A 121,896-nucleotide genomic window follows, 5' to 3' on the forward strand; every position below is an offset into this window, starting at 1 on the left:
GGATGAGAGGTCATTCCTGGTGCTGGGCTGGGGGTCAGGAGTCACTCTCTGTCCCGGATTAGGGGTCAGGAGTGTAGCCAAACAGGCCATCTAAAATGGCGTTTTGTAAAGCACTCTGGGACAACTGGGCAAGAAACTAAACCGACAGGCTGCAGTTTAAAGACAGAGACAAACAGGCTGTAACCCTGATGAGTGAATACACAGGATATGGGCCATCTCCAGGATGGAAGAGACTTTCTGGTCACACTGGGTTGTGTGCCAGACGTAAAGGCACCGTGAATCCTTATTTAGGAGGAAGGTATGTGACCTCTGTGCCTACGACACATACAGACACGGCCGCCAGGGACACACCCAGAGATCTGTGTGGTAGCACCTGATTGGACTCTTATCGATCAGGGTGATCAAGTCCTGATCAATTGATTGGCAACGGCCAAAAAAAAGGGGCGAGAAACCAAACGGGGTATAAAGGATGCTGCACAACCAGGAATCTCTCTCTCTCTGACCCCACGAACAAGCTACAACGACGGAGAGCCACCACACCTGAGAAGGGAGGAAAGAAAGAAGATCAGAGCCAGGGGACCACACCAGACTAAAGGACCAGACTACGCAGACAACTACCAAGACCAGCATACAGATAAAGGCCAGTATCTGTTTGGGTATTTGTCAGTCACACAAAGTTAAGTCAAGGTCTTGTATTGTACTTGAATTCTAGCATTTCTGTAAGATAACTTATTGTTGATCAGGTGGGTGATTATTGATTGTGTGGGTTTAATTAAATATTGTTTGTACTAATAAGACGTCTACTCAAAGTTATTTGTCCATCATATAAGGGTTAAAACAGACTGATTTTTACAACAGGAGTCGCTCTCCAACCTGGGCTAGGGGTGAGGGGTCACTCTCCGACCTGGGCTAGGGGTGAGGGGTCACTCTCCGACCTGGGCTAGGGGTGAGGGGTCAGTGTGAAGGAGATCAGATTCACTCTCACAGCGACCTATCAAACCACTGCACCAACCAACAAGATGGGAAACTCCATCGGGGAGGCGAGTCATTATGATAAAGTCAACAAGATCCAAAATTCTATATTCATCACAATTCAAATCAGATTCAATAAAAAATAACTTGAATAAAGTCAAATTATGTTTCTGATTAAACCTGTCAGCCCCTTAATTAAAGCTGCCTATTCAAATAGACACCAGATAATGAACACAATGCTACAGTTATTAGAAAGAAGTTTATTCTAAGACCAGGAGAAGCCCGGGAATGAACTTTCAGAGAACAGATACTGACTGACATTGTACCTGATTGGGATCGCACTCTGTAATAATGGCCTCTCCTTGCAATGAAGACATGGCCTTCACTCCTGTAGGGAAAGGGTGTGAGAGGGCAATGGGGAACAGTTACAAGGGTATTAAATACTTTCTGCGCCCCTCCCCAATTTAAACTTTGTGAAGACAGGTCACTCAGATCCAACTGTGATTCTAGTGGAAATCTGTTCTCAGAGAAATTATCATCCAACTCCAAAAGTAATCTTCCAAAACACATGACGGCCAATGAGCAGCTTTTAGAAGGAGAATCCCTGACCTGAAGGATCGAAGGCTGCGTGGGATTTGGAAGGAGTGCGGAGTCTGAGTGCCATCTGGAAAGGGTGCAGAGTCTGAGTGCGATCTGGAAAGGATACGGAGTCGTGCCTCTGTAAGGAGAGAAAAGAACTGATGTTTCGAGTCCAGATGACCTTCATTGATAAAACTTTTGACAAAGGGTCACCTGGACTCAAAACGTTAGCTCTCCTTCCAGATGCTGTCAGACCTGCTGAGATTTTCCAGTGTTATGCCTTTTGGTTTCAGGTTCCAGAATCCACAGTAATTTGCTTTCATCCAGATTCCTGGGGAGTTGTAATCAGTTCGGGGGGTGGTGGAACTTGTATAAGTTAAAAGTAAAATTGATTTATTAGTGCAACAAGTAAAGCTGACATTAATACTGCAATGAAGTTGCTGTGAAATGTCCCTAGTTGCCACACTCCAAGTGCCCTGTTCAGGTCCGAACCTCTCTTTTTGGACTTGTTACATTCTCTCCAAAAGAAGCTTCTTCCGAATGCACTGGAGGAATTCTGTTCCCTCCGCTCCTTTCAGAGTGAAACTCTCCCAGTTATTGGCGGAGTTACAATCCCCGGCAATTATTGCCCGAATGTTTTGCACCTCTCGGTGATTTGCCTCCACCTTTACTCTTCAGTCTCTCTCTGACTGTCGGGGGAGTCACCCCCAGTGGTGTGACTGTCGGGGAGTCACCCCCAGTGGTGTGACTGTGGGGGAGTCACCCCCAGTGGTGTGACTGTGGGGGAGTCACCCCCAGTGGTGTGACTGTGGGGGAGTCACTCCCAGTGGTGTGACTGTGGGGGAGTCACCCCCAGTGGTGTGACTGTGGGGGAGTCACTCCCAGTGGTGTGACTGTGGGGGAGTCACCCCCAGTGGTGTGACTGTGGGGGAGTCACCCCCAGTGGTGTGACTGTGGGGGAGTCACCCCCAGTGGTGTGACTGTGGGGGAGTCACCCCCAGTGGTGTGACTGCCCCTTTTTCTGTTCCAATGTTTAATCCATTCAGCCTCAGGTGATGATATTTCTAACCTATCAACAACTCTCGTTGTTTCTGTGGCCAAGAGTAAACCAGTCTCTCCCTTTCTATCCCCATGTACTTTGTCTGAAAACGCAGTACACAGGAATTTTGAGCTGCCTTTGCTAACACTCTTCACACAATGTTTCTTAATAACTCTGTATCTAGACACGTCCCTGCCTGTGCTGTCAGTGAGTCTGCTGTGTTTACACTGCACTCTCTACCCTGAGTCCGGCCAGACGCTCCATTTAACTTCCTACCCTTTCTTCCCTCTGTCTCCCAGACTCACTCACTGATTCCCTGTCTGATTTTGCCCATCCAAGTCTACCCTTAGGCACCCAACCCCTTCTTATCACCACCCCACACCCACCACACCACCCCCCCCCCCACCCTCTGCACGCACACACATGCACACACACATTTGCATGTACACACACACACACAAACACATGCACATGTACGCACACACACATGTGCATGTACGCACACACACACATACAAGCACGCGCACGCACGCACACACACACACACACACACACACACTCACCCCTCACCCCTCCCACCGGCCAAACTTGTTTAAACCCTCCCAAAGATACATTAGGATGCAAGATTTAGTTTCAGGAAATGAAGCTGGGGCAGTGGAAGGAGTGAGTGGGGGAGCATTTTGATAGTAATGATCATAATTCAGTGAGTTTTACAGAAAATAGTAGAAGAAAAGTTCAAGTTAAAATTGGGCCAAAGTCAATATTACAGAGCTGAGGAGTGAGTGACTGAAAGTGGGGGCAGCAACTTGAGGGTGTCAGATAGAGGGAGGCATTCAGGAGAGAGATTGAAGGAGTTTGCAATAAAATTATTCCTACAAAGGAAAGGGAGGGACAGGCAAATTGAGAGAACCCTGCATGTCAGGGAGCTTGCTGGGGAGAGGGAGATGAACCCAGCACTTTCTGCCTCAGCCGCAAGTCTTTTCCCCCGGTGTCAAGGTTTAATTTTGATCAGATGATTCTCTTCAATCGGTTCTTACTGAAGAAACAATCTCCTTGGCTTTCTGTAATGAGGGTGGTTTGGCTTTAACAGGGAGAGTTGTTCCCCTTAACACAGCAGCAAGTTGCTGGGAGGACCCATTTAGTGGGAAATTGTTGAGAGATTGAGAACTGTATCGATCTCCGCACACACGGCCAGTTTTGGAAAATGCAGGCTGGGCAATAAAAGAGAATCTGCATTTCCATCATTTTAAACTGACTGGGTTTTTCCAACATTGAATCCACAGTTAGATAGAGTGATTGAATGTTTAATTTGGGTTAATTAGGGTGACAGAGTTCCGTGTCGGAGGATGTGGTTAATCTTTAGTTCAATATCAGGGAAATGAGCCGGGACTCGGAGGGAAGTAGAAATCGATGAGGGTCAGTGAGTGATTGGAGCCCAATCTCACTCATTGCAAATTCTGACAGTGATTTATATCACGGGGGGAAGCTCCACATTAATTGTCCCGTACAGACTCCACTTTAACTGGAGGATCCTTCATTCCCTCTCTTTTCTAAAGCAAAGACCTTATATTAATCACTGGTTAGATCTTAGCTGGAATATTCTGTTCCTTTCACTGTAATAGATGTGTCCAAAATCCTGCAGTCCAGGAGAGAAAATAAGGAGAAAGCGTTTGCAGTGACAGGAGGGTGGGGAAGCAGAGGGACACAGATTGAAGAGAATTGGGAAAAGAACCAGAGGGGGAAGATTTTCAATGTGGTTCATTCAAGGGGATAGAGGGGCAGAATGGGGCTGAATGGCCTTCTGTGCTGTTTGATTCTATGATTTTCCTCATGCTGCCCTCCAGCCTTTGAATAAAGTGGTTATTCCCCCTCATTCTCCCACTCATCATTCTGTGTGTCAGATCCAGTTGAAGATGATGAGTTCAGGCGAGGGGAAAATAAATGCTGGAACAGAGTGTGTTTAACTGGCAGTGAGCGAGCAGCTGTCTGAACCATCAGTGTGGCAAGACCTTTATCGCTGCCCCTGGCTGTCTGTTATTGATCACTGAAGAAATACACAAACAAAATATCAGCTTTGTAAATCAATCAGCAGGAATACTGACCCAGACGGAACAGCAAATTGGAGGATACGTTGATAGGATGAGATGAAGGGAGAGGGGGTGGTGAGTGGGAGGGGGTTTGTGTGGAGCAGAAAGAACAGCATGGAGATGTTGGGCCGAGTGGCCTGTCTCTGGACTGTGTGAATAACCAGCCTGGGAAGGAGGCTGATTTCCATTTGCTGATTGGAGAGTGAGAGAGCCAATGAATAGATCACCATCATTAAACATTAAACAGCTTCTAGCAGGAAGAATGATCAGAGTGAAATCATTACAGGAAATCAATGAGGAGATAATTGTACTTTATGGATTGCAGTCTGATCTATAAAATGCTCACAGTAACAGATTCTACCCAAAAGACATGATTGCATATATTACTGAACTGAAACCTCAGAGAATCGCAATGAAGCTGCTTTCCTGAGTTTAATGAAGTTATTGAGTTTCATCACCGGAATTTTATCCAACTGGATTTGAATGTTCCTTTATTACATTTGGGATATTCTTTGGTTCGGATTAAAGAGAAATTTTCTGGCTCTTTGCCTGATAACACTCAGAATATCAGTGCTGAGGGAGTGCCGCACTGTCAGAGGGTCAGTGCTGAGGGAGTGCCGCACTGTCAGAGGGTCAGTGCTGAGGGAGTGCCGCACTGTCAGAGGGTCAGTGCTGAGGGAGTGCCGCACTGTCAGAGGGTCAGTGCTGAGGGAGTGCCGCACTGTCAGAGGGTCAGTGCTGAGGGAGTGCCGCACTGTCAGAGGGTCAGTGCTGAGGGAGTGCCGCACTGTCAGAGGGTCAGTGCTGAGGGAGTGCCGCACTGTCAGAGGGTCAGTACTGAGGGAGTGCTGCACTGTCAGAGGATTAGTGCTCAGACCTGTGTCCTCTCAGCAATGTTAGTCATGCTATGGACCTTATTGGCAGAGGAATGGGGATCTTCTCCCCAATTTTTGTCAATATTTATGCCTCAATGAACATTGCTAAATCTGGTGATTGGACCATTATCAAATTGCTGTTCATGGGAGCTTACTGTGCACAAATTCACTTCCACAATTCCTATGTTACAATGGTGACTACGCTTTAGAAAGGCTCCCCCATTGGCTGGGATATAATATGGGATTTGCTGAATAGGTGACAGGTGCTATAGAAATGTAAATCTTCTGTCCTTAACACAAGCTGTTAATCACTTCTCCAAACTCTCCCTGTTCTGATTCCAGCCTCAGGATCCGGACCAATTCCAGGAATTAAGGATTCTAGAAAGACAATTGGAAGCTTTAATGAAATGTTTAAAGAAACCCTTAGACGGTGCAGTGCTGATCTGAAGGTTAAACCTAGACAGCATTCTGCACACAGTTTATTAATTATTTATACCTGGCCCTGATGTCGTCTGTTTAAATTTTAATCAGCTGGAATTGTTTCCACTTGAATCTCCAATCTTTTCACTTTTCTTATCCTTGGACTGATTGTTTAGTCATTTACACAGTGAGGAGATTTCTGACCAACCCAGAGTCCTCACAAATGAGTGAATGTTTCCAAATCTCTCTCTCTCTGCCCCACAGATTCTCACTTCCTTCATTTCCCTCCTGTTCCCACCTCACTTTGCTTGCTTCATCCTGTCGTGTGGATTGGATCTGATCCCACTCTCGCTCACACTGGACCCCCTGAATCTTTTCGTGTTCGCGGGGTTCAGTATACACACTTGCTGTTTTTAGAATGGAAAAGGGATTGGATAATTCCGGCCAGGAGCCGCTGTCTCCCTGTTTCCAGAACAGTCGATCCAGAGAACACGGCCTGAGTCTGAAGGGGGAAATTTCAAATTAATCTGGGGATTCAGTGAGTGAGTGATTAGTCGAAGCTGTTAGTGTTGATTCACTCAAATAAAAATTAGAGAGATTTCTGGAAAATGGCATTTTGGGTTCCAGTATCTGAGTAACGGGAGACATGAGGTGTGGAGAGTACAGTGAGTTTGGGAGCAACAGGTGACTTTGGGCCTCTGGTTCCAAAAGCTCTCACCCACTGGGGTTTCCTCAGTCCAGCCCTGGGGGGGAGACCCACTGATCGAGACTGATCCCTATGATTAGACACAGAAAGAAAAAGAGTAATGTTATTTATTTAAGCGGTTGTATGATTGCTTTTAGAGTAAATCATGTAATTTAATGATAATGTCATTGGGGAGTTTCCCAGGCCCCTGTTTAGTTTTATTTTCTGCTCTGTACAGCCGACAGCACCTCAATAAACCTGATATTGTTATTTTGAATCCACGTGTGCAAACCACATCTTTTTCTTTTTGTTTAAAACCCACAACCCCCTAACATAGTTAGGACATTATAAATAAGAACTCGGGTACCTTTCAACACCTCAGGACATCCCAAATCACTTCAGAGCTAATGACGTACACTTGAAATTTTATCATTGTTGTCATGTAATTTTACGCACAGCAAGATTCCACAAACAGCAATGGGATAAATAAATGAACCCAGATTAATTACAGAGCATTATTCTGATTAACTTCATCCCAGAAGGAAGATTAGCAATCAGGAAATCAGAGAATTTCCTCAGCTGCCCAGACTTGGACAATATTCAGACACGGGCTCGTAAGGTGCAAGTAATATCGACACCAAACAACAGCCATCTCCAAACTTACATCTCCAGAATGAGAAAACCTAATCATCTCTCCTGGATATTTAATGCTAAAGTACAGGAATTTTATGGATAGTAACTCACTGCCCAACTCCCAAAGTCCATCACCGTTACACAGTGGCAGCCACGTGCAAGATGCTCTGCGGGAACTCACCAAAGTTCCTTCGACAGCACCTTCCAAACCCAGAACCGCCACCATCTAGAAGGACAGCAGATACCTGGGGAACACCACCACCTGGAGGTCCCCTCCAAGGCCAATCACCATCCTGACTGGGAAATACATCATCCTTCCTTCACTGTCACTGGGTGGAACATTCTGAGTGATTCATACTGACTGATCCATTCATTTTGGTAGGACAAACTTGAATGCGGATTACAGGGTCAATGGCAGGGTTCTGAGGAATGTGGAGGAACAGAGAGATCTTGGGGTTCATATCCACAGATCTCTGAAGGTTGCCACTCAAGTGGCTAGAGCCGTGAAGAAGGCTTATAGTGTGTTAGTGTTTATTAACAGGGGGTTTGAGTTTAAGAGCCGTGGGGTTATGCTGCAACTATACCGGACCTTGGTGAGGCCACATTTGGAATATTGTGTTCAGTTCTGGTCACCTCACTATAAGAAGGATGTGGAAGCATTGGAGAGAGTGCAGAGGAGATTTACCAGGATGCTGCCTGGTTTGGAGGGTAGGTCTTATGAGGAAAGGTTGAGGGAGCTGGGACTTTTCTCTTTAGAGCAGAGGAGGATGAGAGGCGACTTGATAGAGGTTTATAAGATGATGAGAGGGAGAGATGGAGTGGACATGCAGAGACTATTTCCTCAGGTGGATGTAGCTGTTACTAGGGGGCGTAACTATAAGGTTCATGGTGGGAGATATAGGAGGGATGTCCGAGGTAGATTCTTCACTCAGAGAGTGTTTGGGGTGTGGAATGCGCTGCCTGTTGTGATAGTGGAGTCGGACACTTTAGGAACTTTCAAGCGGTTATTGGATAGGCACATGGAGCACTCCAGAATGATAGGGAGTGGGATAGCTTGATCTTGGGATTAGACAAAGTTCAGCACAACATCGAGGGCCGAAGGGCCTGTGCTGTACTGTTCTACGTTCCATGTACTATGAAACCCTGGAGATCCCTCCCTAACTGCACTGCGGGTGTACCTACACCTTGGGGCCTGCAGCGGGTTTGAAATGAAGACAGAGAATGCTGGACAGACGGAAGAGATCAGACAGCGTCTGTGGAGAGAGAAACCGAGTTCCCTTTTCCAACCCAATGTGACTCTGTCACAGAGCTGAAGAGAGGGAGAAATGTGTTTCACCTCTTTGTTTTTGTGAATCCCAATCACAGAGAAGGAAACTGGCCACAAAACCAGTGAATAAAAACCACCGCTGGCTCCCCACAGCGAAATTCACCCTTTCTGTTTATTGAAGCCTTTTAGAAGTTGTGGTTTGATGAAGGGTTGAAAATAATTGCTGAGGTTAATTAGGGATGGACAATAAAAGCCGGTGTGGTCAGTGACGTCCACAGGCAGGAATGAATAATATAAAAACTCTGCTGTCAGTGACGGGAGAGGCTCACACAATGAAACAGCACGGTGGTGATGGGTTGAGAATCAGATTGCCCACACTGTGAGTATCACTGCAGCTGATGGAGACTCAGATACAGCGGGATCGACCCAGGGTAATACTGTCCCACTGAACCGAAATACAAATCAGAATGATTACACACAGTGTCACACACTGATAGCAGCTCACAGACCAATCCCAGTCTCAATCCTCAAACAAATGTCATTCCATTCTCACCATTCCAAGTGAAATGAAAGGTTGTGCATTTCCATAGTGCCTTTCACATCCTCAGGACATCTAGCAGCCTTCAGAGCAATGGAGCCATTGTTGGGGATGCCCCAAGAGTGGGTGGGCCAATGTACAGAGTGTCCAGGTACAGTGATTACCCAGCAGAATGGGTGTACAGAGGGTCCGGAGACAGTGATTACCCAGCAGAGTGGGTGTACAGAGGGTCCGGGGACAGTAATTACCCAGCAGAGTGGGTGTACAGAGGGTCCGGAGACAGTGATTACCCAGCAGAGTGGGTGTACAGAGGGTCCGGGGGCAGTAATTACCCAGCAGCCCCTTCCAAGTCCATTATATTCTGGGATGGCAAATACTGAACGCAGTTACCCTGCTGGAGTCTGACCAGGTAACTGTGTTGTCACTTTTTGTTCTAGCCTGTGGGGTAAAGCCCAACAACCCATTCGGCAGATTAATTATCGTCTGTCTATTGTAGAGTGCGGGCCAGAATAGAACAGCAGACATTCTTCAATTTAGATAATTCACAAAGCCAGAATAAACCGCTAATCGTTGCCAGGAGACGAGGAATGTTTCCCTCTTCACATTAAACTGATTAGTGATTGGAATGTGGTATTCCTCAATAACTGTAAATAACAGTGTGAGAAACTGCCTGCTACACAATATCTGTGAAAGTGTTTTGTATTCCACAGGCAAGCTGCTGCTACACTTGGCTAATACAGTGAGTTTACAGAATCATCCCATTATAACATGCTTCCAGCGCGGGTAAAAGTACAAACTCTCTGAAGGAACATCTCTGCTAGTCCCAGCACCGCTGCCTTTCCCCTGGAGCGACAGATAATGATCCAATTCTGAGAGAGTTCCCGAGACCCAGCACCACCTGAGAGTCACAATATTCACCTCATCTCTGTCTTAAACGGACAGCCCCTCATTTTTAAACAGTGACCCCGAGTTTGAGATTCTCCCTGGAGAGGAAACATCCTCTCCACATCCAAGTCTTAATCATCTAAACCCCAATGGATACAAAAGCCTGAGGTTATGTACCAACCGACTCAAGAACAGCTTCTTCCCTGTTGCTGTCAGACTTTTGAATGGACCTACCTTGCGTTAAGTTGATCTTTCTCTATACCCTAGCTATGACTGTAACACTACATTCTGCACTCTCTCCTTTCCTTCTCTGTGAATGTGTGTTTTATCTGTATAGCACGCGAGAAACAGTAGTTTCCACTGTATAATACATTCCACTGTTAATACATGTAGCAATAAAAATCAAATCAAATCAAAGCCAATGTATCCAATCTCTCAAAGGCAACCCACCTATTCCCGACTTCAGTCTAAAAATCTTCTCTAAACTGCTTCCAACACATTTATATCCTTAAATAAGGGGACCAATACCATGCACAATACTCCAGGTGTGGTCTGTCCTGTGCTCTGTATAACTGAACCACAACCTCCCCACTTTTATAATCAATTCCCCTCTTAATAAATAATAGCATTAAGAACAAAGAACAGTACAGCACAGGAACAGGCCCTTTGGCCCTCCAAACCTGTGCCAATCATGATGCCTGCCTCAACTAAAACCGTATGCACCTACAGGGTCTGTATTCTTCCATTCCCAATCTATTCATGTATTCGTCTAGTTGTCCCTTATATGCCGCTATTGTATCTGCTCCCATCACCATCCCAGACAGTGTGTTCCAGACATTCACCACCCTCTGTGTAAAAAACCCACCTCGCACACCTTCTCTAAACTTTTCCCCATGCACCTTAACCTGTGTGCCCTAGTACTTGAATTTTCTAACCGAGGAAAAAGCTTCTGACTATGCACTCTGTCCGTGCCCCTCATAATCTTGTAGACTTCTATCAGGTCTCCCCTCAACCTCCATCATTCCAGTGAGAACAAACCAAGTTTCTCCAACCTTTCCTCATAGCTAATGCCCTCCATACCAGGCAACATCCTGTTAAGTCTTTTCTGTACCCTCTCCAAAGCCTCCATATCCTTCTGGTAGTGTGGTGACCAGAATTATACACAATATTCTAAATGAGGCCTAACTAATGTCCAGTACAGCTGCAGCACGACCTGCCAATTTTTATACTCAGTGCCCCGACCAATGAAGGTGAGCATGCCGTTTGCTTTCTTGACTGCCTTACCCACCTGCGTTGCTACTTTCGGTGATTGGTGGACATGTACGCCCAGATCCCTCTGACTGTCAATTCTCCTAAGGGTTTTACCATTTACTGTATAATTCCCACATGCATTGGACCTTTCAACATGCATTATCTCACACTTGTCTGGATTAAACTCCATCTGCCATTTCTCTGTCCAAGTCTCCAACAAGTCTATATCTTGCTGTATTCTCTGACAATCCTCTTCACTATCCGCAACTCCACCAAATGGCCTCCTCTGCATTTTAGGGTTTTTATGTTTCTATCATTTAGTGAAACTTGATTTCCCTTTCACTAAACCATGTTGACTCTGCCTGATTGCCTTGAGTCTTTCCAAGTGCCTGCAATAACATCTTTAATACTAATTTCTAACATTTTCCCGATGACAGATGTTAAGCTCACCGGCCTGTCGTTTCCTGTTTCCCTTCTCCCTTCCTTTTTGGATAAAGGGGTCACGTTTGCTGTTTTCCAATCGAATGGAGGAAACCCCAAATCAATTTTCAAAACTGAAAATCAGTTCATCAACTCCCTCAGCAACTGCTTCGTTTAAGAAGAGGAAGGAAAACACCAGGAACCAGGAGTTGTCAGCCTGTAGCTCCAACATGTTGCTCAGGATCATGTCACTGGTGATTGTAATTTTCCTGAATTCCTCCCTCCCTTCCATTCCCTGATTTATAATTATTCCCGGGCTCTCCTTGATCAGTCTGATTCCAGCCCAATGACTCTCAGTGGGACACGCAGGGTAGTATATTCACGTTTACTGGAAGCTACGTATGTTAATACACAGGATGCTGTTCTTTTCAGACAGATAGAACAGGTAAACACATTGCACCTATTTCAGTTAAACAAAATAAGTAAGATCCATTATTCAGGGCAATGGCTTGACAAATCAAATTTTGAGAAGGGAGTGCTGATTGATTGGCAAGTGGACTCTGGCCAGCAGATGCATTGCCTTGGAGTGTACACTAGCTAATAGTGATAAAGTTGTTGCTTCCCCTGACATTGGCATTCTTGTGCTTGTCCTGATGAGTACAAAATGATAAGCTTTGACAAACATTTTTTTTCAGTGACACCCAAGTTCTGTAACACCAAATGACTACATTTAACACTTGTGTTCCTTTGATTTCCCGGAGGGAATTATGTATTTGTTTCTGCTCACTTTCCCCCTCCTGGACATTTGATAATTGGGAATTAGTGTCTGAGGGGAGATGTAACTAGCAAGTTGGATAAAGGGGAACCAGGGGATGTGGTGTACTTTGCATTTTCAAAGAGCATTTGATACAGTGTGAGATGAGAGTATATTACACAAGCTTCAGACTCATGAGATTGGTGGTTAAATATTAGAATGGTTTGAGGATTGATTCATGGACAGAAAACAGAGAGTAGGAATAAATGGGCCATTTTCACTGTTACAAGTGAAGTGTTATTAGGATCAGTACTGGAGCCTCAGTTATTTATAACATAATTTAATACCTTTGGGAGTGAGGGTAAAGTATCCACATTTGTTGACAATAAAAGTGAGGTGGGAATGTAAGCTGTGGGGAGGACACAAAGAGGCAGCAGAGAGACAAAGACAAGTTGAGTGAGTGGACAAGGGCCTGGGGGCTGGAATGCAATGAGGAGAATTCACTTTGAAAAATAGCAAAGCAAATTCTTTTGCGTGGAGAGAGATTACACAAAGATGGTAATCAGGAGGGTGTGAGTGACTGTTTACACCAATGACAGAGAGTTAACGTGCAGCAACAGCAAATAATTAGCAAGGTAAATGATGTGATAGCTTTTTATTTGAGTAAAAGGGTAACAAAGTCTTGTTCCAGTTATACAGGGTGCAGGTGTTTCCACAGCTGGAGTTTAGTTCTCCTTCACAGAGGAAGGTTCAATCTGTCCTGGGGGGTCTGAAACAAGGGGTCAATGAACTGGTTCCTGGGCCGAGGGGATTGTCTGATACACAGAGATTGTTCCAGGAGTTTGGAAGGATGAGAGATGATCCAGGGAAAACACATTACATTTTGGTGGGATGTGACAGGCCCGATAGGAGAGTTCCAGTGATGTGAGGAATTGGGAGAACACGGTCAGTCTCACAGACAGACCGAGATGAGAAGTTTCTTCACTCACAGCTGTGAATCTTAACAATTCTCCATCTCTGAGATTTGTGGATCAATGCTGAGACATTGAATATGTTCAGGACATTAACGTCTCGAAGGAAATTGCAAGGATAAGTTACACAGCAAGATCCCACAAATGGCAGGAAGGCGGAGTTGAGGGAAATGATCAGCGTGGATTTTATTGGATGCTGGAACAGGGTCAAAAGGCCATTCTTCTTTTCCAGCTGCTGTTTCTTGTTTCTTGATGGACAGATTCTGTTTAGCTCCAGTTCTGATGCCAGTGACATCCTTATCATCTTCCTGATTGGAGTGTGTCCCACTAATTATTCAGCAAGTACCCAGAGGAATAGAAGGAGCTCACAATCTGCCAACACTCTTATTATCCACTCGCATGTATAATTAGCCCCGACACCTTTGTTGAAGCAGCTGAGATTTTCTCCAGTGAGATGTCTGCTTTTCAGCCGTTGCCCTGAAGTAAAGACTTGATTTGATTTTTGATTGTTCTGCATTTCGCTGCCTCTCTGTGTTTCATACACAATGCTTTAAGGGCAGTTTGTCTGCTCCACACAGCGTGTGTTGACTCAACTCCAATCTGGTGAGCTGACTGCAACCTTAATGACTCTTAATTAAACATTCACCTCACTGTTACTGAGAATTAATTGTGCAAAAATTACAATAAATAAGTCCCATTTCTTTTGAACCTTTCAAACCTCAGGAAGCCTCACAGTGATTTACAGCGAGTTTAGTGATTTAGGAAACTAATTTGTGCACAGCAAGATCCCACAAAGAGCAATGTGATAATGAGCAGAGAATGTGTTACGGTCAGAGTGATTGAGGGTAAATATTGTGCAGGACATCAGGACGATTCCCAACCCGATTTCAAAATTGTCCCCTGGAAAATTAAACCATTAACCGAGAAAATGCTCAAAACCGTGTTTAATATCTCAATCAAAAGATGACAGTGCGGCACTCCCTCAGTACTGACCCTCTGATACTGCGGCACTCCCTCAGCACCAACCCTCTGACAGTGCTGCACTCCCTCAGTACTGACCCTCTGACATAAGAACATAACATAAGAACATAAGAAATAGGAGCAGGAGTAGGCCAACTAGCCCTTCGAGCCTGCCCCGCCATTCAATAAGATCATGGCTGATCTGTTGTGGCTCAGTTCCACTTTCCCGCCCTCTCCGCATAACCCTTAATCCCCTCTCTTATCAAAAACCCATCAACCCGCGTCTTAAAAATATTTAGCGAGGCAGCCTCCACCACTTCAACGGGCAGAGAATTCCAGAGATTCACCACCCTTTGAGTGAAGAAGTTCCTCCTCAACTCCGTTCTAAACCGCCTCCCCTTTATCTTGAGGCTGTGCCCCCTAGTCCTACTGTCCTTTCTGAGCGGGAAGAGTCTCTCCACCTCTATCCTATCCATCCCATTCATCATCTTATACGTCTCAATGAGATCTCCCCTCATTCTTCTAAACTCTAACGAGTACAAGCCTAATTTATTCAGCCTCTCCTCATAGCTCAACCCCCTCAACTCCGGCATCAGCCTAGTAAACCTCCTCTGCACTCCCTCCAAGGCCAAAATATCCTTGCGTAAGTACGGCGCCCAAAACTGCACACAGTACTCCAGCTGCGGCCTCATCAATGCCCTATACAGCCGCAGAAAGACCTCCCTACTTTTATATTGGCACTCTCTCAGCACTGACCCCCTGACAGTGCGGCGCTCCCTCAGCACTGACCCTCTGACAGTGCGGCACTCCCTCAGTACTGATCCTCTGACAGTGCGGCACTCCCTCAGTACTGATCCTCTGACAGTGCGGCACTCCCTCAGTACTGACCCTCTGACAGTGCGGCACTCCCTCAGCACTGACCCTCTGACAGTGCAGCATTCCCTCAGTACTGACCCTCCGACAGTGCAGCACTCCCTCAGCACTGACCCTCTGACAGTGTGGCACTCCCTCAGCACTGACCCTCTGACAGTGCGGCACTCCCTCAGCACTGACCCTCTGACAGTGCGGCACTCCCTCAGCACTGACCCTCTGACAGTGCGGCACTCCCTCAGCACTGACCCTCTGACAGTGCAGCACTCCCTCAGTACTGACCCTCTGACAGTGCGGAGCTCCCTCAGTACTGACCCTCTGACAGTGCGGCACTCCCTCAGCACTGACCCTCTGACAGTGCGGCACTCCCTCAGTTCTGACCCTCTGACAGTGCGGCACTGCCTCAGCACTGACCCTCTGACAGTGCAGCACTCCCTCAGTACTGACCCTCTGACAGTGCGGCACTCCCTCAGCACTGACCCTCTGACAGTGCGGCACTCCCTCAGCACTGACCCTCTGACAGTGCGGCACTCCCTCAGTACTGACCCTCTGACAGTGCGGCACTCCCTCAGCACTGACCCTCTGACAGTGCGGCACTCCCTCAGTTCTGACCCTCTGACAGTGCGGAGCTCCCTCAGTACTGACCCTCTGACAGTGCGGCACTCCCTCAGTTCTGACCCTCTGACAGTGCGGCACTGCCTCAGTACTGACCCTCTGACAGTGCAGCACTCCCTCAGTACTGACCCTCTGACAGTGCGGCACTCCCTCAGCACTGACCCTCTGACAGTGCGGCACTCCCTCAGCACTGACCCTCTGACAGTGCGGCACTCCCTCAGTACTGACCCTCTGACAGTGCGGCACTCCCTCAGCACTGACCCTCTGACAGTGCAGCACTCCCTCAGTACTGACCCTCTGACAGTGCGGAGCTCCCTCAGTACTGACCCTCTGACAGTGCGGCACTCCCTCAGTTCTGACCCTCTGACAGTGCGGCACTGCCTCAGTACTGACCCTCTGACAGTGCAGCACTCCCTCAGTACTGACCCTCTGACAGTGCGGCACTCCCTCAGCACTGACCCTCTGACAGTGCGGCACTCCCTCAGCACTGACCCTCTGACAGTGCGGCACTCCCTCAGTACTGACCCTCTGACAGTGCGGCACTCCCTCAGCACTGACCCTCTGACAGTGCGGCACTCCCTCAGTTCTGACCCTCTGACAGTGCAGCACTCCCTCAGTACTGACCCTCTGACAGTGCGGCACTCCCTCAGTACTGACCCTTTGACAGTGCAGCACTCCCTCAGTTCTGACCCTCTGACAGTGTGGCACTCCCTCAGTACTGACCCTCTGACAGTGCAGCACTCCCTCAGTTCTGACCCTCTGACAGTGCGGCACTCCCTCAGTACTGACCCTTTGACAGTGCAGCACTCCCTCAGTTCTGACCCTCTGACAGTGCGGCACTCCCTCAGTACTGACCCTCTGACAGTGCAGCACTCCCTCAGCACTGACCCTCTGACAGTGCGGCACTCCCTCAGCACTGACCCTCTGACAGTGCGGCACTCCCTCAGCACTGACCCTCTGACAGTGCAGCACTCCCTCAGTACTGACCCTCTGACAGTGCAGCACTCTCTCAGTTCCATACACTGTGTGTCAGCCTGGAGTTTCTGCAGTAACCGTTTTCATGGCCTTTGAAGCGGTTCGGCAGTGGAGCAGCTGTGGAGTAGGCCGGGGAGCTCAGGGTCAAACACCACACCAGGGTTTTTGTGTGATGAGAGATGGTTTTGTATTTTGCAATCAGGATTGATTCAGATTGAGTGACAGATTGGACAAGTTCAGTGAGGCTGTGATCACTCAGCAAATCGCAGGCAGTTTGACAGGGAGTTCCTGCAGTGAGATTTCACCCTGGCTAACACAGTGTGTAAAACTAGTGTGGGAGATTGCAGAGTGACCCCAGCAATCCCTTATCATTTATATCATCAGAGTCTCAAAGAGTGAGAAGGACCATCTTCCCATCCAGTTTCAATGTTTCCCAGTCATGTGTTGACAGAATGCGCTCTGATATATTTGTGTTGTGATCACAAGCCGGGTGGATTTTATATCAGGAACTCCTGCCCTGCCTCAGCGAGAGAGATCAGCTCACAGTCAGCTGCAGGATACGAGTCAGCAAATCACCACACAACACAGCTTTCACTTTCAACCTACACCGTTTATCTCCATTAATGGATTCTCTTTGTCAAAACTTAGCTGGAGGATAAACACTCAGACAGGGAGTTGGGAATGTGATTCTCTCGGAAGTTAAATTAATGACTGTAGGGAATGTTGAGTGAGGTTAGGAGGTGTCTGTCGGATCCCAGTCATCAGTCAAAGCTCACAAAGTGCTTCCCAGCTGTATCGGGGTAAGTTTACACGTGTTTGTGAGATTATACCATTTCCTCTCCAGGACAAAGCAGCCCCCCCGTGACCAGGACCCCATTCAGAATTTTAAACATTCCCTCCCTCTACCAGCAGCTCCCTGTGGTTCCAGTGTGGGCCACCTACAAGATACACTGCAGCAAGGTGTCACCTCCTTTGAACCAGCTCCCGAAGCCAGTGTCCCCACCACCTAGAAGGACAAGGACAGCAGACACATGGAAACACCACCACCTGTAAGTTCCCCTGCAAATCACACAGCACCCTGAGGATGTGAAAGGTGCTATAGAAATAGAACAAAGAACATAGAACATTACAGCGCAGAACAGGCCCTTCGGCCCACGATGTTGCGCCGACCAATTAAAAAGCAATGACCCTCTAACCTAAACCAATCCCTTTCCATCCATAAACCTATCCACGGATCTCTTAAACGCCCCCAAACTAGGCGCATTTACAACTGCAGCAGGCAGGGCATTCCAATCCCTCACCACCCTCTGGGTAAAGAACCTACCCCTGACATCCGTCCTATATGTACCACCCCTTAATTTAAAGCTATGCCCCCTCGTGCTAGCTTTCTGAGTATTTGAATGTTGATCACCCAGAGGGCGGTGAACCTGTGGAAATCTCGACAACAGAAGCAGTGGAGGCCAAATGCTGAATAGAGTTCAGATGGAGAGAGATTTCCAGACGGTGTCAGTGGGTATGGGGAGAGAGTGAGAGTTTGATATTGAGATAGAGGATCAGCCATGATTATATTGAATTGTGAAGCAGGGATTGGAGGGCCCAATGGCCTACTCCTGCTCCCAGTTTCTAAGGTGCTCCCTCCTCACAGCCTGAGATTAGGTTGGATTTGTAACCTTGGCCTCACGTTTGACCCCAGGATGAGTTTTGAACCTCAGACTCATTCCAACGCTATCACAAGCATTGCCAAAATCCCCCTCGCTCACAGTGCCTGGGTTTCCCCCTGTCTCAGCTCATCGACTGTGGAAACCCTCATTCATTCCTTCAGTCCCCCTGGACTGGACCATTCTGATCACTCCTGACTGATCCCTCCCTTTCTCTGTAAACCTGAGGTTGTCCAAATCCTGCTTCCTGCATCTTAACTCACACCTACCATGGTTCACACTGATCCATCCTGGCCTCCTCCAGAGGTCCCCAGTATCTCAGATACCCGTCTCCAGCCAATTCAATTCACTCCACGTGGTATCAAGAAACAGTTGGAGACGCTGGATCTGCAAAGTCAATGGGTCCTGATAACATTCCGGCAATAATAGTGAAGATTTGTGTTCCAGAATTTGCCGCTCCCCTAGCCAAGCTCTCCCAGTACAGTTACAACACTGGCATCTACCCAACTATGTGGAAAATTGCCCAGGTCTGTCCTGTACACAGAAAGCAACCTGGCCAATTACTGCCCAATCAGTCTACTCTCGATCATCAGTAAAGTGATGGAAGGGGTCATCGACAGTGAGATCCAGCAGCACCTGCTCAGCAATAACCTGCTCAGTGACGCCCAGTTTGGGTTTCTCCAGGGGGTCACTCAGCTCCTGACCTCATTACAGCTTCGGTTCAAACATGGGGAAAAGAGCTGAATTCCAGGGGGTGAGGTGAGAGTGACAGCCCCCGACATTGAGGCTGCATTCGACCGGCATCAAGGAGCCCCAGAAACTGGAATCAGTGAGTAGCGGGGGGCAAATTTTCCACTGGTTGGAGTCACACCTGGTACACAGGGAGATGGTTTTGGTAAAAGCAAAATACTGCAGTTGCTGGAATCTGAAACAAAAACAGAAAATGCTGGAAAATCTCAGCAGGTCTGACAGCATCTGTGAAGAGAGAGAAATGGAAATAATGGACGGGATTTTACAGTTTCACTCGAAACTATAGAATCCTGCCTAAGATTAACGCACCTTCCCAGTGTCCATCCCTCCCCCATTCCGATTCCCATGGTGGACTGTAAAATTCCTGCGAATGTTTCAGATTGTGAGATTTCATCAGAACTCAAACTGAGAATGAGTTTGATGATATCAAAACTGTTCAGTGTTTCCAGAATGTTCTGTTTGATCTCCACCTCTCTCCCTATCGCTCTCTCTGTCTGTCTCACTCACTCCCTCTCTCTCCCTCACTGTCTCACTCCCTCTCTCTGTCTCTCTCTCTCCATTAAGATGATATTTAAAACTCGCCTCTTTGCCTGAGTTTTTAGTTCCCTGTTCCCCTGTAAGCCGGCACAGTGGGTTAGCGCTGCTGCCTCACAGCGCCAGGGACCTGGGTTCGATTCCTGGTTTGGGTCACTGTCTGTGTGGATTCTGCACATTCTCCCCGTGTCTGCATGGGTTTCCTCCGGGTGCTCTGGTTTCCACCCACAGTTTAAAAGACATGCTGGTGATGTGCATTGGCCATGCTAAATTCTCCCTCAGTGTAACCCGAACAGGTACCGGAGTGTGGGGACTAGGGGATTTTCATAGTAACTTCATTGCATTGAAAATGTAAACTTTACTTGTGAAACTAATATATAAACTTCAAGCTTTTATTTCCTAACCTGTTTCAGGGTCAGAGTTTGTGTTTGAGAGTTTCTGTGAATTGCCAGGGATGTGATTCTGTGAAAGGCACTATATAAAGAGAAGTTGTTGTTGTTGAAGTTTTGTCTGAACTCTGAACAATGAGTGTCTGTGAATCTCAGGCATGTTTGTGAACAGGGATCTGATTGGAAATTGTTCCACAAAATAAACCCTGGAGAATGTGAACGGGGAATGAGGGGAGTGCATTTCTCAATGAACTTGGAGAAGGTTACTGTCTCCTCAGTATGTGTGAGAAGCAGCTTCACTGAAAGATTCTAAACTCCAAACCGATTCTCACTGAAACCCCAATCAATATGAAGACAGAACGAGGCTCGGGGTTGAGGGGAGTCAGTTTGTAAATGGAAATAAGGATCTGATTGATGGATAGATTCACAGCTTTCCTTCCAGGAACATTATCATTTCCCGTGGAGAACCTTCCCCATTCCCGATGTTTCAGAAATGTTTAATTTACACTGAAACCCGATGGAGGATCGAAGCTGATTGGTCAGTTCTCCAGTTACAGGAGAATTTCTGAAACTCCCCACTTGCTGCAACTGACATTGATCCTGGATCCTGGTTTTGGGAATACTGAGTGATTCCCCACAATCCAGAGCTTGGGATTGCTATAGGACAGGACTTTATAATAACCTGGAAAAGCAGAAATTCTGGGAATGTGCGGATTGAATCCAGAATAGTGTAGCTGTTCAGAGAATCTAACAGAGCAGAATGAGGCCATTCAGCCCATTGTGCCCATGCTAGCTCTGCTAAAGAGCAATCCGATTAATCCCACACACCTGCCCATTCCCATAAACCTGATATTGACTCAACCAATATCATTAACAGAGATGATCACAGTGAGGCTCATGGGATCTTGCTGTGTACTAATCGACTGCTGCAATTCCTGCGTTTCATCAGTGACCTCACTTCAAAAGTGTCTCATTGGCTGTGAAGAGCTTTGGGATGTCCTGAGGTGGTGAAAGGGGCTATAGAAATGCAAATGTTTTTCTTTCTTATATTCCAGTTCCTGATTCCACAGGAGGCCTTTTCTACAAAGTGTCTGAGATCAAACCCTCTCCCTTTCCAGCGGTCGCAGTGAAATCTCTCTGAATTAACTGATTCTCATTGTCAGTTTGTGTTCACTGAGGATGATAAAGTTCTTTGTAGATACAGAAACAAAGATTTCTCCCATCTCCAGTATCCTAACATGCTCAGATTACACATCATACATATGATGGCAGTTTAATACTTTAGTCACGGAGGAAGCATAGATTGAAAGATTGTCCCTGTAAATGTTCCAGACACACAGTTTAACGTTTCTATTAACAGGAAGCTGCTGTTTTACCCTCGCTGTCTAATTAGCCAATGGCCAGTCTCAGGGTCACTGAGGTTTAAACCAATCAGTAAATGAGAGCATTCTGAACGAGTGAAGCACACGTGTATATTCAGCCTGTGCGATACCGCAGAGACAATCCAACCCCCCACCTCCGTCTCCCCCGATACTATTCACGGAAGATCTGAAGCTCAGGATTGAGAGCGAGTGATTTGACATCTCCTCACTAACAAGGAGACCTTTCTCAAACAGCACGAGGGGGAGACTGGGAGCTGGGACCCTTCCCCAGGGTTCTGAGTTGATGGGGCAGAGGGGGAAATTGTTCCCAATGGTCTCGGACAAGGGGATTGAAGTTTAAAATCAGATTGTGGAGATTAGGAGAGAAATTGGAAAATATTTCCTTCCCCAAAAGCTTGGGAGAAATCTGAAAGTCTGACCAATAGAGAGCTGTCAATATTGGAGATCTTCTCATCATCTGAGATTGATAGATTTTAATCAGCCAATGATATTAAAGGGTATGGAGATTAGGCGGGGTAATGGAGTTAGGATAAAGCTCAGCCATGATCTCAATGATTACTGGAACAGATCGGAGGGGCTGAATGGCCTCCCTGTTCCAATTTACTAACAGAGGGATTGACGGTGAGCCGGGTTTAATAATATTTAATATTTCTCCAGTGAGGGCGGGCTAACACATAATGGGGATTAAAGATAATGAAATGAATCACAACATTAAACAAACAGAATCTGAGTCTCAATCCTCAGGATGATGAAAATAAAGAGAGGATGGAATGACAATCTCAGCGACAGAATTAAACAGAGAAAGAGAATGAATGGAATCGAATCCTGACTCCAGAATCTCCAGCTCAGATATTTATTGCTCTGCTTATCAGCCTCTCTCATCCATTTGATTGCTCGGGTCTGGAATTCGACGGTAGGCCAGGAGTAAACAACAACAACTTGCATTTATACAGCGCCTTTCACTGGGGAAATCAGGCCAGGAGCAGAAATTGGAAGATGTTAAGACAGGTGACCAAAGACTTGGTGAAAGAGGCAGCTTTTAATCAGCATCAGAAAGGAGAACGCGGGTTGATGGGTTTTTGATAAGAGAGGGGATTAAGGGTTATGGGGAGAGGGCGGGAAAGTGGAACTGAGCCACAACAGATCAGCCATGATCTTATTGAATGGCGGGGCAGGCTCGAAGGGCTAGATGGCCTACTCCTGCTCCTATTTCTTATGTTCTTATGTAGATGAGTGAGGTGGAGAGGTTTAGGGAGGGAATCCCTCAGCTCAGAGCTCAGGCAGCTGAAGGCGTGACTATTAATGATGGAGTGAAGGGTGTGGGAGATGGACAAGAGGGCAGAGTTGGAGGAATGAAGAGATTTTGGATGGTTGTCGGGTCCATAGGGAGATCCGTGACCCCTGACCTTCCCAAAAGGAGCCAATCAAATTCCAGTTCTGCTTTTCTTCACCTTCAGTTAATGTGAAATCTGATTGGCTGAGACAGGAATGTTCGCCAGGGCGATCTCTCTGCTCATCTTCCAATGGGAAAGCAGGTGGATTCCCATTGGCCGATGTCTTGCCCCATGATGGTGATTGCTGTGGGAGCTGGCAGTTTGTGGAAGGAACTTTTCTTGGAGGGAGTGCAGAGGAGGTTTACTAGGCTGATGCCGGAGTTGAGGGGGTTGAGCTATGAGGAGAGGCTGAATAAACTGGGCTTGTACTCGTTAGAGTTTAGAAGGATGAGGGGAGATCTCATTGAGACGTATAAGATGATGAATGGGATGGATAGGATAGAGGTGGAGAGACTTTTCCCGCTCAGAAAGGACACTAGGACTAGGGGGCACAGCCTCAAGATAAAGGGGGGGCGGTTTAGAACGGAGTTGAGGAGGAACTTCTTCACTCAAAGGGTAGTGAATCTCTGGAATTCTCTGCCCGTTGAAGTGGTGGAGGCTGCCTCGCTAAATATATTTAAGACGCGGGTTGATGGGTTTTTGATAAGCGAGGGGATTAAGGGTTATGGGGAGAGGGCGGGAATGTGGAACTGAGCCACGACAGATCAGCCATGATCTTATTGAATGGCGGGGCAGGCTCGAAGGGCTAGATGGCCTACTCCTGCTCCTATTTCTTATGTCCTTATGTTCTTATTAAGAGAAGCCACTTATTGAGCTGCCCTCCGTTCAACTGTCTTCTCGGCTGTGCTCAGCAACGTCCTGCTCTCTATCCCATTACTGTCATCTCCAACTCATCCTTAACGCTTCACCTCACTTCACACTCTGACACCGTGGCAGATGAACAAGATCACCCTCAGTCCCAGGCTTCAGACACTGAGCAACAAGGACAGAAAATCATTGCATCAAAACATCACAAGCCAAGGTTATCATCATCGCAAATTAAATCACTCACCTTGAGAGGAAATAATGTTTCTGCTGAGAGCTGGGAAATGAAGCAATCAGTGACTTCACTCCTGGGAGATTGAATATGGTCGATTCAGTGGGACAGAAAGGTGAGGAGTTGGGGAAGTGTTTAATTATTGAATGTTGTGCTAATCACTGCCACTGATGAATGGGATCCCAGACAAATGCTTTATTCTGAACTCCATCTGTAGCTCAGCCAATCAGATGGTGAGAAAAACAGAGAGATGTCCCCCTGAAACTGAGCCAGAACTGTCCAAGGGAATGAAATAGTGGCACACTGTCCGATACTGAGTGTACTCGCTACCTCTGTAACTTCCTCCAACCCCTCCCTATCTCTGTAACCAACTTCAACCCTCCACATCTCTGTAACCTCCTCCAATCCCTCCCTATCTCTGTAACCAACTACAATCCCTCCCTATCTCCGTAACCAACTGTAACCCCTCCCCATCTCTGTAATCAACTGCAACCCCTCCCTATCTCTGTAACCAACTACAATCCCTCCCTATCTCCGTAACCAACTGTAACCCCTCCCCATCTCTGTAATCAACTACAACCCCTCCCTATCTTGTGAACAGGAAGAAGGAGACTTACGTAAAGATGAGACGTGAAGGCTCAGTTAGGGCGCTTGAGAGTTACAAATTAGCCAGGAAGGACCTAAAGAGAGAGCTAAGAAGAGCCAGGAGGAGATATGAGAAATCTTTGGCAGGTAGGATCAAGGAAAACCCTGAAGCTTTCCATAGGTATGTCAGGAATAAAAGAATGACTGGGGTAAGATTAGGGCCAGTCAAGGACAGCAGTGGGAAGTTGTGCGTGGAATCGGAAGAGATAGGAGAGGCGCTGAATGAATGTTTTTTGTCAGTATTCACACGGGGAAAAGACAATGTTGTCGAGGGGAATACTGAGATTCAGGCTATTGGACGAGACAGGATTGAGGTTCATAAGGAGGAGGTGTTAGCAATTCTGGAAAGTATGAAAATAGAAAAATCCCCTGGGCCGGATGGAATTTATTCTAGTATTCTCTGGGAGGCGAGGGAGGAGATTGCAGAGCCTTTGGCTTTGATCTTTATGTCATCATTGTCTACAGGTATAGTGCTGGAAGACTGGAGGATAGCAAATGTTGTTCCCTTGTTCAAGAAGGGGAGTAGAGACAACCCTGGGAATTATAGACCGGTGAGCCTTACTTCTGTTGTGGGCAAAGTTTTGGAAAGGATTATAAGAGATAGGATTTATAATCATCTTGAAAGGAATAATTTGATTAGGGATAGTCAACACGGTTTTGTGAAGGGTAGGTCGTGCCTCACAAACCTTATCGAGTTTTTTGAGAAGGTGACCAAAGAGGTGGATAAGGGTAAGGCAGTTGATGTGGTGTGTATGGATTTCAATAAAGCGTTTGATAAGGTTCCCCACGATAAACTGTTGCAGAAGGTACGGAGGCATGGGATTGAGGGTGATGGGAAATGTTCATCCTGGAGTTCAGTTACTAGTGGTGTACCGCAAGGATCTGTTTCTGATTTATTTTTTCTTTTCTGACCCCTCCCTGTCTCTGTAACTAATTTCAACCCTTCCCTGTCTCTGTAACCTCCTCCAACCCCTCTTTATCTTGGTAATCTCTCTAATCCTATCCCACTCTGAGATCTCTGATTCCTCCATCTGTGGTTTCCTGTGCATTCCTGAATTTAGTCTCTCCTCCATCGATGACAGTATCTCAAACTGCCAAGTTGCTGAGTTCTGGAACTCTTTCACTAATTCTCTCCACCTCTCTCTGCCCCGTTAAATCGCTGCTTAAACCGAGCTCTTTGTTGCTGGGTGTTGATGGGGAGTTTGGAATGAAGATTGATGGGTTTTTATTTGGCGAGAACCTTAATGGATCTGGAACCAAGGTGGACAGATAAGAGTTATGATTCAGATCAGTCACTGAATGATGGACCAGGCTGGAGGGGCTGAATGGCCTCGTTCTGTTTCCAAATTGTGGGAGTTTGCTTTGTTAAAATTAGCTGCCGTGTTTCTTACATCAGAACAATGACCACATTTCAGAAATGCTTCATTGGGTGGTGATCAGAGCAACAGGAATGGAAATATTTCTTTTTATAGTTTGAGGGGATTGTCTTAAACCCACAAACAACTGAATTCCCCAGTCTGTCATTTCCACCTGAAGCCCTTCACTTTCTAATCATTTGGTGAATAGAAATGTATCTCTGGGTAAAATGTCACCTTGCACTTTGTGATATTTATTGCAGTATTTGTGTGCAGTGACTCTGGTGTTGAGAAAGCAAAGGGAATGAGTAGACTGGGTGAAATTATTAAACCTGTGCTGACACAGTCTGTGAACAGGCAGTCAGCACACAGACCAGTCACTGACAACATCCCCAGAAATAAACCTCAGCCTCACACTGCCTCTTCAATAATGGAAACAAACATCAGAAACCAGGAGAAATGAGGCAAAACCAGCAATAATTCCCCCCAGTTCTTAAACTGACAATTGTGGTGATAAAATTAAAGATCCTGAATGCATTAATTGTGAAAAGTCAATGATGAATCACAGCAGAAAGTGAATCATCAGTGAGTGGCCTCGCTCTCAGTACAGAGTTTCTGTCACAGTGTGTCAGGGTTTAATGACATTGTAAAGTTAGACAATTGCTGGTGTTACTCAGCAGAATTCTTTCTCCAGTGAGGATTCAGCTCCTTTCTCTCTCCCCTCACAGGCTTTTGGAAATCATGACGTGGGTATGCCGGTGTTGGACTGGCGTAAACACAGTAAAAAGTCTGACAACACCAGGTTTTAGTCCAACCTATTTATTTGATAATAGACTCACAAGCTTTCGAGGTTTCCCTCTTCGTCAGGTGAATGGAGAGTTCTGGCCTCAGACAGAGCATATAAAGCACAGACAGTTTAGAGATTACTGATTAAAATGCGAATCTTTACACCAAACCTGCTGTTCAAGACCTGAAGTGGCTGACAATGTGAGTGGAAGGAGCACTGATCACAGGTTAAAGAAATGTGTATTGTCTCCAGACAGTACAGTAAGTGAGGTTTTGCAAACCCAGGCAAGTCACGGGGGTTACAGATAGTGCGACATGAACCCAAGATCCCTGTTGAGACCGTCCTCATGTGTGCGGAACTTGGAAATCACACAGGGCTGGGGCTGTCCTTAATGGGGGGAGGGGGGGGGGGGGGGTCTGTGCCTCTTTGATCATCCAGCTTCAGACTGAGGGAGTGACACTGATACATTAATGAGGGAGACTGATTGCTCAAGCAACCTTCACACTCCTGTTAACAACTCGGCATCTGGAGCAGATTATTCAGCCCCTCAAAGGCTACGCTACCCCTTTGAAAGAATTCTCCAATTCGACCAACACACTGGCTCTTTCCTCTTAACCAAGCAATGTATCTCCTTCAAATAATTCTCAAGTTTCCAATTAAAGGTTATTATTGAATCTGCTTCCACCGCCCTTTCAGGCAACACATTCCAGATCACAACAACTCACTGTGTCAAATAAATTCCCCTCATCTCCCCCTCTGGTTCTTTTCCCGATTCTCTTCAATCTGTGTCCCTCTGGTTACCCACCCTCCTGTCACTGCAAACACTTTCTCCTGATTTACTCCATCAAAACTCCTCGATTTAATCTGTTCTGAACCTTCTCTTATTGAGTTTTTTGAGAAGGTGACCAAAGAGGTGGATGGGGGCAAGGCAGTTGACGTGGTATACATGGATTTTAGTAAGGCGTTCGATAAGGTTCACCATGGTAGGCTTCTGCAGAAAATGCAGATGTATGGGATTGTGGGTAATCTAGGAAGTTGGATCAGGAATTGGCTAGCGGATAGGAGACAGAGGGTGGTGGTGGATGGTAAATATTCATCATGGAGTACAGTTACGAGTGGTGTGCCTCAGGGATCTGTTTTGGGGCCACTGTTGTTTGTAATTTTTATTAATGATCTGGATGAGGGTATAGTTGGGTGGATTAGTAAATTTGCTGATGACACCAAAATTGGAGGTGTGGTAGATTGTGAGGAAGGGTGTCATAGTCTGCAGGGAGACTTAGATAGGTTGCAGAGCTGGGCCGAGAGGTGGCGGATGGAATTTAATGCGGAGAAGTGTGAGGTAATTCACTTTGGTAGGAGCAACAGATGTGTCGAGTATAGGGCTAACGGGAGGACTTTGAATAGTGTGGATGAACAGAGGGATCTAGGTGTGTGTGTACATAGATCCCTGAAAGTTGGGAATCAAGTAGATAAGGTTGTTAAGAAGGCGTACGGTGTCTTGGCGTTTATTGGTAGGGGGATTGAATTTAGGAGTCGCAGTGTAATGTTGCAACTGTACACTACTCTAGTGCGGCCGCACTTGGAGTACTGTGTGCAGTTCTGGTCCCCGCATTACAAGAAGGATGTGGAGGCGTTGGAGAGGGTGCAGAGGAGGTTTACTAGGATGTTGCCTGGTATGGTGGGGAGGTCCTATGAGGAGAGACTGAGGGATTTAGGGTTGTTTTCGTTGGAAAGAAGGCGGCTAAGAGGGGATCTTATTGAAACATATAAGATGATTAGAGGTTTAGATAGGGTGGATAGTGATAGCCTTTTTCCTCGGATGGAGAAAGCTAGCATGAGGGGGCATGGCTTTAAATTAAGTGGGGGGTAGATATAGGACAGATGTCAGGGGTAGGTTCTTTACCCAGCGGGTGGTGAGGGATTGGAATGCCCTGCCTGCTGCAGTTGTAGATGCGTCTAGTTTGGGGGCGTTTAAGAGATCTCTGGATAGGTTTATGGATGAAAAGGGATTGGTATAGGCTAGTGGGTCATTGTTTTTGTAACTGGTCGGTGCAACATCGTGGGCCGAAGGGCCTGTTCTGCGCTGTAATGTTCTATGTTCTATGTTCTATGTTCTCTGTTTGAAGGAGACATTTCCTGATGAGAAATATCTTTCTCGCTGCAGGATTTTGCTGAATGTTTCGGAACATTTCTGGTTGCTTCCGAACCTCACAATTTCTCTTCTGGAACCAAACACTGGGAATCGATTCCAGAGATTGGAGACCTTTCCGATAGATTCCAGAAATTGGGAAAGTGACGTTGATCACTTGGAGTGATTCAAATTCCAGACTTTCTGACAGAAAACTAATCTTCCAGAAGACAAGAGAGTTTCTCCAATCCTTTCCTAATCCAAAGGAATGTCAGTCTGCTGTGATCACAGAGTTCATCTCCCTGAACAAATCTCTCCACTCACAACATCCTCAACACACAAAGATCCTCAACATCCCTCACTTCAATAAATCGGGAATAAGAACATAAGAAATAGGAGCAGGAGTAGGCCATCTAGCCCTTCGAGCCTGCCCCGCCATTCAATAAGATCATGGCTGATCTGTCGTGGCTCAGTTCCACTTTCCCGCCCTCTCCCCATAACCCTTAATCCCCTCTCTTATCAAAAACCCATCAACCCGCATCTTAAAAATATTTAGCGAGGCAGCCTCCACCACTTCAACGGGCAGAGAATTCCAGAGATTCACCACCCTTTGAGTGAAGAAGTTCTTCCTCAACTCCGTTCTAAACCGCCCCCCCCTTTATCTTGAGGCTGTGCCCCCTAGTCCTACTATCCTTTCTGAGCGGGAAGAGTCTCTCCACCTCTATCCTATCCATCCCATTCATCATCTTATACGTCTCAATGAGATCTCCCCTCATTCTTCTAAACTCTAACGAGTACAAGCCTAATCTATTCAGCCTCTCCTCATAGCTCAACCCCCTCAACTCCGGTATCAGCCTAGTAAACCTCCTCTGCACTCCCTCCAAGGCTAAAATATCCTTGCGTAAATAAGGATCCAGCTGGAGTCACAGTGACTGTGAAATGAGCCAATTGTTGTAAAGATCTATTTGGTTGACTAATGTCCTTCAGGAAAGCTAATCTCTCAGTCTGAACTATATATAACTCCAGACACACACTGAAATATCACTTGCCTCTGAACTGTCCCCTGGAATGGACTCAAAACTAACACAGATCAGAGAATTAGCAATGGTTAATAAATGCTGGATTTACCAGAGGCACACATTCCTTAACTGAGGGAGTGCCGCACTGTCAGAGGGTCAGTGCTGAGGGAGTGCCGCACTGTCAGAGGGTCAGTACTGAGGGAGTGCCGCACTGTCAGAGGGTCAGTACTGAGAGAGTGCCGCACTGTCAGAGGGTCAGTGCTGAGGGAGTGCCGCACTGTCAGAGGGTCAGTGCTGAGGGTGCACTGTGTATTGAGACAGATACACACACACACACACATTCTCTGACACAGATTTACACAAAAACCCTGGCAGATAGACACATAAACAGCCTTGCTAAAACACATTCACACAGTCACACAAACTGACACATTCTCACAGACACAAGAAACTATCAGAGAAGCAGGTTTATTATTTAATGAATAAAGATGTTTGGCTCACTCACTGAAGCTTGTGTAAACTCTCCGGAACAGCTCATCCATCCCCGCAAATATTCATGAGGATCAGTTTGAGGTTCCAGAAAGTTCACATCAGGCAGGAGAGATTCTCAGTTCCAATATCCTCTTTAAACAAGTTTCCTCTGTGATGTGCAGATTTAAATGTCACTCAGATCAATCTGTTTGTCTCAATATCGCTGCTGCTTTCATTCTGCTGATGATGGACTGTGCTGAGTCTGAGATGTTTCTGGGTAAAGTTTGCCCCCTTTAGATGTTCCTGTCTCCCTCAGCTGGTCTGAAACCCCAATAATCCAGGAAGATGAACAGGGAACTGGGAAAGAGCAGCACGTGTGTAATGTCTCTGTTATGCTGCTGTGGTGTTTACAGAATCACAGAATCCAACAGCACACAGAGAGGCCATTCAGCCCATCGTCTGTGTGCTGGCTCTGTGACCTCAGCTTTTTACCATTTATATAGATGATCCGGAGGAGGGAACCGAGTGTCGGGTGTCGAAATTTGCTGATGACACCAAGATTGGGGGAACGGCAAATTGTGCGGAGGGTGTGGAGAGTCTGCAGAAGGATCTAGATAGGCTGGGCGAATGGGCCAGGAAATGGCAAATGGAATTTAATGTTGGCAAGTGTGAGGTGGTCCACTTTGGTAGGAAGAATGGTAGGAAGGACTATTACTTACGGGGCGAAAAACTGCAGCAGGCGACGGTGCAGAGGGACCTCGGGGTCCTTGTGCATGAGTCGCAAAAACCCAGCTTGCAGGTGCAGCAGGTGGTCAGGAAGGCGAATGGGATGCTGGCCTTCATAGCGAGGGGGATTGAATATAAAAGTAGGGAGGTCTTGCTGCAGCTGTATAGGGCATTGGTGAGGCCGCAGCTGGAGTACTGTGTGCAGTTTTGGGCGCCGCAACTGCGCAAAGATATTTTGGCCTTGGAGGGAGTGCAGAGGAGGTTTACTAGGCTGATTCCAGAGTTGAGGGGGTTGAGCTATGAGGAGAGGCTGAATAAACTGGGCTTGTACTCGTTAGAGTTTAGAAGAATGAGGGGAGATCTCATTGAGACGTATAAGATGATGAATGGGATGGATAGGATAGAAGTGGAGAGACTCTTCCCGCTCAGAAAGGACAGTAGGACGAGGGGGCACAGCCTCAAGATAAAAGGGGAGGCGGTTTAGAACGGAGTTGAGGAGGAACTTCTTCACTCAAAGGGTGGTGAATCTCTGAAATTCTCTGCCCGTTGAAGTGGTGGAGGCTGCCTCGCTAAATATTTTTAAGACGCGGGTTGATGGGTTTTTGATAAGAGAGGGGATTAAGGGTTATGGGGAGAGGGCGGGAATGTGGAACTGAGCCACGACAGATCAGCCATGATCTTATTGAATGGCGGGGCAGGCTCGAAGGGCTAGATGGCCTACTCCTGCTCCTATTTCTTATGTTCTTATGTTCTTAAGAGCTTTCCGATTAGTCCCACCCACTCCCCTGCCCTTTCCCCAGCACTCTGCAAGATGTTTCCTGTTCAAATCCCTCTCCAACTCCCTTAAGTTTTAATTCATTCTTTTGATATGAGCATCACGGGTGAAGCCAATATTTATATTGGTGAGTTCCTGCAGTGCATCTTGTAGATGGTACACACAGCTGCCACGGTGCGTTGTCGATGGAGGGAGTGAATGTCTGTGGAACGGGTAACAATCCAGCAAGGCTGCTTTGTCCTGGATGGTGTTGAGCTTTTTGAGTGTTGTTGGAGCTGCCCCCATCCAGGCAAATTCAATGTATTCCATCACACTCCTGACGGAATACTCATCTTGTAGATGGTGGACAGGCTTTGGGGAGTCAGGAGGTGAGTTTCTGAAGAAATGTTCATTAAGGATCTGTAGATCAGACATTGTCCAACAAACATTGCCTTTTCCTGGTTGATTCCAAGCCGGAGAACCATTATTTAATCACACAGGACACTGACACATTCAACGGGATGTAGAACTGGAGTAACATTCATCCGAGTATTTGTGTGAGTTTGTGTGTCTTTCTCTGACCATCTCACGACATGTTCAATCAACACCTCACTCTGTATCATTCATTGCTGCTTTACTGAGACACAGAGACTGACTGGCACTGACACTTTTTTCACAAGATCTAACCTCCAGATCCATCTCCTGCCGCACATTCAGCCCCTCGAGCCTGTTCCATTGGTCACAGGAACAGGAGGAGGCCATTCAGCCCTTTGATTCTGTAACTCCATTCATAGAAATTGAGGAATGGCAGTATTTGGTTTTAATTAGATTTGTGAAGCTTTTCTCTACAGTTTTGTCACAGTGTATTAATCATTTCCTTTCAGAAGAGAGCACTTGTTACCTCTTTGAATTGATAGACCGTGTAAATTAGTTGAATGTAAAAGGCTAGATTCATAAGAAATTGAGGTCGTTCAGACACTTCAACAGGAATTAGGAACAGCACGATCCCAGAACTCTGTAAATATAAAATAGTCACCAATGGGGAATTCTGAAACATCTTCACTCAGAGAGGGGAGAGAATGTGGAACTCACTGGCAATTCATGGGAAGCTGGATAAGCACCTGAGGGAGAGAGGAATAAAAGGAGATGCTGATAGGCTGAGAGGAAGAAGGGGTGGGAGGAGGGTCATGTGGAACAGGAAGACCAGCATGGAGCAGATGGGCTGAACGATCTGTTCCTGTTCAGTGAATTCTATTTATATTTGAATGATTCTAACACTCGACTCAATCCCTAAAGTGTCTCTGATCAGTGGTGGAGTGAGAATTGGAATTGGATTTATTGGGAAAGCAGAATGGAGAATGTGGTCTGTTCATACAAACATCAGCAGAACAGAGAAATCTATTCACAGGGGAATGTGCAATCATACGTCAGCTGGTGAAATCCAGATTGCACTAAGTGTGTTCATTACAAACTCCAGACACGCTCCAAAACCCATAATTAGTCTTCAGCGCTGTAACATTATCCTGTCAGCGTTATGACTTTATTACATGCTTCATTTTAATGGATAAAAACAGTGTTTTAAACTGCGCTCCCTGACTCGCTCAGTAAGGAGATTCAGAGCAACAGTGACTGGGCCTAGAGGAGGATCGTGTCCCTGATCTCAGGTCACCCGTAGCTCAGGCCCAAAGGCTGGGGAAGGCCCATCATTTCCTGCTGTGTTTTTAGTCTAGAATCATTGAATCAATCAGCCTCAATCACAGGCTTTGGGACCATCCAAAGAAGAAATTGCCCCTCACTAGAGGCTGGTTGGAGTGAGTGAGAGACCGAGTCCCAGTCAGAAAGGATTCTGAACTGAGATTCCATTCACTGAAATGCCCAGAGCATTGAGAAGTCTGAAATGACACAGTTACACTGAGTTTCCGTCAGTGAGTAAGATCTCAGATTTCCTTCCAATGGTCAAGTTTCATCACTCACAGGAAAGGGAATCTTTTCTTTAACATTCTCCGTATGTCCAACATTGACTTTTCTCTCCTCTGTGACCGTTAGAATCCCAAGTTCGGCAAAAGTCTCATTTTATAATTGTAATGTGATATAATGAGACTGTAACAGAAACACAGAATGAGGTTACACAGTAGGAAACCATTGACCTTCAATCTGTGTCCCTCTGGTTACCCACCCTCCTGTCTCTGGAAACACTTTCTCCTGATTTACTCTCTCTATAATAATTATAAATCACTGGTTAGACCCCAGCTGGAGAATAGAGTCCACTTCTGGGCTCCGCACTTTAGGAGGGATGTCAGGACCTTGGAGAGCGTGCAGAGGAGATTTGCTAGAATGTTCCCAGGGATGAGGGACCTCAGTGAATGTGGAGAGACTGGAGAAGCTGGGATTGTTATTCTGGGAGCAGAGAAGGTTAAGAGGAGATTTAATAGAGGAGCTCAAAATCAGGAAGAGTTTTGATGGAGTAAATCAGGAGAAAGTGTTTGCAGTGACAGGAGGGTGGGTAACCAGAGGGACACAGATCGAAGAGAATCGGGAAAAGAACCAGAGGGGGAGATGAGGGGAATTTATTTGACACAGTGAGTTGTTGTGATCTGGAATGTGCTGCCTGAAAGGCCGGTGGAAGCAGATTCAATAATAACTTTCAAAAGGCAATCAGAGAAATAGCTCAGAACATTGTGCAAGTCTCCAGGGAAAGAACAGAATATAGTGCTTATTGTAGAACTCTTCCATAGAGACAACATTGACACAATGGGCTGAATGGCCTCCCTGAATGGCATACAATTGTAATGTAATAGATTTGATGGATAGACAATGGGGTTTGGACAATAATTCTTGAGTTGGTTGCTGGGAATGTACAATGAGTTAAATCCTGTTAACATTGAGCTCTCGACACTGAACAATGTATTAATATCATCGTTTCTCTCAGCAGGTTTTCTCAAATACACAAGTTAGTCTGAAGAATTCAGTTCCTCAGAGACTTGATGGAGAGTTAGGCCTCATCCCCTACCCCCAATGTTGGCTGAAATATTGGATTTGGCAGAGCAGTGTGTAATTGTTTGTTGCTATGGATACAGAAACACAGGTTGTGATATTGTTAAACACTCCCCCGGTTCAATTAGATTCTTTCAATCAAATCAAGGTTCCTTTGAGACAACCTCATTCTTCACTTGTTGATGTGTTTGATGAATGTTGCGGCAAATTGGCTGCTTCTTGTGGGGTTCTCTGTCTATCCATCTCCTCATCCTGGGCTGTTCATGTCCCCAGTATAAACACCCTGTGGATCTGTGGCGTTTATTCACCTCTCATTAACATCTGAGGGGAAAAACACTCGGGTTTGGGGCAGGATGTGTCGAGAAACACTGATTACTGAAGAATCCAAGAACAGCAAACAATCGAGAGATCTCAGTGAGGGGCCGGGGACTGGAGATTGTTCAATCCTCATCTCTGATGCTCAGAGGATTCTGTAAATACAGGAAGCGAGAAAATAAATCTCCCTCAACCCAACACACCAACCACCAGCATCATGACCGAGAACTTTCAACATTAACCTCCGACCTCGCTCACTCTCCCTCACTCTGTCACCCCAGCGTTAACCTCTGACTTCCCTCACTCTGTCACCTCAGCGTTGACCTCTGACCTCCCTCACTCTGTCACCTCAGTGTTGACAGCTTTCCTGGGTTCTGTGGGTGTGATGGGACGGGTTGTTGAAGAACATTGATGATCGATGGTTTTATTGGAAGAGAAACCGAGGATTATTCTAAACTGTAACCAATCACTGCTGGGAGCCGGCTGGAGAATTGGGTGCGATTCTGTTCAGCAGCCTCTAGGGGGGGTGACAATGTCCAGGAAATTCTCTCCCTCCCCCGACCAATCATCAGAGTGATTAGAAAGATCCACAGGCTGATAATCAATCTGATTGGCTGTGTTATAAACAACCCTCCATGGCCACCAGGTCCTGAGATGGATCCAGGATCACGACCCACTGTACCACGGGAGAGAGAGAAGGAAAAAGAGAGAGAGAGAGAGATTGAGAGAGAAAGATAAGAGAAAGACAGAGAGAAGAAGAGAGACAGAAGGAAAGAGAGGAGAGAGAGAGGAGAGAGAAGAGAGAAAGAAAAAAGAGAGAGTGAAGGAGAGGTAGAGAGAAGGAAAAAGAAAGAAGAGAGAGAAAGAAGGAGAGAGACAGAAGGAAAGAGAGGAGAAAGAGAGAGGAGAGAAAGGAGAGAGAGTGAAGGAAAGAGAGAGGAGAGAAAGGAGAGAGAGTGAAGGAAAGAGAGAGAGAAGTAGAGAGAAAGAGGAGAAAGAGAAGGCGAGAGAGAAGGAAAGAAAGAGAAGGAGAGTGAGAGAGACAGGAGAGAGAGTGAAGGGGAGAAAGGAGAGAGAGAGGAGAAAGAAAGAAGAAAGAGAAAGAGAGAGACAAGGAGAGAGAGAGAGAAAAGGAGAAAGAATGAAGGGAGAGAATGAGAGAGACAGAAGGAAATAGAGAAGAAAGAGTGAAGGAGAGAGCGATATAAGGAGAAAGAAAGAGAGGAGAGTGAGAGAAGGATAGAAAGGGAAGGAGAGAGAGAGAGATACAGGACAGGGAGAGGAGAGAGAGCAAAGGAGAAAAAAGAGAAAGATTGAAGAAGAGCAAGAGAAGGAGAAGAGGAGAGAAGGAGAGAGAGAGAGAGGAAAGAGTGAAGGAGAAAGAGGGGAGAAACAAGAGAGTGAGAGAGAAGGAGAAAGAAAGAAGAGAGAGAGAGAGGAGAGAGAAGGAGCGCTCTTTTAATTCCTATCCTGTGGTGTATTGAGTTCCCAATCACAGTGGTTGCTCTGACATTCAGCCTCTTCTCTGAGTGGGAAGCAGAGGGTCCCCAGTCCCTGTTCCAGTGAAAACTCATGATGTGGGTATGCCGGCGTTGGACTGGCGTAAACACAGTAAAAAGTCTGACAACACCAGGTTTTAGTCCAACCTATTTATTTGATAATATACTCACAAGCTTTTGAGGGACACCCTCTTCGTCAGGTGAATGGAGAGTTCTGGCCTCAGACAGAGCATATAAAGCACAGACAGTATAGAGATTACTGATTAGAATGCGAATCTTTACACCTAACCTGCTGTTCAAGACCTGAAGTGGCTGATAATGTGAGTGGAAGGAGCACTGATCACAGTTTAAAGAGATGTGTATTGTCTCCAGACAGTACAGTAAGTGAGGTTTTGCAAACCCAGGCAAGTCACGGAGGTTACAGATAGTGCGACATGAACCCAAGATCCCTGTTGAGACCGTCCTCATGTGTGCGGAACTTGGCTATCAGTCTCTGTTCAGCGACTCTGCGCTGTCATGTGTCATGAAGGCTGCCTTGGAGAATGCTTACCCGAAGGTCAGAGGCTGAATGCCCGTGACCACTGAAGTATTCGCCAACAGGAAGGGAACAGTCTTACCTGGTGACTGTCGAGCGATGTTCATTCATCCGTTGTCGTAGCGGATGACACATGACAGCGCAGAGTCGCTGAACAGAGACTGATAGCCAAGTTCCGCACACATGAGGACGGTCTCAACAGGGATCTTGGGTTCATGTCGCACTATCTGTAACGCCCATGACTTGCCTGGGTTTGCAAAACCTCACTTACTGTACTGTCTGGAGACAATACACATCTCTTTAAACTGTGATCAGTGCTCCTTCCACTCACATTGTCAGCCACTTCAGGTCTTGAACAGCAGGTTAGGTGTAAAGATTCGCATTCTAATCAGTAATCTCTAAACTGTCTGTGCTTTATATGCTCTGTCTGAGGCCAGAACTCTCCATTCACCTGACGAAGAGGGTGTCCCTCGAAAGCTTGTGAGTATATTATCAAATAAATAGGTTGGACTAAAACCTGGTGTTGCCAGTGAAAACTCCCAGTTATCTCACTGGGACAGAGGTGTATCTGACTCCTACCAGGTCGCTCGCCACGGAATCGGAGCGGATGTGGGTCCGGCAATGGAAATCTCCATTAACCTTGAGCGGGGATTTCCGATCTCGCCCGAACGAGGCTGTAAAATCCCACCCCTGTTGTTTCAATGACCCTTCCCCAAATACCCCTCCAATACCCCTCGAATCCCTGCTCGATACACCCAGAGACAGGAACCCCCGAACTCTCAACCCTCTCTCACTGGGAATAATTAAAAGGTGAAACTCTGTGGTTAGTGATCTCCGGATATCTCTCACACTCAAACCAGTTTATACCCTCAATTATTTCACTGCTGAATGTGGGATCATGCTGTTGGCCAATTTGTTGCTGTGTTTCTGACATCACAGCTCCATCTCTGCTCAAATCCTTCCACCGCCTTAGACTTCCCAGTCTCTGAAATCTCCTCCAGCCTCACAACCTCCTGAAATCTCTGCCTCCCTCCAATTCCAGCCTCTTCCCAATCCCCTCTTTTGACCATTGGCAGCCTTGCCACGAGCTGCCTGGGTCCCAGTCTCTGGAATTCCCATCCCGGAAGCTCTCCCCATCTCTGCCTGTCTCTCCTCCTGTCAGATACTCCTTGAACTCGAGCTTTGGGTCAAGTGTTTGAATGTTTCTCTCTGTGCCTCGGGGTCAGTCTTTGTTTCAGAGTGATCCTGTGAGTCATTCTGGGATATCTACGTCCTGAGTGTCCTTTAGTGAAGCGAATCTTCCCTGGTCTGGCCGACCTGTGACCCCACACCCACAGCAATGGGCCTCACTCTGAAATGAAATTATAAACCATTTCAGTTCAGGGGCAATTAGGGATGGGCAGTAAATGCTGCCCAGACAGGGGTACCCACATCCCATCAAAGACTAAACAAATTCATTGTGTTGAAGGTGCTATATAAATGTAAGTTGTTGTTTATGAGTATTTGATTGGCTGGGAGGGATTTTGAGGAAAGCCACCAGCTCCTTCTCTGGACAGTGAAGAGTTAACTTGCTGTTATTTGAAAGGGTTAATGATCTCACACCAACCCGGGGCAGCCAATGGGTGTCAGAATAACCAGTGACACCCAAACCCCCTGAATAAACATTTCAAAATGCCAACCCCTCAAACTAGCAGAAAGGAACCTGCTCCTGAATGCTGATGCGGAATAATTGATTCTGATTATCAATGGATGTGGAATATATAAACCCTGATGCTAATGTCACCGTATAAACTACCTCTTCATTCCAATGTTTGGTGAATTAATGTGAGAATCTTTAATCGGTCTGCAAGATATAAATATTTAACACCAAAACCTCAATGTTCATTTCAGCTGATGCTGGAGAACAAATCATGTTGTGCAGCTTGGAAGGAGTTGAAGTGTTGAAGTTTCTCACCCTGGAGGCTCTGAGTTTAGTGTCACATCCTGAGGACAGCAATGCCCCTGTAAGGGGCCGTGTTACTGTGGGGGGAAAGGAGAGACACCAGGTTGCTGTGTGTGAGGGTCACGGGGAGAGCAGTGGGAGCGATGGTCCTCCCATCCTCCTGCTCTTCCCTCACTGTGTAATAGTCACTGATTGAACCTGGAGAACATCTGCACATTAGAGAGACGGAGAGGTGGAGACAGAAATGTGACTCCATCCATTACTGCGAGGTTCTCAGGCTGAGGTCTATGTTACATCCGCCACATTGATGCATTGTCCATGTTTAATATTCAGCTCAAACACACCATCATTTACAGGACCAGACAGACACAGATTTCACCAGGGAACTACTGTTTGCAAAGAGATTCTAACAGTCTCCTCATAAAACCCAAACCCAGCACTGGTGTGTCCAGTCCATGTTAATACCGTGTTACTGTGTCCAGTCCATGTTAATGCTGCACTGGTGTGTCCACTCCGTGTTAATGCCGTGTTGCTATGTCCAGTCCGTGTTAATGCCATGTTGCTATGTCCAGTCCGTGTTAATGCCATGTTGCTATGTCCAGTCCGTGTTAATGCCGTGTTGCTGTGTCCAGTCCGTGTTAATGCCGTGTTGCTGTGTCCAGTCCATGTTAATGTTGTGTTGCTATGTCCAGTCCGTGTTAATGTCGTGTTGCTGTGTCCAGTCCGTGTTAATGTCATGTTGCTGTGTCCAGTGATGGTGGAGAGACTGAGTTTGTCATGAGTGAGTGTTTCATAGAACATAGAACACTACAGCACAAACAGGCCCTTCGGCCCACAAGTTGCGCCGATCACATCTATACCTACCAGGCCATAGAACTATCTGTAACTCCCAATCCCATTAAACCCCATATACTCATCCAGAAGTCTTTTAAAAAACCCCAGCAAGTTCGCCTCCACCACCACCGACGGCAGCCGATTCCACTCACTCACCACCCTCTGAGTGAAAAACTTACCCCTAACATCTCCTCTGTACCTGCTCCCCAGCACCTTAAACCTCTGTCCTCTCGTAGCGACCATTTCAGCCCTGGGAAATAGCCTCTGAGAATCCACCCTATCTATTCCTCTCAACATCTTATAAACCTCTATCAGGTCGCCTCTCAACCTTCATCTCTCCAGGGAGAAGAGACCTAGCTCCCTCAACCTATCTTCATAAGACATGCCTCCCAATCCAGGCAACGTCCTTGTAAATCTCCTCTGTACCCTCTCAATAGCTTCCACATCCTTCCTGTAGTGAGGCGACCAGAACTGAGCACAGTACTCCAAGTTTCAGTGAAAATTGTGGCTCAGAATGGGACACTCTTCCCACAGTATTATCAGAATGGCATGGCTTCAAATCCCACTCGAGACTTGGAGACATAACCCCAGCTGACACTTCCTGTGCAGTACTGAGGGAGTGCCGCACTGTCAGAGATGCCGTTTTTCAATGGAGAAACTCTGGGCCCAGCGAGCCCTCTCAGGTGGACAGTAAAGATCCCACAGCCACTATTTCAATGAAAGAGATTATCTGCTCATTATCAGTCAGAGAAAGTTCAAAGAGTTAATGAAATATTCTTCAGCCAATGAAGTGAAGACATTTCCCTGGGCAATGAGTTAAAGGTTAGAATATTGTGTTTAAGATGAATCGAGTGAGCTGGATAATAATGTGAGTTGATAAATTCTGGATTATGAATGCAGCATGACAGGATTTGAATCCAGTGAGAGTTTGGGGATTCAGATCAGAGACAGTCAGAATAATAGAGATTAGACAATCAGGAAGACAAAACTGGAAGCTGTAAATAACGGAGAGAATTGATGGACGTTCACCAACAGAAGACAAAGGGTTAAATTTACAGGACCCCCTCCCAGTTTCAGACATTCCAACATTGTCAACACTTTGAATATATTCCATTGATTGTGAAGAGCTTTGGGCCGTCCTGAGGAGGTGACAGGTGCTATAGTAATGTACATTCTTTATTCACTGACTTGGAGCCTGAGCTGGGGCAGTTTTCCATTTGCTTCTCACTCAGTGTGAAAGGACTGTGTTCCCTGGAGACTGACAATAAATGAGGGCAGATTTCAGATTCGGCTCTGCCTCCGACTCTCAGCCTCAGCTGATGTTTCCTGTCGTTTTTCTCAATGTTTCTGCTTTTTGTTTTGATGGATCAGCCTGTCAGGGTTCTAATTACATTGAGGTTTGCTCATTCCTCTCTGCCCTGTTTACAGATCGTAATGCTGTAAATCCTAGCAAATGATCAGAGCTGGGAGTTCAGGGAATGTGATGAATCTCACCCAGAGTGACTGCAATCCCAGTGTTTCCATATCGCGGGAATCACTCTCACTGCAGCTTACACCATTCACTCCCCATTCAACCAGTGCCTTGTTGCTAATTCCAATTGATTTCATTTCCTTCTCCCTCCCTCCCAGTGTCTCCTTGTTCTGTGATTCACCAACTCTGATCCGTCCTCTTCCACCAGGAGCCCTCATCCCAACTGGTCATTCTTCATCTGCACAGCATGATGTTAGCTCGCTATTCAACCTTGGGAGGACTCACACCAAAACCAATCCTGGCTGGGATTTTACCGGCGTTCCTTGCCTATCGATAGGCGGAGCGAGCCGGTAAAATTGTGTGAGAGCCAAGACATCAGGATCATGCCGGCAGCCGGATTTCCGGTGCGGTTACCTTCCGACCGGAATTGGGCAAGATGCTGAATAATTTATTGAAATAATGATCTGAATGTGATTCGTGAGCCCAGTGCTCAACCATCCCGGCTCGCTTCCCGTTAAGGCCTCAGCAGGAGATGTTCCCTCTGGAAAGGAGACACCTGCTCCCCATGAACGGGGAATCGTCATGTTCCCCTCACCGGTAAATCCTGAACCAACTGTTAAATTAAAAGCGGAGGCGTTTAGAATAGCTAAGAGTAGTGGGCGAGAAGAGGATTGGGAGAGGTTCAAATGTCAACAAAGATTGACAAAGAAGTTGATAAAGAAGGGTAGGAGAAACTATGAAGCTGGGCTAGCGCTTAATATAAAAAAGGACAGTAAGAGTTTTATAAATACATAAAAAGGAAGAGGCTGGCTAGGGTGAACGTTGGACCCTTAGAGGATGAGAGGGGGGACTTAGTGGTAGGGGATGGGGAAATGGCTGAGGCCTTGAATAACTTTTTTGTTTTGGTCTTCACGGAGGAGGACATGAATAATTTGCCGGGTGTTAGCGATGGAAAGGTGGTAGGACTGGAGGGTCTCAATGACATTATTGTTACTAGAGAGGCGGTGCTCAACAGACTGGAGGGACTGATTGTGGACAAGTCCCCAGGACCGGATGGAATGCATCCGAGGGTTCTGAAAGAAATGGCGGAGGTGATAGTCGATGCCTTGGTGGTTATTTTCCAGACTTCGCTGGATTCCGGGGAAGTGCCGGAAGATTGGAAAGCGGCTAATGTTACGCCATTGTTTAAGAAGGGTGCCAGGCAAAAGGCAGGGAATTATAGGCTGGTTAGTTTAACATCTGTTGTAGGTAAAATGTTAGAATCCGTCATCAAGGAGGAAATAGCGAGGCATCTTGAGGGGAATTGCTTGATAGAGCAGACGCAGCACGGTTTCGTTAAGGGGAAGTCGTGTCTGACAAATTTATTGGAGGTCTATGAGGATGTGTCTAGGGCGGTGGATAGAGGAGAGCCGGTGGATGTGGTCTTTCTTGATTTTCAGAAGGCGTTCGACAAGGTACCTCACAAGAGGTTATTGCAGAAGGTCAGGGGGCATGGAGTTGGGGTAGGGTGTTAGCGTGGATAGAGGATTGGTTGTCAAATAGGAGGCAGAGAGTGGGGGTCAATGGGTGCTATTCGGATTGGCGGATGGTGACTAGTGGAGTGCCCCAGGGGTCGGTGCTGGGGCCTCAGCTATTTACCATTTACATAGATGATCTGGAAGAGGGAACCGAGTGTAGGGTGTCGAAATTTGCTGATGACACCAAGATTGGGGGAACGGCAAATTGTGCGGAGGGTGTGGAGAGTCTGCAGAAGGATCTAGATAGGCTGGGCGAATGGGCCAGGAAATGGCAAATGGAATTTAATGTTGGCAAGTGCGAGGTGGTCCACTTTGGTAGGAATAATGGTAGGAAGGACTATTACTTACGTGGCGAAAAACTGCAGCAGGCGACGGTGCAGAGGAACCTCGGGGTCCTTGTGCATGAGTCGCAAAAACCCAGCCTGCAAGTGCAGCAGGTGGTCAGGAAGGCGAATGGGATGCTGGCCTTCATAGCGAGGGGGATTGAATATAAAAGTAGGGAGGTCTTGCTGCAGCTGTATAGGGCACTGGTGAGGCCGCAGCTGGAGTACTGTGTGCAGTTTTGGTCGCCGCACTTACGCAAGGATATTTTGGCCTTGGAGGGAGTGCAGAGGAGGTTTACTAGGCTGATACCGGAGTTGAGGGGGTTGAGCTATGAGGAGAGTCTGAATAAACTAGGCTTGTACTCGTTAGAGTTTAGAAGAATGAGGGGAGATCTCATTGAGACGTATAAGATGATGAATGGGATGGATAGGATAGAGGTGGAGAGACTCTTCCCGCTCAGAAAGGACAGTAGGACTAGGGGGCACAGCCTCAAGATAAAGGGGGGGCGCTTTAGAACGGAGTTGAGGAGGAACTTCTTCACTCAAAGGGTGGTGAATCTCTGGAATTCTCTGCCCGTTGAAGTGGTGGAGGCTGCCTCGCTAAATATTTTTAAGACGCGGGTTGATGGGTTTTTGATAAGAGAGGGGATTAAGGGTTATGGGGAGAGGGCGGGAATGTGGAACTGAGCCACGACAAATCAGCCATGATCTTATTGAATGGCGGGGCAGGCTCGAAGGGCCAGATGGCCTACTCCTGCTCCTATTTCTTATGTTCTTATGTTCTTATGTAACTGGGGCCCAACAGTGTCGAGGGAGCTTTATTCTGTATCTAACCCCGTGCTGTACCTGTCCTGGGAGTGTTTGATGGGGACAGTGTAGAGGGAGCTTTACTCTGTATCTAACCCCGTGCTGTACCTGTCCTGGGAGTGTTTGATTGGGGACAAGGTCCCAGCACCAAGTTTTTCACCTTCAGGAGCACGGAAGGTGAAAAATCCTGTAGATTCTGGTGTGATATGAATTCAAAGTGACTTTACTGAGTGTCCCAGAACGTAAATAATTCATTCCCACATCAGCAAATATTCATTGTGTGAGAGCACAGCTTGTGTCTGGAGCTCAGCAAATTAACAGGAACAGAAATGATCACTAACTCTGCAGGTTAACGGTAACCTGGTTAATCTCTGATCACTGACTCTGCAGATTAACAGTAACCTGGTTAATCTCTGATCACTGACTCTGCAGGTTAACGGTAACCTGGTTAATCTCTGATCATTATCTCTGCAGATTAACAGTAACCTGGTTAATCTCTGATCACTAACTCTGCAGATTAACAGTAACCTGGTTAATCTCTGATCACTGACTCTGCAGATTAACAGTAACCTGGTTAATCTCTGATCATTATCTCTGCAGATTAACAGTAACCTGGTTAATCTCTGATCACTAACTCTGCAGATTAACAGTAACCTGGTTAATCTCTGATCATTATCTCTGCAGATTAACAGTAACCTGGTTAATCTCTGATCACTGACTCTGCAGATTAACAGTAACCTGGTTAATCTCTGATCATTATCTCTGCAGATTAACAGTAACCTAGTTAATCTCTGATCACTAACTCTGCAGATTAACAGTAACCTGGTTAATCTCTGATCACTGACTCTGCAGATTAACAGTAACCTGGTTAATCTCTGATCACTAACTCTGCAGATTAACAGTAACCTGGTTAATCTCTGATCACTAACTCTGCAGATTAACAGTAACCTGGTTAATCTCTGATCACTAACTCTGCAGATTAACAGTAACCTGGTTAATCTCTGATCACTGACTCTGCAAATTATGGTGAACTGCTCACATAGAAACATTGAAGATCGGAGCAGGAGGAGGCCATTCGGCCGTTCGGGCCTACCCCACCATTCATCACCATCATGGCTGATCATCCAACTCAATAGCCTCATCCTGCTTTTCCCCATAACCTTTGATCCCGTTCATCCCGCGTGCGATATCCAGCCGCCTCTCAAATACATTCAATGTTTTGGATCACCTATTTCCTGTGGGAATGAATTCCACAGGCTCACCACTCTCTGGGTGAAGAAATATCTCCTCACCTCCGTCCTAAATGGTCTACCCTGAATCCTCAGACTGTGACCCCTGGCTCTGGACTCCCCCCACCATTGGGAACACCCTCCCTGCATCTCCCCTGTCTAATCCTGTCAGAATATGACATTCTGCACTCTCTCAATTCCTTCTCTATGAATGGTATGCTTGGACTTTATAGTGCAGAAGATACAATGATTTTCACAGTTTATTACTACATGTGACAATAAATCCAATCAAATCAAACAAACCTTCAAAATCAAATCATTGTTCATGTAAGGCTACACATGACACAAAGAAAATAAGCTGCACACTTTATTCAATCTGAGAATGCTTAAAATTCTCACTGGGAATGTTTAATATTCTCACACTGGGAATGTTTAATATTCTCTCACTGGGAATGTTTACTATTCTCACACTGGGAATGTTTAATATTCTCTCACTGGGAATGTTTAATATTCTCTCACTGGGAATGTTTAATATTCACACTGGGAATGTTTAATATTCTCACACTGGGAATGTTTAATATTCTCTCACTGGGAATGTTTAATATTCTCACACTGGGAATGTTTACTATTCTCACACTGGGAATGTTTAATATTCTCTCACTGGGAATGTTTAATATTCACACTGGGAATGTTTAATATTCTCACACTGGGAATGTTTAATATTCTCTCACTGGGAATGTTTAATATTCTCACACTGGGAATGTTTAATATTCTCACACTGGGAATGTTTAATATTCTCTCACTGGGAATGTTTAATATTCTCGCACTGGGAATGTTTAATATTCACACACTGGGAATGTTTAATATTCACACTGGGAATGTTTAATATTCTCACACTGGGAATGTTTAATATTCTCTCACTGGGAATGTTTAATATTCTCTCACTGGGAATGTTTAATATTCTCTCACTGGGAATGTTTACTATTCTCACACTGGGAATGTTTAATATTCTCTCACTGGGAATATTTCATATTCTCTCACTGGGAATGTTTAATATTCTCACACTGGGAATGTTTAATATTCACACACTGGGAATGTTTAATATTCACACTGGGAATGTTTAATGCAGACCTCGGGGTCCTTGCGCATGAGTCGCAAAAACCCAGCTTGCAGGTGCAGCAGGTGGTCAGGAAGGCAAATGGGATGCTGGCCTTCATAGCGAGGGAGATTGAATATAAAAGTAGGGAGGTCTTGCTGCAGCTGTATAGGGCATTGGTGAGGCCGCAGCTGGAGTACTGTGTGCAGTTTTGGGCGCCGCACCTGCGCAAGGATATTTTGGCCCTGGAGGGAGTGCAGAGGAGGTTTACTAGGCTGATACCGGAGTTGAGGGGATTGAGCTATGAGGAGAGGCTGAATAAACTAGGCTTGTACTCGTTAGAGTTTAGAAGAATGAGGGGAGATCTCATTGAGACGTATAAGATGATGAATGGGATGGATAGGATAGAGGTGGAGAGACTCTTCCCGCTCAAAAAAGACAGTAGGACTAGGGGGCACAGCCTCAAGATAAAGGGGAGGCGGTTTAGAACGGAGTTGAGGAGGAACTTCTTCACTCAAAGGGTGGTGAATCTCTGGAATTCTCTGCCCGTTGAAGTGGTGGAGGCTGCCTCGCTAAATATTTTTAAGAAGCGGGTTGATGGGTTCTTGATAAGAGAGGGGATTAAGGGTTATGGGGAGAGGGCGGGAAAGTGGAACTGAGCCACAACAGATCAGCCATGATCTTATTGAATGGCGGGGCAGGCTCGAAGGACTAGATGACCTACTCCTGCTCCTATTTCTTATGTTCTTATGTTCTTATGAATGTTTAATATTCTCTCACTGGGAATGTTTAATACTCACACACTGGGAATGTTTAATATTCTCTCACTGGGAATGTTTAATGTTCACACACTGGGAATGTTTAATATTCTCACACTGGGAATGTTTAATATTCACACACTGGGAATGTTTAATATTCACAGTGGGAATGTTTAATATTCACACACTGGGAATGTTTAATATTCTCACTCTGGGAATGTTTAATATTCTCACACTGGGAATGTTTAATATTCTCACTCTGGGAATGTTTAATATTCTCACTCTGGGAATGTTTAATATTCTCACTCTGGGAATGTTTAATATTCTCACTGGGAATGTTTAATATTCTCTCACTGGGAATGTTTAATATTCTCACTGGGAATGTTTAATATTCTCTCACTGGGAATGTTTACTATTCTCACACTGGGAATGTTTAATATTCTCTCACTGGGAATGTTTAATATTCACACACTGGGAATGTTTAATATTCTCTCACTGGGAATGTTTAATATTCACACTGGGAATGTTTAATATTCTCTCACTGGGAATGTTTAATATTCTCTCACTGGGAATGTTTAATATTCACACTGGGAATGTTTAATATTCTCACACTGGGAATGTTTAATATTCTCTCACTGGGAATGTTTAATATTCACACTGGGAATGTTTAATATTCTCTCACTGGGAATGTTTAATATTCTCACACTGGGAATGTTTAATATTCTCTCACTGGGAATGTTTAATATTCTCTCACTGGGAATGTTTAATATTCTCACACTGGGAATGTTTAATATTTACACTGGGATGTTTAATATTCACACTGGGAATGTTTAATATTCTCACACTGGGAATGTTTAATATTCTCTCACTGGGAATGTTTAATATTCTCTCACTGGGAATGTTTAATATTCACACACTGGGAATGTTTAATATTCTCGCACTGGGAATGTTTAATATTCACACACTGGGAATGTTTAATATTCACACTGGGAATGTTTAATATTCTCACACTGGGAATGTTTAATATTCTCTCACTGGGAATGTTTAATATTCTCTCACTGGGAATGTTTAATATTCTCTCACTGGGAATGTTTACTATTCTCACACTGGGAATGTTTAATATTCTCTCACTGGGAATATTTCATATTCTCTCACTGGGAATGTTTAATATTCTCACACTGGGAATGTTTAATATTCTCGCACTGGGAATGTTTAATATTCACACACTGGGAATGTTTAATATTCACACTGGGAATGTTTAATGCAGAGGGACCTCGGGGTCCTTGTGCATGAGTCGCAAAAACCCAGCTTGCAGGTGCAGCAGGTGGTCAGGAAGGCAAATGGGATGCTGGCCTTCATAGCGAGGGAGATTGAATATAAAAGTAGGGAGGTCTTGCTGCAGCTGTATAGGGCATTGGTGAGGCCGCAGCTGGAGTACTGTGTGCAGTTTTGGGCGCCGCACCTGCGCAAGGATATTTTGGCCCTGGAGGGAGTGCAGAGGAGGTTTACTAGGCTGATACCGGAGTTGAGGGGATTGAGCTATGAGGAGAGGCTGAATAAACTAGGCTTGTACTCGTTAGAGTTTAGAAGAATGAGGGGAGATCTCATTGAGACGTATAAGATGATGAATGGGATGGATAGGATAGAGGTGGAGAGACTCTTCCCGCTCAAAAAAGACAGTAGGACTAGGGGGCACAGCCTCAAGATAAAGGGGAGGCGGTTTAGAACGGAGTTGAGGAGGAACTTCTTCACTCAAAGGGTGGTGAATCTCTGGAATTCTCTGCCCGTTGAAGTGGTGGAGGCTGCCTCGCTAAATATTTTTAAGAAGCGGGTTGATGGGTTCTTGATAAGAGAGGGGATTAAGGGTTATGGGGAGAGGGCGGGAAAGTGGAACTGAGCCACGACAGATCAGCCATGATCTTATTGAATGGCGGGGCAGGCTCGAAGGACTAGATGACCTACTCCTGCTCCTATTTCTTATGTTCTTATGTTCTTATGAATGTTTAATATTCTCTCACTGGGAATGTTTAATACTCACACACTGGGAATGTTTAATATTCTCTCACTGGGAATGTTTAATATTCACACACTGGGAATGTTTAATATTCACAGTGGGAATGTTTAATATTCTCACTCTGGGAATGTTTAATATTCACACACTGGGAATGTTTAATATTCACAGTGGGAATGTTTAATATTCTCTCACTGGGAATGTTTAATGTTCACACACTGGGAATGTTTAATATTCTCACACTGGGAATGTTTAATATTCACACACTGGGAATGTTTAATATTCACAGTGGGAATGTTTAATATTCTCACTCTGGGAATGTTTAATATTCTCACACTGGGAATGTTTAATATTCTCACTCTGGGAATGTTTAATATTCTCACTGGGAATGTTTAATATTCTCTCACTGGGAATGTTTAATATTCTCTCACTGGGAATGTTTAATATTCTCACTGGGAATGTTTAATATTCTCTCACTGGAAATGTTTAATATTCTCACTCTGGGAATGTTTAATATTCTCACTCTGGGAATGTTTAATATTCTCACTGGGAATGTTTAATATTCTCTCACTGGGAATGTTTAATATTCTCACTGGGAATGTTTAATATTCTCTCACTGGGAATGTTTACTATTCTCACACTGGGAATGTTTAATATTCTCACACTGGGAATGTTTAATATTCACACACTGGGAATGTTTAATATTCTCTCACTGGGAATGTTTAATATTCACACTGGGAATGTTTAATATTCTCTCACTGGGAATGTTTAATATTCTCACACTGGGAATGTTTAATATTCACACTGGGAATGTTTAATATGCTCACACTGGGAATGTTTAATATGCTCACACTGGGAATGTTTAATATTCTCACACTGGGAATGTTTAATATTCACACACTGGGAATGTTTAATATTCTCTCACTGGGAATGTTTAATATTCACACTGGGAATGTTTAATATTCTCACACTGGGAATGTTTAATATTCTCTCACTGGGAATGTTTAATATTCTCTCACTGGGAATGTTTAATATTCACACTGGGAATGTTTAATATTCTCTCACTGGGAATGTTTAATATTCTCACACTGGGAATGTTTAATATTCTCTCACTGGGAATGTTTAATATTCTCTCACTGGGAATGTTTAATATTCTCACACTGGGAATGTTTAATATTTACACTGGGATGTTTAATATTCACACTGGGAATGTTTAATATTCTCACACTGGGAATGTTTAATATTCTCTCACTGGGAATGTTTAATATTCTCTCACTGGGAATGTTTAATATTCACACTGGGAATGTTTAATATTCTCTCACTGGGAATGTTTAATATTCTCACACTGGGAATGTTTAATATTCTCTCACTGGGAATGTTTAATATTCTCTCACTGGGAATGTTTAATATTCTCACACTGGGAATGTTTAATATTTACACTGGGATGTTTAATATTCACACTGGGAATGTTTAATATTCTCACACTGGGAATGTTTAATATTCTCTCACTGGGAATGTTTAATATTCTCACACTGGGAATGTTTAATATTCTCTCACTGGGAATGTTTAATATTCTCACACTGGGAATGTTTAATATTCTCACACTGGGAATGTTTAATATTCTCTCACTGGGAATGTTTAATATTCTCACACTGGGAATGTTTAATATTCTCACTGGGAATGTTTAATATTCTCACACTGGGAATGTTTAATATTCTCACACTGGGAATGTTTAATATTCTCACACTGGGAATGTTTAATATTCTCTCACTGGGAATGTTTAATATTCTCACACTGGGAATGTTTAATATTTACACTGGGATGTTTAATATTCACACTGGGAATGTTTAATATTCTCACACTGGGAATGTTTAATATTCTCTCACTGGGAATGTTTAATATTCTCTCACTGGGAATGTTTAATATTCACACTGGGAATGTTTAATATTCTCACACTGGGAATGTTTAATATTCTCTCACTGGGAATGTTTAATATTCTCTCACTGAGAATGTTTAATATTCACACTGGGAATGTTTAATATTCTCTCACTGGGAATGTTTAATATTCTCACACTGGGAATGTTTAATATTCTCTCACTGGGAATGTTTAATATTCTCTCACTGGGAATGTTTAATATTCTCACACTGGGAATGTTTAATATTTACACTGGGATGTTTAATATTCACACTGGGAATGTTTAATATTCTCACACTGGGAATGTTTAATATTCTCTCACTGGGAATGTTTAATATTCTCACACTGGGAATGTTTAATATTCACACTGGGAATGTTTAATATTCTCTCACTGGGAATGTTTAATATTCTCACACTGGGAATGTTTAATATTCTCTCACTGGGAATGTTTAATATTCTCACACTGGGAATGTTTAATATTCTCACTGGGAATGTTTAATATTCTCACACTGGGAATGTTTAATATTCTCACTGGGAGTGTTCACTATTCTCACATTTGGAATGCTCAGTATCTACATTGATTGTGTGTACTGATAGGGTTAATGTAGGTGGGTATTATAATAAGGTTTATATATAGGATTATATGCGTGAATATGATGTGTATACAGGGTTAATATCTGTCTGTACTGCAATCGATCTACATCAGGACATTTCTCAGCCTGCCCCTCTCCACACACTCAGTACCTGGGGAGCAGAGTCATTCCTGATGTCCTTATTTTCAAATACACAATTCTGTCCCTCCCTCATCCCCCTGTAGTACTGAGGGGATCCGGGCTGAGGAAGGGGATTTACAGAGAGTCTGACCCTACTGGTGTTGCTCATTCATTCTAGTCTCCAGTTCTCCACACTGTCTTATCCCAGCCTTCTGCCCACAAGCAGTGTTTACAAAACCCTCACACCTCCAGCACTAATACTGAAATAAAGACTGCACAGCCCCAGTCTGCCTATTGCTGACTTCCCTGTGTTGCTTCATTCACTGAGGATGCTGCTGTGGATCCGGATTCTGGACATGTCCAACTCTGGAGAAAAGGAATCTTCAGCTGTCTGCAGTGAACACACACCTCTCAGACAGTAAACCAACTCAAACTGGGAGCTTTAAAGTGGAGCTGCGTCGGTGCATTCAGAGTCTGAAATCATCGACTGCAGGAGATCACCTTCAGAGAGAGCTGGTGAGTGAGAGAGAAAGCAGGGTTTCTCCTGCCAGGAGGACATAGAGCATTACAGCCCCAAATCATCAATTTATTAGTGTGCAGACAGACTGAAGTCGCAACAACAACTTGCATTTATATAGCACCTTTAACAAATACAACATCCAAAGGAGTGTCAGTCATTCCAGGAATTGACACTGAGACACAGAAGCAGATATCAGGTCAGTTCAACAAAAGCTCTGAAAGGGAGAGGCTTTTCAGAGCAGAGAGAGAGGGAGAGAGTTGGAGAGGTTTGTGGAGGGAATTCCAGAGTTCAGAGCTCAGGCTGCTGAAGGCAGTGGTGGAGAGTTCAAACCAGGGATGTTCTGGAGGCCAGAATGTGAGGACCACAGAGATCTCAGAGGGTTGCAGAACCGGAGTAGGCGACAGAGATAGGGAGGGACCAGGACAAGGAGGGATTTGAAAATGAGAATGATCATAGAATCTCCGGCTCAGAGACTGATCCTTCAGCCCAAACTGTCTGCACCGACCAAATTGGCCATCTAAGCTAACCCCATTTACCTGCATTGGGTCCATATCCCTCTAAACCTTTCCTATCCATGGATCTGTCCAAATGCCTTTTAAATGTTGTCAATGTTCCTGTCGCAACCACTTCCTCCAGCAGCTCAATCCACACACGTACCACCCTCTGGGTAAAAAGGTTTCTCCTCAGGTTCCTATTAATTCTTTCCCCTCCCCAACCCTGAGATAAAGACTGAGTGCATTCACCCTATCCGTGCCTCTCATGATCTTATAGACCTCTGTAAGATCACCCCTCAGTCTCCTACACTCCAGAGAGAAAAGTCTTCGCCTGTCCAATCTCTCCTTACAACTCCTACCAACATCCTCCACTGGGGGGCAGTGTGGGTCAGTTGAGTACAGGGGGTGGGGGGCAGTGTGGGTCAGTGAGTACAGGGGGTGGGGGACAGTGTGGGTCAGTGAGTACAGGGGGTGGGGGACAGTGTGGGTCAGTGAGTACAGGGGGTGGGGGGCAGTGTGGGTCAGTGAGTACAGGGGGTGGGGGGCAGTGTGGGTCAGTGAGTACAGGGGGTGGGGGACAGTGTGGGTCAGTGAGCACAGGGGGTGGGGGGCAGTGTGGGTCAGTGAGTACAGGGGGTGGGGGACAGTGTGGGTCAGTGAGTACAGGGGGTGGGGGTTCGGGATGTGGGATACACACAGGAGAGTTTTGGAGGAGCTGAAGTTTTTGTAGGATGGAGATTGGAAGCTCAGTTAGAAGAATATTGGAATAATCGGGACTGGGGGCGACACAGACACAGATTGTTCCACTGGGACAATGAACAAGAAAGCAGGTGGAGAAATGTGTCAGTGTTAGCGATTGAGAATAAGACAGAGTTTGAGGGAATGGTGGAGTGAGACAGTGAGATAGTGTCTCTGTCTCTCACCACTCCCTCGATGTGGTTTCACACTGAACACCCACCAATGATAGAGTGATTAAATCAGGATGTGTATGAGGTCAGATGTGGAACAACTCAGCGACCCTGGTTTTGTTTCTGTGAGAGCAGAGTGCTGAGATTTCAAAGCACTGTTTATGTTTTGATCGATTCCTTTTCCCTCAGATATCTTTTAAATCTAATCTAAGGATCAGGTTACTGAACTCCTTCTAAACACAAATAAATCCCCAGTTATTGCTTGTGTTGTTCTGGGGTTTATAAAACTGACACATTAATTGTTGATCTCATGTTTCTTGGGGGAAGTGTGTGCAGCAGTTACTGGGAGAGAATTCCTTTCACTGTTTAGATCATTTCTTAAACTCAATTCCTTGTTAACTCTGGTTCCAGTCTGGATTCAATCCTCTTGAATATTAATGATGAATAATAATGAGAAGGCTGGGAGTAAATGATGGGGTTCATTAGGAAACGGAGAAGTGTTGTGGAACAGTTTAACACAGAGAACTTACGTTAATGGCAGAGTGAGTGACATACACAGGAGGGGGTTACAGAGATAGGGAGGGGGTGTAGGGGCTGGAGGAGGTTACAGAGATAGGGAGGGGGTGTAGGGGCTGGAGGAGGTTACAGAGATAGGGAGGGGGTGTAGGGGCTGGAGGAGGTTACAGTGATAGGGAGGGGTGTAGGGGCTGGAGGAGGTTACAGTGATAGGGAGGGGTGTAGGGGCTGGAGGAGGTTACAGTGATAGGGAGGGGTGTAGGGGCTGGAGGAGGTTACAGAGATAGGGAGGGGGTGTAGGGGCTGGAGGAGGTTAGAGAGATAGGGAGGGGGTGTAGGGGCTGGAGGAGGTTACAGAGATAGGGAGGGGGTGTAGGGGCTGGAGGGGATTTGAAAACAAATTGAGATTTTAACGTAAAAGTTTTGGGGAGTGGGGGGGCAGTGTGGATCAGTGAGTACAGGGGGTGGGGGGAATGGGGGGCAGTGTGGGTCAGTGAGCACAGGGGGTGGGGGGAATAGGGGGGCAGTGTGGGTCAGTGAGCACAGGGGGTGGGGGGTATAAGGGGGCAGTGTGGGTCAGTGAGTGCAGGGGGTGGGGGGAATGGGGGGCAGTGTGGGTCAGTGAGCACAGGGGGTGGGGGGAATGGGGGGCAGTGTGGGTCAGTGAGCACAGGGGGTGGGGGGTATAAGGGGGCAGTGTGGGTCAGTGAGTGCAGGGGGTGGGGGGAACGGGGGGGCAGTGTGGGTCAGTGAGTGCAGGGGGTGGGGGGAACGGGGGGGCAGTGTGGGTCAGTGAGTGCAGGGGGTGGGGGGAACGGGGGGGCAGTGTGGGTCAGTGAGTGCAGGGGGTGGGGGGAACGGGGGGGCAGTGTGGGTCAGTGAGTGCAGGGGGTGGGGGGAACGGGGGGGCAGTGTGGGTCAGTGAGTACAGGGGGTGGGGGGTATAAGGGGGCAGTGTGGGTCAGTGAGCACAGGGGGTGGGGCGGGTCAGTGTTGGTCAGTCAGTGGGGGTCCCGGGGGGAGCTGATTTGGGACAACTCACCGCTGGGCAGCGGAGTTTCAATCTGCTGGAGTTTGGGAAGTGTGGAATGTGGAAGGGAGGATTTTTTGGGATTGTCGATTCTGGAGGTAACAGAGGGGTGAGTGAGGCTTCCTGTCGGCTCCCTGATAGGCTGTTTCTATTCATCTGAAATAAGATTTATGGGGTTAACTTGTTTGCAATAACCCCCGAATTACAAATCACACCAGGTCCAAGAGAATCACTGAATCCCAGAGTGCAGGAGAGGCCCTTCAGCCCATCGAGTCTGCACTGACACATGAAAGGCCCTGACCTGCCCACCTAATCCCTCTCACCAGCACTTGGCCCACAGCCCTGAATGTTACTGCGTATCATCCAAGTCCGAGGGTATAGAGAAAGATCAACTTAGTCAAAGAAGACCGAGGGTAGCAGTGGAAGGGTGTGTTTCTGAATGGAGGGCTGTGACATAGAACATAGAACAGTACAGCACAGGCCCTTCGGCCCTCGATGTTGTGACGAGCTATGTCCAAACCCAAGATCAGTCTATCCCACTCCCTATCATTCCGGTGTGCTCCACGTGCCTATCCAATAACCGCTTGAAAGTTCCTAAAGTGTCCGAATCCACCATCACAGCAGGCAGTGCATTCCACACCCCAAACACTCTCTGAGTAAAGAATCTACCTCGGACATCCCTCCTATATCTCCCACCATCAACCTTATAGTTATGCCCCCTAGTAACAGCTACATCCACCCGAGGAAATAATCTCTGCACGTCCACTCTATCGATCCCCCTCATCATCTTATAAACCTCTATTAAGTCACCTCTCATCCTCCTCTGCTCCAAAGAGAAAAGCCCCAGCTCTCTCAACCTTTCCTCATAAGATCTACCCTCCAAACCAGGCAGCATCCTGGTAAATCTCCTCTGCACTCTCTCCAATGCTTCCACATCCTTCTTATAGTGAGGTGACCAGAACTGAACACAATATTCCAAATGTGGTCTCACCAAATAAAGAACCTACCTCTGACGTTCGTCCTATAATGATCACCCCTCAATTTAAGGCTATGTCCCCTCGTGTTAGCCATCTCCATCTGAGGTAAAAGGCTCTCACTGCCCACCCTATCTAATCCTCTGACCATCTTGTATGCCTCTATTAAGTCACCTCTTAACTTTCTTCTCTCTAACGAAAATAACCTCAAGTCCCTCAGCCTTTCCTCATAAGACCTTTCCACCATACCAGGCAACATCCTGGTAAACCTCCCCTGCACCCTTTCCAATGCCTTCACATCTTTCTTATAATGCGGCGACCAGAACTGTACGCAATACTCCAAGTGCGGCTGCGCCAGAGTTTTGTACAGATGTAACATGTCCTCACGGCTCCGAAATTCAACCCTCTGCCAATAAAAGGTTGAGTTGTCTCAGTTTCCAGAAAATGAACATAAGAACATAAGAAATAGGAGCAGGAGTAGGCCATCTGGCCCTTCGAGCCTGCCCCACCATTCAATAAGATCATGGCTGATCTGTTGTGGCTCAGTTCCACTTTCCCGCCCTCTCCCCATAACCCTTAATCCCCTCTCTTATCAAAAACCCATCAACCCACTTCTTGAAAATATTGAGCGAGGCAGCCTCCACCACTTCAACGGGCAGAGAATTCCAGAGATTCACCACCCTTTGAGTGAAGAAGTTCCTCCTCAACTCCGTTCTAAAACGCCCCCCCTTTATCTTGAGGCTGTGCCCCCTAGTCCTAGTGTCTTTTTGAGCGGGAAGAGTCTCCCCACCTCTATCCTATCCATCCCATTCATCATCTTATACGTCTCAATGAGATCTCCCCTCATTCTTCTAAACTCCAATGAGTACAAGCCTAGTTTATTCAGCCTCTCCTCATAGCTCAACCCCCTCAACTCCGGTATCAGCCTAGTAAACCTCCTCTGCACTCCCTCCAAGGCCAAAATATCCTTGCGCAGGTGCGGCGCCCAAAACTGCACACAGTACTCCAGCTGCGGCCTCACCAATGCCCTATGCAGCTGCAGCAAGACCTCCCTACTTTTATATTCAATCCCCTTCGCTATGAAGGCCAGCATCCCATTCGCCTTCCTGACCACCTGCTGTACCTGCAAGCTGGGTTTTTGTGACTCATGCACAAGGACCCCGAGGTCCCTCTGCACCGTCGCCTGCTGCAGTTTTTTGCCACGTAAGTAATAGTCCTTCCTACCATTCTTCCTACCAAAGTGGACCACCTCACACTTGCCAACATTAAATTCCATTTGCCATTTCCTGGCCCATTCGCCCAGCCTATCTAGATCCTTCTGCAGACTCTCCACACCCTCCGCACAATTTGCCGTTCCCCCAATCTTGGTGTCATCCGCAAATTTCGACACCCTACACTCGGTTCCCTCCTCCAGATCATCTATATAAATGGTAAAAAGCTGAGGCCCCAGCACCGACCCCTGGGGCACTCCACTAGTCACCAACCGCCAATCCGAATAGCACCCGTTGACCCCCACTCTCTGCCTCCTATTTGACAACCAATCCTCTATCCACGCTAACACCCTACCCCCAACTCCATGTCCTCTGACCTTCTGCAATAACCTCTTGTGAGGTACCTTGTCAAACGCCTTCTGAAAATCCAGAAAGACCACATCCACCGGCTCTCCTCTATCGACCGCCCTAGACACATCCTCATAGAACTCCAGTAAATTTGTCAGACACGACTTCCCTTTAATGAAACCGTGCTGCGTCTGCTCTATCGCTTCTTCTCAAACTAAAATCTCTTACCTTGAGGTAGGCTGGGTCTTGAACAATCATTTGTCAACGTAGCTGTCTGTTATTTGGAGTTGAGGCCCCTTAGCCAAGGGCCTATTGGACTCTCCTAGTCAGAGCTAACATTCATCTCATCTCTTTATTCTGTGGCCTGAGAAATTAACAATAATCTTATTCCCACAGCACCATAAGGGTCGGTATTCATCATCAATTGTTAAGAATATGTTTATAATTATAAAAGTTAAAAGCATTTGTGTTCCAAATTAGATTTCCATCCTTTTGAACATATCTATAAATGAATTACTTATTCTTTAATTGTCTCACAATTAAGGCTGTCTAATTAATGAATCAGCCTAGTTTGCAGTAATGCTGGCTTTGATTTATTGAAATGACTATCGACAATTTTAGCAGAAAATTCTTAAGAACAGAATAAATCAAAATACAAAATAATAACCACATAAAAACTAGTGATTTTCAAACTATCTCAACCTCTCAAACTCCCTACATATGAAGACCGAACTTAGCAACTAAATTCAAACCATCTCTGCAATTCTCTGCTCCCTTGGCTCAGTATCAGTCGGTGTCAGACCATGTTGTGGGGGGACACCTTGCTGCACTTTACCCATTAGGCTGCTATCTAAATGCACAATGTTCTTAGACATTTAAACAAAAGGGTGAGTGTGTGTTGGGGGGATTGGAGAGGGTGAGTGTGCGTTGGGGGGATTGGAGAGGGTGAGTGTGTGTTGGGGGGATTGGAGAGGGTGAGTGTGCGTTGGGGGGATTGGAGAGGGTGAGTGTGCGTTGGGGGGATTGGAGAGGGTGAGTGTGTGTTGGGGATTGGAGAGGGTGAGTGTGTGTTGGGGGGATTGGAGAGGGTGAGTGTGTGTTGGGGGGATTGGAGAGGGTGAGTGTGTGTTGGGGATTGGAGAGGGTGAGTGTGCGTTGGGGGGATTGGAGAGGGTGAGTGTGTGTTGGGGATTGGAGAGGGTGAGTGTGTGTTGGGGATTGGAGAGGGTGAGTGTGTGTTGGGGATTGGAGAGGGTGAGTGTGTGTTGGGGATTGGAGAGGGTGAGTGTGTGTTGGGGATTGGAGAGGGTGAGTGTGTGTTGGGGGGATTGGAGAGGGTGAGTGTGTGTTGGGGGGATTGGAGAGGGTGAGTGTGTGTTGGGGGGATTGGAGAGGGGGAGTGTGTGTTGGGGGGATTGGAGAGGGTGAGTGTGTGTTGGGGATTGGAGAGGGTGAGTGTGTGTTGGGGGGATTGGAGAGGGTGAGTGTGTGTTGGGGGGATTGGAGAGGGTGAGTGTGTGTTGAGGGGATTGGAGAGGGTGAGTGTGTGTTGGGGATTGGAGAGGGTGAGTGTGTGTTGGGGATTGGAGAGGGGGAGTGTGTGTTGGGGGGATTGGAGAGGGTGAGTGTGTGTTGGGGGGATTGGAGAGGGTGAGTGTTTGTTGGGGATTGGAGAGGGTGAGTGTGTGTTGGGGGGATTGGAGAGGGTGAGTGTGTGTTGGGGGGATTGGAGAGGGTGAGTGTGTGTTGGGGGGATTGGAGAGGGTGAGAGTGTGTTTTGAGGGGTTTGAGCAGTAGAGTCACATTGATTTCCAGAAGGTGTGTGCAGATCGTGACGTTCGCTCTGACGGGGAACAGAATTACGTGGGAGGATGTGAGACTTTCAGAGATTATTTCTGTTTGCTGTGTAGCAGTTTATAAAATCCTGTAGTATTTATCATACAAAATGGGTTTATAAATATCTCTGTATAAGTCTGTATATCAGTCACTACGCAGAGTATCACCTTGTGTTGTAAAACAGATTGTGGGATGGATCACCAAACTCTGAATTTGTGTTTAACAAAATCAGAAATTTGTATAAAAATGGGAATAATTTGTTGTTTTTTTCAGTTTGAGAAGCTGCTGAGATTGGATTGAGATGATGGAGGGCGGAGAAAAGCTTCTCTCTCATTTGGGATCTTTCTGTGTCTCATTTATTGACCTCCCATTGAGTTTCCCGATTGGTCTTTCTTTCCCTCTCACATTGCAGCTGATTGGAGGAGGACACTCGGGGTCAGGGTCAAAGGTCAGGAGCAGCAACTATTCCAAAATCACTGATTTCATTTCTCTCCTGACAGGGAGCTGATCCCAGAAGGAAAAGGAAATAAGGAAATCGATGGAAAACTAACTCTCTCAGGTGATCGTCATCACATTGGCTCCAAATACTGACTGATTAACCAATCAGAACATCTGTTTGCTGCAGCAATCATTGGAAAAAACAGCTGGAATTCCCAAAATCCAGAATATCCCCAACAACACTGGAAAACAGTTGGAACTCCAACATATTGAATATCCCATCTACACGGGGTAGAATAGCTGGAAATCCCAACGTCTGGAACAACAACACCATAACAGGGAGCTGGAATTCCAACTTCCCCACCAACACTCTGAAAACAGCTGGAATACTAACATAGAACATAGAACACTACAGCACAAACAGGCCCTTCGGCCCACTAGTTGCGCCGATCACTTCTATACCAACCAAGCCATAGACCTATCTATAACCCCCAATCCCATTAAATCCCATATACTCATCCAGAAGTCTTTTAAAAGACCCCAGCGAGTTCGCCTCCACCACCACTGACGGCAGCCGATTCCACTCACTCACCACCCTCTGAGTGAAAAACTTACCCCTAACATCTCCTCTGTACTTGCCTCCCCGCACCTTAAACCTCTGTCCTCTCGTAGCGACCATTTCAGCCCTGGGAAATAGCCTCTGAGAATCCACCCTATCTATTCCTCTCAACATTTTATAAACCTCTATCAGGTCGCCTCTCAACCTTCGTCTCTCCAGGGAAAAGAGTCCCAGCTCCCTCAACCTATCTTCATAAGGCATGCCTCCCAGTCCAGGCAACGTCCTTGTAAATCTCCTCTGTACCCTTTCAATAGCTTCTACGTCCTTCCTATAGTGAGGCGACCAGAGGCCTATGTACTCCAAGTGAGTCCTGGCAAGGGTCTTATAAAGTTGCAGCATTACCTCCCAACTCCTAAACTCAATCCCTCGATTAATGAAGGCCAGTACACCATACGCCTTCTTGACCACATCCTCCACCTGCGAGGCCGATTTAAGAGTCCTGTGGACCCGGACCCCAAGATCCTTCTGCTCTTCAACACTACTAAGGCTCCTGCCCTTGATAGTGTACTCGTTCATCCCGTTGGTCCTGCCAAAATGGACGACTATGCATTTATCCGCGTTGAAGTCCATCTGCCACTTCTCCGCCCAGTCCTGCATCCTATTTATGTCCTGCTGCAACTTCTGACATCCTTCCAGACCATCCACAACACCACCGACCTTCGTGTCATCAGCGAACTTACTTACCCATCCTTCCACTTCCTCATCCAGGTCATTTATGAAAATGACAAACAGCAAGGGTCCTAGAATAGATCCCTGGGGCACTCCACTGGTGACTGACCTCCATTCAGAAAAAGCCCCATCCACAACCACTCTCTGCCTTCTGCAGGCAAGCCAGTTCTGGATCCACAAGGCCAAAGGCCCTTGGATCCCATGCCCTCTCACCTTCTCAAGAAGTCTTGCATGGGGGACCTTATCAAACGCCTTGCTGAAGTCCATGTACACCACGTCCACGGCACTTCCTTCATCAATGTGTTCAGTCACATTTTCGAAGAACTCAACTAGGCTCGTAAGGCACGACCTGCCCTTGACAAATCCATGCTGACTATTTCTGATCATGTCAAACCTCTCCAAATGCTCGTAAATCTTGTCCCTCAGAAGCCTCTCCATCAGCTTACCAACCACTGAGGTCAGACTCACCGGTCGGTAATTTCCCGGGCTATCTCTGTTCCCTTTCTTGAAAATAGGAACCACATCTGCAATCCTCCAATCTTCCGGAACCTCTCCCGTCTCCATCGACGACGCAAAGATCATTGCCAGGGGCTCTGCAATCACTTCACTTCCCTCGCCTCCCACAGTATCCTGGGGTACATCCCATCTGGTCCCGGCGACTTATCTATCTTGATAGAATTCAAAAGTTCTAACACATCCTCCTCCTTAATATCCACATACTCAATCTTTTCCATCTGCTGCAAATCCGTAGCAAAATCTCCCAGATCAGTTTCCACTGTGAATACCGAGGCAAAGTACTCATTAAGCACCTCTGCCATTTCTTCTGGTTCCACACAGACCTTTCCCCCTTCACCTTTTATAGGTCCGATCCCTTCTCTTCTCATCCTTTTACTTTTCACATATTTGTAGAAGGCCTTGGGATTCTCCTTAATCTTACCCGCCAAGGTCTTCTCATGACCCCTTCTGGCTCTCCTAATTTCCCTTTTAAGCTCCTTTCTACAGTCCTTATACTCCTCAAGATCCTTAACCTCTCCTAGTTCCCTGAACCTTTCGTACACCTTCCTTTTCCTCCTGACTAGGTTCTCTACAGCCTTCGTGCACCACGGTTCCCGCGACCTACCAAAACCCCCTCGTCTCATCGGAACGTTGTCACGCATAGCTCCAGACAAACATTCCTTGAATATCCGCCACCTTCCTTCGGTACTTTTCCCTAAGAACGCCTCCTTCCAGTTTATTTGTCCAAGTAACTTCCTGACTTCTTCGTATCTCCCCTTACTCCAGACAAACACCTTCCTAGCCTGCCTGATCCTATCTCATTCCAATGCAGTTGTGAAGGAGATAGAATTATGGTCACCATTCCCAAGATGCTCTCCTACCGAGAGATCCATCACCTGTCCTGGTTCATTCACCAGTACCAGGTCAAGTACAGCCTCTCCCCTCGTAGGCTTATCCACGTACTGTGTCAGGAAACCTTCCTGAACACACCTAACAAACTCCTCCCCATCTAAACCCCTTACCCTAGGGATATTCCAGTCGATGTTTGGGAAATTGAAGTCTCCCAACTCTGTTATTACTACATCTCTCTAGAATCTGTTTCCCTATCTGCACCTCAACTTCCCTGTCAGTATTGGGCGGCCTATAGAAAACACCCAGCAAAGTTTTCGACGCTTTGCTGTTCGTAACTTCCACCCACAGAGACTCAGTAGATAGTCCCTCCACGACATCCTCTTTCTCTGCAGCCATGACACTATCCCTGATCAACAGTGCCACTCCACCACCTCTTCTGCCACCCTCCCTGTCCTTCCTGAAGCATCTGAAACCTGGCACCTGAAGTACCCAGTCCTGTCCCTGAGACATCCAAGTCTCCGTAATGGCCACCACATCACATTCCCAAGCAGCAATCCACGCCCTAAGCTCATCTACCTTATTCACTACACTCTTGGCATTAAAATAGATACACCTCAGCCCCTCAGTCTGGGCATTCCCCTTCTCCACCCCCTGTCTAACCTCCCTCTCATACTGCCTGCAGTCCTTCCCTACCTGGGAGCGAACCTCCTCCGTCCCAGTCTCCCCATCACAGTTCCCTCCCCCCATCCTTTCTAGTTTAAAGTCCCCCCGGTAGCCTTAGCCAGTCTTCCCACCAAGATATTAGTCCCCCTGGGATTTAAGTGCCACCCGTCTTTACTGTACAGGTCACACCTGCCCCTAAAGAGGTCCCAATGATCTAGGAACCGAAATCCCTGCCCTCTGCTCCAGTCCCTCGGCCACGCATTCAGCCTCCACCTCATTCCATTCCTGCTCTCATTCTCCCGCGGCACAGGCAGCAATCCTGAGATTACTACCTTCGCTTTCCTCTTCCTCAGCTGCCTACCCAGATCCCTATAGTCCCTTTTCACGACTGCCTCCCTCTTCTTGCCTACGACAGTAGTACCTATATGTACTACAACCTCTGGTTCCTCACCCTCCCCCTTCAGGATGTCTGGGACCCGCCCAGAGACATCCCGGATCCCAGCCCCAGGGAGACAAACCACCATCCGCGACTCCCGTCTACGTCCACAAAAACGCCTGTCCGCCCCCCTCACTGTGGAGTCCCCTATTAACACTACCTTTCTGCTCTCTTTTTTAATTTTTTTGGAACATCCCCACCAACTCTAGGAAAAACAGCTAGAATTCCCATTACCTGGAACACCCTCACCAACACTGGGAAAAGCAACTGGAATATTAACACTCTCAACACCAGCACACATTGAGTTCCTTCCTCTCTGAGTGAGAATCCAGTCAGAGTGGAGACATCTTGAATCAACCCCAGACGGACTGAGATCTTTCCTCTCTGACTAGGGTCCAATCAAAGTGATGAGTGTGTTGAGTCTGTTGCCTCTTCAGGCCCTTTGGGTGAGCTTGTCTCTCACTGCCCAGCATTTCCCATCCTAGGGACACTATGACCTGTGTAAGACTCAGGTTCACTGGGATCAGGGGGTCAGTTGGGATTACATGGCCTGTCAGCCTGAGGCTGCTCTCCTCACCAGATTCCTAAAGATCAGGTTGGATCCCCCCAATAGTACATGTGGAGAGACCCCGGAGATGTACTGCACGCTGGTGAGTAGAGACCTTTCTGAATGAGCCACTCTTGTGTGAATGGACAAGCACGGCATGGTTTTAACAAAGTGAATTCCCTTCAAACACCTACACTGGAATTAATAACAGACACAGTGAATACAAGAACTAGGATACAGTGGTCAATGTTTATAAATCACTGGTTAGACCTCAGCTGGAGGATTGGGTCCAATTCTGAGTTCCACGCTTTAGGAAGGATGTCAGGGCATTGGAGAGAGAATGGGGGATTTATGAGAATGTTCCCATGGATCAGGGACTTCAATGATTATGGAGAGACTGGAGAAGCTGGGATTGTTCCCCTGAGAGTAGAGAAAGTTAAGGAGAGGTGTAATTCCGATTTCCAAAATTGCCATTTTTTAAAAAATTGCATCAGTAAAAGCTTTTCAATCGCAGGAGGGTCCAGCATTGGAAGGGAACATGTCCAATTGTGTATCTGACTGGTCGATATCTCCAGTGGGGAGTGTTTGCTGTTGTGTATCTGACTGGTCGGTATCTCCAGTGGGGAGTGTTTGCTGTTGTGTATCTGACTGGCTGATATCTCCAGTGGGGAGTGTTTACTGTTGTGTATCTGATTGGCCAATATCTCCAGTGGGGAGTGTTTACTGTTGTGTATCTGATTGGCCAATATCTCCAGTGGGGAGTGTTTACTGTTGTGTATGTGACTGGTCGATATCTCCAGTGGGGAGTGTTTACTGTTGTGTATCTGACTGGTCGATATCTCCAGTGGGGAGTGTTTGCTGTTGTGTATCTGACTGGTTGATATCTCCAGTGGGGAGTGTTTGCTGTTGTGTATCTGATTGGCCAATATCTCCAGTGGGGAGTGTTTACTGTTGTGTATCTGATTGGCCAATATCTCCAGTGGGGAGTGTTTACTGTTGTGTATGTGACTGGTCGATATCTCCAGTGGGGAGTGTTTGCTGTTGTGTATCTGACTGGTTGATATCTCCAGTGGGGAGTGTTTGCTGTTGTGTATCTGATTGGCCAATATCTCCAGTGGGGAGTGTTTACTGTTGTGTATCTGATTGGCCAATATCTCCAGTGGGGAGTGTTTACTGTTGTGTATCTGACTGGTCGATATCTCCAGTGGGGAGTGTTTGCTGTTGTGTATCTGACTGGTCGATATCTCCAGTGGGGAGTGTTTGCTGTTGTGTATCTGACTGGTCGATATCTCCAGTGGGGAGTGTTTGCTGTTGTGATTAGTGACAGTGCTGTTTGTAATGTTTATTCTCGATTGAGCTGTTTGGAGATGTTTCTTTTCACAAGGTGTTGACTGAGTACAAATATCACCAGATTGGCCCCAATTCATGTTGTTTTCATGTCACCTTGTGTGAGAATCTGCTCTGATCTCAGTCAGTTACAAAGAGTCCTGCAATTGTTGTAAATTCCGCTCTGTGTGGGGATATGTATTATCTGCTCATTCTGTTCATTATCTCCTCAGCGTAACTGGTTCCTACATCATTGCTTGGGGAATACTCCTGATTTAATAATCAGCCATATGTTTCACCAATAATTAAAAATGTATAATTTATTGCAGAACATGTAGTTTATCAGAGGGAATTATTCTCTCAGTCAATTAATGAACTGTTTTAGAAACAATCGCACTCTGCCAGCAGTTCCATATTCCACTGTTGGAGTTGTGTCTGAAACATCGAGTGGATCCAGTCAGAGCAGATTAAGCTTTGTCGTGTCAGCATCCCCAGCTCAGGGTGATATATAACACTTCCCAGACAGTCAGTAATTAGTCATGTAGGAGACAGATCAGCCACTTTGTGCACAGCAAGATCCCATGGGCCAGCTAATGCCGAGTTCATCTTGGTTAAGAGATAAATATTGGCTTCTTGCTGCCATTTAATCAGTTAGTGCCCGAAAATCCTGCAGGAATTTAGCAGCCTTTTTCTGATCATTTGCATGTTTGAATATGTAGCTGTTTTTTTTACACATTTACTCGCTCTCTCATTTCCCAATCTGTTCCGTCTCCGAAGCTTCTGTTCTCTGAGTCTGTATTCAATATGAGTGGGTGAGTGAGCCGGAAAGTCTTCAGGGTGAGAATCTATTCAGACTGTGACTGTAACATTGCTGCAAAGAAATCAATTCCTACACAGATGCTGTGGTGATATCATGTACGGGCTACGCTGCTGGAGAGTTTATATTGCAACAGCAGTAATCCAGAGAACAGGAGTTCAAATCCCACCATGAAGTTTGAGAATGGGTTGAGGGAGATATGGCAGATTCTGCTGCTAGGCCATTCACCTTGTTCATTCCTCTCTGACAACCTTATCTGAAGTAAGAAGTATCTGAAGTACTCCTTACTGTGTCCACCCCAGTCCAATGCCGGCATCTCTACATCATGACAACCTTATCTGAACCCACAGCACTTTCCAATACAAACCCTGATTCCCCAGTCCAGCATTGACAAGAATTCAAAGATCAGGATCTGTCTCCCTGACTCAATCTCTCCTCCCATCTCACTCACCCACTCACTGCCTCACTCATTCATTTATATTCACCCTCGTTCACGATGACACACACACACACACACACACACACACACACACACACACACACACACACACACACACACACACACACACACACACACACACTCATAAATGGGATGAGACAGTCAGCCAGTCACTAATGCAGTTTAATAAATGAGATTGCAGGAAAGAGTAATTCTCCCTCCCAGCACTTCACAAAAACAGCAAAACCTCAATCAGATTAATTCATTAAATGAATGTTTGAGTCAAAATGAAATGGGATAAATTTAATCCACTTCACATTTCAATGGATTTTATTTAAACTGTAAATGGGATGAAATGGAGATGGAAATGAGATGTCAGGAACAGTAACATAATGGTTATGTTGCTGGAATGGTAATCCAGAGAGCAGACTAATCATCCCGAGATTTGAGTTCAAATCCCACAACAGCAGCTGAGGAATTTAAATTCAATGAGTTCAATCGCTCTGAAATAAGAAGCCAGTCTCAGTTCTGATGACCAGGAAACTATATCAGGTTCTTATAGAAACCCAGTTCCTTCACTCCTCTCCGTTAGAGAAGGAGATCTGCTCTCCTTCCCCAGACTAACCAGTCTGTGTGGTCAGAGGCACAGAAACAGTGTTTAGTTCCTCACTCTGTTCGGGAAACTATTTGGTTCTCGAGACAGAGTACAGATCTGAGACAGAGAGTCAGGTGAACTGGTGCGACAACAATAATCTCTCCCTTAATGTCAACAAAATGAAGGAGATTATCATCGACTTGAGAAAGCATATTGAAGAACATGCCCCTGTCTACATCAATGGGGATGAAATAGAAAGGGTTGAGAGCTTTAAGTTTTTAGGTGTCCAGATCACCAACAACCTGTCCTGGTCCCCCCACGCCGACACTATAGTTAAGAAAACCCACCAAAGCCTCTACTTTCTCAGAAGACTAAGGAAATTTGGCATGTCAGCTACGACTCTCGCCAACTTTTACACTTGAACCACAGAAAGCATTCTTTCTGCTTGTATCACAGCTTGGTATGGGCTCCTGCTCTGCCCAAGACCGCAAGGAATTATAAATGATCATAAATGAAGCCCAATCCATCACACAAACCAACCTCCCATCGATTGAGTCTGCCTACACTTCCCTCTGCCTTGGCAAAGCAACCAGCATGATCAAGGACCCCCCGACGCACCCCGGACATTCTCTCTTCCACCTTCTTCTGTTAGGAAAAGATACAAAAGTTTGAGGTCACGTACCGACTGACTCGAGAACAGCTTCTTCCCTGCTGCTGTCAGACTTTTGAATGGACCTACCTCGCATTAAGCTGATCTTTCTCTACAGCCTGGCTATGACTGTAACACTACATTCTGCACCCTCTCCTTTCCTTCTCTATGAATGGTATGTTTTATCTGTATAGCCCACAAGAAACAATACTTTTCACTGTATGTTAATAAATGTGACAATAATAAATCCAATCAAACATTGTGCAGTCAGTGGCAGATATTCCCATTCCTGACTGTATGATGGAGGGAAGGTCGTTGATTGTTGGGTCAAGGACAGATCCTGAGGAACCTGGGAGAGGTTTACAGGATTGAGAGGCATGGACAGAGCGGACAGTCAGATGCTCTTTCCCAGGGTGGAAATGTCAATTACGAGGGGCCAGAGGTTTAAGGTGTGTGGGGAAAAGTTTAGAGGAGATGTGCGAGGCAAGTTTTTTACACAGAGGGTGGTGAACGTCTGGAACGCGCTGCCTGGGGAGGTGCTGGGAGCAGGTACGATAGCGGCATTTAAGAGGCAACTAGACAACTACATGAATAGGATGGGAATGGAAGGATATGGACTCTGTCAGTGCATACGATTTTAATTTAGTCAGGCATCATGATCAACGCAGGCTTGGAGGGGCCGAGGGGCCTGTTCCTGGGCTGTACTGCTCTTTGGTCTCTTTGTTCTTTGAAATCCTGGGGGATTTTCACATTAACTTCATTGCAGTGTTAATGTAAGCCTCCTTGTGACACTAATAAAACAAACGTAAAAATCTCCTGCAGTGATGTCCCAGAGCTGAGATAATGGATCTCCAGTCACCACAACCATCTTCCTTTGTATCGGGAATGATTCCAACCAGTGGAGAGTTTCCACCCATTCCCATTGACTCCAGTCAAGACCCCTGGTATTTACATTACACTGGGATTCTCCAACCTTGCCTGTGGCTGGGATTCTCCGACCTTGCCTGTGGCTGGGATTCTCCGACCTCTCCCCATTGCTGGGATTCTCCAACCTCTCCCCGTTGCTGGGATTTTCCGACCTTGCCTGTGGCTGGGATTCTCTGACCTTGCCCGAGGCTGGGATTATCTGACCTCTCCCCGTTGCTGGGATTCTCGGACCTTGCGTGTGGCTGGGATTTTCCAACCTCTCCTGCAGCTGGGATTCTCCATTCCCGCTGCAGTGAATGGAGTTTTGGTTGAATGTCAAATTCTCCGTTCTCGCTGGCAGTGTTGTCAAGGTGAACGGGATTGGAGAATTCCAGTCGTTATTTATTCTCAGTTACAGCTACAACTTTGCATTTATGTAGCACCTTTACTGTAGTGAAACATCCCAAAGTGTTCCCCGGCGACACTGTGATTCGACACCGAGTTGTGAGATTTGGGTCAGGTGATCAATGGCTCAGTTCAAGAGGGCGGTTTTAATATTTCATTGGAGAGAGATTGTATGACATAGCGGGAGGGAGCCCTGGGGGAGGGAGCACAGGGGGAGGGAGCGCCGGGGGAGGGAGCGCCGGGGGGAGACGGAACGCTGGGTGAGGGAGCGCCGGGGAAGGGAGTGTGACGGGAATGAGTGCCAGGGAAGGGAAAGGCATACAAGATGATAATGAAGATGATCAGAGATGATCAGAGGATTGGATAGGGTGGACAGTGAGAGCCTTTTACCTCAGATGGTGACGGCTAACACCAGGGGACATAGCTTTAAATTAAGGGGTGGTAATTATAGGACAGATGTTAGAGGTAGGTTCTTTACTCAGAGGGTAGTAAGGGCGTGGAATGCCCTGCCTGCAGCAGTTGTGGACTCGCCAACCTTGAGGGCGTTCAAATGGTCAGTGGATAGGAATATGGATAACATTGGAATAGTTTAGGTTAGAGGGTCATTAGATTGGTTCCACTGGTCGGCACAACATCGAGGGCCGAAGGGCCTGTACTGCGCTGGAATGTTCTATGAAAGCGGCTGGGGTCAGCGCTGGGGGAGGCAGCATCGAGGGAGGGAGCGCTGAGGGAGGGGGGTGCGGGGGAACAGAGGTTTCTGGGGGTCCCTGAGCAGAAATCAGAAATGTTCGTGCACAGCAGGTGCAGCAAGTGATTCGGAAGGAACGTGGAATGTCGGTCTTTATTACCCAGGGATGGAGTTTAAACTTAGGGAAGGTTTACTACAAAGGGGCAAAGGGGTAATGGGGATGAGAGGGCAAAGGGGCGATGGGGGCGAGAGGGGTGAGTGGGGTTTGGTGCCAGTCGGTGAGGGATGGGCCCGGAGTGTGTTGGAAGAATCAGTGCAGCCAGGAATAAAAGCAGTGCCGCGGGGGGGCTGATACTGGGGAAATGCTGGGAGGTGGTCTCGGTAAGAGAGAGAATGTGATTGTTTCTTTAGATCTTCCAGACGAAAGGATTCTGTTAATTCTCCTCAATCTCCACGTTGAAAGCAGAATATTTCACTGACTCTCTCTAATCCCCAATTTCATTCGTCTCTGGCAACTGTTCAAAGTATTTTCACATCCAATTCCACTTCAATATCCTCGGATTGATGAATCGGAGAGGTTCCTGTGACACAAAACACAACTCACTGCAACAAAACAATATATCAGCTGTACACTGGAAACAGAAAATAGACTGGACAACTCACTGTAACCCCGAGAAAATGCACTGGATGCAGCGTGACACTGTGCACTGGAGAGAGAGAGAGATACTGGATACAGTGTGACACTGTGCACTGGAGATAGAGAGACACTGGATACAGTGTGACAGTGTGCACTGGAGATAGAGATACTGAGTACCGTGCGACACTGAGGCGGCACGGGAGCACAGTAGTTGGTTAGCACAGTTGTTTCACAGTACCAGGGACCCAGGTTCAATTCCTGGCTTGGGTCATTGTCTGTCTATGTGGAGTTTGCATGTTCTCCCCGTGTCTGCGTGGGTTTCCTCCGGGTGCTCCGGTTTCCTCCCACAGTCTGAAAGACATGCTGGTTAGATGCATTGACCCAAATAGGTGCCGGAATGTGGCAATTAGGGGAATTTCACAGTAACTTCATTGCAGTGTAAGCCTTACTTGTGACTAATAAATAAACTTAAAAAAAAACTTCAGAAAGACACTGGACGCAGTGTGACACTGTGCACTGGTGAGAGACACTGGGTACAGTGTGAGGCAGTGCACTGGTGAGAGACACTGGGTACAGTGTGACACTGTGCACTGGTGAGAGACACTGGGTACAGTGTGACACTGTGCACTGGTGAGAGACACTGGATACAGTGTGACACTGTGCACTGGTGAGAGACACTGGATACAGTGTGACACTGTGCACTGGTGAGAGACACTGGATACAGTGTGACACTGTGCACTGGTGAGAGACACTGGATACAGTGTGACACTGCACTGGTGAGAGACACTGGGTACAGTGTGACACTGTGCACTGGTGAGAGACACTGGACGCAGTGTGACACTGTGCACTGGTGAGATACACTGGGTACAGTGTGAGACAGTGAGTTCCTGTGATCCGGAATGTGCTGCCTGAAAGGGCAGCGGAAAATGATTCAATAATAACTTTCAAAAGGGAATAGGGGAGAGAGTTTAGGAATTAAGTGGGATCGAGCAGTGAGTTTGGGTTAGTTGGATTGCTCTTATACAGCCAGTACCAGAGTGATGGGCTGAATGGTGGGTCCCTTGTGATTTAATCAGGGCTAAACTCAGTTGGTAATGTCCTCCCTGGGATGGAAGCTGTGTGATTCACAAACCTCCCTAACTTCATCAACCACCTCCCAATCACTTGGAATATTGTGTGTAATTCTGGTCACCCTATTATAGAAAGGATATTATTAAACTAGGAAGAGTGCAGGAAAGATTTACTAGGATGCTACCGGGACTTGATGGATTGAGTTATAAGGAAAGGCTGGATAGACTGGGACTTTTTTCTCTGGAGCGTAGGAGGCTGAGGGGTGATCTTATAGAGGTCTATAAAATAATGAGGGGCACAGATCAGCTCGATAGTCAATATCTTTTCCCAAAGGTAGGGGAGTCTAAAACTAGAGGGCAGAAGTTTAAAAAGATTTAAAAGGATCCATGGGGCAATTTTTTCACACGGAGGGTGGTGCGTGTTTGGAACAAGTTGCCAGAGGTAGTAATGAAGCCAGGCACAATTTTATCTTTTGGAAAGCATTTAGACAGTTACATCAGTATGATGGGTATGGAGGGATATGGGCCAAATGTGGGCAATTGGGACAAGTTCACTGGTTTAGCAAAAAAGGATAGTGAGGACAGGTTGGTCTGAATGCTGCGTTTCCATGCTGTAAACCTCAACGACTCGAATCATTCTCGTTAATATTCTCCCTCCCATTCACATCTAGAAACCCCAATTCCGACATTTCTCCACTATTTCCTGCTGTAAAAAGTCTCTGAGATTTTTCAGTGATGTTTGGGCTGTAACCCCTCCCCGATCACAGAATAACTGAACCAATCCCAGTCAACCACCCGCTTCATCCTGACTGGATATTGTCCTGTCTGTCACTGTGTGATGTCTGATGGGTAACAGAATCTCAGACGATGGAAGATTTCTGTTTCCCAGGATTGGTTCAATGATTTCCCACAGGAATAATTGGATAATAATAGAGCCAAAGTCCATCTCCTTCACTATCTACCATCCTGGTATTCACCTGAGTTATAGAAACACAGAAAATAGGAGAAGGAGGAGGCCATTCGGCCCATCGAACCTGCTCCACCGTTCATTATCATCGTGTTTAATCATCCAACTGAATGTCCTGATCCCGCCTTCGCCCCGTATCCTTCAACCCCCTTCACCCTGAGAGAGGCATCGAACTCCTTCAAAACATTCACTGTTTTAGCCTCAGCTGCTTCCTGTGGGAGTGAATTCCACACATTCACCACTCTCTGGGTGAAGAAATGTCTCCTCATCTCCATCCTAAACCATCTACCCTGTATCCTCAGATTGTGACCCCAGGTTCTGGACATCCCCACCATCAGGAACATCCTTCCTGCGTCTATCCTGTGAGAATTTTATTGGTTTCGATGAGATCCGCCCCTCAGTGCTCTGAACTCCACTGAATACAATCCTAATTGACTGAATCTCTCCTCATACATCATTCCCGCTTTCCCAGGAATGAGCCCGGTAAACCGCCTCTGCCCTTCCTGGGGAGCAAGAATATCCTCCCCCAGAAAAGGAGACCAAAACTGCCCATAAAAACCTCATTCCACCCGAGACTGGAAAATCCCACCCAAAGTCAACGGATATTTCCATTTTCCGCTCCCTCGCTCTGATTCTGATCCCGTGGTGGACGGTGTGGTAGAATTCCGGTGAATATTCCGGGTGTGGCCTCACCAATTGCAGCAAGACATCCCTGATCCTGTCCTCGAATCCTCCCGTTACAAAGGCCAACAAACCATTCTCCTTATTTCCAGCCTGCTGTACCTGCGCACTTACCCGTCAGTGACTGGTGTAGGAGGAGATCAGGTCCCACTGCACTTTCCCCTCTCCTCTCATTATTATCTCACTATCCTGCTTCCTTTAAATTCAGTCTCTGTCTGTCAGTTTGAAGGGGGATGTGGTTAAGCAGAAACTCTTGTCTCAGCGATTTCACTACACGTGTTGTGCAGCTCGCTGGAACTGTCGACTTAAAGGGAGGATCATCACTACTTCTGTAGAAACACAGTCTGTGACTTGCTCGGCTAAAAGTCTGACAACCAATTATTTCTGAATCCCAGCTCCAATTATGAGAATCCAATTGAGTCGTGACAGCTGGTGAATGTTGGAGTTTCTGGGTCTCATCTTTCAAACAAAGCTTCCATTTCTCTAGCAGCATCCATTACCTTGTGATATCCCAAAGCAACTTCCAAACAATCAACATCAGCACCAATCAGTTTTATTTTGCAGAAAATGCAGTGGGCAAACGAGAAAGGTTCCTCCAATCAATCAGAAAATAACCAGATGTTTTTAGCAATATTAATATCAGGATATTAATATTAGCTGTTAATAGCATCTTACAGCACAGAAGGAGACCATTCAGCCCATTGTGTCCATGCTGGCTCTTTGAAAAATCTATCCAATTATCCAATTTCTCTCATTTTTACCCAAGACCCTGAAACTTTTCCCTTGTTTCAAAGGACTTTAGTTTGAAAAAATGGGGCTGAATGGCCTCCTCTGTTTGTAATCACTCAGTCTCTCTCTCACTGACCCGGAATCACTCAGTCTCTCTCTCACTGACCCGGAATCACTCGGTCCGTCCGTCACTGATCCAGAATCACTCGATCTCTCCGTCACTGACCCGGAATCACTCGGTCTGTCCGTCACTGACCCGGAATCACTCGGTCCGTCCGTCACTGACCCGGAATCACTCGGTCTCTCTCTCACTGACCTGGAATCACTCGGTCTGTCCATCACTGACCCGGAATCACTCGGTCCATCCGTCACTGACCCGGAATCACTCGGTCTCTCTCTCACTGATCCGGAATCACTCGGTCTCTCTCTCACTGATCTGGAATCACTCGATCTCTCCGTCACTGATCTGGAATCACTCGATCTCTCCGTCACTGATCTGGAATCACTCGATCTCTCCGTCACTGATCCAGAATCACTCGGTCTCTCCGTCACTGATCCGGAATCTCTCGGTCTGTCCGTCACTGATCCGGAATCTCTCGGTCTGTCCCTTTCTCCCTCTCTAACTAAGGCGCGATGATAACCGTTCTCTATTCCTCTGATTCCTCACATCAGCTAAACATTTCCACATTCCCTCGCTCATCAATATTTCATATTCCTCCTCGTCCACTGCAGTGTCTGCCTGATTCCTCTCTCTGTGAAGACAAAAGCAAAGTATTAATTAAGAACAATGCTCACGTCTTCATTCCAGACACAAGTTAATTATCTGGTCTCTTCAGTCCCACTCTTTCCTTAGTTATCCTCTTGATTCTTACATTTGTATAAGACAGGCGGCACTGTGGTACAGTGTCACACGGTTAGCACTACTGCCTCACAGCGCCAGGGACCTGGGTTCAATTCCCAGCTTTGGTCACTGTCTCTGCATGTTCTCCTCATGTCTGCGTGGGTTTCCCCTGGGTGCTCTGGTTTCCTCCCACTGTCCAGGGTAGGTGGACTGGCCATGCTAAATTACTCTTGATATCAAAAGATGTGTAGGTTAGGGGGATATTAAATAACTGTGCCTACGGGATAGGGTTTTGGTGGGATGTTTTGTTGGAGAGTGAGTGCAGACTTGATGGGCTGACTGGCCTCCTTCTGTACTGCAGTGATTCTATAAAGGCATTTTGGTTTTTCTTGATTTTATTTGTTGATATTTTGACATTCCGTCTGGTCTTTCTCCTGATTTCACAGACAATCAAAGGAATTTGGGAACAGACATTCACAGTTCTCAGTCTGTGTGAGCCTGGGGCTCTGAGGGGGGATTCACTTGGGGACAAGTCCCTTTCTTGGAGACTTTTCACCAGAAGGAAGTCAGCCATTGGGGAAAGAGGGTTGAAAATTGAAAGTTGAGTGTGTAATGAAATGTGATCGTAATCTATAAGGACAGATTTACACAGGGCCCTGTCAATAATGGAGGATGAAGCACTGCTTGTTGAAGATTTACTGGAGATTCTCATTCTTTCTCCAATCTTCTCTCGGTTCTCTGAAGCCTCCCTCTGGTCGACTCATTACTGAAATGTTTAGACACAAACACCAGGTGCAGAGTTCTGGGTTTCATTAACTTGAACAAACATTCATTTCTGCCAACTCAGATTCTTTCTAATTAAATTTCAAAGCCGCAAATCCCATTGAGTTTCTGAGCAAGATGCCAATTTCAACCTGCCGTTCATTTATCAAATCAGTTCTTGGGACGAGGGCATCACTGAAATGGCCAGTATTTATTGTCCATCCTTAGTTACTCGAAGGAGATGGTGGGGAACCTTCTTAACTAAAAACATCAGAAATAGGAGCAGGTTTAGATTGGGAATGAACATCTAAGTGAAAAAGCACCAAATAATATCACATTTTAAATAAAGACAAACTTTATTGCAAAAAATTATTGAACAAATCAATGAAATATTTACCAGAAAGATTTACGCCATAAAGTCAGTTCCATTTATTAATTATTCCCAAGAATTTCCATATCTTACAAGAAGATTAATCCACTTTACCGGGATCCGGGAATCTGATGGAACACCGGAGCTTTTTGGAATGCCCTCTGATTGCTCCTCCACAGAACATAGAACAGTACAGCACAGGCCCTTCGGCCCTCGATATTGTGCTGAGCTATGTCCAATCCCAAGATCAAGCTATCCCACTCCCTATCATTCTGGTGTGCTCCATGTGCCTATCCAATAACCGCTTGAAAGTTCCTAAAGTGTCCGACTCCACTATCACAGCAGGCAGTGCATTCCACACCCCAACCACTCTCTGAGTGAAGAATCTACCTCGGACATCCCTCCTATATTTCCCACCATGAACCTTATAGTTATGCCCCCCTAGTAACAGCTACATCCACCCGAGGAAATAGTCTCAGAACGTCCTCTCTGTCAATCTCCCCTCATCATCTTATAAACCTCTATTAAGTCACCTCTCATCCTCCTCCTCCTAAAGAGAAAAGCCCCAGCTCCCTCAACCTTTCCTCATAAGACCTACCCTCCAAACCAGGCAGCATCCTGGTAAATCTCCTCTGCACTCTCTCCAATGCTTCCACATCCTTCTTATAGTGAGGTGACCAGAACTGAACACAATATTCCAAATGTGGTCTCACCAAGGTCCTGTATAGTTGCAGCATAACCCCACGGCTCTTAAACTCAAACCCCCTGTTAATAAACTCTAACACACTATAAGCCTTCTTCACGGCTCTATCCACTTGAGTGGTAACCTTCAGAGATCTGTGGATATGAACCCCAAGATCTCTCTGTTCCTCCACATTCCTCAGAACCCTGCCGTTGACTCTGTAATCCGCATTCAAGTTTGCCCTACCGAAATGAATCACCTCGCACTTATCAGGGTTAAATTCCATCTGCCACTTTTCGGCCCAGCTCTGCATCCTATCAATGTCTCTTTGCAGCCTGCAAGAGCCCTCCACCTCATCCACTACTCCACCAATCTTGGTGTCATCAGCAAATTTACTAACCCACCCTTCAGCCCCCTCTTCCAAGTCATTGATAAAAATCACAAATAGCAGAGGACCCAGCACTGATCCCTGTGGTACACCGCTGGGAACTGGCCTCCAGTCTGAAAATTTTCCCTCCACCACCACCCTCTGTCTTCTATGATACAGCCAGTTACTTATCCAATCGGCCAAATTTCCTTCTATCCCTCACCTCCTTACTTTCTCTGTGAGCCGACCAGGGGAACTTTACCATGTTTCCAGCTGTTCTCCAAGCTGTGGAATTTCATCTTGGATTTTCGCTGAGTGATCCTCCAATTTTCTTTCAGGATCCTGTGGATTGTTCAGCTCCGTGGCCGGGATGGACAGGGAATGTTTTACTCGGTCTGATCCCACAGAGACTGGGCTGCTCCCTCCAGGAATGATCCCCAGGCTTCCTGCTTGCTTCCATTTCCACTCACTATCTTGCTCCCACGCGGAGGTGTCTGCCCTCAGCCTCCTGCGATGGTCCAGTGAAGCCCAACACAAACTGGAGGAACAACACCTCCTCTTCCAATTGGACACATCTTTCTGGACTCAACATTGAATTCAACAACTTTAGAGAGTGAGCTTTCTCCTTCATCTTGACATCTGTGTGTTTTTTCTGTTTGCCCAATTTAAACACCCCCCCTCCCCCCCTCCCCCCCCTCCCCCCCTCCCCCCACAAGGCCATCGGTCACTTGTTTTTCAGTTTTGCTCAGCACTGACCTTTGGTCTCCTATGAACACATTCTGCAATCTTGTACTTATGCCTCTATCATCCTCCCTTTGGTCCTTAATGTCACCATTAACCCTCCCTTTATCTTGTGTCAATGACATCCTTGTCAATCTCGCCTTAGCTCTGACCTTTCCCTGACCTTCCATTCTGCTCCACCTCCTCCGCCCCATTCCCCAACTAAATAATTCATCACATCTAGCCCTTTGGGCCTGCTCCATCATTCATTACAATCATGGCTGATTGTCCAATCCAATAGCCTAATCCTGCTTTCTCCCCATAACCTTTGATCCCATTCACCCCCAGTGCTCTATCCAGCTGCCCCTTGAATATATTCAATGTTTTGGATCAATTACTTCCTGCGAGAATGAATCCCACAGGCTCACCGGGTGAAGAAATGTCTCCTCACCTCCATCCTAAATGGCCTACCCCGAATCCTCAGACTGTGACCCCTGGTTCCGGACTCCCCCACCATCGGGAACATCCTCCCTGCATCTACCCTGTCTAGTCCTGTTAGAATTTTATAAATCTCTATCAGATCCCCCCCCTCATTTGTCTGAACTCCAGCAAAAACAATCCTAACCTGGTCAATCTCTCCTCATACATCAGTCTCTCCATCCCCGGAATCAGCCTGGTAAACCTTCACTGCACTCCCTCGAGAGCAAGAACATCCTTCCTCAGAAAAGGAGACCAAAACTGCACACAATACTCTAGGTGTGGCCTCACCAAGGCTCCTGTATAATCACAACAACACATCCCTGCTCCTGTACTCCAAACCTCTCACAATGAAGGCCAACAGACCATTTGCCTTCTTTACCGCCTGCTGCCCCTGCATGCTTACCTTCAGTGACTGGTGCACAAGGACACCCAGGTCCCTCTGCACACCCCCCTCTCCCAATTTACAGCCATTTAGGAAGTAATCTGCCTTCTTGTTTTTGTTTCCAAAGTGAATAACCTCACACTTATCCAAATTATACTGCACCTGCCATTGGTAGCGTGGCAAACAGAATTGAACACAATATTCCAAATATGGCCTAACTAAGGTTCTATAAAGCTGCAACAAGACTTGCCAATTTTTAAACTCAATGCCCCAGCTGATGAAGGCAAGCATGCCTTATGCCTTCTGGATTCATGAAAGGCAAGTCGTGTTTGACGAATTTATTGGATTTCTATGAGGATGTGACTAGTGCGGTAGACAGAGGGGAACCGGTGGATGTGGTGTTTTTAGATTTCCAGAAGGCGTTCAATAAGGTGCCTCACAAAAGGTTGCTACAGAAGGATTTCTCTTACCTTTCCTTGCATCTAAAATTCTTCGTTCTTGATATCGTTCTCATAAATCTCCTTTGCACTCTCTTTCTCTCTTGAGCTTTCATATCCTTCCTGAAATAAGGTGCCCAGAATTGAACACAACATTTCAGATGTGTCCTGACCAACGATTTGTAAACCTAGGGATCCTATCGCCTTTATTAACAACTGTTAGAAATTTCTTGCCCCCCTTCAGAGATTTATCCACTTTGACTCAAATCCGTTCCCTCACATTTTCCTGCACCGATATCCATCTGCCAGGTGCCAGGAGAATGTTGGTAATTCCTCCAGCTCAGCAGTGACCCACTAACTGCTTCTAATTTTAATCTTGTTTAAGTCATTAGCGTTCTAACTGAGCAGCAATGATTTACAATTTATTCTCACCAAAGGGCTGATTTCTTATTGATGGGAAGTGACAGGAATTTGCAGGATTGGGTTTTCCGAAGCCATGAACATCTCTGCTGACTGCTGTAGGAATTAACACCATTCAACAGGGCAGTGAACCATGCTGATTGTACCCGAGGAGGTGGTGGTATAATGGTATTGTCACTGGACTAGTAACCCAGAGATCCAGAGTAATGCACTGGAGGACCCAGGTTCAAATCCCACCAGGGCAGGTGTTGAATTTTGAATTCAAGAAAGTAAATCTGTAATTCAAAGTTGAACCTTACCTTGGCCTTGGAGGGAGTGCAGAGGAGGTTTACTAGGCTGATGCCGGAGTTGAGGGGGTTGAGCTATGAGGAGAGGCTGAATAAACTAGGCTTGTACTCGTTAGAGTTTAGAAGAATGAGGGGAGATCTCATTGAGACGTATAAGATGATGAATGGGATGGATAGGATAGAGGTGGAGAGACTCTTCCCGCTCAGAAAGGACAGTAGGACTAGGGGGCACAGCCTCAAGATAAAGGGGGGGCGGTTCAGAACGGAGTTGAGGAGGAACTTCTTCACTCAAAGGGTGGTGAATCTCTGGAATTCTCTGCCCGTTGAAGTGGTGGAGGCTGCCTCGCTAAATATTTTTAAGATGCGGGTTGATGGGTTTTTGATAAGAGAGGGGATTAAGGGTTATGGGGAGAGGGCGGGAAAGTGGAACTGAGCCACGACAGATCAGCCATGATCTTATTGAATGGCGGGGCAGGCTCGAAGGGCTAGATGGCCTACTCCTGCTCCTATTTCTTATGTTCTTATGCTCTTAACACATCCCCTCATTATGGGAGTGGTTATTATCCTCGCCTGTCCCACGGGAGACTGGGGTTCAATTCCCTGATGGGAAACTGCCAAATTCCACTACAGTGTGGTGGCAGCGTCTGTTTGAACAAAGAAAATTCCAGCACAGGAACCTTCACAGGCCCTTCGGCCCTCCAATCCTGCACTGACCATGCTGCCTGACTGAACTAAAACCCCTTACCCTTCCGGGAACCATATCCCTCTATTCCCAACCTATTCATGTATTTGTCAAGATGCCCTTAAAAGTCACGACCGTATCCGCTTCCACTGCCTCCCCTGGCAGTGAGTTCCAGGCACCCCCCCCCCCCCCCCCACCCCCCACCCTCTGTGTAAAAAATCTGCCTCGTACATCTCCTTTAAACCTTGACCCTCGCACCTTAAACCTGTGCCCCCGAGTAATTGACTCTTCCACCCTGGGAAAAAGCTTCTGACTATCCACTCTGTCCGTGCCTCTCATAATCTTGTAGACTTTATCAGGTTTCCCCTCAACCTCCGTCGCTCCAGTGAGAACAAACCAAGTTTCTCCAACCTCTCCTCATAGCTAATGCCCTCCATACCAGGCAACATCCTGGTAAATCTTTTCTGTACCCTCTCCAAAGCCTCCACATCCTTCTGGTAGTGTGGCGACCAGAATTGAACACTATATTCCAAGTGCAGCCTAACTAAGGTTCTATAAAGCTGCAATATGACTTGCCAATTTTTAAAGTCAATACCCCGGCCGATGAAGGCAAGCATGCTGTATACCTTCTTGACTATCTTTTCCACCTGCATTGCCACTCTCAGTGCCCTGTGTACCTGTACACCCAGATCCCTCTGCCTATCAATACTGGTTAAGGGGTTCTGCCATTTACTGTATATTTCCTATCTGTATTAGACCTTCCAAAATGCATTACCTCACATTTGTCCGGATTAAACTCCCATCTGCCATGTCTCTGCCCAAGTCTCACTGATGTATATCCTGTCCTCGTCGCTATCCACAAACCCACCGACTTTTGTGTTGTCCACAAACTTACTAATCAAACCAGTTACATTTCCCTCCAAATCATTTATATATATTACAAACAGCAAAGGTCCCAGCACTGATCCCTGAGGAATGCCACTTGTCACAGCCCTCCATTCAGAAACACAGCCTTCCACTGCTACCCTCTGTCTTCTTTAACTGAGCCAGTTTTGTATCCACCTTGCCAGCTCACCTCTGATCCCATGCGACTTCACCTTCTGCACCAGTCTGCCATGAGGGATCTTGTCAAAGGCCTTACTGAAGCCCATGTAGACAACACCCACTATCCTACCCTCATCAACAATCTTCATCACTACCTCAAAAAACTCAATCAAGTTCATCAGACATGACCTCCCCCTTCACAAAACCATGTTGCCTCTCACTAATACTTCCACTTATTTCCAAGTGGGAATAAATCCTGTCTCGAAGAATCCTCTCCAATAATTTCCCTATTACTGATGTAAGGCTCACTGGCCTGTAATTACCTGGATTATTCTTGCTACCCATCTTAACCAAAGGAACAACATTGGCTATTCTCCAGTCCTCTGGGATCTCCCCTGTAGCCAGTGAGGATACAAAGATTTCTCTCAAGGCCCCAGAAATTTCCTCCCTTGCCTCTCTCAGTATTCTGGGGTTTATCCCATCAGGCCCTGGGGATTTGTCTACCTTAATGTTTCTCAAGAGCTCCAACACCTCCTCCTTTTTGATATCAACATGACTCAAACGATCGACACATCCTTTCCCAGACTCATCATTCACCCAATCCTTCTCTTTGGTGAATACTGACGCAAAATACTCATTTAATACCTCGCCCATTTCCTCTGACTCCATGCAAAGATTTCCTCCTTGTCCTTGAGTGGGCCAATCCTCTCCCTGGCTACCCTCTTGCTCTTTATGTATGTATAAAAAGCCTTGGGATTTTCCTTAATCCTGCTGGCCACTGCTTTTTGTGAGCCCCTTTTAGCCTTTCTTACTCCTTGCTTAAGTTTCTTTCTACTTTCCTTGTATTCCACACTTGCTTTGTGTGTTCCCAGCCTCCTAGCTTTGACAAATGCTTCCTTTTTCTCTTTGATTAGGCTCATAATATATCTCGTTATCCAAGGTTCCCAAAACTTGCCATCCTTATCCTTCATCCTCACAGGAATGTGCCCATCCTGAATCCCTGTCAGTTCTGGTTGCCTCATTACAGGAAGGATGTGGAAGCCATTGAAAGGGTGCAGAGGAGATTGACAAGGATGTTGCCTGGATTGGGGAGTGTGTCTTATGAGGATAGGTTGAGGGAGCTCGGCCTTTTCTCCTTGGAGAGATGACGGGTGAGAGGTGACCTGATAGAGGTGTATAAGATGTTGAGAGGTATTGATCGAATGGATTCTCAGAGGCTTTTTCCCAGGGCTGAAATGGCTGCCACAAGAGGTCACAGGTTTAAGGTGCTGGGGAGCAGGTACAGAGGAGATGTTAGGGGTAAGTTTTTCACTCAGAGGGTGGTGAGTGAGTGGAATCGGCTGCCATCGGTGGTGGTGGAGGCAAACTCGCTGGGGTCTTTTAAAAGACTTCTGGATGAGTACATGGGACTTAATAGGATTGAGGGTTATAGATAAGCCTAGTAGGTAGGGATATGATCGGCGCAGCTTGTGGGCCGAAGGGCCTGTTTGTGCTGTAGTTTTTCTATGTTCTATGTTCAGTGTTACACTTGAAAGGCTCCCACATGCCAGATGTTGATTTGTCCTCAAACATCTGCCCCCAATCTACATTCTTCAGTTCCTGTCTAATATTGTTGTAATTAACCTTCCTCCAGTTTAGCACCTTAACTTGAGGACTACACTTGTCTTTATCCATCAGTACCTTAAAGCTTACTGAATTGTGGTCACTGTTCCCAAATTGCTCCCCTCCTGAAACATCGACCACCTGGCCGGGCTCATTCCCCAATACCAGGTCCAGTATGGCCCTTCCCTAGTTGGACTATCTACGTACTGTTTCAGGAAGCCCTCCTGGATGCTCCTTACAAACTCTGCCCCATCCACACCCCGAGCACTGAGTCCCAGTCAATATCGGGGAAGTTAAAATCTCTCATCACAACAACCCTGTTACTTTTACACTTTGGTAAAATCTGTTGCTCTATCTCCCACTGGCAATCGGGTGGTCTATAGTAAACCCCCAACATTGTGACTACACCCTTCCTATTCCTGAGCTTCACCCATGTTGCCTCACTGTGTGAACCCTCCGAGGTGTCCTCCCGCAGTACAGCTGTGATATTCTCCTTAACCAGTAGTGTAACTCCCCCACCCCTTTTACATCCCCCTCTATCTCACCTGAAACATCTGCATCCTGGAATGTTAAGCTGCCAATCCTGTCCTTCCCTTAACCAAGTCTCTGTAATGGCAACAACATCATAGTTCCAAATACTAATCCAAGCTCTAAGTTTATCTGCTTTACCCGTTACACTTCTCACATTGAAACAAATGCACTTCACTCCACCAGACCCTCTTTGCTAAAACGGTTAACTGTGATTGGCTGAGTTTAAGATAATATCAGATTATTTATCACGTGACACATTGTAAATTCAAGATGGCAGTGAAAGCACAGGGGGCGGGGGGGGTAACAGGGGGGCAGTGTGGGTCAGTGAGTGCAGGGGGTGGGGGGAATTGGGGGCAGTGTGGGTCAGTGAGCACAGGGGGTGGGGGGCAGTGTGGGTCAGTGAGTACAGGGGGTGGGGGACAGTGTGGGTCAGTGAGTACAGGGGGTGGGGGACAGTGTGGGTCAGTGAGCACAGGGGGTGGGGGGCAGTGTGGGTCAGTGAGTACAGGGGGTGGGGGACAGTGTGGGTCAGTGAGTACAGGGGGTGGGGGGCAGTGTGGGTCAGTGAGTACAGGGGGTGGGGGACAGTGTGGGTCAGTGAGTACAGGGGGTGGGGGACAGTGTGGGTCAGTGAGTACAGGGGGTGGGGGGTTCGGGATGTGGGATACACACAGGAGAGTTTTGGAGGAGCTGAAGTTTTTGTAGGTTGGAGATTGGAGGCTCAGTTAGGAGAATATTGGAATAATCGGGACTGGGGGCGACACAGACACAGATTGTTCCACTGGGACAATGAACAAGAAAGCAGGTGGAGAAATGTGTCAGTGTTAACGATTGAGAATAAGACAGAGTTTGAGGGAATGGTGGAGTGAGACAGTGAGATAGTGTCTCTGTCTCTCACCACTCCCTCGATGAGCTTTCACATTGAACACCAGCCAGCCGTTCCCCGGGGAACTCACACCGTTTACACAACATCATTTCATTCAACCACTGATTCCAGCTCTGGGACTCAGAGCTGTTCATTATTCACAGAGGGCACAGGTAATTCAGGAGCACTTAACATCTGTACTGTTTGATTATTCATTCATACTTTACTCAGTTTACAGATTCTGTTACTAATGTTCACTCCATTCGATTTACACAGAATTAAAAATAATCTATTGCAATATGCAGCTTTAGTTAATGCCTTTAGTCGATGCTGTGACAATTGTAGATTCATTAATCTCCATTATCTCTGTATATTGCCACAATCTCCACCTTTATCACCAGTGTTAGTTTTATTGATCACGGCAACAATCCCTTCCCACTGAGATCCAGCCTGAAAGGCTCTGATCATTTACAAAAGGGGTTTCAGCCGATTCAGTCTTACTGATCTCAGGTCGAGCAGTGATGTGTCCATTCCTGAAGAAGCTTCTTCCTGTGTCTGAGCAACATTCAGTCTATCATCGCAGCGTAGCAATTCGCCAAGGATACACCGACATCTCCAACCAAACCTGTCACCCCCACCACCCTGAACAACGGCAGCAGATACCTGGGAAAACTGCAACCTGTGACTTCCCACTAAACACGCTCCATCCCGCTATGTCATTCCAAGTGACTGGAATCACCCCCAGAGTGACAGGGAATCAATCCCAGTGATGGGGAATCACTCCCAGTGATGGGGAATCACTCCCAGTGATGGGAATCACTCCCAGTGATGGGAATCACTCCCAGTGACAGGGAATCACTCCCAGTGACAGGGAATCACTCCCAGTGAGAATGACATGAGATTTCCCAGTTGTTCCTGAATGTTGAGCTGATTTATGAATCCTGTCTGTAAATACTTGATGGTTTGAGGCTATTTTTAGTTTGCCGCATAACATCATTCTGCAACTCTCCAGCAACATAATGTTTCAGCTGCCTATTTGTCATAAGAACATAAGAACATAAGAACATAAGAAATAGGAGCAGGAGTAGGCCATCTAGCCCTTCGAGCCTGCCCCGCCATTCAATAAGATCATGGCTGATCTGTCGTGGCTCAGTTCCACTTTCCCGCCCTCTCCCCATAACCCTTAATCCCCTCGCTTATCAAAAACCCATCAACCCGCGTCTTAAATATATTTAGCGAGGCAGCCTCCACCACTTCAACGGGCAGAGAATTCCAGAGATTCACCACCCTTTGAGTGAAGAAGTTCCTCCTCAACTCCGTTCTAAACCGCCCCCCCTTTATCTTGAGGCTGTGCCCCCTAGTCCTACTGTCCTTTCTGAGTGGGAAGAGTCTCTCCACCTCTATCCTATCCATCCCATTCATCATCTTATACGTCTCAATGAGATCTCCCCTCATTCTTCTCTGTCCAGTACAGAGCACACACAGACTGATTCAGAATTATCCCAGAGATCATTACAGAGCATGAATATTCCTGGAATACCGGAGAGAGATTAACTCTGTATCTAACCCCATGCTGTACCTGTCCTGGGAATGTTTGATGGGGGGGACAGTGTAGAGGGAGCTTTACTCTGTATCTAACCCCGTGCTGTACCTGTCCTGGGAGTGTTTGATGGGGGGACAGTGTAGAGGGAGATTTACTCTGTATCTAACCCCATGCTGTACCTGTCCTGGGAGTGTTTGATGGGGGGACAGTGTAGAGGGAGCTTTACTCTGTATCTAACCCCGTGCTGTACCTGTCCTGGGAATGTTTGATGGGGGGGACAGTGTAGAGGGAGCTTTACTCTGTATCTAACCCCGTGCTGTACCTGTCCTGGGAGTGTTTGATGGGGGGACAGTGTAGAGGGAGATTTACTCTGTATCTAACCCCGTGCTGTCCCTGTCCTGGGAGTGATTAATGGGGGACAGTGTAGAGGGACGTTACTGTGTATCTAACCCTGTGCTCTATCTGTCCTGGGAGTGTTTGATGAGGATGTGTGAAGGGAGTTTACTGTCTATCTAACCCTGTGTTGTTCTGTTTTCTGTTTGAAGGAGAACCCGTACATGTGCAACAATGAGTGTGACGCTCGCACACCGGAGCTCGCTCACCCACCTGAGCTGATGCTGGACGATGAGGGACGGGTTCCCAACACCTTTTGGCAAAGTGTGTCCTGGAGACGTTTCCCAGATCCTCTCCTGGTCAACATCACTCTGTCCTGGGGTAAGAGCATCGAGCTGACTGAGGACATTGTCATCACCTTCGAGTCAGGCCGTCCTGAGCAGATGATTCTGGAAAAATCTCTGGACAATGGGCAGACTTGGCAGCCCTATCAGTTCTACGCAGCAGACTGCCTCAACTCCTTTGGGATGGAACCCAGAAGTGCCAGCGATCTGAGGCCTGCCTCTGTTTTGGACATTATCTGCACTGAGGAATATTCCAGGGGTTACGTATGGAAGCAGGAGAACACGGTCCGATTTGAGATCCAGGAACGTTTTGCCTTGTTCGGGGGACCCCTTCTCCGTGACATGGCCTCACTGTACGGCCGACTGGACACCACAAAGGACCTGAGGGACTTCTTCACCCTGACTGACCTGCGGCTCAGACTGCTCCGTCCAGCCACTGGACCCACCAGAGTTGACCCACTCAACCTGTCGAAATATTTCTACGCCATCTCCAACCTGGACATCAGGGGGCGGTGAGAGATTCCCATCGTTCATATCACAATCCCACATTTCAATCCTTATCCTTAACTCTTCAGTGTTACCTGTAATACTCCCAGCATCAGAGGCCATCCAACCACACCTTACTCTTCAGGATCTCAATATGGCCAAACTCCCTCTGTCTCATCAGGGAGTTCATATTCTAGCCTCATTCACCTGACTGAAGTCATCACATCTCCAAATTAATGAATCCCTGATTGTTATCACTCTCCCCCTCTCCCTCCCCCCTTCCCCCCCTTCCCTCCCCTTCTCCCTTCCCCCCTTCCCCTTCCCCCTTCTCCCCTCCCCCCCCTTCCTCCCCTTCCCCCTTCCTCCCCTTCCCCCTTCCCTTCCCCTTTCCCCTCCCTTCCCCCTCATTCCAACCCCCCCTCGCCCCACCCCCCAGTACAGTCAGGCTGCTTTGGTTTCAGAAGCTTGGCTCTGACTGCACTTTTCTCCACACCATTCACAGTCATTTAAAGTTTTAGAACATAGAACACTACAGCACAAACAGGCCCTTCGGCCCACGAGTTGCGCCGATCACATCAACACCTACCAATCTATAGACCTATCTATAACCCCCAATCCCATAAAACCCCATATACTCATCCAGAAGTCTTTTAAAAGACCCCAGCGAGTTCGCCTCCACCACCACTGACGGCAGCCGATTCCATTCACTCACCACCCTCTGAGTGAAAAACTTACCCCTAACATCACTTCTGTACTTTCCTCCCCGCACCTTCAATCTGTGTCCTGTCGTAGTGACCATTTCAACCCGGGGAAATAGCCTCTGAGAATCCACCCTATCCATTCCTCTCAACATTTTATAAACTTCTATCAGGTCGCCTCTCAACCTTCGTCTCTCCAGGGAGAAGAGTCCCAGCTCCCTCAACCTAACTTCATAAGGCATGCCTCCCAGTCCAGGCAACATCCTTGTAAATCTCCTCTGTACCCTTTCAATAGCTTCTACGTCCTTCCTATAGTGAGGCGACCAGAACTGCGCACAGTACTCCAAGTGAGGCCTGACAAGGGTCTTATAAAGTTGCAGCATTACCTCCCAATTCCAAAACTCAATCCCTCAATTAATGAAGGCCAGTACACCATACGCCTTCTTGACCACATCCTCCACCTGCGAGGCCGATTTAAGAGTCCTGTGGACCCGGACACCAAGATCCTTCTGCTCTTCAACACTACTAAGACTCCTGCCCTTGATAGTGTACTCGTTCATCCCGTTGGTCCTGCCAAAATGGACGACTACACATTTATCCGCGTTGAAGTCCATCTGCCACTTCTCCGCCCAGTCCTGCATCCTATTTATGTCCTGCTGCAACTTCTGACATCCTTCCAGACCAGCCACAACACCACCGACCTTCGTGTCATCAGCGAACTTACTAACCCATCCCTCCACTTCCTCATCCAGGTCATTTATGAAAATGACAAACAGCAAGGGTCCTAGAACAGATCCCTGGGGCACTCCACTGGTGACCGACCTCCATGCAGAAAATGACCCATCCACAACCACTCTCTGCCTTCTGCAGGCAAGCCAGTTCTGGATCCACAAGGCCAAAGCCCCTTGGATCCCATGCCCTCTCACCTTCTCAAGAAGTCTTGCATGGGGGACCTTATCAAACGCCTTGCTGAAGTCCATGTACACCACGTCCACTGCACTTCCTTCGTCAATGTGTTCAGTCACATTTTTGAAGAACTCAACTAGGCTCGTAAGGCACGACCTGCCCTTGACAAATCCATGCTGACTATTTCTGATCATGTCAAACCTCTCCAAATGCTCGTAAATCTTGTCCCTCAGAAGCCTCTCCATCAGCTTACCAACCACTGAGGTCAGACTCACCGGTCGGTAATTTCCCGGGCTATCTCTGTTCCCTTTCTTGAAAATAGGAACCACATCCGCAATCCTCCAATCTTCGGGAACCTCTCTCATCTCCATTGACGGCGCAAAGATCATCACCAGGGGCTCTGCAATCACCTCCCACAGTGTCCTGGGGTACATCCCATCTGGTCCCAGCGACTTATCTATCTTAGAACATAGAACATAGAACATAGAACACTACAGCACAAACAGGCCCTTCGGCCCACAAGTTGCGCCGACCACATCACCTACCAACCTACAGACCTATCTATAACCCTCAATCTCATTAAACCCCATATACTCATCCAGAAGTCTTTTAAAAGACCCCAGCGAGTTCGCCTCCACCACCACTGACGGCAGCCGATTCCATTCACTCACCACCCTCTGAGTGAAAAACTTACCCCTAACATCACTTCTGAACCTCCCTCCCCGCACCTTAAATCTGTGTCCTCTCGTAGCGACCATTTCAAACCGGGGAAATAGCCTCTGAGAGTCCACCCTATCTATTCCTCTCAACATTTTGTAAACTTCTATCAGGTCGCCTCTCAACCTTCGTCTCTCCAGGGAAAAGAGTCCCAGCTCCCTCAACCTAACTTCATAAGGCATGCCTCCCAGTCCAGGCAACATCCTTGTAAATCTCCTCTGCACCCTTTCAATAGCTTCTACATCTTTCCTATAGTGAGGCGACCAGAACTGCGCACAATACTCCAAATGAGGCCTGACAAGGGTCTTATAAAGTTCCAGCATTACCTCCCGACTCCTAAACTCAATCCCTCGATTAATGAAGGCCAGTACACCATACGCCTTCTTGACCACCTCCTCCACCTGCGAGGCCGATTTAAGAGTCCTGTGGACCCGGACCCCAAGATCCTTCTGCTCCTCAACACTACTCAGACTTCTGCCCTTAATAGTGTACTCGTTCATCCCGTTGGTTCTGCCAAAATGGACGACAACACATTTATCCGCGTTGAAGTCCATCTGCCACTTCTCCGCCCAGTCCTGCATCCTATCTATGTCCTGCTGCAACTTTTGCCATCCTTCCAGATCATCCACAACACCACCGACCTTCGTGTCATCAGCGAACTTACTTACCCATCCCTCCACTTCCTCATCCAGGTCGTTTATGAAAATGACAAACAACAAGGGTCCCAGAACAGATCCTTGAGGCACTCCGCTGGTGACTGACCTCCATTCAGAAAAAGCCCCATCCACAACCACTCTCTGCCTTCTGCAGGCAAGCCAGTTCTGGATCCACAAGGCCAAAGGCCCTTGGATCCCATGCCCTCTCACCTTCTCAAGAAGTCTTGCATGGGGGACCTTATCAAACGCCTTGCTGAAGTCCATGTACACTACGTCCACGGCACTTCCTTCGTCAATGTGTTCAGTCACATTATCGAAGAACTCAACTAGGCTTGTAAGGCACGACCTGCCCTTGACAAATCCATGCTGACTATTCCTGATCATGTCAAACCTCTCCAAATGTTCGTAAATCTTGTCCCTCAGAAGCCTCTCCATCAGCTTACCAACCACTGAGGTCAGACTCACAGGTCGGTAATTTCCCGGGCTATCTCTGTTCCCTTTCTTAAAAATAGGAACTACATCCGCAATCCTCCAATCCTCTGGAACCTCTCCCGTCTCCATTGACGACGCAAAGATCATCGCCAGGGGCTCTGCAATCTCTTCCCTCGCCTCCCACAGTATCCTGGGGTACATCCCATCTGGTCCCGGCGACTTATCTACCTTGATAGAATTCAAAAGTTCCAACACATCCTCCTCCTTAATATTCACGTACTTAATCCTTTCCATCTGCTGCAAATCCATAACAAAATCTCCCAGATCGGCTTCCACCGTGAATACTGAGGCGAAGTACTCATTAAGCACCTCCGCCATTTCTTCTGGTTCCACACAAACCTTTCCCCCCCTCACCTTTTATCGGTCCTATCCCTTCTCTTCTTATCCTTTTACCTTTCACATATTTATAGAAGGCCTTGGGATTCTCCTTAATCTTACTCGCCAAGGTCTTCTCATGACCCCTTCTGGCTCTCCTAATTTCCCTTTTAAGTTCCCTCCTACAGTCCTTATACTCCTCAAGATCTTTAACATCTCCTAATTCCCTGAACCTCTTGTACACCTTCCTTTTCTTCCTGACTAGGTTCAACACATCCTTTGTGCACCACGGTTCCCTCGACCCACCAAACCCCCCTCGTCTCATCGGAACGTTGTCATTCAGAGCTCCAGACACACATTCCTTGAATATCTGCCACCTTCCTTTGGTACTTTTCCCTAAGAACGCCTCCTTCCAGTTTATTTGTCCAAGTAACTTCCTGACTTCTTCGTATCTCCCCTTACCCCAGACAAACACCTTCCTAGCCTGCCTGATCCTATCTCGTTCCAACGCAATTGTGAAGGAGATAGAATTATGGTCACCATATCCAAGATGCTCTCCTACCGAAAGATCCATCACCTGCCCTGGTTCATTCGCCAGTACCAGGTCAAGTACAGCCTCTCCCCTCGTAGGCTTGTCCACATACTGCGTCAGGAAACCCTCCTGAACACACCTAACAAACTCCTCCCCATCTATACCCCTTACCCTAGGGATATTCCAGTCGATGTTTGGGAAATTGAAGTCTCCCATCACGACAACTCTGTTATTAAAACATCTCTCCAGAATCTGTTTCCCTATTTGCACTTCAACTTCCCTGTCACTATTGGGCGGCCTATAGATTACACCCAGCAAAGTTTTTGACCCTTTGCTGTTCCTAACTTCCACCCACAGAGATTCTGTAGACAATCCCTCCACGACATCCTCTTTCTCTGTAGCCATGACACTATCCCTGATCAACAGTGCCACGCCACCACCCCTTCTGCCACCCTCCCTGTCCTTCCTGAAGCACCTGAAGCCTGGCACCTGAAGTACCCAGTCCTGTCCCTGAGACATCCAAGTCTCCGTAATGGCCACCACATCACAATCCCAAACAGCTATCCACGCCCTAAGCTCATCTACCTTATTCACTATACTCCTTGCATTAAAATATATACACTTCAGCCCCTCAGTCTGGGCATTTCCCATCTCCACCACCTGTCTAACCTCCCTCGCATACTGCCTGCGGTCCTCCCCTACCTGGGAGCGAACCTCCTCCGTCCCAGTTTCCCCAACACAGTTCCCTCCCCCCATCCTTTCTAGTTTAAAGTCCCCCCGGTAGCCTTAGCCAGTCTTCCCGCCAAGATACTAGTCCCCCTGGTATTTAAGTGCCACCCATCCCTACTATAGAGGTCCCACCTACCCCTAAAGAGGTCCCAGTGATCTAGGAACCGAAATCCCTGCCCTCTACACCAGTCCCTCAGCCACGCATTCACCCTCCACCTCATTTCATTTCTTCCCTCATTCTCCCTTGGCACAGGCAGCAATCCTGAGATTACTACCTTCGCTTTTCTCTTCCTCAGCTGCCTACCCAGTTCCCTATAGTCCTTTTTCACAAGTGCCTCCCTCTTCTTACCTACATCAGTAGTACCTATATGTACTACTACCTCCGGTTCCTCACCCTCCCCTTTCAGGATGTCTGGGACCCGCCCAGAGACATCCTGGATCCCAGCCCCAGGGAGACAAACCACCATCCGCGACTCCCTTCTACGTCCACAAAAACGCCTGTCTGCGCCCCTCACTGTGGAGTCCCCTATTAATACTACCTTTCTGCTTCCCTTTTTGATTTTTTGGCTCACTGGCTCAGCTCCAGAGAGCTGGCCATCGCTTCCTCCCTCAGATGAGCTGTCCCCCCCAGTAGTACTCAGGCCGGAGTACTTATTTTGAAGGGGGACATCCACCGGAGTGCTCCCCATCACCCGTGTTTTCCCCTTCCTAATGGTAACCCAAGTGCCCTCATCCCGTTGCCCTGGTGTGACTACCTGCTGGTAGCTCCTTTCTATAACGTCCTCACTCTCCCTAACTAGCCGAAGGTCCTCGAGCTGCATTTGCAGCTCCTTAACCTGGTTTCGCAGGGCCTGCAACTCCACACACCGAGCACAGGTGTGGATGTCTGGCAGGCCAGGAGCCTCCAAGACCTCCCACATGTTGCATTGGCAACAACATACAGGTCTCACACTCATATTTACTCCTTATAGCAACCCAAAGGAAAAAAGGAAAAAAAAACTTACAACTTACCTTATCTCTTTGGCCCTGTGAGCCAAAGCACTTACAGCACACACAAATACAAAAGCAGTCTTACCAGCTCTCAGACAGAGCCCCTCTCTCTCTCTCTTTTTTTTTAGGTTAGGGGAGGGGGGAGGGCTGGGATACTCTACCCGTGTAGAGTATCGGGAAACCCCTCCGGTCTAATTTATAGTCGGGTAAAAAAAAAACGCGACCCGAGTGCCCTCACAACTACTTCCGGGGTCAAACCGGGGTCAAACTTAAAAAAAAACAATCAAAAAAAAAACCCACTAAAAAATAAAGTTAGTTTCTAAAAGAAAAAGTCGCTTTTACTCACCCACAGCTCTCCACTCTCAAATCGCAGCCTCTCTTCAATGCTCCCACGGAACAATGAGGCTGGACCCCCGAGGTGAGTAAACTTTTAAAGGTGAAAAAAAAAACGCGACCCGAGTGCCCTCGCAACTACTTCCGGGGTCAAACCGATAGAATTCAAAAGTTCTAACACGTCCTCTTCCTTAATATCCACACACTCAATCTTTTCCATCTGCTGCAAATCGTAGCAAAATCTCCCAGATCAGTTTCCACCGTGAATACTGAGGCAAAGTAGTCATTAAGCACCTCTGCCATTTCTTCTGGTTCCACACAGACCTTTCCCCCTTCACCTTTTATAGGTCCGATCCCTTCTCTTCTCATCCTTTTACTTTTCACATATTTATAGAAGGCCTTGGGATTCTCCTTAATCTTACCCGCCAAGGTCTTCTCATGACCCCTTCTGGCTCTCCTAATTTCCCTTTCAAGCTCCAAATGATGAACTTGTTCCCTGTACAAAACTCCAGCTCGTTAACATGTACCTGGCAGAGCAGGGTCCTGCAAATCAGTTTCTCTTTTTCCTTCCCATTCATTGGTGAATAGAATACAGCCAGTCGTATAACGTCACCTCGATTGTTTCTTCATTCAAACTAAATAGATTCTGTCCTTGGCCCCTTGAGATGTCCTCCCCATCATTGTAACATTTTACTTAGTCAATATCTCAACCTCTCTTCTTATTTTCCCTACTCTATCTTCCCTGAACTCCCTGGTCCAGGAATATTCAGTACTCGGTCCTGATCTTCTTTGAGCTCAGTCTCCATTGTCACAACATCATATTCCGGTGGTGATCTGTACCTGCAGCTCACTAACATTCTTCACTCAAGGTTCCTGTGGATACACCTTAAACTCAGTTGGAACTTTCTCACATTCCTCTAACTCTGACTCCACCCAATATCTCACCATTTTTATTCTAATGCAGGTTTTTCTGATTGACTCTGCCCCTTCCTTTCCCTCTCTAATGTTACCTGCTGTTTCCCAGCCCGCTAACAAGTCAGTTTAAACCCTTCTGACCAAGGAAACTATCCAAGTTAACAGCTCTTTCTGAGGGTCAGCATCTGGAAGCTACTCAATCATTGAACATCTAGAATCGTGCTCTCAGGGCGAACATCTGGAATGACTCTCTCTCTCTGTGGGACATTCCTGGAGGGTGAGAAGTCCTCACTGCTTCTGTTTAGAGAAGATGATGTGTATACTCAGTAACTGGTGAGCTTTATCAGCAATGGATTGTGATGCCTCCCCCAGTCACTCAGCTCAGTCGGCTGTGCAGTGTCATTACAATACATTGTCTGAAAAGTTTATTTATTCGTCACAAGTAACACTTATATTAATGACTGAATGACTGTGTGCAGAGAGTGTGTGCAATGTGACAGCTCCCCTGGCCCTGCTCATGGACTGTTAATGAGATTTTGAGTTCTGCTCACCATGAGAGAGTGTTTTCCTGATCAGTGTTTAACCACTTGAGCAGAATGAGCACAATCTGGCCCTTTACCCTCATTACATTTGATTTATTATTGTCATGTATTAACTTATAGTGAAAAGTATTGTTTCTTGCGCACGATACAGACAACGCATACCGTTCATAGAGAAGAGAAGGAAAGGGTGGAGAATAAAAATGAGAGTACAGAGGTTAAGGGTGAAAGGAGAAAAGTTTAAAGGGAATATTAGGGGGGATTCTTCACGCAGAGAGTGGTGGGAGTGTGGAATGAGCTGCCGGATAAAGTGGTAAATGCGGGGTCACTTTTAACATTTAAGAAAAACTTGGACGGGTTCATGGATGAGAGGGGTGTGGAGGGATATGGTCCAAGTGCAGGTCAGTGGGACTAGGCAGAAAATGGTTCAGCACAGACAAGAAGGGCCAAAAGGCCTGTTTCTGTGCTGTGGTATTTCATGGTTCTAATAGTGTTACAGTCATAGCTAGGGTGCAGAGGGGGTTGAGCTATGAGGAGAGGCTGAATAATCTAGGCTTGTACTCGTTAGAGTTTAGAAGAATGAGGGGAGATCTCATTGAGACATATAAGATGATGAATGGGATGGATAGGATAGAGGTGGAGAGACTCTTCCCACACAGAAAGGACAGTAGGACTAGGGGGCACAGCCTCAAGATAAAGGGGGGGCAGTTTAGAACGGAGTTGAGGAGGAACTTCTTCACTCAAAGGGTGGTGAATCTCTGGAATTCTCTGCCCGTTGAAGTGGTGGAGGCTGCCTCGCTAAATATTTTTAAGACGCGGGTTGATAGGTTTTTGAAAAGCGAGGGGATTAAGGGTTATGGGGAGAGGGCGGGAATGTGGAACTGAGACACGACAGATCAGCCATGATCTTATTGAATGGCGGGGCAGGCTCGAGGGGCTAGATGGCCTACTCCTGCTCCTATTTCTTATGTTCTTATGTTCAGAGAAAGAGCAACTTAATACAAGGTAAGTCCATTAAAAAGCCTGACAGTAGCAGGGAAGAAGCTGTTCTTGAGTCGGTCGGTATGTGACCTCAGACTTTTGTATCTAATGTCCGGAGTGCTTGGAGTCCTTAATAATGCTGGTTGCTTTGACGAGGCAGAGGGAAGTATAGACAGAGTCAATGGATGGGAGGCTGGTTTGTGTGAAGGATTGGGCTACATTCATGACCTTTTGTAGTTTCTTGAATTATTGGGCAGAGCAGGAGCCCATACCAAGCTGTGATACAACCAGAAAGAATGCTTTCTATGGTGCATCTGTAAAAGTTGGTGAGAGTCGTAGCTGACCTGCCAAATTTCCTAAGTCTGAGAAAGTAGAGGCGTTGGTGGGGCTTTTTTAACTATACTGTTGGCATTGGGGCGACCAGGACAGGTTGTTGGTGATCTGGACACTAAAAACTTGAAGCTCTCGACCCTTTCTACTTTGTCCCCATTGATGTAGACAGGGGCATGTTCTCCTTTCCACTTCCTGGTGTCAATGACAATCTCCTTTGTTTTGTTGACATTGAGGGAGAGATTATTGTTGCTGCACCAGTTCACCTGATTCTCTATCTCATTCCTGTACTCTGTCTCATCATTGTTTGAGATCCGACCCACTACGGTGGTGTCATCAGCAAACTTGAAAATCGAATTGGAGGGGAATTTGGCCACACAGTCACAGGTGTATAAGGAGTATAGTCGGGGGCTGAGAACACAGCCTTGTGGGACACCGGTGTTGAGGATGATGGTGAGGAGGTGTTGTTGCCGATCCTTACTGATTGTGGTCTGTGAGTTAGGAAGTTCAGGATCTACTCACAGAGGGATCTCTGGCATTTCTGTCAATTTTCAATCTCATCAGGATTCACAGAGTCAAAGAATTTTATAACCCAGGATGAGGCCATTCAGCCCACTGTGTCCGTGCTGGCTCTGTGAATGAACTATCCAATTAGTCCCACTCCATGGCTCTTTCTCAGTATCTCAGATCTTTCCCCTTTAACTCTCTCCCCAATTTCCTTTTGAAAGTTATTATTGAATCTGCTTCCACCGGCCTTTCAGGCAGCACATTCCAGATCACAACAACTCACTGTGCCAAATAAATTCCCCTCATCTCCCCCTCTGGTTCTTTTCCCGACTCTCTTCAACCTGTGTCCCTCTGGTTACCCACCCTCCTGTCACTGCAAATACTTTGTTTCTATTTAATCTATCAAAGCCACACATGATTTTATGAATTATTCTGACTGATTGCTTCCTTCTTGTTCAATATATATTCAGTCTGGAAAAGCAAGTTCCATTTTTCCCATCACACAATCTCTAGGGTTGGTAACTATTACCTCATTATTCTGGACTCAGCTTCTGGGAAACTCACTCGAGCTTTAAAGTACAGGAGAATCTTCAAACACTAATTGGAGAACAGGAGCAGCAAAATGTTTATGCTGCCTTTCAATTGTCTCTAAGGAACTCTCTGCGTTTTGCTTACTTTACTAAAATGTGCCCAGAACTGCCAATTTGCAAAATGTACACGGTAAAATCTGCAGATGAGGAATCTCCACCTTTAGAGTGAGTTAAAGACAAACTCGACACTGTCAGCGCAGACACAGAGCACCACACTCACATTGCAACACTTTGCACCTCACTAAACCACATTTCATGTTTTTTTTTGACCCAGAAAACATTCTGGGTTTGAAACTTCGCAGAACTTCTAAACACCAGCCTTGAAGCTGCTTTTCTCACCGTATCCTTCACATTTGGACTGCACAGACTCATTGTTTTTGGATTTAACACAGAGTCAGTGAGAACTCAGCGGGGAAACAATCTCAACTCTGAGTCTGAAAGTTGTGGATTCAAGTCCTGATCCAAAGACTGGAGCAAAAAATCCAGCCTGACACTTTCTGTGCGGTGCTGTGGGAGTGCCGCACTGTCAGAGGGTCAGTACTGAGGGAGTGCCGCACTGTCAGAGGGTCAGTACTGAGGGAGTGCCGCACTGTCAGAGGGTCAGTACTGAGGGAGTGCCGCACTGTCAGAGGGTCAGTACTGAGGGAGTGCCGCACTGTCAGAGGGTCAGTACTGAGGGACTGCCGCACTGTCAGAGGGTCAGTACTGTGGGAGTGCCGCACTGTCAGAGGGTCAGTACTGAGGGAGTGCCGCACTGTCAGAGGGTCAGTACTGAGGGAGTGCTGCACTGTCAGAGGGTCAGTACTGTGGGAGTGCCGCACTGTCAGAGGGTCAGTACTGAGGGAGTGCCGCACTGTCAGAGGGTCAGTGCTGAGGGAGTGCCGCACTGTCAGAGGGTCAGTGCTGAGGGAGTGCCGCACTGTCAGAGGGTCAGTGCTGAGGGAGTGCCGCACTGTCAGAGGGTCAGTACTGAAAGGGCGCTAGTAGTGCCAGCATAATTAAGGACTCCACGCACCCTGGACATTCTCCCTTCCACCCTTTTCCATCAGGAGGTCACGTACTAACATAGAACATAGAACATTACAGCGTAGAACAGGCCCTTCGGCCCACGATGTTGCGCCGACCAATTAAAAAGCAATGACCCTCTAACCTAAACCAAACGCTTTCCATCCATAAACCTATCCACGGATCTCTTAAACGCCCCCAAACTAGGCGCATTTACAACTGCAGCAGGCAGGGCATTCCAATCCCTCTCCACCCTCTGGGTAAAGAACCTACCCCTGACATCCGTCCTATAACTACCACCCCTTAATTTAAAGCCATGCCCCCTCGTGCTAGCTTTTTCCATCCGAGGAAAAAGGCTATCACTATCCACCCTATCTAAACCTCTAATCATCTTATATGTTTCAATAAGATCCCCTCTTAGCCGCCTTCTTTCTAACGAAAACAACCCCAAATCCCTCAGTCTCTCCTCATAGGACCTCCCCTCCATACCAGGCAACATCCTGGTAAACCTCCTCTGCACCCTCTCCAAAGCCTCCACATCCTTCCTGTAATGTGGGGACCAGAACTGCACACAATACTCCAAGTGCGGCCGCACCAGAGTTGTGTACAGTTGCAACATGACGCTGCGACTCCTAAATTCAATCCCCCTACCAATAAACGCCAAGACACCGTATGCCTTCCTAACAACCCTATCTACTTGATTCCCAACTTTCAGGGATCTATGATTGGAGGATAGCGAATGTTGTCCCATTGTTTAAGAAGGGGAACAGAGACTTTCCCGGGAATTATAGACCGGTGAGTCTTACTTCTGTTGTGGGCAAGGTTTTAGAAAAAATTATTAGGGATAGGATTTATAGTTATTTGGAGAGTAAAGAATTGATTGGAGATAGTCAGCATGGTTTTGTAGCGGGTAGGTCATGCCTTACTAACCTTATTGAGTTTTTTGTGAAAGTAACCAAAGAGGTGGATGGGGTTAAGGCAGTAGACATGGTATATATGGATTTTAGTAAGGCGTTTGATAAGGTTCACCATGGAAGGCTTCTGCAGAAAATGCAGATGTATGGGATTGAGGGTAATCTAGGAAATTGGATCAGGAATTGGCTAGCGGATAGGAGACAGAGGGTGGTGGCTGATGGTAAATATTCGTCATGGAGTTCGGTTACGAGTGGTGTGCCTCAGGGATCTGTTTTGGGGCCACTGCTGTTTGTAATTTTTATTAATGATCTGGATGAGGGTATAGTTGGGTGGATTAGTAAATTTGCTGATGACACCAAAGTCGGAGGTGTGGTAGATGGTGAGGAAGGGTGTCATAGTTTGCAGGGAGACTTAGACAGGTTGCAGAGCTGGGCCGAGAGGTGGCGGATGGAGTTTAATGTGGAGAAGTGTGAGGTAATTCACTTTGGTAGGAATAACATGTGTAGAGTATAGGGCTAACGGGAGGACTTTGAATAGTGTGGATGAACAGAGGGATCTAGGTGTATGTGTACATAGATCCCTGAAAGTTGGGAATCAAGTAGATAAGGTTGTTAAGAAGGCATTCGGTGCCTTGGCGTTTACTGGCAGGGGGATTGAATTTAGGAGTCGCAGTGTCATGTTGCAACTGTACACAACTCTGGTGCGGCCGCACTTGGAGTACTGTGTGCAGTTCTGGTCCCCATATTACAGGAAGGATGTGGATGCTTTGGAGAGGGTGCAGAGGAGGTTTACCAGGATGTTGCCTGGTATGGAGGGGAGGTCCTATGAGGAGAGACTGAGGGATTTGGGGTTGTTTTTGCTAGAAAGAAGGCGGCTAAGAGGGGATCTTATTGAAACATATAAGATGATTAGAGGTTTAGATAGGGTGGACAGTGATAGCCTTTTTCCTCGGATGGAGAAAGCTAGCACGAGGGGGCATGGCTTTAAATTAAGGGGGGGTAGTTATAGGATGGATGTCAGGGGTAGGTTCTTTACCCAGAGGGTGGTGAGGGATTGGAATGCCCTGCCTGCTGCAGTTGTAAATGCGCCTAGTTTGGGGGGGTTTACGAGATCCGTGGATAGGTTTATGGACGAAAAGGGATTGGTTTAGGTTAGTGGGTCATTGTTTTTGAACTGGTTGGCGCAACATCGTGGGCCGACGGGCCTGTTCTGCGCTGTAGTGTTCTATGTTCTATGTACACATACACCTAGATCCCTCTGTTCATCCACACTATTCAGAGTCCTACCGTTAGCCCTATACTCTACACATCTGTTATTCCTGCCAAAGTGAATTACCTCATACTTTTCCGCATTAAACTCCATCCGCCACCTCTCGGCCCAGCTCTGCAACTTGTCCAAGTCCCCCTGTACACTAAGACACCCTTCCTCACTATCTACCACACCTCCGACTCGAGAACAGACTCGAGAACAGCTTCTTCCCTGCTGCTGCCAGACTTTTGAATGGACCTTTCTTGCATTAAGTTGATCTTTCTCTACACCCTAGCTGTGACTGTAACACTACATTCTGCACTCTGTCCTTTCCTTCTCTATGAACGGTATGCTTTGTCTGTATAGCGTGCAAGAAACAATACTTTTTACTATATCTCAATACACATGACAAAAATAAGTCAAATCAAAATTAAATCTCATGGATTTTGCCTGAGGGGTGGCGCCAATTGCGGAGGGCAGGATCAGGCAGGGGCATGCCGTTCAGTGTGGTGGGGTATCACTGTGCTGTCTGCAACAGCAATCGCTGTTTGGAGTGGAGTTTGCAATTGGTCCAGCCGGTCGGGGCCGGGGGAGGGGGGGGGGGGTGGGTGTGGGGGGTAGGTATGGGAATGGGGTTCGCGATCGGTTCGGCCGGTACAGGCTGGGAGGGTGCAGGCGTTAGGTGTGCGGTTCGCGATTAGTCCAGCTGGGGTTGTGAGGCTGGCCAGCGATTGGGAGGTCAGCAGCGTGGAGCTACCGCGCGTGTGCTGATCTCTGCTCTGACAGATCGGCACGTGCACAGTGGCCCTCACAGCGCTAAGAACATAAGAAATAGGAGCAGGAGTCGGCCATCTGGCCCTTCGAGCCTGCCCCGCCATTCAATAAGATCATGGCTGATCTGTCGTGGCTCAGTTCCACTTTCCGGCCCTCTCCCCATAACCCTTAATCCCCTCTCTTATCAAAAACCCATCAACCCGCGTCTTAAAAATATTTAGCGAGGCAGCCTCCACCACTTCAACGGGCAGAGAATTCCAGAGATTCACCACCCTTTGAGTGAAGAAGTTCCTCCTCAACTCCGTTCTAAACTGCCCCCCCTTTTATCTTGAGGCTGTGCCCCCTAGTCCTACTGTCCTTTCTGAGCGGGAAGAGCCTCTCCACCTCTATCCTATCCATCCCATTCATCATCTTATACGTCTCAATGAGATCTCCCCTCATTCTTCTAAACTCTAACGAGTACAAGCCTAGTTTATTCAGCCTCTCCTCATAGCTCAACCCCCTCAACTCCGGTATCAGCCTAGTAAACCTCCTCTGCACTCCCTCCAAGGCCAAAATATCCTTGCGTAAGTGCGGCGCCCAAAACTGCACACAGTACTCCAGCTGCGGCCTCACCAATACCCTATACAGCCACAGCAAGACCTCCCTACTTTTATATTCAATCCCCCTCGCTATGAAGGCCAGCATCCCATTCGCCTTCCTGACCACCTGCTGCACCTGCAGGCTGGGTTTTTGCGACTCATGCACAAGGACCCCGAGGTCCCTCTGCACCGTCGCCTGCTGCAGTTTTTCGCCGTGTAAGTAATAGTCCTTCCTACCATTCTTCCTACCAAAGTGGACCACCTCACATTTGCCAACATTAAATTCCATTTGCCAGTTCCTGGCCCATTCGCCCAGCCTATCTAGATCCTTCTGCAGACTCTCCACACCCTCCGCACAATTTGCCGTTCCACCAATCTTGGTGTCATCAGCAAATTTCGACACCCTACACTCGGTTCCCTCCTCCAGATCATCTATATAAATGGTAAATAGCTGAGGCCCCAGCACCGACCGCTGGGGCACTTCACTAGTCATCAACTGTTCAAACATTTATCTGTCCTTGCCTTAAAAACATTCAATGAGGGAGCCTCAGCTGCTTCACTGGGCAGGGAATTCCACAGATTCACAACCCTTTGTGTGAAGAAGTTCCTCCTCAACTCAGTCCTAAATCTGCTCCCCCTTATTTTGAGGCTATGCCCCCTAGTTCCAGTTTCACCCGCCAGTGGAAACAACTTCCCTGCTTCTATCTTATCGATTCCCTTCATAATCTTCTATGTTTCTATAAGATCTCCCCTCATTCTTCTGAATTCCAATGAGTATAGCCCCAGTCTACTCAGTCTCTCCTCATAATCCAACCCTCTCAACTCCAGAATCAACCTAGTGAATCTCCTCTGCACCCCCTCCAGTGCCAGTATATCCTTTCTCAAGTAAGGAGACCAAAACTGTACACAGTAACTCCAGGTGTGGCCTCACCAGCATCTTATACAGCTGTAACATAACCTCACTGTTTTTAAACTCCATCCCTCTAGCAATGAAGGACAAAATTCCATTTGCCTTCTTAATTACCTGCTGCATCTGCAAACCAACTCCTTGAGATTCCTGCACAAGGAGGAGAGGAGGTGAAGGTGTGAACTAACTGAGACGTACAAAATTCTGGGAGGTCCAGACCAGGTGGACAGGAAAGACTTGTGTCCTCTAGCTGAGGGGTCAATTTTTGATTTAATTTGATTTATTATTATCATGTATTAACATACAGTGAAAAATATTGTTTCTTGCACGCTATACAGACAAAGCATACTGTTCATAGAGAAGGAAAGGAGAGAGTGCAGAATGCAGTGTTACAGTCATTGCGAGGGTGTAGAGAAAGATCAACTTAGTGCAAGGAAGGTTCATTCAAAAGCGTGATGGCAGCAGGGAAGAAGCTGTTCTTGAGTCGGTTGATACGTGACCTCAGACTTTTGTATCTTTTAGCCGACAGAAGAAGGTAGAAGGGAGAATGTCCTGGTTATGTGGAGTCCTTAATTATGCTGGCTGCTTTGCCAATGCAACAGGAAGTGTAGACAGAGTCAATGGATGGGAGACTGGTTTGTGTGATGGATTGGGCTACATTCACAACCTTTGGTAGTTCCTTGCAGTCTTGGGCAGAGCAGGAGCCCAGACCAAGCTGTGATACAACCAGAAAGAATGCTTTCTATGGTGCTTTGGTGAGAGTTCTGGTGGACATGGCAAATGACCAGGGGCCATAAATTGAAGGTGATTGGTGGAAGGATTAGAGACGACATAGAGAAAGACGTTTTTCACCCAGAGGGTGGTTTCCATCTGGAATTCACTAAGTTTGTGGTTGAGGCTGAAACATACAACTCATTTTAAAGGTTCCTGGATCTGTTTCTAAAGTGTTGCTACCTGCAAAGCTACAGCTGGGTGCTGGAAATGAGGAGCTAGCTTCTTAGAACATAGAACATAGAACATTACAGTGCAGAACAGGCCCTTCGGCCCACGATGTTGCTCCGACCAGTTAAAAAACAATGACCCTCTAACCTAAACCAATCCCTTTTCGTCCATAAACCTATCCACGGATCTCTTAAACGCCCCCAAACTAGGCGCATCCACAACTGCAGCAGGCAGGGCATTCCAATCCCTCACCACCCTCTGGGTAAAGAACCTACCCCTGACATCCGTCCTATAACTACCCCCCCTTAATTTAAAGCCATGCCCCCTCGTGCTAGCTTTCTCCATCCGAGGAAAAAGGCTATCACTGTCCACCCTATCTAAACCTCTAATCATCTTATATGTTTCAATAAGATCCCCTCTAAGCCGCCTTCTTTCTAACGAAAACAACCCCAAATCCCTCAGTCTCTCCTCATAGGACCTCCCCTCCATACCAGTCTACATCCTGGTAAACCTCCTCTGCACCCTCTCCAAAGCCTCCACATCCTTCCTGTAATGTGGGGACCAGAGCTGCACACAGTACTCCAAGTGCGGCCGCACCAGAGTTGTGTACAGTTGCAACATGACGCTGCGGCTCCTAAATTCAATCCCCCTACCAATAAACGCCAAGACACCGTATGCCTTCTTAACAACCTTATCTACTTGATTCCCAACTTTCAGGGATCTATGTACACATACACCGAGATCCCTCTGTTCATCCACACTATTCAAAGTCTTCCCGTTAGCCCTATACTCTACACATCTGTTATTCCTACCAAAGTGAATTACCTCACACTTCTCCGCATTAAACTCCATCCGCCACCTCTCGGCCCAGCTCTGCAACCTGTCCAAGTCTTCCTGCAAACTATGACACCCTTCCTCACAATCTACCACACCTCCGACTTTGGTGTCATCAGCAAATTTACTAATCCACCCAACTATACCCTCATCCAGATCATTAATAAAAATTACAAACAGCAGTGGCCCCAAAACAGATCCCTGAGGCACACCACTCGTAACCGAACTCCATGACGAATATTTACCATCAACCACCACCCTCTGTCTCCTATCTGCTAGCCAATTCCTGATCCAATTTCCTAGATTACCCTCAATCCCATACATCTGCATTTTCTGCAGAAGCCTACCATGGTGAACCTTATCAAACGCCTTACTAAAATCCATATATACCATGTCAACTGCCTTACCCCCATCCACCTCTTTGGTCACTTTCTCAAAAAACTCAATAAGGTTAGTAAGGCACGACCTACCCGCTACAAAACCATGCTGACTATCTCCAATCAATTCATTACTCTCCAAATAACTATAAATCCTATCCCTAATAATTTTTTCTAAAACCTTGCCCACAACAGAAGTGAGACTCACCGATCTATAATTCCCGGGGAAGTCTCTGTTCCCCTTCTTAAACAATGGGACAACATTCGCTAACCTCCAATCTTCCGGTACTATACCAGAGGCCAACGACGACCTGAAGATCAGAGCCAGAGGCTCTGCAATCACTTCTCTTGCCTCCCAGAGGATCGTAGGGTAGATCCCATCCGGACCAGGGGACTTATCTATTTTCAATCCCTCAAGAATATCCAGCACATCCTCCTTATCAACTGTAATACTGTCTATTCTACTCCCTTGCAACCCAGTGTCCTCCTCAGCTATATTCTTGTCCCCCTGCGTGAACACCGAAGAGAAATATTGGTTCAATGCTTCTCCAATCTCTTCCGGTTCCACACATAACTTCCCTCTGCTGTCTATAACTGGCCCTAATCTTGCCCTAACCAACCTTCTGTTCTTAACATACCTATAGAACGCCTTAGGACGCCTATAGAACGCCTTTCTTAGAACATAAGAAATAGGAGCAGGAGTAGGCCATCTAGCCCTTCGAGCCTGCCCCGCCATTCAATAAGATCATGGCTGATCTGAAGTGGATCAGTTCCACTTTCCCGCTTTCTCCCCATAACCCTTAATTCCCCTGTCTATCAGAATTCTTTTTTCTCTTTCGTGGTTAGTGCAGACATCGTGGACTGAATGGCTGTTTCCTGCGTAGTAACATTTCTCAAGTTCTATGCTTTGGAGTCTGACAGAGTTCCTCGGTGTTTTTCAAATGAGTTTGCTGTTGTCTGTTCCCAGGTGTAGGTGTAATCTTCACGCTAACAACTGTATCTTGGAGAATGGGAAGCTGACTTGTGCATGTGAGCACAACACAACAGGGCTGGACTGTGAGAGATGCAAGAAAGGTTTTCAAGGGCGACCATGGAGAGCAGGCTCGTACCTCCCAATCCCCAAAGGGACAGCCAATGTCTGTGAGTAACGAGTGTTTGTCTGGCACAGCCTAAAATCAACACAAGATGCATTTCATATTCCATTCTCATTGAAACTCCAACGCTTTGTTTCCAAAGTACACCCCAATGAAACTTCCTGATTGTGTTACAAACAGAGTGTCAGTGAGAACTTGTACTCTCCCTGAATCATCAAATCTGACAGCCATTCAGCCCATAGTATCTGGGCCAGCTCTTTGAAAGAGCTTTCCAATTAGTCCCAGCTCCTGCTGGCTCCTGCTCAGTCCCCATGGCTCTGCAAAGATTGAATTATTTGGAGATGGAAGTGGAGACAGTCAATGATTCCAAAAGGAAACTCCATTGGAAATTGATAGGAATTAACCAGCAGATTGCAGGGATAGAGCGGAGAATGGAATCCAGATGGATTGTTCTACAGCGAGCTAGCATGGACACAATGGGCTGAAGAACCTCCTCCTGTGGCAGGATAACTGGGCTTCGATTTTCCCAGCCCCCTGCATTGCTGGAGTAGCATAGCGAGCTGGAAAATGTCAGCGCGTTGCCAAATTCAGGAATCACGACCAGCATCTGAGTTGTTTGGGATCAGGGAGGTGGGTGGTGGAGCAGGGATCGAGCCGGTGACCAGAGGGGTAGTTCAGGGCCGGCAGATGGGCAACTGGGGCAAGGTTCAGGACTAGCGATCAGGGAGACAGTGATTTCCAGGGAGTGTGGGGGAGGCTCATGTCAATTATCTCCCAGTATACTGGGAGGTCAGTACACGCGCACTGGCTCCCTCAGCAGTCTGTTGCCAGTCTCTCAGATGGGATCAGACGCTCCATCCATCCCTCCTTCCCACACCGGCGTAAATTCCCTGGTGGCCTCCATGCTCCACAGAGTGCTGTAAATTCATTTCACTAAACTCGCTCAAAAAAACGGGCAGGAAAATCTCCCGGTTTCCTGCCCATTGGACACATCGGTTTTTTTGGAAAATCATGCCCTTTTTCCCCAATTTCCTTTTGAAAGTTATTATTGAATCTGCTTCCACCGCTCTTTCAGGCAGCACATTCCAGATCACAACAACTCACTGTGTCAAATAAATTCCCCTCATCTCCCCCTCTGGTTCTTTTCCTGATTCTCTTCAATCTGTGTCCCTCTGGTTACCCACCCTCCTGTCACTGCAAACACTTTCTCCTGATTTACTCCATCTAAACTTCTCAATCATTTGAACTCTTTTATCTGTGTAATGTTGGAGTCAGTGAGTAAGGTGCATTTGCTGGCGTTATGTAGAGAATGAGATTAGAATCGATGTGTGTGTTAAATGTGATGAAATTTCTCTCTGTACCCACACACACAGATAGAGAGGCAGCAATGAGCTGGAGATAGGGCTGTGAATAGAATGTTAATAGCTAAATGAACATCTGGGTAACAGCTGGGGAGGGTGGGAGGTGAATCAACTTCTCTGTAATAAATATCTGAAGCAGGTCAGGATGTGAAGGTTGTGAGAGACATTTATAGTCAATTTTGTGGATTGTCCAAGATCAGAAAACAGATAATGACAGGAAGAGACATTGACGAGGGGTCGATGTGAATACAGACACCCTTATCTATTAACCCAGTGAACACACACACTCATCACATAGAGTGGGAACATCCTCACACACTAATCACATAGAGTGGGAACATCCTCACACACTAATCACACAGAATGGGAATATCCTCACACACTAACCACACGGAATGGGAATATCCTCACACACTAATCACACGGAGTGGGAACATCCTCACACACTAATCACACGGAATGGGAATATCCTCACACACTAATCACACAGAATGGGAATATCCTCACACACTAATCACACGGAATGGGAATATCCTCACACACTAATCACACGGAATGGGAATATCCTCACACACTAATCACACGGAATGGGAATATCCTCACACACTAATCACACGGAGTGGGAATATCCTCACACACTAATCACACGGAATGGGAATATCCTCACACACTAATCACACGGAATGGGAATATCCTCACACACTAATCACACGGAATGGGAATATCCTCACACACTAACCACACGGAATGGGAATATCCTCACACACTAATCACACGGAATGGGAATATCCTCACACACTAATCACACGGAATGGGAATATCCTCACACACTAAACACACGGAATGGGAATATCCTCACACACTAACCACACGGAATGGGAATATCCTCACACGCACCTTGCACTTTTCTGGGTTAAATTCCAACTGCCACTGATCTACCCTATTGACCAACCCATCTATATCTTCCTGCAATCTAATACCTTCTTCCTCACTATTAATTACCTCACCAACTCTTGTGTCATCTGCAAACGTACTTATCATCCCCCTGTCCTCACTTCCCCACCTACAACATTCTCACCTATATCATTTATATACATCACAAACAATAAGTGATTTAGTATTGATCCCTGTGGTACGCCACCAGACACCGGCCCCAAGTCACACAAACAGCCTTCTACCAACCACCTCTTACTGTCCACCCCCTACTGGTCTCCTACCAGTAAGCCAGTTTGGATCCAACCTGCCAACTTACGCTGGATCCCATGTGCTTCAACCTTCTTTATAAGTTCCCATGTGGAACATTGTCAAAAACTTCACGGAAATCCATATAAACTGCATCTAGTGCATTCTCCCTCATCTACACACCTGATCACCTCTTCAAAACATTCAAACAATGACCTCCATCATTTCCTCTCTCTGAGAAAGCCATGCTGACTATTCCTGATCAAACCTCACCTTTCCAAATGGAGATAGATTCTCTCCTTCAGAAATTTCTCCAATCGTTTCCCTGCCACTGATGTGAGATTCCCTGGATTATCTCTCCCACCTTCTTCAAAAGCAGAATCATCCTCCATCCTCCAATCCTTCCCTGCGGCCACAGAGGAATTAAAACTTTGGATCAGAGTCCCTGTAATTTTCTCCTTTGCCTCCCACAGCAGTCTGAGACTCAACTCATCCACAGTCCATTTTTAATCTGCCTAAACTTCCATTATCTTCTCACTCCCTATGTCAAATTGTTCCAGAACCTCACAGTCCTTCTCCCTGAATTCTATACCTATATCCTCCTTCCCCTGAGTGAAGACAGACAGGAATTTCTCATTTCACCCCCTACCCAATGTCCTCCGGCTTCACGCACGGATTGCCCCCTTGGCCTTAATGGGCCCTACTCCATCTGACCCTGAGCTGCTGGAACCTCTCCAAGGCTGCAGCAAGTTCATATCTGATGAGATTTTTGAGTTTGAATCTGGTGGATCTCCTTCCTGTTTTGGCCACTCGAACCAGTGCAGTTACCTCGATCTGCTCAGCACCGCCGTTTGTGTGAACTGTAAACACAACACTAGAGGCCGACACTGCCAGCTATGCCGACTGGGCTACCATCGAAACCCTTCAGCACAGCTGGACCACCACAACGTTTGCTTAGGTCAGTTCTGGATGTAATCTCCACTCTCACCTCCTTCCTTCATCCATCTGCTTTCAAACAGGAGAAACAAAGAAAATATCTTCAGCAGAGTGAGGTCCACATTTTCATGTGATGAAGGAGCAGCGCTCCGAAAGCTCGTGATTCCAAATAAACCTGTTAGACTTTAACCTGGTGTTGTGAGACTCCTGACTGTGCCCCACTCCAATCCAACGCCAGCATCTCCACGTCATGTTGAAGACTTGGGATCCTGAGTAGAGGGGGTGAAAGTGAGGGGGGCATAGAAGGGGACGGCATTGCACGGCATTGTGGGGGTGGGGCGGAGCGAGGTTTGAAATGTATATACTTTAACGCGAGGAGTATTCGCAATAAAGTGGATGAACTTGCAGTGTGGATCAGTACCTGGGACTTTGATGTTGTGGCCATTTCAGAGACGTGGATAGAGCAGGGTCAGGAATGGATGTTGCAGGTTCCGGGGTACAAATGCTTTAGTCGGAGTAGAGAAGGAGGTAGAAGGGTGGGTGGAGTAGCGTTATTGGTCAAGGACTATATCACAGTGTCAGAGAGGAAGTTTAATGAGGACTTGTCTGTTGAGGTAGTATGGGCAGAAATTAGAAATAGGAGAGGAGAGGTCACCCTGTTGGGAGTCTTTTATAGACCTCCAAAAAGTTCTAGAGAGGTTGAGGAAAGGATTGCAGAGACGATCCTGGTTAGGAGTGAAAGTAATAGGGTAATTGTTATGGGGGATTTTAACTTTACTAACATTGATTGGAATTGCTATAGCTCTAGCTCGTTAGAGGGGTCAGTTTTTGTTCAAAGTGTGCAGGAAGGTTTTTTGACTCAATATGTAGATAGGCCAACTAGAGGTGAGGCTATATTGGACTTGGTGCTGGGAAATGAGCCAGACCAGGTGCTAGACTTGGAAGTTGGTGTGCTTTTTGGTGATAGTGACCACAATTCGGTTACGTTCACCTTAGTGATGGAAAGGGATAGGCATGAACCTCGGGTCAGTAGTTTTAGCTGGGGGAAGGGTAATTATGAGGCCATTAGGAGAGAATTAGGAAGCATTGATTGGACTAGGAGATTACAGGGACTAGGAACGTCTGAAATGTGGAGTTTTTTCAAGGAGCAGCTACTGTGGGTCTGTGATAGGTATGTCCCTGTCAGGCAAGGAGGAACTGGTAGGGCTAGGGAACCGTGGTGCACAATAAAAGTTGATTTGTTGGTTAGGAAGAAGAAGGAGGCTTATGTTCGGATGAGGCTTGAGGGCTCGGGTAGTGCAGTAGAAAGCTTTAGATTGGCTAGGAGGGAGTTGAAGAGGGAGTTAAGAAGGGCTAGAAGAGGGCATGAGATGACTTTGGCTGATAGGATTAAGGAGAATCCTAAGGCGTTCTATAGGTATGTCAAGAACAGAAGGTTGGTTAGGGCAAGATTAGGGCCAGTTACAGACAGTAGGGGGAAGTTGTGTGTGGAGCCGGAAGAGATTGGAGAGGCATTGAACCATTATTTCTCTTCAGTGTTCACGCAGGACGATATGAATGTAGCTGAGGAGGTCACTGGGGTGAAGAGGTGTAAAATAGAAAGTATTGTAGTTGATACAGAGGATGTGTTGGATATTCTAGATGGGTTGAAAATAGATAAGTCCCCTGGTCCAGACGGGATTTACCCTAGGATTCTATGGGAGGCAAGAGAGGTGATTGCAGAGCCACTGGCTCTGATCTTCAGGTCGTCGTTGGTCTCTGGTATAGTACCGGAAGATTGGAGGACAGCGAATGTTGTCCCATTGTTTAAGAAGGGGAGCAGAGACTTCCCTGGGAATTATAGACCAGTGAGTCTTACTTCTGTAGTGGGCAAGGTTTTAGAAAGAATTATTAGGGATAGGATTTATAGTTATTTGGAGAGTAATAAATTGATTAGAGATAGTCAGCATGGTTTTGTAGCGGGAAGGTCGTGCCTTACTAACCTTATTGAGTTCTTTGAGAAGGTGACCAAAGAGGTGGATAGGGGTAAGGCAGTAGATGTGGTATATATGGATTTTAGTAAGGCGTTTGATAAGGTTCACCATGGTATGCTTCTGCAGAAAATGCAGATGTATGGGATTGGTGGTAATTTAGGTACTTGGATCAGGAATTGGCTAGCAGATAGGAGACAGAGGGTGGTGGTTGATGGTAATTATTCATCATGGAGTTCGGTTACGAGTGGTGTGCCTCAGGGATCTGTTTTGGGGCCACTGCTGTTTGTAATCTTTATTAATGATCTGGATGAGGGTATAGTTGGGTGGATTAGTAAGTTTGCTGATGACACCAAAGTCGGAGGTGTGGTAGATTGTGAGGAAGGGTGTCGAAGTTTGCAGGGTGACTTGGACAGGTTGCAGAGCTGGGCCGCGAGGTGGCGGATGGAGTTTAATGCGGAGAAGTGTGAGGTAATCCATTTCGGTAGGAATAACAGATGTGTTGAGTACAGGGCTAACGGGAGGACTTTGAATAGAGTGGAGGAGCAGAGGGATCTAGGTGTATGTGTACATAGATCCCTGAAAGTTGGGAATCAAGTAGATAAGGTTGTTAAGAAGGCGTACGGTGTCTTGGCGTTTATTGGTAGGGGGATTGAATTTAGGAGTCGCAGCGTCATGTTGCAACTGTACACAACTCTGGTGCGGCCGCACTTGGAGTACTGTGTGCAGTTCTGGTCCCCACATTACAGGAAGGATGTGGAGGCTTTGGAGAGGGTGCAGAGGAGGTTTACCAGGATGTTGCCTGGTATGCAGGGGAGGTCCTATGAGGAGAGACTGAGGGATTTGGGGTTGTTTTCACTGGAAAGAAGGCGGCTAAGAGGGGATCTTATAGAAACATATAAGATGATTAGAGGTTTAGATAGGGTGGATGGTGATAGCCTGTTTCCTCGGATGGAGAAATCTAGCACGAGGGGGCATGGCTTTAAATTAAGGGGGGGTAGTTATAGGACGGATGTCAGGGGCAGGTTCTTTACCCAGAGGGTGGTGAGGGACTGGAATGCCCTGCCTGCTGCAGTTGTAAATGCGCCTAGTTTGGGGGCGTTTAAGAGATTGGTGGATAGGTTTATGGACGAAAAGGGATTGGTTTAGATTAGTGGGTCAATGTTTTTTTTTAAAAATAAGACTGGTCGGCGCAACATTGTGGGCCGAAGGGCCTGTTCCGCGCTGTAATGTTCTATGTTCTATGTTCTACTCTCAGAGTTTGACCGTCCCGTGGCTGTGTCACAGTCATTTCTATTGCTGAACTCGTGTTTTATTTGTAATCTCTGTGTGCAGTGTGTGTGTGTGTGTTGTCTTGTTTCTACAGACTGTAAGTGTAATCCTGATGGCTCACTCCACCATCGCTGTAACGACACGGGATATTGTGACTGCAAGGCTGGGGCAACAGGGCCTCATTGTTCCTGTGGAGCAGAGTCGAGAGGCAGCGATTTTTGGGCGTGCGAGGAGGCAAAAACAAGGTATATTTTTCTGTTTATTCCGTTTAACTTTTTATTTTTAGTGCTAAGTCGCGAGTTTCGGCGGTTTTTTTTAAATTAGTTAGAAACCGGAAGTCGTCACTAGGACGCTTACCGGTAGTTGTAGTTTTTTTTTTCTCGTGCCCCTAACACTATAAATTAGTGCAGAGAGGATTCCCGATTCTCTACACTGGTAGAGAATCCCACCCTTCCACCTCCTCTAACCTAATTATAAGTGTGAGGGAAGTTTTTTTTTATATTTTTACTTTTCTGCTGGTAATTGATTCAGGGATGGCAGTTCAGGCTGTAAGCTGCATCTCCTGTGGGATGTATGTAGTGAGGGACTCCCACAGTGTTTCAGGTGATTTTACTTGTGGGAAGTGTGTTAGATTGCAGTTTCTGGAGGAGCGTGTAAAGGAGTTGGAAGGGGAATTAGAGGAGCTCCGTATAATTCGGGAAGTGGAGCAGGACATAGAAAGGAGTTATAAGGAGATAGTCACTCCTAGGAATAAGTCTTGGGTCACTGCCAGGAAGAGGGGCAAAAAGCAGTTGGGGGGACAATCCCCTGGGGCTGTTCCCCTCCAAAATAGGTTTTCGGTCCTGGAGGCTACAGTTGAGGAGAAGTCAACTGGGGATAGCCAAAGGGAGCAGGTCTCTGGGGGTGAGCCTATTGGCAAGCCTCAGGTGGTTAGGGGTAAGAGATTGGGCCTCGTGATTGGGGACTCCACAGTTATGGGGACGGATAGGAGAGTTGGAGGTAAGGGTAGGGACTCTGGGCTGGTGTGTTGCCTACCAGGGGCTGGGGTCCAGGATGTATCGGACAGAGTATTCAGGACTCTTAGGGGAGAGGGAGATCAACCCCAAGTTATAGTTCATGTGGGGACACATGACATAGGGAGATTAAGGGAAGGGGATATTAAGCAAAGATTTATGGAGTTGGGGTGGAAACTAAAGGCGAAGTCAGAAAGAGTAGTTATATCTGGACTCTTGCCTGTGCCACGGGATAGTTTAGAGAGGAATAGGGAGAGGGAAAGTTTGAACTCGTGGCTGAGGGGATGGTGCAGGAGGGAGGGGTTCAGGTACTTGAGCAATTGGGGCTCATTCTGGGGAAGGTGGGACCTCTATAAGAGGGATGGTCTACACCTGAACCAGAGGGGAATCAATATCCTGGGGGGTAAATTTGCAAAAGCGATGCAGGAAGGTTTAAACTGATTCGGAGGGGGGGAGGGATAGTGAGGAAAGGGGGTGAAAGTGAGGGGGGCATAGTTGGGGAATGCAAGGCACGGCATAGTGGGGGTGGGGCGGAGCAGGGTTTGAAATGCGTGTACTTTAATGCGAGGAGTATTCGCAATAAAGTGGATGAACTTGCAGCGTGGATCAGTACCTGGGACTTTGATGTTGTGGCCATTTCTGAGACATGGATAGAGCAGGGTCAGGAATGGATGTTGCAGGTTCCGGGGTACAAATGCTTTAGTCGGAGTAGAGAAGAAGGTAGAAGGGGGGGTGGGGTAGCATTGCTAGTCAAGGACTGTATCACAGTGTCGGAGAGAAAGTTTGATGAGGACTTGTCAGTTGAGGTAGTATGGGCGGAGATTAGAAATAGGAGAGGAGAGGTCACCCTGTTGGGAGTCTTTTATAGACCTCCTAAAAGTTCTAGAGAGGTTGAGGAAAGGATTGCGGAGACAATCCTGGTTAGGAGTGAAAGTAATAGGGTAATTGTTATGGGGGACTTTAACTTTACGAATATTGATTGGAGTTGCTATAGTTCTAGCTCGCTAGAGGGGTCAGTGTTTGTACAAAGCATGCAGGAAGGTTTTTTGTCTCAGTATGTAGACAGGCCAACTAGAGGTGAGGCTATATTGGATTTGGTGCTGGGAAATGAGCCAGACCAGGTGCTAGACTTGGAAGTTGGTGTGCATTTTGGTGATAGTGACCACAATTCGGTTACGTTCACCTTAGTGATGGGAAGAGATAGGCATGAACCTCGGGTCAGCAATTTTAGCTGGGGTAAGGGCGATTATGAGGCTATCAGGAGTGAATTAGGAAGCATGGATTGGATTAGGGGATTACAGGGACTGGGAACGTCTGAAATGTGGAGTTTTTTCAAGGAGCAGCTACTGCGAGTCCTTGATAGGTATGTCCCTGTCAGGCATGGTGGATTTGGTAGATCTAGGGAACCGTGGTGCACTAAAAGAGTTGAGTCGATGGTTAAAAAGAAAAAGGAGGCTTATGTTCGGATGAGATTGGAGGGCTCAGATAGTGCACTAGAAAGCTTTAGATTGGCTAGGAGGGAGTTGAAGAGTGAGTTGAGAAGGGCTAAAAGAGGACATGAGAAGAATTTGGCTGATAGGATTAAGGAGAATCCTAAGGCGTTCTATAGGTATGTCAAGAACAGAAGGTTGGTCAGGGCAAGATTAGGGCCAGTTACAGACAGCAGGGGGAAGTTGTGTGTGGAACCGGAGGAGATTGGAGAAGTATTGAACCAATATTTCTCTTCGGTGTTCACGCAGGGGGACATGAATATAGCTGAGGAGGACATTGGGTTGCAGGGGTGTAAAATAGACAGTATTACGGTTGATAAAGGGGATGTGCTGGAAATTCTTGAGGGGCTGAAAATAGATAAGTCCCCTGGTCCGGATGGGATCTACCCTAGGATTCTCTGGGAGGCTAGAGAGGTGATTGCAGAGCCTCTGGCTCAGATCTTCAGGTCGTCATTGGTCTCTGGTGTAGTCCCGGAGGATTGGAGGATAGCGAATGTTGTCCCATTGTTTAAGAAGGGGAACAGAGACTTTGCCGGGAATTATAGACCGGTGAGTCTTACTTCTGTTGTGGGCAAGGTTTTAGAAAAAATTATTAGGGATAGGATTTATAGTTATTTGGAGTGTAATGAATTGATTAGAAATAGTCAGCATGGTTTTGTAGCGGGTAGGTCGTGCCTTACTAACCTTATTGAGTTTTTTGAGAAGGTGACCAAAGAGGTGGATGGGGGCAAGGCAGTTGACGTGGTATACATGGATTTTAGTAAGGCGTTCGATAAGGTTCACCATGGTAGGCTTCTGCAGAAAATGCAGATGTATGGGATTGTGGGTAATCTAGGAAGTTGGATCAGGAATTGGCTAGCAGATAGGAGACAGAGGGTGGTGGTGGATGGTAAATATTCATCATGGAGTACAGTTACGAGTGGTGTGCCTCAGGGATCTGTTTTGGGGCCACTGTTGTTTGTAATTTTTATTAATGATCTGGATGAGGGTATAGTTGGGTGGATTAGTAAATTTGCTGATGACACCAAAGTTGGAGGTGTGGTAGATTGTGAGGAAGGGTGTCATAGTCTGCAGGGAGACTTAGATAGGTTGCAGAGCTGGGCCGAGAGGTGGCGGATGGAATTTAATGCGGAGAAGTGTGAGGTAATTCACTTTGGTAGGAGCAACAGATGTGTCGAGTATAGGGCTAACGGGAGGACTTTGAATAGTGTGGATGAACAGAGGGATCTAGGTGTGTGTGTACATAGATCCCTGAAAGTTGGGAATCAAGTAGATAAGGTTGTTAAGAAGGCGTACGGTGTCTTGGCGTTTATTGGTAGGGGGATTGAATTTAGGAGTCGCAGTGTCATGTTGCAACTGTACACTACTCTAGTGCGGCCGCACTTGGAGTACTGTGTGCAGTTCTGGTCCCCGCATTACAAGAAGGATGTGGAGGCGTTGGAGAGGGTGCAGAGGAGGTTTACTAGGATGTTGCCTGGTATGGTGGGGAGGTCCTATGAGGAGAGACTGAGGGATTTAGGGTTGTTTTCGTTGGAAAGAAGGCGGCTAAGAGGGGATCTTATTGAAACATATAAGATGATTAGAGGTTTAGATAGGGTGGATAGTGATAGCCTTTTTCCTCGGATGGAGAAAGCTAGCACGAGGGGGCATGGCTTTAAATTAAGGGGGGGTAGCTACAGGACGGATGTCAGGGGTAGGTTCTTTACCCAGCGGGTGGTGAGGGATTGGAATGCCCTGCCTGCTGCAGTTGTAAATGCGTCTAGTTTGGGGGCGTTTAAGAGATCTCTGGATAGGTTTATGGACGAAAAGGGATTGGTATAGGCTAGTGGGTCATTGTTTTTGTAACTGGTCGGCGCAACATCGTGGGCCGAAGGGCCTGTTCTGCGCTGTAATGTTCTATGTTCTATGTTCTATGTTCTAGGTGCCTACCTGGATATTACTGGCACAAGGGCTGTCAAGGTAAGGAAACAATCTACATCAGCTCCTGGGCTTACTCCAACCCTGGGCTCTGTGTGACCATGTCAGCAGGATATCTGATAGTCCAGCTACTGTGGAGAAAACACAAAGGCTTTTAGTGAGTGAACCTTCTCCATATCCTCCCTAAAATGCAGTGACCATGACTGGACACAGTTTGACCGACTGTCTCTCCTTCAGCATTTAATTACCCATTTTGGCCCATTGTCCTATCCCCTTCATTGGTTCCTTAAAATTAGAGTTTTTGGTCACTTTACTGACTTTCCCTTCTAGCCAGTTTACCGTCCAGTCAGTCACATGGTCCCCAATTCTTCACATTCTGACCTTAGCCATGAGTTCACTGTGAGGTACCTTATTGAAGGCGTTTTAAAAATCCAAATACATTACATCAACAACATTATCATTATCTACCCTTTCTTTTATTTCTCCAAAGATCTGAATAAGGTTAGTTAAATATAACTTTCCTTTTTGAAATCTGTGCTGTTTACTCTTTGCCATATTTCCACTTGCCAGATGTTATTATCTTACACTTCTGAGGAAAGATTCCCTCATCTTTCCTGCCACCGACATTAAGCTAATTTCTGATAGTTCACTAAATCTGTTCTATCTCCTTCTTTAAATATAAGAATTACATTTGGTCTCTTCCAAAATCAATGTAATATGTTTCTTCCTAAACTTATTAAAAAGGTGCGGATGCAACCCATCCGGATCAGGAGTTTTATCCTCTTCAAGTTTAATTCATTTCATTAATTATCTTTCCCCTTTCAATTTGAAATGTCTTTATACCTTTTAAAATCTATTTCTTAATTCCATGTCCAGCATGTTAATCTCATGTCCAATATGTTAATACCATGTCCATGTTAATACCGTGTCCATTATGTTAATACAGTGTCCATCATGTTAATACCGTGTCCATGTTAATCCCATGTCCATGTTAATTGCATGTCCAGCATGTTAATGCCGTGTCCAACATGTTAATCCCGTGACCATCATGTTAATTTCATATCCAACATGTTAATCTCAAAGAACAACCTCAGCCCGGGAAACAGGCCCTTCACATGTTAATATCTGGTAAATATTCAAAGTAATTGTTGAATATTTTTGCCATTTTGCTGTCATAACCTTTGAATTACTTGAATTTATTCCCAAGTAATCCGATATCATTCCTGATTTCCCATTTCTTACCATCGTGTTTCTGGAATATTTTACTCACTCTGTTTGGATTCCGTCATCATTTAACTTCATAATTTCTCTCCGTTTCCCTAATAGTTTTTTCACTTCTTTCTGAATGATGTGGCACAATGGTTAGCACTGCTGCCTCACAGTGCCAGGGACTCAGGTTTGATTCCTGGCTTGGGTCACTGAGTCTATACATTCTCCCCTGTCTGCGTGGTTTTCCTCCGGGTGCTCCAGTTTCCACTGACAATTCAAAGGTTTGTCAGCTAGGTGTGTTTGCCATGCTAAATTGCCCCTTGGTGTCCTGGGATGCATAGGCCAGAGGGATTAGTGGGGTAAATATGTGGAGTTACCGGGATAGGGCCTGGATTAGATTGTTGTCGGTGCAGACTCGATGGGTTAAATGGCCCCTCCTGCACAGTAATGTTTCTATGATGTTTCTCTAATAAAATAATGTTGTAAAAGTTAAACGCTGGGATTGGTGACATTGAAACAATCTTTAATGTGGAGGGATTTTTCACAAACTAATATTTCTTTATTCTGATTTATTTGCAGTGAGTGTGTGTGATAATTTGCTATCACGGTGTGAGAATGGAGGAGTGTGTGAGGACAATGGGAGATGTCTCTGTCCCACTCCCTACACTGGCCTCCTATGTGAGAAAGTGCAGTGCAGGAAGGGAGCAGCAGGATGTGTCTCCCAATCCCCCCAAGACCCCACCTTACACCGGATGCTGCTCTCACTGACTGCTCTGCTAATCATCGCTAATGGCCACATATCACTCTGACCAGCTTCCAGTGTCATGGACGCTGACGGGAAAGTGCGGAGAGCAAAGGAGAATTCAGGGTTTACTGTGTCACTGTTGAAACACGCTTCCCTCCCTCACACACCCGACCCTGGGAAAGACAAACTGGATGCAAAACCTGAGCCCACAGAGCCAATCCAACTGGATCTCAAATCCTGGATGGAATCAGCAGTCAGTGGGGACTGCACTCTCCAACTCTGTGTGGATCCAAGGCAGCTGTTAATATTCATTCTACAACCACCAGTCACTCATCCTAAGTTCAGCTTTGAGACAAAGAAACGAAGGAAGGACTTGTATTTCCCTAGCGCCTTTCACTAGCTCAGGATGTTCCAAAGCGATTCCAGCCATTGAAGGACAACAAATAATAATCTGTTAATGACTGGATAATCTGTTTGTGGTGTTGCTTAATGGGTAAATATTAACCAGGACACTGCGGAGAACTCCCTGCTTTTCTTATAAATAGTGAGGTGATGTCTCTGAAAGAACAGGAGGCCTTGGTTTAATGCATCACTGGAAAGGTGGAAATTCTAACAGGGAAGCTCTCAGTCTATCCTGCACACAAGTTCTACGCAATCTCCCTCTCTCTGTGAGGGAATACTGAGTGGGGACAGGGTCTCTCTGCCAGTGCATCATTGCCAGAGGGAATAAGAGACACAGTTTTGTGTTCCCCACATCCAGGATTCAGGGAGAATTCCCGTGAAATCCTGTTCCTTGGGGATTTGTGTAACTGCCTCCATCCTGATCCCAATCCTTCTGGAATTCGCTTCCTATCCTGGCCTACCCAGGGCAGGGGAGGGGCTGTATCAGTCCCATGTGGGTCTAATAGCGAGCAGCAATCAGTGTTTGTGTCAATATTGATTATTTTGTATTAAGATGAAGTTATTTTCTTGCAATCTCACATGGTGTGATGTAGTTTGTGTGTGAATAGTTGTTTGTCTGTGTCAATATATCTATCACTGTGGAACTTGCAGTGACGGCTACAATGAGATTCTTTTCTCTGTCTGATTTCCCTGTGTCTGTAAATTGCTGAATCAAAGAGTCAGAGAGTCCAGCTCTGGAAAAGTGTCCTGAGATCCAGCAAAGGATTTGAGTCATTCCCCTGGGAACAATGAGCTTTGCCATTGAGGGGCCCCAGATCAGGATTGGGATCCTGCTGTGTAATGAGGCCGTTCTGCTCCAGCCTGGGCCAGAATTACAGGACAAAAGGAAAAGAATCCAGTTTATTAAATAAATGTTTGGATCAAACAGCTCCAGATTCAGGAGAGGATTTTACTGAAACTTTATAAACAGCATTTCGACATTGCGAGGATCTCCAAATCCAATCAGAAACTAGAAATACATTAACCTCATGTTGAGCCCCTGTGACCCTGTGCCTTCTGACCCTGTGCCCTCTGACCCTGTGACCCTCACCACTGAAGGGGTTGAAGCTCAGTTTGATTCGTTTCCATTTTTTATTTTATTATCAATTTGGCTTCTTCCATTCAGAATTCAGAGACAAATTGCATTTCTATAGCGCCTTCCACACCCTCAGGCATCCCAAAGCATTGACTGCGAACAAAGCACAATGAGAATATGGTCACCTGTGAATGATCAGTAGATAGTGCACAGCAAGATCCCACAACAGCAGAATGAACGGTTAACCTGTTTTGTTGGTGAGGTTGGTTAAAGAGTGAATATCAACAGATCAACATCGGAACGGAATCAGACAAATCCAGGTCAAATCCAACAGGGAAAAGTGTCCGGTGAGGAACGCCAAGAGATGGTCTGAAGGGAAGGATTGGGTTTGAAACGGAGAGTGGGAGCAGAGAGACCTGGAGCTGGGAGTTCACACATCACTGGCAATGGAACCAGCTTCACTAATCAGCACAGAAAGCTCCTGGGATTCTGAGCTTTAGAAACCCCGGCTTAGGTTACAAAATGCAGGAGATTAACTTTAATCTCCATCAAACAGCGGGTAGATCCCAGACAGAGGATTGGGTCCAGTTCTCCGCTCCTGACTTCAGGAAGAATGTAAAGAGATGTAAACGGGTACGATATAATTGGGATTACGGAGACACGGCCCCAGGGTGACCAGGGGTGGGAATTGAATGTCCCAGGGTGTTCAATATTTAGGACGGGCATAAAGGAAAAGGTGTTGGAGTGGCACAGCTGGTTAAAGAGGAACTTCCCACAACAGTGAGAAAGGATATTCACTCTGACAACGTGGGGTCTGTATGAGTAGAGTTGAGAAATACCAAGGGGCAAAAAACATTAGTGGGTACCATATATAAACCCCCAAACTGCGGCGGTGATGTTGGGAATGGCATTAAACACAAAATTAGAGCTGTATGTGATAAGGAAATATCGGTGATGATGGGTGATTTTAATCTGCACATAGATTGGGCAAATCAAATTAGCCACAACACCGTAGAGGAGGAATTCCTGCAGTGTATATGGGGTGGTTTTC

The 121,896-nt window shown here is 46.6% G+C and overlaps 1 protein-coding gene across 1 annotated transcript; it reads left to right on the forward strand.

Moving 5' to 3' along the window:
• The first annotated feature begins 63,946 nt into the window (after positions 1-63,946).
• LOC145348243 (netrin-G1-like) lies at positions 63,947-120,591 on the forward strand. The gene is given in 8 exon segments (XM_080196444.1): positions 63,947-64,382; positions 86,749-87,392; positions 106,147-106,319; positions 107,557-107,570; positions 109,582-109,774; positions 113,089-113,170; positions 117,419-117,456; positions 119,203-120,591. Coding segments are annotated over 8 exon segments (1,617 nt in total). The 5' UTR covers positions 63,947-64,139; the 3' UTR covers positions 119,433-120,591.
• The last annotated feature ends 1,305 nt before the right edge of the window (positions 120,592-121,896 follow it).

This window comes from Carcharhinus amblyrhynchos, chromosome 9, assembly GCF_965287045.1.
Source record: "Carcharhinus amblyrhynchos chromosome 9, sCarAmb.v2.hapA, whole genome shotgun sequence".
NCBI lineage: Eukaryota > Metazoa > Chordata > Chondrichthyes > Carcharhiniformes > Carcharhinidae > Carcharhinus > Carcharhinus amblyrhynchos.